Source organism: Gouania willdenowi, unplaced genomic scaffold (genome assembly GCF_900634775.1).
Source record: "Gouania willdenowi unplaced genomic scaffold, fGouWil2.1 scaffold_93_arrow_ctg1, whole genome shotgun sequence".
Taxonomy (NCBI): domain Eukaryota; kingdom Metazoa; phylum Chordata; class Actinopteri; order Blenniiformes; family Gobiesocidae; genus Gouania; species Gouania willdenowi.
The window spans coordinates 2,600,445-2,737,385 of NW_021145258.1; the positions used below are offsets into that span (position 1 = coordinate 2,600,445).

A 136,941-nucleotide genomic window follows, 5' to 3' on the forward strand; every position below is an offset into this window, starting at 1 on the left:
GTTCAACAGCTCAAATATTGCGTAGGTTACAGATCCTTGAATGCTGGGACGTATATGAGTCACTTACCGTGGTGCTGGGCAGGGCCTTGGTGATTCTCTATATTATCATAGATCACTCTGCTGTCCTGCTCATCCTGAGTGCAAACAAAGTACTTCAGAAGTAGAAACTATAGTGATAACAAGTAACAATCCACAATCACAACTCTGTAGTTGTGTAAAATGTGTAAAAATAGTAACAAATGCTATAAAGCATTTCTGAAAGTACTTTCTCAGACAGTCCACACAAACTAGATACAACTAATGATACACTTTTTAACTTTAGCACAAAACTCATGACCTTGGTTTTGATAAAGCCTCTAAAGTTAAATCTAGGAAGACCCTGAATTATAAAGAGTTCATTGATTACATTCTTGGTGTTTTTCAAGTGTGTGTGAGGTGGCCTAAAACTGCAGATAGGAGAGAGTGGGAAACAGTTATGGGACGCAAGCTCAGGCTTGATCACCCTGTAGCTGGTCACCTTTGATGAGGGTGTTCAGTGTTAAAAAGGCAGAAACACCCCTTGATTCAAAGGAACACTACAGATGATGCATCCCAAATTTACATCCTTTCTAAATCTGAAACACAGCTCTCACGCCACTCTCCAATGTTGTTGTGTCTTCAGTTGCTACACCACAGGGGTTGCTATGGTTGAATGATGCTGTGCAGCTGACTGCATAGTAGGGGTTGAACAAACTAGTCGACTTTAGTGTTGTCTTGCAACTCTGTCTACGTGACGTCGACTTGTCGCAGTACCTGACTTTAGCCCAAGATGGCGGCACAACACAGCAAACTAGGGTCCTAGTATAAAATCAAGCAATTCTCGCTCCTTCCTGGTTTGTGCTCAAACTGCAGCTGGTAGGCAGATACTATGGCTAATATACATGCTAACGTTAGCTGTAGTGGTAACATGTCTGTGTATTAAGCAGATCTGGAAAACAGCAGAGCAGGACGGAGGCTTTGTTAGTGGGGTAAGACCGCTGTTGTGCCAAAATCTGTGACCCATAATAATCTGTGACTGGAGGTGGCGACAGTTCCAACCCCTGTGGCTTCTCGGCAGACATTTAAATATAAATAGCTCCAAAGAGGTTTGACAACACCGGCTTTGGTGAAGGAAGCCAAAGATACCTTAAACACAGCCCAAACAAAGTCTAAACGCCCAGCTTTGAGGAAGCCTTGGGGCTTAACAGTTACCATAGGCTCATGGTAGGCGAAGCAGCACTTCCTGGGTTTACTTAGCATGTCCCGTATCCCAGGGGCTGGTGGTGTTGTGCCAAAGTCTGTGACTCTTAAAAATCTGTGACCGCTGCAGCTTCTCTGCGGTAGAGAAGAAGAGTGCTACGTCAACTGAGTAAACCTCTCCGTAGCTATTAAGGAGCTATTTACACACCCTTAAACATGACGCTCTGGTGGGTGAAGCAAATGCAGACTGGAGAAGAATTACAAACGTGTTTAGGGGAAGTAAATGTTCGCCGAGAAGCCACAGGGGTTGGAACTGTTGCCACCTGCTGTCACAGATTTATTTGGGTCACGGATTTTGGCACAACACCTGCACTCGGTTGCCACTCGGCTGTGACGTCATCGACTAGTCAACGTCGACTTGACTAGTATGCACATAAAGTCGACCTTTAAAATTATGAAGTCGGTCAACCCCTACTGTATAACAGAGAAGAAGAACAAAGTAAAAAGTTCATGTTTTCAGTCACAAGTCTGCTGCCTCTTTTAATATTCCTAACCACACACATAACAAATTGACGACGAGGATGGCGAGTGTTTTGCCTCGACCTGCGTTATTTCTTGCATCTGCCGGACAACCCACCATTCCTTCTGATATGTGGATGAAGATGTTCACCAACTACCTGCTTGCTATTCACATGGAGGGAGACGAGTGGGCCGACAAGAGGAAACGTGCGCTCCTACTGCACTGCTTGGGCACCAAAGGAAAACTTATCTTCTACACGCTCACGGATGGAGGTACGAGCTATCTGTCCACCTTGACTGTGTTGTGTACACACTTCAGACCTGCAATAAATGTCGTGGTGGAGAAACAACGAGTGCAGAGGCCGCATGAGACTCTTGCTGAGTATGTTGGGACGCTACGAGAGCTGGCGGTGACGTGTGCGTTTACTGAGAATACTGATGAGATGATCCAGGACCAACTCATTGAGCATGCCAGCAGCCCAAGAATACGGGAGAAGCTGTTGGTGCAAACAGAGGGAAAAATGGATGGATTTATCAGTTAATATGGAAGCTGCGATCGTGCATGTACAGACTCTTTCAGCTGAGTCCCAATCTCCTGTGCACGTCGTTCAAGCGAAGCCAAGAAAGTAGGATGGTCGTACATGGAATGCATCTCATCTCTCTCTGGTCCCAGACAGCTCAAAGAACATCATTAAAACCATGACTGCTGCCCCAGCCCCTGAGCCAGAACTTGCACCACCACTGTTTGATAACGTGCCTAGACCCACGAGGTTCAGAAATAAGCCTGCTTGGCTTAACAATTACAAACATTATTTGTTCTCATGGCCTTTGGGGGGAATATTGAAATAGAAAATGATGTAAAAAAAAAAAAAAAAAGGAAAAACATTCCAGACAATGTGAAAAGACTTTGTCATGATGTGAATAACAAGTGGAAGAGATACTGTAATTGTAGTTGTAAGGTTATGTTGCTACTTTATAATTATTTTGTACTACTGAGTAATGTTGTTAATATTAACAAGTGATTGCAGTGAAAAAACAATTATGAAGATTGAAGTTAACACTAATTTACAGTCAGTCTTATTTGATTTCAGGTATTGATTATTTCCTAGTTATCAGTAACATTCTTAAACAAAGGGGAAATATGTTGTGTCTTCAGTTGCTACACCACAGGGGTCGCTGTGGTTGAATGATGCTGTGTTGCTGACTGTATAGCAGAGAAGAAGAAGAAAGTAAAAAGTTCATGTTTTCATACACGAGTCTGCTGTCTCTTTTAATATTCCTAACCACGTACATAACACCTGTGTTTAATAATTCAGATTCTTTTCTTTAGGTCTAAACCTAGAGCAGTCACATATCAACCACTCTGTGTATTGGGAAACAATCACTGGTTACTTTTGCTGCTGTTGGACCACATTTGAGAACCTAAATAGTTCCTGAGAGCTGACGTGTGTTTAGTAAGAAGCTGGTTGGTTATAAATATACTCACAGGAACACAATCTTGATCTTGAGCATCTGTAACAAAAAAAAAGACATTTCTGTCATTGGAATTGAATCAAAAACTGGTTATTGATGTTATAACTAAAGTCGTACAGTGTTGATATGATTCTCAGCAGCAAACAAACAGAAAAGAAGAGTTTATCCTTTCATAGTTTGTCCTCTCTGAGTCACAGACCTTTATGTTCTGTTGTCATAGGTTTTTAACTAAATCTTTGTAGAGATACACACCTTCTGCTGCTCCAGTCCTCCTCCTGTATTTAATCTGAACAGTAGTAACAATAACAACCAGGATGATCAGCAGGCAAATCTTTGCAATGTTGAGGATGAAGATGATCTTGTTTGGAGTCGAATCAGACGTTAAATCAACTGGAGCTGAAAACAATGAAGAACATATAAAGACAGTGTTTACATGTTAAAGGTGAGATTTGATTGGTCGTCCTACCTGTAGACACAAGTGTGTAGTCAGCAGAAATCTTCACTTCATTGTTTATAACAATCTGGCAGGTGTATTTTCTGTGGTTAATCTGACGTGTTATCATCAGATCAGAAACACATTTCTTCTGTCTAATATAATAGACTTCATCACCATTTTGCTTCAGTTCAGCTCTCTCCTCATCCAGCCATCTCAGGCTGTCTTCTTCACAATAGTTGTCTGTGTACACCCACAGAGAGCACGTCAGTGTGACTCCTCCCACTGGATCAGTGCTTTGTTTTGCTGAGACTGAGGAAAATGTGAAAGAATCCAAATAATTAAATGAACAGTGATATTTGTGGTCAGTACCAGGGTTGGTGTCAATTACATTTTTCAGTTACAATTACTGTAAGTTTTTAATTACCCATGTTCAAGTACAATTCATTTACAAATACAGTGTCAAGCATTTTTCCAATTACAATGGAATTACATTTATTTTTTTTCCTCATAAAGTCAATTACAATTATGTTCTCAATGACTAAAGTTCAATTACAATTAATCACAATTCCTGATCCTGTAATAAACAGGCTAATAAAAGTTAACCTTCCTCTTGTGTTAGCTTTCTGTTAGCATCTCTAATGATAACTGGTTTAGGACCCGTTATTGGCACATCTAAAAAAGCAGTGAACCAGTGCAACCGCAACATACAAATACCAGAATTACAAATATATTATGAATTATATAAATAGAATTATAAATACATTCATAAATATCAGAATTATAGATATATTATAAATATATTATATAAATAGAATTATGAATACATTTAACAAAACCAGAACCACAGATATACTTATAAATCCCAGAAATGCAAATGTATTTACACATATGTACATATACACATAACACATATATATACATTTTTACAATACATTTAGAGAGTAGTTTGTTGTCATGGTTGTAAATGTTGTCAATTACGATTACAGTGGCCAGGAATTTTTCCAATTATCCTCAGAAAGTCAATTACAATTACGGTCTCACTTACTAAATTCCAATTACAAAGAATCAAAATGACTGAGCCTGAAATAAATAAGATAATAAAAGTTAACCTTCCTCTTGTGTTAGCTTTCTGTTAGCATCTCTAATGATAACTGGTCCTAAATCAGCTGTAAAATACACTAAAAACAAATATCTATCATCTCATTTATTTCATATCTATTGGTTACCTTGTTAGGTTTTATAATCAATGAAAATATAGGTTTTAATATTTTTAGTGTGGGTGTCTGAGACTTTTATGTGTCAGTTTACCTTTAGATTTATATATTTTTTAATGGTAAAATGTGGAAAAGCTTGATATGAAACATATTTTATTAATTGTTAACTACATATGTGTAGAACTGTACATAGAACTGTAACATGGTTCCCCAGTTTTGTGTTAAATTACAATTTACAATTTTCATAGAATTTTCATTGCAATTGCAAATACAAAGTCAATTATCTGAACTCAATTACAATGTAATTACAAATAGAATTATGACATAATTGTAATTAATTATCAATTACGCAATTACAATTAGAAATGACCCCAACCCTGGCCAGAACTGATGGTCTTTAAAGCTGCAGTATGTAAGTTTTTTTTTTTGGCATCATTTGGTCAAAAATCTATAATCATCTTAGAACACTTTGGATTACAATATGCTCAGAGTAGACAGTGAATCTCTGTTCTTTCTCCTGGCTGTAAATGAGCTTCAGAAATACAGGAGCTTGACGCTGAGAAAGGGAGGGGGGAGAGGGGAGCGTCTCACTATTCAACATACTGCAGCTTTAACATCTACTGCTTTGCCCAGGCTGAGGGAGGGATGACAGGTTGACAAAAGAGACACATTTTGGTCATTTTGATGATAACTGAGACACCATCTCGCCTCATCCCCTCTTAAATGGCCTACAGGGCGGGGCTGGAATGCCTTGTGATTAAATCGGCCAATCACATCTTACACCAGCTTCATTCTTTGTTCTGGGCCCATCTCAGCAGCTCAAGAAGAAAAATGTAGGACTCTCAAACATCTGGACATAATTTCTTCTGCTACACCACCTGCGTGAGGGCTTAGTTTCAGGAACAAACAGAAACAGGACTGCTAAATCTTTACTTGTGACTAAAACTTAAAAAATAACTACTGTTGTCATCTGTCCTAGAGCTGTTCAACTAAAGAATTAGTGAGAAAATAGAGGAAAAACCCTCCCTAATTACCATGAAAGTTCTATAAAAATATCAATTATAATTTAACATTTGTTACAGTTCTATGTACAGTTCTACACATATGTAGTTAACAATATGTTTCATATCAAGCTTTAGCACATTTTACCTTTTTAAAAAAGAGGTATAGTAACACAGAAAAGTCTCAGATGCCCACACCAAAAATAATAAAACCTATGATATCATTGATTAGGAAGTAGAGGAAAAAGCCTACATTGGAGTGTGTTGAACTGGTGGAGTTTCTACATGTGATTCCTCAAAGCTTCAGTCATAGATCATATTTATCTGTTTGGGTCTGAATGTGACTTTCTCTGCATTGTTCATTGTCGTAGTAAATTTAGGAACAGCTGTAATAATGTCATGTTACTCACGTGTTAAAATGTTCAGATACACATATGTGTAGTGTTCATATGTGTTCCCATAGTCACATCTGTAAGCTCCTGCGTCCTCAGAGGAGATGTTTGTGATGGTCAAAGAACATCTACGGCCCAGACTCAGTTTAGCAGCTTGAGGTGAATCTTCATTAATCTGTCCATCACTAACAATGGTATCAGTAGTAGATATGTCTCTGTAGTAAAACCAGTCAACACTAGAACATGATTCTTCTGCCATCAGCTAAGTGTTTCTTAACTCAGCTTAGACAGCGAGCTTAACATAAAAGAAATGGCCCCAGAAACGACAGGACTCAGGGTGTCTTTATGTCCGTAGACCATCTCTTAATTATTTTGTAAAACTGCAAAACAGATAAAATACACATTACTATTTGCATATGTGTAAAAATATCAAATAAAAGAGTGTATAACTTATTATACATTAGTACTATTACATAACACAAATAGCACGGGTTCACTTAGCTTAGACTCACTCCACAGGAAAAAACGATTTATGCAGAAATTACATAAATAAACTTTTACAACCAATAATAAACTACTGCACAACATTTCACATCATTGATAACTTACAGATTATGTCTTGCCACGGATAACTCAGGAAAAGTTCACAGAGAGGAGCGTTTTTGCATGTGAAGTCCTCCAGTGCTGCTCTTAAAATGGCGTCATAAGCCTGCTGCTTACAGGTAGTGGCCAACAGGCGGCAGCACCACAAACAAAAAACAATACCAACGAAGAAACCAGGAAAGGCAAAGCCATTAACCAAACAGTGGCCTCTCAAGGACAAACAGAGAACCACACATTTTAAATAAATGAACTCAGGAACCTAAAAATACATAAATGTGCCAAAATATGAGGGACAGAATACTCCCCGTCTGACATCTAGATGTCACCCATAAACTAATGGCAATGAAATACTTATTTACTCTAAGCATTATCCTTAGGCACCAACAGAACAACCTCACTTATGGGTCGGAGATAACATCTGTGTTCACCCTTACGGAAAATCTTAACCTCTACTTTTCGAACACGACCATCAGCACTGGGGAATGTTTTCGATATCAGTCCAAGTGGCCAGTTATTCCTGTGTTCGAGGGATTCCTTCAGCAGAACTACATCCCCTGTTTGTAAATTGGGTGTAACTGCTTTCCACTTGCGGCGGTGCTGAAGTCCTGTGATGTATTCCTTTTGCCAACGGCTCCAGAAGGTGTTGGCTAGGTGCTGTACACGCCTCCACTGTGCCCTAAACAAGTCACGGCTTTCAAACTGACCTGGTGGTACTGGTGGAGTGCTGACTTTCTGCGTAAGTAACATTGCAGGGGTAAGAATGGCTGGGTTCTCCGGATCTGTGGAAACTGTTGTGAGTGGTCGTGCATTTACTATAGCAGTCACTTCAGCCATTAACGTCACCAGTGTTTCATGTGTGAGTTTTCCATTTTTGTCTTTCAGGAGCATAGCATCCAGGATTTTGCGTGTGACCCCTATCATTCGTTCCCAAGAGCCTGCCATATGAGATGCATGCGGCGGATTAAAGTGCCACTTACAGCCAGTGTCTTTGAGAAAGTTGTCGATTTTGTTGTCGTGGCAGCCCTGTTTGTTAATCTGTAGTTCTTTGCAGGCGCTTACAAAGTTTGTTCCACAATCTGATCTGAGGAGTTTAGCAGCACCCCTGATAGCAAAAAAACGACGCAGTGCATTTATGAATGATGATGTGTCCATTGATTCAATAACTTCAATGTGTATGGCACGTGTACTCATACAAGTGAATATGACGGCCCACCTTTTTGCATCTGCTTGACCTCCTCGTGTTTTTCTGACTGAGACGGGCCACGGACCAAATACATCAAGGCCTACATGAGTGAAAGGAGGGTCTGTGGACAACCTGTCCTCTGGTAGGTCAGCCATGATCTGCTCTTGTTGTTTGCCTCTGAGTCTTCGGCATGTGACACATTTGAATATTACACTGCTTATTGTTCTTTTGCCTCCAACAATCCAAAAACCTCCAGCTCTGATAGCCCCTTCTGTGAAATGCCTGCCTTGATGGTGCACCTTTTCATGAAAATGTCTTATTATGAGCTGGGCCAGGTGGTGTTTACTCGGGATGAGAATGGGGTTTGTTTCATCTGACAGTAACTGCGCTCTTTTTAGGCGCCCACCGACTCTCAGAATGCCATTAGTGTCAATGAATGGGTTCAGTTTGCTGAGTGGGCTTGAGTTTTTTAGAGGAGCTCCCTGTTCTATTTGTTTTATTTCTTCTCTGTAAAGCTCTCTTTGGACACTGCAAATGACTGTGATTTTTGCTTGGTTGAGTTGGTTTTCACTTAAATGCTCACTGCATTTGTGCCAGCCGTAACATGTGCTTTCAGTACTGTTCTTGAATGACTGGGCTGTGTGTTTGAGTTTAGCAATGGCTCCAAGTAACACATTCCAACTTGAAAACCTTTCAAATCTTGCGCTACCTAGCTTGCCTTTTGACAGAATAGTGGCACAGGTAGTAACCTCAGGACGCAGTTCACTATCAGTCTCTGGGTGTATAAGTTCAAATGCCTGTGCCTCTATTTGACTCTGCTTTGAATCAATGAGGAAAGCAGGTCCGCTGAGCCATGCGGAGTTAAAGAGCTGCTCAGCGGGTAGTGCGCGTGTGGCGTGATCAGCTGGATTTAGATGAGTGGGCACGTATTTCCACTGGTGAGGTTGGGTGAAACGTCTGATGCGCTCTACTCTATTGTGGACATACACGTAAAAGCGTCTCTTTTTGTTTGAGATGTAACCAAGCACTACTTTTGAGTCTGTGAAAAAGCTCACCTGATCAACTATGATATCTAGTTCCTCCAGAACCAGTTCTGCGACCTCGACAGCCAGCACCGCTGCACAGAGTTCAAGCCTTGGTATGGTGATGTCCGGTTTAGGAGCGAGTCGTGCTTTGCCGAGAAGAAAGCCCACTTCACTGTGTCCTTCTGTGTTTGAGAGTTTGAGATAGGCGACGGCACCCACAGCTTTAATGGAGGCATCGCAGAAGACAATGATCTCTTTTCTTTCAGCTGCAGACATTGGTATTGAGGTGTACATTCTGGGAATTTCAAGCTGTTGTAGGTGTTTCAGAGAGTCCTTCCACTGCCGCCACTGCTCTAACTTGTCTTTAGGCAGTTCAGTGTCCCATTCGTTAATGTTAGTGGAAATGTCTCTTAGTATGGTTCGACCTTCTACAATGACTGGGACAGCAAAACCGAGGGGGTCGTACACACTATTAATGACTGAAAGTACTCCCCTTTTGGTGAATGGTTTATCATTTACTGTTACCTGAAACTTGAACAGGTCTGTGGCGAGGTCCCAACCCAAGCCTAGGCTGCGCTGCATGGGAGGGGATGTCTGACCAAGCTCAAGGCCCTGTGTGGCTGCTGCAAGGTCCTCAGCTGGGAAGGCACTGGTGATTTCAGGACAGTTTGATGAGATTTTGTGCAGGCGTATGTTACACTGTGCTAGCATTTTCTGAGCTCTACAAAGTACATCCACTGCCTCATCTGCTGAAGGGAACGATTTCAGTCCATCGTCAACATAATAGTGACGTTCAATGAACTCCCTTGCTTTACTGCCAAATTCAGCTTCCCCTTCCATGGCTGTTTTCTTAAGCCCATAGATAGCGATTGATGGGGATGGGCAGTTTCCAAAAACGTGTACTCGCATCCTGAACTCCATTACTTCTCCATCCAGATCATGATTTTTGAACCACAGAAAGCGCAGATAGTCGCGATGGTCCTCCCTGACCAAAAAGTTGTAAAACATTTGCTCTACATCTGCCATGACTGCATATGGATCAGACCGGAAGCGTAGCAGAACTCCCACAAGACTGTTGTTGAGATCTGGCCCTTTTAGCAGCACATCATTGAGAGAGATATTATCACATTGTGCGCTTGAGTCAAAGACCACCCTAATCTTGCCTGGCTTTTGGGGGTGGTAAACACCAAAACTAGGGAGATACCAGCATTCTTGGTCAGGCGAGAGAGGAGGGGCTGGTTCAGCATGGCCTTTGTTAAAGATTTTCTCCATAAAGTCAACATAATGCTCTCTCATTTCAGGTTTTCTTTTCAGTGTTTTGCGGAGTGACATTAAACGAGTGAAAGCTTGTTCCCTGTTGTTGGGCAGACGCTGCCTGGGGGAGCGAAATGGGAGAGGAGCTACCCAATTATTTGCCTCATCTTTGATTAGTTCTTTTTGCATAATGTCCAAGAATAAAGCATCCTCCTCAGAAAGTGCTACTTTATCATCATCTGTTGTTTGTTGGAAAAGCTGTGCGCCTAGTTCATTTTGGGGTGTATGAAGAATGGGACACGTTTCTGCGTATTTCTCTTTGATGTGGATTGTACTCATACAGGGAGTGAAGAAGCTGGAACGACCATTGCTCAGAATATTGGTCGTGAATGAGTTCACACTAGGTCTATGAGCCCCTGATAAGCAAATATCTCCCACGACTACCCACCCCAGGTCAAGGTGTTGGGCATAAGGTGCATTGTTGGGGCCGTTTACCTGACTGCGGACCTTATGGGCTTGAATGATATCTCTCCCGAGGAGGAGAAGAATGTCTGCTTTTGGGTCCAGTGGAGGAATCTGCGATGCAATCTGGTGAAGATGAGGATGAGCAGCTGCTGCCTCAGGAGTGGGTATCTCGTTTCTGTTATCTGGAATCTGATCACATTCCATTAGTGTGGGCAGCAACATGGATACTTTTCCATTAACGTTCTCAATAACAAAGTCATTAGCTCTGCGCCCCCTTGTGTCCGATATTCCAGCACATGTTCTCATAGTGTATGGGAGAATACCACCTTGCACATTAAACATGTCAAAGAAGGCTGATCGAGCTAGAGATGAATTGCTTTGATCATCTAACATAACGTACATTCTCCTTTTCTTTTCAGGGGAAGTGCGAGGGTACACATTGACAAGGCATATCTTGGAGCACGATTTACCTTGTAGGCCTGGACCACATATTTCTGTGCAGCTGGCTGTAGTGACAGGGTTTTGAGGGTCAGCCTCCCCGCCGTGGCTCTGTGGAGGAGGGTCAGAGTCTCTAAAAGTCCACGGCGGTGGACCCGCGTGCATGGCAGACACATGTGAGTCACTATTGCACTCTGAGCACTGTATGACAGCTTTACAGTCTTTAGCTCTGTGACTCGTGGATGAAACACATTTATAACATATAAAGTGTTCTTTAAGCAAACTCTTTCTTTCATCTAATGTTTTCATTCTAAACCCTCTGCATCTGGCAAGTGCGTGTGGCTTATGGTGAATGGGACATTGCTTCTCTGGGTTGAGAGTAGTTGTTTTAATGTTGCTACTCGCTTGACCTATCTCTGTTTTATTCACTGCCACAGGAACTCTGTTTGTTCGTCTGATTTGTCTAAATAGAGTTTTGTCAACGTATGGAGCTACTGTGTTAGAGCTGTGTAACATGAAACTGGGATCTGTTTTCATTTCAGCATGGTCATTCACAAACTGTACAAAGTATGAGAATGGGGGATAGAATGCACCGTGGTCTCTTTTGTATTTTGTCCCTTGTTTTACCCATGACTCTTGTAAACTGTATGGGAGCTTCTCAACTATCGGATTTATCCCTCTTGGAGTGTCAAGAAAGCTAAGGCCTGGCAAATAACTTTCTTTTTGTGCATACTCTAACTCGAGCAAAAGATCTGCAAGCTGCTGCAATAAGTGAATGTCTTTATGGGATATTTTTGGAAAAAACTCTAAACGTTGGAACAGTGATGTTTCGATTACCTCAGGGGAGCCGTAACTCTTATCTAGACGTTGCCAGAGGCGCTGAAGTCCAGCCTCTGGGTTATTCACGTGGACCGCCCTGATCCTCAGAGCGTGTTGAAGTGACTCCCCGCCGAGCCACTTGGTGAGTAGGTCGAGCTCTTCACTGGCTTTGAAGTTGAGCCCTTGAGTAGCGTTGTGAAACATGGATTTCCAGGATAGGTAAGACTCTGGCCTGTTGTCGAAAACGGTGATCCCCGCTGTCAGCAAATCGCGGCGTGCTAAATAGGCCGATAGTTCTGATAGTTCTGTTTGTGGGGTAGGTAAAGGTCTGCGTTGAGATGAAGTACCTGCTCTGGTGTGATTTTCTGGATACCTTGGCTGCCCCGTGTCCATGTAGCGCTTGTGAGTGTCGTTTTGATGAGACACTGGCCTGGTTTCATTCTTTTCTTCTTCTTCTAGAAGTCCCTGGTCGTCATTGAAATGAGTGTTAACAAAGTCTTGTGCACGTCTCATGGAAGGAGGTGTCTTCACAGGAATGCTAATATCTGCAAGGTCTACAGCACTGTGTGCAGCCTCATCAGCTGCCGCCTCCAGGACTTGAGCCGCTGCGAGCGCTGCTTCAGCCTCACCCTCAACCTTCAGAGCGTTTAGTGTTGCCTCAATGCGTGCCTTCTCGACCTCCATGTCTATTTGGCGTTTGGCGTACTGAGCTCTGGTGCGGGCAGCTTCTGCGCCTGCTCGTGCTTTTGCTGCAGTTTGACTGGTGATTGAACGGTGTGAACTGCGTGAAGTGCGTGACCGGCACTCCGACCTGGTTTCATGCTGGGAGGAGGGAGGGGAGTCTCTCGATTGTGACATCTTAAAAGCAGAGTATCTTGACGTGTAGATAATCTTTTTACTTTTCTGCCATCAGCTAAGTGTTTCTTAACTCAGCTTAGACAGCGAGCTTAACATAAAAGAAATGGCCCCAGAAACGACAGGACTCAGGGTGTCTTTATGTCCGTAGACCATCTCTTAATTATTTTGTAAAACTGCAAAACAGATAAAATACACATTACTATTTGCATATGTGTAAAAATATCAAATAAAAGAGTGTATAACTTATTATACATTAGTACTATTACATAACACAAATAGCACGGGTTCACTTAGCTTAGACTCACTCCACAGGAAAAAACGATTTATGCAGAAATTACATAAATAAACTTTTACAACCAATAATAAACTACTGCACAACATTTCACATCATTGATAACTTACAGATTATGTCTTGCCACGGATAACTCAGGAAAAGTTCACAGAGAGGAGCGTTTTTGCATGTGAAGTCCTCCAGTGCTGCTCTTAAAATGGCGTCATAAGCCTGCTGCTTACAGGTAGTGGCCAACAGGCGGCAGCACCACAAACAAAAAACAATACCAACGAAGAAACCAGGAAAGGCAAAGCCATTAACCAAACAGTGGCCTCTCAAGGACAAACAGAGAACCACACATTTTAAATAAATGAACTCAGGAACCTAAAAATACATAAATGTGCCAAAATATGAGGGACAGAATAATGATGTTTTAGATGAATTCACACTGTTACAGGACATGATGACCTCATCTCCAGCTCTGTGATAGATGCTGATTTCGTCACTGCTGCCTGCAGCAAAGAAACACAGAGCAGTCGTTATAAAGTTATAAAATAAAACAGGGATGGGGTCAATTATAATTGTAATTGCGTAATTGATAATTTATGATAATTATGGCATAACTATAATTGTAATTTTAATTTTAAAAATCTGTTGCTGTTGTAATCGTAATTAAATTGTAATTGAGTTTAGATAATTGACTTTGTAATTGTAATTGCCATGAAAAATCTATAAAAATTATCAATTATAATTTAACACAAAACTGGGGAACCATGTTACAGTTCTATGTACAGTTCTACACATATGTAGTTAACAATTATTAAAATATGTTTCATATCAAGCTTTACCACATTTTACCATTAAAAAATATATAAATCTAAAGGTAAACTGACACATAAAAGTCTCAGACACCCACACTAAAAATATTAAAACCTATGTTTTCATTAATTATAAAACCTAACAAGGTAACCAATAGATATGAAATAAATGAGATGATAGATATTTGTTTTTAGTGTATTTTACAGCTGATTTAGGACCAGTTATCATTAGAGATGCTAACAGAAAGCTAACACAGAAGAAGGTTAACTTTTATTAGCTTATTTATTTCAGGCTCAGTCATTTTGATTTTTTGTAATTAGAATTTAGTCATTGAGAATGTAATTGTAATTGACTTTCTGATGATAATAATTAATTGGAATTTATTTGTAATTGGAAAAATTGCTTGCCTTCTATTTATATAATCTATTATAATATATCTATAATTCTGATATTTGTGAATGTATTTATAATTCTATTTATATAATTCATAATATATTTGTAATTCTGGTATTTTTGCACTATGTTGTGGTTGCACTGGTTCACTGCTTTTTTAGACGTGCCAATTCACACCTGTTTTACAGTGTCTGCAATTATAAATGTGATCGATTATGTAAAACATCTATACTATATATCTCACAAGTCTCATAGTTATTTATTGAATCATGTGACCCCCTCTGATCATGTGACCTAATCATCCCATGTATATATGCAGGTGTGTCAGAGCTGTTTCCTAAGTCTGATGAAGGGCTAAGGCCTGAAACGTTACTTTTGCTGGTGAGAAAGACATTTTTGGTGAGCATTACAGCTGTGCAGATCTATCACATTTCTTTCAAATGTTTCCTCAGCCTCAGATCTGTGATGTTCCTCTTTGTGGTGATCTCACTGAGCACGTCCAGAACGTCAGCACCGGATTTCATCACATTTCTCTGCTTTTTAAACTCACACTGTTCAACTATCAACTGTTGTTCAGGCAGAACAACATAGAGACACAAAGAAAGTCAACCATAAGCAGTTTTTCCAATTACAATTCAATTACAATTATTATTTATCCTCAGAAAGTCATTTACAATTACTACTTAATTATGATTACAGCGATCAGCATTTTTTCATCATTTTTAAAATCATATTTCCTCTTACACACAGTACCTTCAGATTTATCTTTGTAAGTTTTTAAAATACATTATTTCATTTTATTTCCACAAATGTAAAAACTGAAAGTTTTTCATAAACTAAAAGAAGAAGAAGAGGAAGCTCCAAATAAAAAATCTTCTTAACATAAATTTATAATTTTCATTCTGTGGCCCTAAATTAGGTCCATACTCCTTCATTGTGTTCTCCTAATCATTTTCTACTTTTTGTTCAAAGAAATAAACTCATTTGATCAAAGTAATCACAACTTGAGTCGGTTCAATTTTCTAACTTAAAACTGATGTATTTCAGCTTTTTGGGTCCATTATTATCTGACTGGAATAAAACTAACTTTAAACTAAGTTTTTTCTTTTCTTTTTTCAAAATGAGCTCTGTTTTAAAATAAATATAACAATTTGCCTTTAAAGTTGATATGAAATGGTATTTTGTCAATATTCTCTAACTATCCATATGTTTTTAACACAGGTCTAGTTTTTTTTTTTTTATCACTTAATCATTCAAACAAATGAAATCCAAAGCATCTACTCTGTTAAATGATAAAACAACATCAACAGAAGAAGAAGTTTACCTCCAAGCACGAGCACAAAGAGCAGAGTGAGCTGCAGGAGAAGCATTCTGCTGTAGATCAATGTTTCTAATGTTTCCTCACACTCTGATCTGTGAGTGCACTGAGCAAAAATATTATCTTATATCAGTGATGTCATAAAAAGAGGAAGAGGAGTTTAAATGGGTGGGGTTTATGCATATAATGATATAAAAACACATTATACAGTGATTCTAAACTAACGTCTCCTTTAAATAATGTGCTACACACACAAGGCCAAACAGGATGAAACAGTTCAACTTTATCACCAAAAAAGGAAATTACAAAGTCGACTATAGCGAACACAGAACATCACAGCAGAGACACTGACAATAATGAACAGTCACATTATTCCAACAGTCTACACTCTGTAGGAAACAAACCACATCAAGCGTAAAGCCTCCCCCTTTGCTAGCAAGAATTAACCAAGGAGCCTGTTTTTGTGTTATCACGAACTGTGTAAACACAACTGCCCCCGTAACTCTGAGATGCAGGACTAACCCCACTATGTGGTCTGTGAACTCAATACCGGAGCCGCTAAGACTGAACCAGCTATTTGAAGTACGTAGTATGAACCCTTCTTTTACGACTCCCCTTCCGGCCAAACAAAAGGACCAGAGAATCCAAGGACAGTTTTCCCCTATATTACCTCCCTGCGACATTTATGATCAAAAGAAGAACATCCCTCTTCTCCCCCTTATCAAACAGATACTGTGGGATGCTATAAGTTCAAAGAACGGTCCCAATGCCCTTTGACCCCCTGTGGTGAGATATCACAGGAAGACGCTTACCAGACCTTCACTGAGAGGTCTCCTAGTGAAGAAAGGAGAACAAAGAAATTGTATTATGTTTGAAAAGTTAGAAATGAGAACAACGAACATGTGTTTGACTGAAAAATTACAAATGAAAACATTGTTGTGGAATGATTTCTCCAGAAATTGGAATTACAAATATTGCTGTTCAATCACACTCGTTTCATGCAAGACAATAACCAACAGAATGCTATTTTAAAGTGTTTATCATTTAAAAGTGCTTAAAATTACCAGAAAAACATCACAAAAGTTAGTTTGAGGTATTTACTGCGACCGTATAGTTAAGAGGAGGCATAACATGATTTTTGACATTTATGTTATGAGTAATTACAGGTAAAATGCATTAATTAGTTCCTAAAGTGATTCGAGGCTATTTCCTAGTCGTGTTTGGTATCAAACTCTTTCGTAATACATGATATTTCAGGATATGATGTTGAAAAGATGTTTTGAAATATGTGGAATTAATTATTAGGCATTTTTTTATGTTTAGAATCATCCCTTGTCGTCTGTCTCTGTCTCACACTCACACACACCCAAGACACACCCACAAGCTGAAAGCAGAGACATTGACCAATCACCGACATGATCACAGAATAATCAACGAAGACGCCTCCTCCAAAAGGCGTCACCAAACGCCCTTTAAAAAAAGACGCGCGACCAGAAACAACAGTTTTTGGACGCGGGCGTTCATGCTCACACGTGTTCCCTCATGTTTCCAGTCTTTTCATTTATTTCATTTTATTTGTAGTTGAAACAGTTAGATTTTGTAATCAACAGCTGCTTGACTCGGACAAATACAGCCTCTAGTGACGTGCGTAACCGCCGAAAGGAAGCCCGGCCTGCGACCCATTGGGGTTAGCCAAGAGCCATTCTCTAAGCCAGCTGCGAAGGCCTAACCGCCCGGATCGGCTGAAGGGGCTACACTCTGTTGAACCGAAACAGAACCAACGGTGGCACGTCCTGCTGCATTGCTCAAACAGCACCTCCAGGTCCAACCCTGACATCTTCAAGGTACAAGAATGAACTCTCATCAGCAACTTTCATCTACAATAGATCACATACATATTTCCATAACTACAAACTTACACGCATTAACAACATGCTACACACACAGTACATCTCATTCATGTTTGTTCGTCTCCCCCTTGTCCGTCCTCCTCTCTTTGTTATGAGCTCTCTTTATTTTATTCTTTGATTTTATGATTTTATTATTGAATATGTATCCTGCATTTTTATTCAATATTTAGTAGATTAGCATCCTCCTAGATTAGTGATTTCACTTTATTACATATAATCCTCACTTTTATTAGCCTAGAAATGCATTTTATCATGATTTAATTATCCCATTTCAATTGATATTTTGACTGTGTTAATTGTTGACTTTTGAATAAAAGGTTAAACATAATATTTGATTCTTCTGATTCATTAAAGCTGTGATGATGGTGTAGATGTCTGGTAGAATTCACTTTTCCCTGGTTTCACATTGATGAGTTTAGTCTAAAAACTTAGACATATTTCTCCTGTTAAAAGGAGTGGCACCCCGCAAATTTGAAGTAATATTAATAATCATAATTAATATTCTCAGTTATATAACCCATTAATAATAACTCATCTCATCTTCCTACAACTCATTTCACTACATTTATGATTGTTGAATAATTGTTTTCATTTCCAAAATATAATTAAAAATAAATAAATAAAATGTTTTAATGAAAACCTTAAACAGATCTGGTTAAAAAAATAAATCAATATAATAATTCTATGAAATAAAAAAATAAAAATAAAAGTCAGAATGAAGAGAGGAAGAGGAGAGAAAGGAGGAAACAGACTGCAGAGAGAGAAACATGTTACAGCATCAACATTTACATAGTATCAGTTTAATGCTTTATTTAATGTGAGAGAGAGAAGAAGAGGACCTAAACCAGGGGTTGGTGACCTTTAGGATCAGCCATTGAGTGAAGATGTTATTTTTGTGTGTGATCTGCCTGAAAACAGATGTTGTTGTGGAATAAATGTTTTTCCAGATGCAGCAAAACAAAACAAGTCAGCCAGAAAACTTTCTTTTAATCCAACGCTTTGACAACAGTCAGAATACAGACACAGTGCACCGTACGTTGATCATAGGTTCCTTTGGCTAAACACAGCTTAGTTCAGGCCCGTGCAGAGACCTCCAAAGGTTTAGAAGCCCCTAAATTCATGCATTATAACTTAGCAAATTTTATATTTAACAGAATGGCTAAAACCAAAAGAATACCACAACACCTGGCTAGAAATAGAACAGCTAGACTGCAAACATATTAAACTCGCTGATCTACCTTTTATCACTACGACTCTCAAACGTCACAACTGCTTTAAAAACCCACTGATTGCCTCCACCCTGACTGCGTGGTGGAAAGCCCTCGACATTACAAATGTTCAATTAAAAACTAGCATGTTGTCTGCAATCTGGCACAACCCCAACTTTAGAAAAAGAAAAACACCGCTCTATCTGAAGACATGGAAAGAAAGTGGAATCACTCATCTCCAAGACCTCTTTGAAATTGACAAGCTCAGGACATATAACAATTTAAACCAAACATTCAATATAAATAAAAGTAGTTTTTTACAGTACTTACAAGTAACAGAAATAATCAAGAAAAACACTCCTGTAGAGCCAAATACCTTACAACCTCCATAACTGGCTATATATATGAAAAAAATCTTAATAAAAACAAAAAAACTCTCAAAAATATACAGAGCACTCTCAAAAACTAACTCTAATTTTATTTTATTTATTTATTCAGTTTATTTCCGACATGGTTACATTCACTTTTTTTTTTTTTTTTTTTTTTTTTTTTTTGTACATGCCGAAAAAGGAGACGAGAGAAGCAGTTTGCTTATCCGGGTCCCGTCCCCTGTTTTACCATCGCAAATTTACATGGGTTTACATGTCTTTCTGGTCAAACATTCTTGAGTTGTTCTGAACAGTCCGTTTTTGTGTATTCTTATCTGTAGTCAGTATTGTCTTGTTTTTATTCCTCCTCCTCTCTATCGTTGTTCGTGTTGGCCTTGTTCCCTGCCAGACATTGTTAGCATTCCTCCAGTTCAAGAATAGTTCCTCTTTCGAAGGTGTTTGGAAGAACACTTACCAATCACTAAATGGGAGGCTGAACTCTCAATCACCACGAACATCGATTTATGGACAGAAATGTCTTGTAATACTTTTAAGATGACTAAAAACACAACTCGACAGCTAATTCAATACAAAGTCCTCCACAGATCTCACATTACCCAACAGAAAATGTATAAAATGGGCTTCTCCGTAACAGACATCTGCTCTCAGTGCACCCAGGGAACTATTGATTCATATTTACATGCCTTATGGCTCTGTTCCCCAGTTCATCAGTTTTGGTTTCTAATTACTGAAAAACTGTCCTCCATTTTGGACTGCAGGATTCCTCTTTCTCCAAATCTATGTCTGATAGGAGACCTGACAAAGCTTGATGATCTAGCCTGCAAGCAACTGCCAGCACCACTCTTTACTAACATTAATCCAACTGTAGACCTGGACCTCCCTGGGCTTGTGTGGTGGCCAGGGTAGCTTGGGTGGGTTGCCCAGGTGTCTGCGTGCCACTGCGCGGGCATGCGTTCCTTCTGGATGTTCTCGCGGACCCTGGCTATTTGATTTTGCTCTCCTGCCCCCTCTGTACATGTCTGGGTGGTCCGTGGGGCTTGCATATTTCTCTGCCACTCTCTCCCATTGCTCTCTGTCCCCCTATCCCATCTTCCCCTCCTCCCCCTCCTTTGCTCTTGCACCTGCTCTCCTGCTGGGTTCGGCGTTTGGGGGCTCCTGTAGGCCCGGGATGCTGGTGGGGGAGCTGTGGCTTTCGCCTGGGGGGCGGGCAGGGCAGGGCCGGGTGGGTTTGCTTGGGGGTGGGCCCATCGGGGGGCCTGGGGTGGTGGGATTTGTGGCTCTTGGCCGGGGGTGGTGGTGGCGGTGCGGCATGCAGCATCCCCTTGTTGCCCTGGGCGGCTGGGGATGTGTTCGTTTTCCCTGGGCGGGCTGCTCCCGGTGCTGCTTCTATTCCGGGTCCTTCTGGCCTGGGGTCCAATCCCTGCTAAATCTGGGCCACCGGCTGCCCGTTTGGCGCCGCTCTGTCCGTGTACTGTGCGTGGGCCTTGGCCACTCTGCTGGGGTCTCTATATGTATACATATTTCCGACGGGCACTGTACTAGTCAGCTCCCAGTCTTAGTACAGGAGGCTGCTACTCTCTCCACCTTTAGGGCTAAACTCAAAACGTTTACTGTATAATAGCGTTAACCTAACCTTAAACCTAAAAATATAATCTAAAAACTAAGATTATATAGTAGAATGCCAACATTATATTCAAACACGATCCACCATCTACACATAGCTCTAATGGGCTGCAATGGGATGATGTCCTGTCAGACACAGTTGTGCCGGGTTGTAGACAACCCCCCACTTCTGTACCTTGTTTTATAACCCATCATACTGCTCACACTGCTTCACACCATTTACACTGATGTCCACCCCATATATCATTACGTGCAACCAGTACAAGACAAAACTTCGTCTGTATCACAGGTATACAGAAGAACTCAAATGCAACGCAGGAAGGAGTAGACAGATACTGAAATATCTAAATAAGATTGAATAAACGGGCCCCACACAAAACCAGGAAAATAACTGAAATATTCCCCACTCGGATTTGTTATTTAATAAAGAACTCAGGTTCCACACTAAACAATCAAAAACAGGATCTCTCAATACCCCACTTTAATAATCAAACTCAAGAACTCTCAATACCCCACTTAATAATCACACTCAGGAACTCTCAATACTTTCTAGGAGTTTGAAGTCTCTCTTAACGGGTTGACCATCTAGCAAGAGACTGACCGAACAGATGGAGTATATTTAACCTCCTCCAACTTGACGAGGGAATGAGGAGCAGCTGTGGAGAGCAGGAAAACTGGGCAGGCAGGAAAACATGGACAGGAACAGGCCAAATCAAGGAACAGGGAGTGAATAAGGAGGTAAACCATAACTCACTAAGCAGACTCATGACAGTCTGTAGTGGTTGAATTTCAGAGCATGGAGGATGCCGCAAGACATTTAATGTTAACCCAACCACAAGGAACGAGTGTATCATAGTGTAACAAACATCAACCTGTTCAAATATAAATACAAAAAAATATATATTAGAAAAGTAGAAGGATGAAGAAATGAGTTGCCACTAGGGGGAGCAGTAGGATGAAATTACAATTGATATTGCTTGTTTTGGGGAGTGTGTACTGACGCATGGGCTTGGTCATGGAAGTTGTTCTTGTAGCTGGAGAAATTTGAAATGTATTTGAGGAAAACCCCTTGACATGTAGCATCTCGTTTTCGAGGGGGACCCTCGAGCATTGCCGAGATGCCCTTGAGCAAGGCACCAAACCCCAACACTGCTCCCTTCTTCATTGTAAGGCGACTTTGAGTACCCAGAAAAGCGCTATATAAAATTGATATATAATTATATAAAAATAATAATAATGTAATTTTCCATGATGTAAATGCCGTTAACATTTTTGCTGTGAACGGATTGTGCCTGAAATCCGTTATTGTATTTTCATTGTTCAGTATTTTTTTTCCTTTTGCATTGTGCTGTTGTGAGATGCAAATGTTGTACTGATTTTGGAGTGTGCGGCACTCATAAGCTTTTGCTTCAGCCCACTATTTTGAGCAGTATGTATACTGCTCAAATTAATAAAATAAATAAATAAATGTTTTACCTGCAGTCTGTGCCTTCTCCTCGCCCTCTTTTCAGTTTCAGGTGTCTTGATGTTGGAGCTGGCGGTTCCTGATCAATGGTTCTTGGCTCAACTAGTCTGTGTCTCTGATGGGCTATCCTTCTATCCTATCCTGTTTTCCTTCTGTTTACTAACCCAACCAGTCGAAGCGGATGGCTGCTACCTCTGAACCTGGTTCCGCTGGAGATTTCTTCCGATAAAAAGAGGGAGTTTTTTCTTCCCGCTGTCGCTAAATGTTTGTTCATGTGGATCTTGTTGGGTTCTTTCTTTCTTACTGTGAACTTTTTTTAAGGACTTTGGCCTTTGGGAGCAGGGAGGAGAGACTCAAGATAGGAAATAAAAAGGGTGGGGAAGAATAGATTGTTATACAGTGAGGGTGAGATGTGAAGTTTTAGAATATATTGTGCTTATTATGTTGTGTAATCAAGCCAGTATAGTGACAAGTGTGAAGCTTAGCTATAATGGTGGTGGCTGTGGACAGGGGGAATGAGTGAGTGGTAGTACCTAAATGTATTTGGGATTAACGTGTCTAAAGTTAAGCCCAGTATGAGTTTTATCCCACATCCCAAGGCGTGCCAGTGCATCGCATACCAGTATATGTGCAAAAACCGTTACCGCAAACCCAGGAACTGCCCAGGCCCGCAGATGCAGCCAGGCCAGCAGAAAGAGTGGCGGCCGAGCAACCCCCCAGACTCCCCCCCAGGGACCCGACCCCAGGCCAGAAGGACCCAGAACGGAAGCAGCACCGAGAGTAGTGCCCCCAGGGACGGCGACCACGCCCACAGTCGCCGAGGGCACCAAGGGGATGCTGCAAGTTGCCCCGCCGGCCCCCAGGCGCACCAACCAAGCACCCCAGAGTGCACCAGATTGCCTTTCCTTGATGCCACCCACGTGATGAGCCCTAGACAGCCCCCTCCACCCCCCCATCAAAGGGCCCAGCCACACCGCAGAGCCCGGCTCACCGGCGCCACACCCGCAGGCATGGCAGGGCGCGGCCCGCACCACCCGCCCTGGAAGACCCCCACCCCATCCCACGAACAGGCCACAACCCAGCAAGACCGCACAGCCCCAGACGGTGCAAGAATAGCAGCCCAGGCCCCGCCCCCCACCGGACAGCGCAAGCCACGGGGCAATGCCCCCCCCCCCGGCGCCACCGCGAGAGAGAGGCTCCACAACGGCACACAACCGATGCGGAGCAGCAGCCCCCAGCCAAAGGCGCAGAACCCACCCACCCGCCAGCCCGCAGATAGCAGGACAGACCTACCAAGTGGCCAATGCCGACCTCAACCACCGGAACAGCTAGAGCCGCCCCCAGCAAAGAGCACCACCCCGGAGTGCCAAGCAACCCCGCCCCAACGCAGACGCCAGCACCCCCCAGCGCGCCCACCCCCCACACCGGCGCGGTAGGCCGCCCCGGACCCACACGCCGTGAGGCGCGCCCCCACGCCCCACTAGGCGGAGAGACCCCGCAAAGAGAGCCCCCAGCAACACCCCTCCACGCCTTCCAGAGACCCACCGCCACGCCCGACCACACCCTCTTGATCCTCACACGGTGGCCCGGCCATCAACAGAGGCCCAAATGTGTGAAGTTACCCACCACCCTGTTATGGTGCCTCTTCATTCCCCAATGGAGAGGCTCTTCCCTATCCCCTGAGTTAATTTTTTTTTTAAAGAGAGAAGTGGCTAATTAAAATAAAAAAATAATACATTTTCATTTTATTGTTTGTAATGATCAAATTATATGCACATTATAATTCTGAGCTTATAGATGTCAATATAGATGCTTATATATGTATATTTCATCTGTACAATTTATTTTTTGATGCTCTGGATAAAACTCACAAAAGATATTTTTGTCCATTTTGACCTAATTTATTCAGCCATATAGTGTACGCTCGAAGATTTCCATAACATGTTTAAAAGACTGTGTATCTGAAGCGTTCTCTCTCTCCCTCAGCTGATGAACAAGAATGGAAGCGGAGAGTTTCTGATCTCCACTAACCACACATTCACTATGAGCCCAGAGTTCATTGACTCCAGGCTTCTGCTGAAGATGAGAAAAATGGCTGAACAACATCTGCAGGTGTCAGTCCAGAAGGTCGTCATCTCTGTACCTGCAGAGTTTTACCGACACAGTGGTAGCAATGGGAGGGAATATAAATACAAGTATTATTAATAAAAGTGCAGTGAGATGTGTCTGGCTTGAATGTATTCATTTTGAGTGAGGGAACGGGTGCATGAACGTGGTCGATGCACACGTGTTAAGACCTGGGTTCATTCCAACAGGGTGACCGTGACAGTAGCGAGGTTTATGTTTACAGTGCAGGTAGTTAATAAAGTACAGTTCTCCAACACCAACACAGCTGTTGTTTCTGCACGGTTCCACTTTTATCTGAGGATTTAACACTGGAGGAGGAGCTACATTCAGCTCTGGAGAGTAAGGACCTCCCATGTGTCCCCCAACCACGGTTAGGAGATGAAAACAGTAAAGGTTTCAACAAGAGAATAACAACATTACTCGGTCCGTGAATAGATATTTATCTGCTTTTGGCTTGCAGTTTTTTAGATTGTTTACATAAACCGAATGGATACTAATACATTTAAGGGTACATTTCTCACTAGAAAAGTGATCAAAACATTTCTAAAGCCACAATCTATCTTAAAATAAGGCAATTTGCTATTAAAATATACGTGTCCACCATGTTTTTCATTGCCTGTGGGTGGAACACGGACCCTCAGCATCAAAAACAAACACAAAGGGGTACCCCGTGTGTGGAACACTGACGCTAAGGGGTCCTGACCGATGGTCAATATGTGACGAGTTGAGAATGAGACTGTGTTACTCTAACGTGTGATGCACTCGTGGCGCTCAGGCTTATCAGCATTAGTGATAATTCTCCACAAATCGATACTGTAAGTGCTGCTGCTCATGTCTGTGTAAAGGATCAGCCAATCACTTCACTGGCTCCGCCTTATGTTCTTTGATTGACAGACCGAAGTCATTCTGCTGAAAATCAACATTATGAAATAAAAAGGCCATTGTGGAAAATGACATTATGAAATAAAAAGGTCATTGTGGAAAATTCATCAACTGTAGCAGCTGTAGTTTTTCTGTGGAATACCTGATGTGGCCCAGCCTCACCCAGACACTGCCTACTGTGGCCCCCAGGTAATTTCAGTTTGAGACCCCTGCTGTAGATAGATTACATGGGTCATTTAAATGATAAATATAATAATGGCTTTGATATATAATGTGCTTATATAAATTATTTTGGTGTATGTCAGTGTTTTTTGTTTTTATCAGGAGAAAACCATGTTCTCTTGGCAATAATTCACATGATAAAATGTTTATTCTTAGTGTGAAATATCCTTTTTTTATTGTTTCTTTAAGACATTATCAATAATAATAATTCTAGTGGGCCTGGAGGGGGAGGACGTTGCTGATGCTCCCGCAGGTTCTGAAGTACAGTGCACAACTCTGTCACTGACATCCTGAAGCATCAGTAGATGCTGTGACATGATTTCAAGGAAAACTATTTCTTGAGTGCAGGTAAATTCAAGTTAGTCCATTTTATTGTTGATGCTGTTTCCAACCATCTACAATTGTGAAGTTTTATTTTCTTCCCTTGTTGGTCTGAAAACAAAGCAGCGCAACCGGATTCATGTGGACTATGATATGAGAAAAAACAAGCAGGCAAATGTGCGAAGAAAAGTTGATGAAGAAGAGTTAAAAACAGTTGAAAAAACACAGAAGTGTGTTGATGAAAGGCAGGGAGAGAAACAGTTACAGGTTGGACAAGAGAATGGTGTAAATGGTAAACAAACAGGTGAACAGGTACAGAATGGTGCAGATATGAGTGAGCAGACACAGAGTAGAGGAGCTGAAGAACAGGCTGAGGAGATGATAGAAACAGAGGCCACAGCGTCCCTAGAGGGGAGCGCTGATACTGCAGAGGAGGTGATGGAGGAAGAGGCCTCTACTCCTAGCACCTCTCATTTTAAAAGAAAAACAAAGAATAATTGCTGTGTTTTGCAGGAAACGAGTAAAACAAATAAGAAAGCAAAAGTAAAATCAGGACGAGAACAGAAAGAATCTGAAAGGTCGGAGTTCAGAGCTGATGAAGTTTCTTCTCAGCTAACTGATAGTGAGACAACTGACTGCCAGTTTTCTCAAAGACAAAGAAACAAAAAAGACTACAGTATTGAAAAAATAAAACTTTTTTTGCAGAAAGCAAAGAACATGTGGGGAGTAAAAATTGAAAACTACTTCCCTGATAAAAAAGTTTTTTTTTGAAACAGTCAGAGATCTGCTTTTTTAAAACCTGGAGTGCACACTGTCTTTACACTGGCTGCTGGAGGAGCCTCTGATTCATGAAGCCCACCTGGATGTCCAAGAGATATCCTTTCCAGGGTTGTCCCGTGCTCTGACATCTACAGGTCTTACCACTCTGAGAAAGCTTGTTGATGTGGCAGGACCTGATCTGAACAGGTGTGCGTCTGTAACAGCTGCTCTTGGTCTTCGCTCTGCACACTTTGTGGACAGAGCCCTCAGACTTTGGAAGGCTAGACTCCCTGAGGAAGAAAAAGAGATGCAGCAGAGTGGAGCTCCCTGATGAAGGTGATCCTTTTCCTGAGCTGTGCTCTCCTTGGGTTCTGGTGGTGGGAAAATGGAGGTACTGGTTTTTTATACTGCTACAGGAAAGCAGTTTTATTTTTTGTGTGTGAATGGACTGAACAGGAACAAACTGTGCAGCAGGGTGGACACGAAATGGAGACAATGGCTGAAGTTAGGTGCCCGTATAAAACCAGTATGGAGGGTTTTATATAAAGACCCTCTAACAAAGAGATCAGGAGACCTGCAGTGGAGACTTCTACACGGAGCCGTAGCTGTAAATTCTTTGGTGTCTCGCATTAATCCACAGGTTTCCAATGAATGCTTTTACTGTAAATCAGTTGAAAATATTGTACACTGTTTTTTGGAGTGTGACAGACTGACAGAACTGTTCAAGCTTTTAAAAAATGTATTTATTGTTTTCAAAGAAGTGTGGTCACAAACTGTTTTTATACTTGGGGCAGGTTACAGGAAAGAAAATGCAATAAAATGGAAACTCTTAAACTTCATAACTGGACAGGCTAAGCTTGTGATTTACTTAAGAAGAAAAAATAAGTTCAAGAACAGAAAAGAGGTGAAGAGCCAGAGTGTGGATGGATTTTAGGTTCTATAAAGCAATGGAGAATATTGATGAGTTTATAAGTTTATGGTGCTATGAAGAGAATACCTGTTCTGTGGTTGACGAGGAACTCTTTCAGTCACTTATTTTATTGTGAGTTAAAATGATGTAAAAGTTTTGAATCATGTTGCAGAAAAATGAATTGTGAAATGGGTCAATAAAGTGTTTTCTTAAAATCAAAATCAAATCTCTCTCTCTCTCAGCTTTATATACATGAGAAACAGCTTTACATTGCCAAAGCAAGTGTGACATAAAACGATGTACACACGAAAAGAATAAATGTTTAAAAAAAGCTTCATTTTTGATGTGCAAAACAATAAGATAAACTAAAAGACAAAAAAATTAAATCAAAATCAAAATAGGTTTTGACTATATATATATGTACAATTAAGTTATGAGTGTTATAAAAGGGAAAAAAAGGTTATGCTCAGAGTTTTACGTGTATTAATATTTTGTGTGTGTGTGTGTGCAGGTATGTGCGCACAGCGCGCGCACCCTCAGTATAATCCTCGATCTGTAGCTGAGCTCTGTGTGTGTGCGCGCGCCCATGTGTGTGGGTCGTTCTTCACTTCTCTTCCACCCAGTGTTCGCAGCTGATGTCAGACTGATCCATGGTTTAACTGGGAACCACACACACACACACACACACACCTAACGCAACATCTGGTGAACTTAAAAGACATATCAACAATTTTGATTTTTTAGCAGAACACAAATCTGACTTCAAAATCAAATTCGATGCTCTCTGCTGCTGTCCCCCTATCAGGAGAGACTTCTACCTGTCTACTGCCAGTCTGCTCTGGCTGCTGAGCAGCAAGAAACTAAAACTGCAACTGACAGCGTCGGTATGTGTGTAGCTCATTATGCGCTGATTGTTTGCATTATTTGTTTATTAATTTCAAGATTATGAGAGAGACTAGTGGCGTTAGATGCCAAGCTATTGTTTGATCGTTTGTTTACTATAAGCAGCACGTGTTAGGGAATTTTCCATAGTTAAAATGCACTGGGTTAAACTAGGCTTTGTGGTCATGATAAGGCCACACCAAACCTTGGGTTTAGACACAGTCTCCCCTTGAGATAGGGGTAAGCAGTGAGTCTGCTCCTTTTGGGGAAAACAGGAGGCATTCTGATAGCATTGCTATAGCAACCAAGGTCAGATATGTGTTTGACTGTTCTCCCTGATTGGGGTAAAGGTCACTGGGGTCAAAAGTGTGATATTATGTTAAATGGAGGACAAAGATCCTGATTGGCATCTAAGCAGTGTTTTGTCTATGGACCAGTAGACTAAATTCTGTATATTGTAAATGTGTTGGACCCGCCCATATTAGGGCATGACTTAAACGTATGAAATTGTCTGTGTGCTTTTGTTGCCCCTCCCGTGCCCGAGAGGGGTGAGAATGTAAACCCTGAGAAAGGAACACAAGAGACAGAGATGTTCCTAGCTCTGCTGCAGGGTTTATTCTGCCTTTCTCAATTAAACACATTTACAATTTGTTCAATAACATCTTTAACAACACATCACATTTGCATATAATCTAATTCAACCTGACTCAAATAATAGTCCAAAGTTTCTCTTTTTTACATAAATCAAAATAAAACAATTACATTTTCCCTTTTCTCTAATTTACTATCCGATTTATTTTTATATCACATGTATAACTCAGAATGATGACACTCCTCTAAAGGAACCCAGTAAAGTAATAGTAATCATGCTTCTTGAATGGATTGTTTATTCTTGTTTCTTATTGTTTATGAAAGCTGATAATACAGTAATTGTGTTTTTCCTATGATTTATTAAGGTTATGAACCTGAAACTGAACCTCCATCTGAATTAACAAAATTAATTCAAAAAAGAAAAGGAACTGAGTGATCTGCATTTTCTAGGCCTTTCAAATTTGGCATGTTGAAGAGTACGAAACCTGACAAACACAAGCTGTTGTAAGACAACACAAAAAATTGAGTGCAAATGCAGCAGTTGTTGGTGTTGGAGCTTTACTCACCCATGAAAATGTGGTTGACTTTAGAGGTGTTCCTATTAGGATTTTTTGAGGCGATAACCGATACCGATCACAGGATCTATTTGAAGCCTTCATTATTTTGTGTAGCATTTCATATTGATGTAACTATTCTAAAGATCATTTGCTATCATAATTAAGAGATTTCAATTTCAATTCATTTATTTTAACGGGACATTAAAACAAACACAAAAACACATTATTGTGACAGTTTTGGCGCTTTAAAGTCAGCCCCTTGTTTCTTACAAAGTCTCTAATGTTTTGCCACGTTCACATTCTTTGCAAACCAAACACTCATTCTTTGATGCCAAATGGCCTTTAATTATGTGAGTCTTGAAATGTGTCAGCACAGCATTTTCCTCTGCTTTGGACCATGGTCTTCATGTTTTGCCTTTGTGTACTGAAAACAAGATGTTAGTATGGCTGACAACATTTTTCATTCAGATATAAACAATGACTAACCATGACAATTAATGGGAATTTTGTTTGCCACTCAAAGAGTGACTGAAGGCTGTGTCCGCTGTTTCCTAATTGTAATAAATGAAGTTCTACTTCTTGTATGCGTACGTCTGTAATCCGTAAAACTGTTTCCACTGCAAAAGCTTTCATTATTCGTTTATCAATATGTTGACTTTTCCACCTACTCCAACATAAAAAAATTTCTAGCAACATTTAAAGTTTTTTTTTCTTCAAATTTCCAGTGTTTTCGTTCAGATTTTTTTATGTGCAAACAGAACATACAAACCCCACTTCTCGCTCTCTCTTTGTTTATCAATGTCTTTGCATGTTGATCTAATGATGACGACCTTTCTCTGTAAGCCTAGAAAATCCTGAAGGTTATGTGCTGGAAATAATAAACTTGATATGTATTCAAATTTAAACTGATCATACCATTATGTACAGGAAGGAGTATGTCTGCTTCAGGGGTGTCCAAGTCTGAAAAATGTGCAAAAAGAACATAGTCAATACATTTTATTAATTAGTTTGTGTTGTTCAGTTTTGTAATGCAATATATTGAACATTATTTACAGTTGGTTATTTTTACTGCGCCCCTGTTTGTGTTTCACTTTTACTTGTTACCCGTGCACTGATCTGATGTTGACATTAACAGATGTTTGTTCATAAAAATAGTGCTTACCACTAAAATCAGAAATCAGAAATGTTTTTAATGGCCATGTACAGTTTTAAGGACAGTACAAGGAATTTGTCTTGGTAGTTGGTGCACAAAACAAACAACAAAAAAATAAATAAAAAAACAAAGAACAACCTAGCAACAATAATAATAATAATAATGATAAATATAAAGGATGAGGGATAAATAAAGGATAGATAGAGAATAAAGGATAAATAGGATAAATATAAATATATATACAGTGCAGCAGATGGACTTGGACTTGGACTTGATTTTATATAGCGCTTTATCACCACACTGAAGCAGTCTCAAAGCGCTTTACATATCAGCACATTCACCCATTCACTCTCACATTCACACACCAGTGGGACAGGACTGCCATGCAAGGCGCTAATCGACCACTGGGAGCAACTTAGGGTTCAGTGTCTTGCCCAAGGACACTTCGACACATAGTCAGGTACTGAGATCGAACCCCCAACCTCTCGATCAGAAGACGACCCACTACCACCTGAGCCAGATAATGTCATCATGGAGGTGGTGATTGGGTGGGGGGGGTGGGGGGGTTCAGTGGGTGACTTGGGGTGTGTTCATGTGGATGGTGGCAGAGGGATAGAAGCTGTTTTTGTGTCGGAGGTTCTGGTCCTGATGGACCGAAACCTTCTTCCAGAAGGGAGAGATTGAAACAGTTTATGACCGGGGTGGGAGGGGTCGGCCACAATCTTTCCTGCACGCCTCAAAATCCTGGAGGCGTACATCCTCTGCTGAGCTTTTTTGATAAGGGAGCTGATGTTCAGCTTCCACTTGAGGTCCTGAGTGATGATGGTGAGAGATTTCCTCTTGAGGTAAGCCTGGCAATTTCCACAGTGCATGTAGTCTCCGGCTGTAACTTCAGGGCTGGACCGTTGTCTTGGGACTACCATTCCTTTTCTTTCTTTCAGCACCTTATTATTATGCAGACGGATCCCTTGGTTTCTAAGTAAGCTGTGTTGTGTTTTTCTCTCATTTGTATAATGCCAAATCAAACAATAAATAACACCAAATTATCATAAGTATAAACAAAGTACCAAACAATCTGAACAAATAAGGGAATCGGTATTCTGTCTTGCAAAGACATATTCATTACTTTCCAAAATGTCCTTCTCCTCACCCCTTTTTCAAATGAAGAAGTCATGTCTTTTGTAAGAAACACTGGCACATTACATCTTCTCTATTCATGTCTCAAATTTTTTTCTAGCCTTGAGAGGTACTTCATGATTTAGGCAAGAAGGCATTCGCTGAGCGTCTTGTATGCTGTTGGGTTTGGTCCATTCAGGAGCTTGTCTTTTGCCTTCTCCTCTGTAGACTTCAACACTTTATGAAGCTTCATGAATCATTTCTTTTTTGTTCCATCTTTCTTCTTTTAGGTTTGTTTGTGCACGGCGTGACACATACAGGTCCCAATGTTTCCAACTTCTCAGTAAGGAAAGTAGCTATCGGTTGTCCCAAAAGGCGCTAGAAGTCGTTAAATGACGTCTTGGGCATTTACATGTAATTGTAATGGACGCTGCAGGAGAAGAATAACCTCGTGGGCGAAAAACACTGTAAATATATTTAGAACTACAAATTGACTTTCATGTTTAGTTTTCTTAATTTTAGTTTAGTTTCTAATCAGGGTCTCCTCTGCTCTGACTGTAGCTGGGAGTGTTGCGTGATGCTCTTGTGAGACTGACAGCCTGTGTGTACTTTGAAATGAGGGAGGGGCTCACGGCAGCACCCGTTGCTCGTTGAGGACAGCAACAGCAAAGCGATACGTGCTTTCACGTCACGTCAGAGTTTCAAAAACATCAGAAAAGTCTCAAATAAAAGTCACCAGATTTAGCGAGAAAGTTGCCAAGTTGGCAACACTGATGGGTCCCCCACTCTGTAGCAACCAAGCCCAAGAAGTTCCTTACTCCGTTGGTAGCCGATAAGTGCCAACAATTTTAAAGCAAGAGATGGTGTGTTGTATCGAGCAGTCTATTACCAAAGTCACATAACAGAGGGTCATTTTTTTTGTCAGTAACCATTCTGCTAACAATTGCAGAGCATCTTTATTATGACCGTCCTCTATATGGAAGAAGGGATGAAGCAGTACTTTGAACTTTTCTTTTTTTCCTTGGACTCAGCTGACACAGTCATTGTTCTCCATAGCTCAGTTTTTAAGAAGAAACCATAACATATGTTGCAAGGCAAGTCATTTTCTGCATCTGTGTGTTCGGATGGTTGTCTGTAAGTGACAATTTTCACCCTTCCCCTCCTGTAACACAGTAATGTTATGATAGTAATCACCCCTTTGGCAGAGTTGTTCTAATATTTGTGTCTGTTTGTTGAACTTCAGTGGAAAAAACATCACCTGTGCCACTTCTTTTTCCTTGCTATGTCTCCACATTAGATGTCTTGCCATCTTAGTTTGAGGTTTTTTGCAAAACACACAATGTTTCTTATCCCATTTTCTTTTGTCCTTTTTCTTGCAGGTTTTCACAGTGACGCCACGTGACTTACACTTATCTCCATCTTCGTCGTCTGTGTCTTTGTCCTCCTCAGTGTCAGCGTTGTAATCGTCAATACTGTCTGCGTCACTCTGAATGTGTTCTTAATGTGAATTAAAGTCTTTGGTAGCAGAAACCGCACGTATACCAGTTTTCCTTGGTTTTGTAAGTGTAGATTTTGTTTTTCCCTTGGGTTTCTCTGCCCCCGAAGATGAGGAAGATGATGGCACGTAACTGCTCTCCAGATCATGACTGGACTCGAATGCATCAGTGCCACAGACATCCTGAAAGAAATTAACAAATCAATGTATTTTTAAATTGTTGACACAGCACTCATACAACTGTGTCAAAATGTCATATTCTAAACAAAACACTAGCACAAATTTTCAAAACACAAATCACCAAATCACTTAGGCATCTTGTCCTCCAACAGCAACATTTAGTCAAAAAAAAAACACTGACAGCAGATAAAGTGACCGAATCAATTTACATTTATCAACATTTTTAAAACACACACTTTATTGTATACATTTGTAATAGCTTGTCAGGTTATTGTGGACCTCATTGTTAATTAAATATGAACAGTATTTTTTTTCATCTGAAACATTCAGTACAAAAAATCCTAACTTGACCCATTTCAGAGCAGTGTACAGTTTATGAAACAAGAATGGATGAGACATCAAAAGTCAAAATTCATTTTTACAGGAAGAGAAAATACACACATTAGAGGCAAAAATACTCAGACAAGAACTTTATGGCATGAACCTGGCAAATACCAAAAAAACAAAAATGTCAACACAGGATCAAAGACAGTTTTTATTTCGTAGAGTTTGTGCTAGTCAAAATGGATACATATTGCTAAGAATGTGTGATATGTTATCGTTCATGATATATTGTCAAAAACATATGTCATCCCACGATAAAAACAATAAATGCCCATGTCGGAAATTAGTGAGGGCCACGGGCCGTTTGTCCCACAATTTTGCTGAGAATGCCCCTAAAAACCTTGTTTCATGAGACAAAATTGCCCCCAAGTTGTTGTCAACAACTTATTAATCTCTGGAGCGGAGCGCTGTTCACAGAAGCTCCACCACCGCGGTGTGCACCACCACCCCTCACACACACATCATGCTTGTTACAGCTTATTATCTGAAGCTGCCGTGCTGCGATACATCATGGACCGCTACTTGGTTAAGACCAGACAACCATCCAACAAAGGGAACCAGTTCAAGTTCCTCCACCAGATCCACCCAAAGTTCTCACAAACACGATGACAGATGAACTAGCCGCAACATTTATGAACAGGAAACGCAACAAAAGCTAACAAAGCTAAGCTAACCCACCGACACACAGACTGGGCTAAGAGCTAATGCTAACCACTCCATATAAGGAATAGACCAAGTAAAAAGTACATAGCTTACTATCATCAAACTACAGAGAGCCACCAATTTGTTTATGGTAAGATTTAACACTTGTATGGAAGGATAAAAGCAAACATGTCACAAGTTGTGGGAAATAAATGTTAGCATAAATACTAATGTCACTATTCACCCATCCCAACTTGTGAACATTTGAACTATAATTAAAAACTATTGTGTTTTACAAGACAAAGCTGGTCCCATGAGACAGTAATGTAACTATTGTGATTATTACACCTAAATATCCTGAATGATTAAATCTTCAGCCAAATCTGGTTTATTTATCTGAAAGATATTTATCAACCATAACTTTATGTCACTCATAAGATATCATATTAAACAGTAAAAACACTAATAAGAAAAGATAAGATAATCCTTTATTCATCTCGCAATGGAAAAATGTACGGTGTTAAAGCAGCAAAGCAGTATCAGAAGAAACTCACTCAGTGCAAAATTATATTAGATAAAAATATGAAAGTTAAAAAAAGAGCCAGTAACATCAACATGTACAGTATATCAAATGGTATACCTATATAACCATACATACTAAATAAAACAAAAGAGAAAATAAAATAAATAACAAAATTAAATCAAATAAATAGAAGAGATTGCAAGGATTTGCAGTCGTCCCAAAATGGGGCCCATGTTATATCAAATTGTTCTTTATTGCCTTTAGCTGAGAAAATTATTTTCTCCAGTTTAATAAATGACAAAACATCTCGTAGCCACAAGGATATTGAAGGTACCTTAGAAGATTTCCAAAAAAGTAAAATATTACGTCTCGCTATTAGTGATGTAAAAGTTATTATTTTAGAGTGAGCAGGTTCTGTGAGCAAAGTGTTTACTGGAACCCCAGAAACAGCCAAGAAATGGTTGATGACAACTTGAGTTTTAAGCACATTGGAAAGAATCGTGGAGTATTGGCTCCAAAAGTTGTTGAGACTCGGGCACAGAAAGAACATGTGACTCAGGTTACAAGTGCTGACATGGCATCTTTCATATTGATCCACGATCTGTGGGTTGATTTCAGATAGACGGGTTTTTGAGTAATGAACTCTATATAATACCTTAAATTGAATTAACTGTAGCCTTACGGAGGGAGTACCATCACAAATTGCAGATATCGCTTTTTTCCACTGTTGGTCAGAAAAGTGCATATTTAACTCACCTTCCCACGATTTTCTAATCTTATCTGTTGATTGTATATCGAAGTCCATGAGTTGCTTCTATATCACAGATATAATTGACTTTTGATTGGGGTCAAGGGACAGCAACTCTTCCCATGGATGGGCAGTTGAAGAGAAGGATTGGATGGAAAAACAGAAGATGCACAATGACGAATCTGAAAGTAGCAGAACAAATGAGTGTCTGGAAGTCCCCTTGCTGAGCATAGGTCAGAGAAACTTCAAATGCCAGCATTTTTCCACTGCATGTATGTAGCGTCAGTGAGACCGAGGGGAAACAGATGATTTTTCATGATTGGCATTGTTATTGATGCTGAAAGAAACTTAAAATGGTTCCTGTATTGTGACCATATTTTCAAAGAGGACTGTACCACAGGACTTTTTGGATATTTAGAGGAATTCATTGGGAGAGAAGAAGACAACAGAGCTTCCAGTGATGATGAGGAACAAGACAAGTGTTCAAGTTTACACCACAGCAAGTCTTGTGTCGGAGCCAATAGGTCAATTTATGAATGTGAACTGACCAATAATAATACAGGAAATTAGGTAAAGCAAGCCCACCACTAAACATCATCTTTTGTAATAGACATTTCCTCACTCTGGGGTTCTTGCCTTCCCACAAAAAACATAATATAAGATGGTCGAGGTTCATAAAAATCTTTTGGGCAAAAACACCAGATTACATTGAAACCGGGGTAAAACGTTCATTTTAACTGTGTTTATCCGACCCAAAAGAGATAAGGGCAAGGAGCCCCACCTCTGAAAGTCTGCTTTAATTTGGTTAATCAATGGGGTGAAGTTAGCTGTGTATAAGGAAGGTAAAGTACGGGTGATGTTGATTCAATGAAATCTTTAAATGTCCCATCTGATATCAATAAAGGGTTAAACCTCCAGCGTTAAGAAAAAGAGGGCTGGCTTTGCATTTTAATATCAACACTAAGTGGTGCATGATCTGAAATAACAATCGAATAATATTCAGATGTTTCTACTTTAGAAATAAGGGAGCCATCCAAAAATAAGTTATCAATCCTTGAAAAAGACTGGTTTACCTGTGAGTAAAATGAATATGCTTTTGTGTTAGGATTATAAAACCTCCAAGGATCCACAAATCCATTCTGTAACATGAAATTTGAAATGGATTTAGCCATAGAAGACTGGGTCATAGTCTTAGGGTTAAAGTGATCTAACACAGGATCAACAACACAGTTCAAATCACAAAAATTAGAAGATGGGAATCGAGGGAGGGGAGGCTGCCCAATAATGTGTCAGTGAAACTTGGATTATCAAAAATAGGAGCATATACAGTAACTAATAACACAGGTTTATTACCCAAAGTACCAATAACAATTAAAAATCTCCACTGTTTGTCAGCTATTACCTTTGATGACGTGAACTGCACTCTCTTATTAATTAGGATCACCATCCCTCTGGCTTTGGAATTGAATGTGGAGTGAAACACAGGTTCCATCCATGGACACCTGAGCCTAACATGATCCCTGTCCCGTAGATGAGTCTCCTGGAGAAAAATTACATCAATCTTAAGGCGTTTCAAATGTTGAAGTATTTTAGAACCTTTAACAGGGCTATTTAATCATTTTACATTCCAAGTCAAGAATCGAATGCCACCAATATTGGTCAGGTTCTGACTTGGACTTGGAGTACTAGTTATTGGCATTACACTTTAAAAAAATAAGAAATAAGACATGGTAGCCTGACATCTCTCCCCCAAAAAGGAACACATACATTCACACACACAAATACTCAAACATTTTGGTTGGCAAATCAGCTGTTTGGAACTCATGACGACAGAGTTGATATTATTTGATTTGTTCATTCATTTCATTTATATTTAAATAGGCAACGTTCCAAACAGCTGATTATTAACCAAAAGTCACATGACTGACAACAAGAAAATAAATTAATTTGGGTAAACGATCTAAAAAAAATTAATAATAATAATTCAGAAAACGAATTTAAAAAACATTAATTCGGAAAACAGATTTTTTTTTTTTTTACTGATGATTCCGGGTCAGAGTTCATCACAATGGCGTCATCCACAGTGCTGGTTGTTCAGCCATTTAATGATTTTTACTTTTCGAGTTAAAATATAAAGATATTAAGAATTTGCAGTAGGCACAACTTTAACATTAGTGACGGACAGGTAAAGAGGATACTTTAGTTCTAGAGGACACAGTCATCATAAAGCATAGCTTGGAGTCCTGGTTGAATTCATTAGCAACAATACTATGTGTAACTTCATGGATACTGGTGGATAATAATAATAATAATAATATTAATGCATTGGATTTCATTCAGTGCTTTTCATAGACACTCAAAGCACGTTCCATAATTTTCGTGCTTGTTTCCGTGTTGTGTTACAGTAGAATAGCATGTTTATGCATTGGAACCATTTCAGTTCTACACACGTTTCCTACTGAACGAGACGATCAAATGTGAAAATGTCTGTAATTACCAGAGAAGTTATACATGGTCTAACTTACTGCTTAACATGCTAGAATCAGTGCTACTGTACATACAGAGCTATACAGTGTGTATGTGAGCAAATTATGCTAATGATGGTGAACAGCTATAACCAGTGTTTATTACACACATATTGTGAGGAAGTTTTGTGTCCAGACACGTAATTATTCATTTATAGTTTAAATAGTGTTTACATATATATTATTTACAATTAAAAAGCACTCAGCTTTGTTCACTAAATTCCTGTAAACAATTATTCTAGTGCAGTGTTCCCAAACTTTTCACAGTCCGTACCCCTTCAAACATTTAACATGAGGCCATGTACCCCCTACTCCTGCACACTATAATGTAATGCAGCGTTTTTTTAACCTTGGGGTCGTGACCCCATGTGGGGTCACCTGGAATTAAAATGGAGTCCCCTGAAATGTATAATAATTTATGATTAAAAAAATAAACTCATTAAAATGTATTTTTGAAATGTTGTAATTATTATTTTTCAAATCTATAACACCACACACAAAACTAACTTAAATACCTGTATTCTATGCTTTCACTATCACAAATTTAATCTACATCTATCTATCTATTAATTCAAGGGAGGTCTGTGTGTGTGTGTTGATGTGTGTGTGTGGATGGAGCAAATATCTCCCAGACGCGGTGCCAGTTCGACCTGAAACTCGCTCGACGGGTTCCAAATACCCCGAGTGCGTGTATCTGTTATTCTGGAGTCATTTGGTAATTTCAAAATAATTATTTTAATTTTATTTCACTTCTGGATGGCCCCGAAATGAAACCTATTCAACTTTTGACCTCAGGGTGTGAGGGGGCGCTAGCGCACCATCTATATCTATTTCCTCACACGAGCAAGAGTCACGTGTGCACACAACCAAGCAGACACGGACTGTAAACACGAGTGAGACAGAAGAAGATAGTTTTATACCGGAGAGGAACGTCTGAGCAGCCGTGTTTGTAATGATAAACTAGCAAAGCTCTTAAGTCTCACTTATTGGGCCTGATGTTAGTCACTGATGTTCGTGTGTGTGAGCCACGGCAGACTCCACTTCCTCCTGTGCCATGCTATTGTTAGCTTCTCAAACACGGGAGCTCTCTGAATAGATACTTTGAAACCATCAGCCACTGGTGAGTCTTCTGCAGACACGTTTCCCATTGTTTAAACCATATAACTGTTGTTCAATAACGCGCTGTTTCACGAGAGTCGATATTGACCTCAACCTTTTCAATTCTCCATCTGGAAAACTGCGGATTCTGTCATGCCGGTGTTATAGTTTAAGTGGCGACCATTTTAACTGGCGACCGACTTCCGGTAGCGTGGCTTGTTGCTGCAGCAATGGCAGATGTGTTCAAAAAGGACCAGGGTGCATAGCTGCCCGCGTTGATGCCGGGTAGCTTTTATTTACGTTGTACAACTGTTTAAAGTGTTAATATGTGATTGTGTTTGCAGCTCTGTGTGCGGACGCGTTACATGTAGAAAACCGGACTTCTCGGTGCAAAGTGGACTCACCACGGCTGTTGTAAACAGGAAGTTACGTGTCTCGCACTTCTTCATCCCTATGTGTTCTTACAAAATCTTCAGTCTGTGTAATATGATGAAACAATAAAACAATAAACACGTATATGATCTGTGTCATACAAATAAATAAACAAACTGTTGAATTGCTTCCACTGGGGATCGATCCTTCGTCAATGAGAAAAAAATCAAATCGTTACGTTCGCTGCATTAACCGTTCGGCTATTAATCTACTTGTAATTCCTTGTTCTAATCTTTACATACCGTTTTTATTGGAGGTCGCAGAGGAATTGCACTATTTCCATGTTAATTTGTGATCGCGTTTACCTGAATTTACACACAGGGAAGATATCTCCATCTTTGTTTTTGTTCACAAATCACTAAGAATATTTTTCAAACAATCTGTGGAGCCAAACTTCAGCGCGGTGCCTTCATAGTCCAGAACTATGACTTTGTTTCGGTTCAGATTAACTGGCAACCTACTTCCGAACATAGACATTATATATATATATATATATATATATATATATATATATATATATATATATATATAAAATGTCTATGCTTCCAAAGGTCGCAACATACCACAAGTTACATCTGGGTCACGGGTATTGTATAGAAAATAATAACACAAAAGACTGTTTACTGTCACTGTGGAGTGAATAACACGTACATCTCACTAAACATGATTATTAGATGTAATAATAAAGTACATAATTACGTGAAATAATGTTTTTTAACAAAAATAAGGATTTGATACACACACACACATTTCAGTAGTAAAACATGAAGTAGAATAAATAATTAACAATCATACAGATATTTACTACAATCAAAGGTGTCAGGTTACAGTGGTAAATTTTAAAGTTCGATCGTCACAGGCAGGAATGATTTCCTGTGGCAATCTGTAGAACATCGTGGTGGGATTAGCCTGCTGCAAAAAACAAAATAAACACACTTGAACATCATGCAGATATGTTATTGTACGTTCCAAAATTAACAATCTGTATAATGTGAAGAAGCAATAAAACAATGAGCATGAGTACAATTTGTCTCAATAAAACTTCAGTTTCTTCCACTCAGAATCGATCCAGCGTCATTGAGAAAACAAAATCCATAGAGGGCAGCATTTAACACTCGACTACTGAGTCAGATATTTTGACATGGTCCTACTGTCAACTTACCATATATTGTCGGTCGCAGAGGAAACAGTGATTCCATGTTAAGTTGTGACCTTGTTTACCTAATTTTACACACGGAGAAGCAGACCCAATGACATTTTTTATTGGTTCAGAAATGACTAACAACCAGTCTCAAACAATCTGTGGAGGCAATGTGCAGTGTGCTGCCTTTATGGTCAAGAACGAAGCATTTGTTTCGGTCCAGATCAACTGCCAGCTTACTTCTGATGGTTGCAACATACAGAATCTGAATCCTTTATTGTTGTTGCGCTAAATCATTCCTGCCTGTAGCGATCGAGCTTTACAATTCATCACTGTAACCTGACACCTTTCATTGTAGTAAATATCTGTATTATTGTTATTATTTATACTACTTTATGTTTTACTACTGTAATGTGTGTATCAAATCCTTATTTTTGTTAAAAACATTATTTCACACGTAATTATGTACTTTATTATTACATCTAATAATCATGTTTAGTGAGACGTACGTGTTATTCACTCCACAGTGACAGTAAACAGTCTTTTATGTTATTATTTTCTATACAATACCTGTGACCCAGATGTAACCTGTGGTATGTTGAGACCTTTGGAAGCATAGACATTATATATATATATATATACATATATATATATAATGTCTATGTTCGGAAGTAGGTCGCCAGTTAATCTGAACCGAAACAAAGTCATAGTTCTGGACTATGAAGGCACCGCGCTGAAGTTTGGCTCCACAAATTGTTTGAAAAATATTCTTAGTGATTTGTGAACAAAAACAATGATGGAGATATCTTTCCTGTTTGTAAATTCAGGTAAACGCGGTCACAAGTTAACATGGAAATAGTGCAATTCCTCTGCGACCTCCAATATAAACGGTATGTAAAGATTAGAACAGTGAATTACAAGTAGTTTAATGGCCGAACGGTTAATGCAGCGAACGTGAAGATTTGATTTTTTTCTCATCGACGAAGGATCGATCCCCAGTGGAAGCAATTCAACAGTTTGGTTATTTATTTGTATGACACAGATCATATACGTGTTTATTGTTTTATCATATTACACAGACTGTAGATTTTCTAAGAACACATAGGGATGAAGAAGTGCGAGACACGTAACTTCCTGTTTACAATAGCCGTGGTGAGTCCACTTTGCACCGAGAAGTCCGGTTTTCTACATGTAACACGTCCGCACACAGACCTGCAAACACAATCACATATTAACACTTTAAACAGTTGTACAACGTAAATAAAAGCTACCCGGCATCAACGCGGGCAGCTATGCACCCTGGTCCTTTTTGAACACATCTGCCATTGCTGTGGAAACAAGCCACGCTACCGGAAGTCGGTCGCCAGTTAAAATGGTCGCCACTTAAACTATTACACTGTGCATAGAAGCTAAGCTCTGACCACTCGGTTCGAAGGGAAAAAAATATTTTTGTTTTTTTAAAAAAAGACACCCGTATTGTACATAATACTTTAATTTACTTACTCACTCATGTAGTTTGGAGTTTTACATTTTGTTTTGTGCAGTTTGGTTGTTTTTCTGATTGGCGCTACAATGTCTATGGAGTTTGGTTTTCAGCGTCTCAAACACATACGTATTTATTTATTTAAATATACTAAAACAGAAAGATACACAAATTCACATATTGACCAAAAAACATACATTACAGAAAAATACACCAAAAAACAACAACAATAAACACATTTATCATGTTCATATCCCATAGAATTAAACCGGGGAAATCGCACACGCTGTTTTATTTTAGGCAAGGCAAGGCAAGGCAAATTTATTTATATAGCGCATTTCATACTCAAGGCAACTCAATGTGCTTTACATGATAAAACATTCAATTGTTTAAAATCAATAAGAACATTTAAATCAATAAGAACATTTAAAATCATCAGTAAAATCAATTAAAATCATCAGTAAAATCATCATTACATCAACAACATGACAAAAAATCTCTCTCTCAATCATATGCAGTAGAGAAAAAAAGTGCCTTTAACTTTGATTTAAAAATGTTCACATTGGATGCTGACTTCAGCTCCGCTGGCAGTTTGTTCCACTTCTTTGCAGCATAACAACTAAAAGCAGCATCACCATGTTTACTGTGAACTCTGGGCTCCACTATCTGATCTGTGTCCATAGATCTGAGAGACCTGCTGGGTTCATACCTGACCAACATGTCACTGATGTATTCTGGACCAAACCCATTCACAGATTTATACACCAGCAGCAGAACTTTAAAGTCTATTCTGAGGCTGACTGGGAGCCAGTGTAAAGACTTTAAAACTGGAGTAATGTGCTCTGACCTCTTTGTTCTGGTTAAGACCCGAGCTGCAGCGTTCTGAACCAGCTGTAGCTGTTTGATGCTCTTTTGGGGGATTCCTGTCAGAAGACCATTACAATAGTCCAGTCTGCTGGAGATAAAAGCATGGACCAGTTTCTCCTGGTCTTTCTGAGCCATTAAACCTTTCACTCTGGAGATGTTCTTTAGGTGGTAGAAGGCTGTTTTTGTGATAGATTTGATCTGACTGCTGAATGTAAGATCTGAGTCAATCAGAACACCAAGGTTTTTGACTTGGTCTTTAGCTTTTAAAGATCGAGACTCAAGATAATTGCTGACAGCAGTCCTCTTTTCCTTGTTACCAAAGACAATCACCTCCGTCTTGTCATGGTTTAGTTGAAGGAAGTTTTCACTCATCCAGCAGTTTACTTTTTCTAAACAGTCACACAACACCTCAATGGGACCATGGTCATCTGGGTTCAGTGATAGATATAGTTGTGTGTCATCTGCATAGCTCTGATAATCAACCTTACAGTTCTGTAAAATTTGTCCTAAAGGAATCATATAAAGGCTAAACAGAAGAGGTCCAAGAACAGATCCCTGAGGAACCCCACAGGACATTGGTAATCTGTCAGATTCAAAGTTTCCAATGCTTACAAAATAGCTTCGCTCCTCCAAGTATGACTTAAACCAGTGCATTACTTTTCCATTTAGTCCAACCCATGTTTGCAATCTGTGCAACAAAATTGTATGATCTACAGTGTCAAATGCAGCACTTAGATCCAACAGAATGAGAACAGATACTTTTCCTGAATCAGTGTTCAACCTTATGTCATTGATCACTTTGATAAGAGCAGTTTCAGTGCTGTGATGAGAACGAAAACCTGACTGAAATTTATCAAATATTTTGTTGAATGTTAAGAATTGACTCAGTTGGTTGAAGACCACCTTCTCAATGATCTTGGCCATGAATGGAAGGTTGCTGATTGGTCTATAGTTAGCCAGTATAGAGGCATCCAGTGTTCTCTTTTTTAACAGCGGTTTCACAGCAGCTACTTTCAGGGATTTTGGTACGGTGCCTGATTGGAATGAGCAGTTAATTATCTGACACAAATCAGTGACAATTGACTTTACAACAGTTTTAAAGAAGTTTGAGGGTATTGTGTCAAGGCAACACGTTGATGGATTCAGCTGCTGAACAGTCTCCTCTATTGTTTTTGGGTTCACTGTAATAAACTCTAACATTGTAGTTGACTCATATCAAAATAAATATTTTGATATTTATTTTTTTTATTATAGTTACTGGATTCTCATTATGTTGTTGCTATTATTTTTTATAACCATTACTATTACTGCTTTCAACAATAATATGTCTCTAACTAATTGTACTATTACTGTATTGTTATTGTTATTCTTAAATTATTCTTTTTTTATTTTATCTTATAGTTACTGGTATTCTCATTGTATTATTATTAATATTGCTATTACTTTATTATTTTATGTTTATTATTGTATTACAATTACTGGATTCTCTTTGCTATTTTGTTATTGCCATTATTATTTTTATATAATTGTACTACTGTATTAATGTTATTGGCATTATTATAATGATAATTATATTTTTAAACTCCTTTTTAATGAATATTTTATATTATATTTACTGGTATTCTCATTTTATTATTAGCATTGCTATATTATCATTTTTTTATTATCATTGTATTATTAGCATTGCTGTATTATCATCATATTACCATATCATTTAATATTTTTCATTGTTTTTTATCATATTGTTACTAGATTCTTATTAAATTACTTTGTTATTATTATTATTATTATTATAACCATTACTATTATTACTATTACTATTTTCGCTAATACTATTTTTTGTATATTATCATCAGGGCTCTACACAAACTTATCCAGTGGTGGCACTGGTGTGACCAACTTTCTCTGTACAGCATAGCCATGCATGCTGATGAATAGTTGAATTAACTGGCGTACTGTAGTTTTGTATGAAGTAAAGATTGACAGTGACTCGAGATATATTTGCTAAATGTTTTAGCGTCAATGTTAAGTTTTTCTGTAACAAGCAGTGGCTGAAGTAATTATAATAATAATAATAATAATAATAATGGGTCCACAACACGGCTCCACTATGATTGTTTGTTCTGTGCAAGGGTGAGTTTTTCTTATATTATTGTATGTGCTAAGAAAGATGCTAGCGGCTACAATGTAAACACACACACACACACACACACGGCTGAAGCACGTTTGTGCACTACAATACTGAACTCACACAGAGCCGTTTAGAGAGTTGGTGTTGCAAAGCGTTTATTTTTCGTGGTACTTCTGTGTCTCTCTTAACAACCTGCGACGGATTTTGTGTAAGACGCGCGTGCGAGATAACACACGGAGGAGATGGATGGAGAGACACACACACAGTATTTATAATAGAAATAAACTAAATGAGTAAAACAAAACAAAAAATAAACAATATTTAGACAAAAAATACACCAAATGACTCCAGAATCACACTACAATGGCAACAAAAAACAATAATTATACAAAAAATGCACAAAAAGACAACTGAAAGATTAAAAAAAAACACAATCATGACATTAAACCAAGAAAATTGCACCCACATTTTGTACCCGCAAATATACCCCTGATGCTCCCACATGAATGCATACTTCCTAGCAACAAAAACAATAATTATACAAAAATACACATGACTCCAATAAAACATACATTACAAAAAAAAAAAAAAAAAAAAAAAGCAAACATTTATGCACAAAATGACAACAGAAAGATACACAAATACACATGGCTCCAAAAAACATACGTCACAGAAAAATACACCATACAAAAAAATATAAAAGTGATGAAGTCATGCACATGACCCATAGAATTAAACCAGGAAAATTGCACCCGCAAATATACCCCTTATGCTCCCACATGATTACATACTTCCGACGGACACTGCACTAGTGTCATAATAATGACGGTGTAATGTCAGCCTTATGTATACCTCTTCAAATAAAGTGTTACCCACATTTTTTAATGCATTTTACATATAAATTAAATACATAATGTATCAGAATCAGAAATGTTTTTAATGGCCATGTACAGTTTTAAGGACAGTACAAGGAATTTGTCTTGGTAGTTGGTGCACAAAACAAACAACAAAACAAAAAAAATAAAGAAAAAAAACAAAGAACAACCCAGCAACAATAATAATAATAATAATAATAATAATAATAATAATAATAATAATAATAATAATGATAAATATAAAGGATGAGGGATAAATAAAAGATAGATAGAGAATAAAGGATAAATATATATACAGTGTGTGTGCACACAGCCAAGCAGACACGGACTGTAAACATGAGTGAGAGAGAAGAAGATAGTTTTATACCGGAGAGGGTCTGGGTACCATTGGATAATCCCAAATTCATCTGTAAACCGAAATTAAATAACCATTTTTCTTCCTCTCCTTTTCAAACAAAAAACAAAAAAAACGTTTTACTGTTTTAATCAAAAAACCATAAAACAAATCCAAATTGGCCTGTTTTTCGATTTTCCCGTGTCCTTTTCTCCTTTTCCCTTTTACAATTGAACATTGAAAAACAGCAGTTTCCCTTTTCCATTCTCCTTTCCCCGTTTAGAAATGAAAATAGAAAATCAGCTGTTTTTTTTTCCGTTCTGAACTCTGAAACGGTCTGTCTTTTTTTTCAGCCGACATGCGGAAGTGATGGTGTCAGAATAAAAGCATATGGGGAGAGAGAATATAAAGCAGGCACATGATCTATCACAGAGTGATACATCATTAAAAGCCTTACAAAAGCTACATAAAGATCAAGTTTTGGTGTTTTTTTTAAATTTCGACATGAAATTGCTTAGCCAGCCTGTCGTGTTTGAAAAACATAATCCAAAATGACCAGCAGAGGTCCCCACGTCCCAACAAACAATATGAGACACCAAATCCCTTCTGAAATATGATTGCATCCATTGCCTCGAGTCCCATTTACCGCATCATCTACTGTCACATATTGTATACAACTGGTACATTGAGACATACAACTGGTACAGAGACTATTTCAAAAAATGAATGGCTTGAGGCGTTTAAAAATAAGTTGCTTTGAGTCTAGTTTTATATTGTATATGTAGTTGTTCATGTTTTTCTTTTTAGCATATTATTAAATCCACATTTTTGTTTTTTTATTTTGCAAACTGTTAAAAAAAAATCTGAGTTGTTATTTAATTATTCATAAATTGATGCAGTGGATAGTTGTCTGTTTGTAGTACAGCAAATTATAACTTTTGCATTGTTTTTTACTTTGTCTCAATTCTTCAAAAATAATTCCCAGTAGCCAGTGTGGCTTTGAAGAAATTATTATTATTATTTTTACTGTTTCGCTGCCAAATAATGTTATATCAATACTATAGTTTGTGTTTATTTAGAGACAGTAGTTACTTTTCAAATCATACACAGAGGTAGATGCAAATTATAGCCCATAAAAATGTAAAAGTTCAGTCAACCCATTTCACTGTATGTTTTATTCAATAAACATTTTTAGCAGCTTAGTTAAGCAGGTACATGTCTACGGCTGCCTCTGATTTTCATTCAGCTTGCTGACCACAGTCAACTGTTATGTACAGTATGTATGCTTAATGACATCATGATAGTTTATTTATTTTGTGTACAGTGACCTAGTCTTACACAGCAACCTGATGAAACCAAGACCATTGGCGCTACAATGTCTATGGAGTTTGGTTATCAGCGTCTCAAACACATATGTATTTATTTATTTAAATATACTAAAACAGAAAGATACACAAATACACATATTGACTCCAAAAAACATACATTACAGAAAAATACACCAAACAAAAAAATATAAAAGTGAGTTTAAAAACAACAACAACAAACACATTTATCATGTTCATATCCCATAGAATTAAACCGGGGAAATCGCACACGCTGTTTTATTTTAATATTAATTATTTTATTATAGTTACTGGATTCTCATTATATGTTATTGCTTTTATTTTTATAACCATTACTATTACTACTTTCACTATTAATATTATATCTCTATCTAATTGTACTATTACTGTATTGTTATTGTTATAATTAAATTATTTTTTTATTTTATTTAATCTTATGGTTACTGGTATTCTCATTGTATTATTTATTTTGCTATTACCTTATTATTTTATGTTTATTATTGTTTTTAATATTGTATTACAGTTACTGGATTCTCTTTGCTATTTTGTTATTGCCATTATTATTATATAGTTGTACTACTCTATTAATGTTATTGGCATTATTATAATGATCATTATATTTTTAAACTCCTTTTTAATTATTAATATTTTATATTATAGTTACTGGTATTCTCATTGTATTATTAGCATTGCTATATTATCATATTTTTTTATTATCATTGTATTATTGGCATTGCTATATTATCATCATATTACCATGTCATTATTTAATATTTTTTTATTGTTTTTTATCATATTATGGTTACTAGATTCTTATATTACTTTGTTATTGCTATTATTATTATTATTATTATTATTATTATTATTATTATTATTATTATTATTGTTATTGTTATTGTTATTGTTATTGTTATAACCATTACTATTATTACTATTACTATTTTCGCTAATACTATTTTTTGTATATTATCATCAGGGCTCTACACAAACTTATCCAGTGGTGGCACTGGTGTGACCAACTTTCTCTGTACAGTATAGCCATGCATGCTGATGAATAGTTGAATTAACTGGCGTACTGTAGTTTTGTATGAAGTAAAGATTGACAGTGACTCGAGATATATTTGCTAAATGTTTTAGCGTCAATGTTAAGTTTTTCTGTAACAAGCAGTGGCTGAAGTAATAATAATAATAATAATGGGTCCACAACACGGCTCCACTATGATTGTTTGTTCTGTGCAAGGGTGAGTTTTTCTTATATTATTCTATGTGCTAAGAAAGATGCTAGCAACTAAAATGTAAACACACACACACGGCTGATGCACGTTCGTGCACTACACCGGGATGAAAATACTGAACTCACACAGAGCCGTTTAGAGAGTTGGTGTTGCAACCGTGGAACTGTGGACCAGCTCTACACCCTCAGCAGGGTCCTTGAGGGGTCATGGGAATTCGCCCAACCAGTCCACATGTGTTTTGTGGTCCTGGAAAAGGCATTTGACCGTGTCCCTCGGGGATTCCTGTGGGGGGTCCTCCGGGAGTATGGGGTATCGAACCTCCTGATAGGAGCTGTTCGTTCCCTGTATGACCGGAGTCAGAGTCTGGTCCGCATTGCCGGCAGTAAGTCGAAATCGTTTCCGGTGAGGGTTGGACTCCGCCAGGGCTGCCCTTTGTCACCGATTCTGTTCATAACTTTTATGGACAGAATTTCTAGGCGCAGTCAGGGCATTGAGGGGGTCCGGTTCGGGGGCCTCAGTATTGCATCACTGCTTTTTGCAGATGATGTGGTCCTGTTGGCTCCAACATACCGTGACCTTCAACTCTCACTGGATCGGTTCGCAGCCGAGTGTGAAGCGGCCGGAATGAGAATCAGCACCTCCAAATCCGAGTCCATGGTTCTCGACCGGAAAAAGGTGGAGTGCCTTCTCCGGGTTGGAGATGAGGTTCTGCCCCAGGTGGAGGAGTTTAAGTACCTCGGGGTCTTGTTCACGAGTGAGGGAAGGATGGAGCGAGAGATCGACAGGCGGATTGGTGCGGCGTCTGCAGTGATGCGGAGTCTGCACCAGTCCGTCATTGTAAAGAGGGAGCTGAGCCAAAAAGCGAAGCTCTCTATTTACAGGTCGGTCTACGTTCCAACCCTCACCTATGGTCATGAACTTTGGGTCATGACCGAAAGAACAAGATCACGGGTACAAGCGGCCGAAATGAGTTTCCTCCGTAGGGTGGCTGGGCTCTCCCTTAGAGATAGGGTGAGAAGCTCAGTCATTCGGGAGGGGCTCAAAGTAGAGTCGCTGCTCCTCCGCATCGAGAAGAGCCAGATGAGGTGGCTCGGGCACCTAATTAGGATGTCCCTCCGGAAGGAGGCCCCGGGGAAGACCCAGGACACGCTGGAGAGACTATGTCTCCAGGACACGCTGGAGAGACTATGTCTCTCGGCTGGCCTGGGAACGTCTCAGGGTCCCCCCGGAAGAGCTGGAGGAAGTGGCCGGGGAGAGGGAAGTCTGGGCCTCCCAACTGAGGATGCTGCCCCCGCGACCCGGAAACGGCTAAGCGGGAGAAGATGGATGGATGGATGGATGGATGGGTGTTGCAAAACGTTTATTTTTCGTGGTACTTCTGTGTCTCTCTTAACAACCTGCAACGGATTATGTGTAAGACGCGCGCGCGAGAAAACACACGGAGGAGATGGATGGAGAGACACACACAGTATTTATAATAAAAATAAACTAAATGAGTAAAACAAAACAAAAAATAAACAATATTTATACAAAAAATACACCAAATGACTCTAGAATCACACTACAATGGCAACAAAAAACAATAATTATCCAAAAAATGCACAAAAAGACAACTGAAAGATAAAAAAAACACAATGATGACATTAAACCAGGAAAATTGCACCCACATTTTGCACCCGCAAATATACCCCTGATGCTCCCACATGAATGCATACTTCTGACTGGCACTGTACTCGACTTAAAAAAAACATACACTTACAGAAAAATATAACAAAAATATGAAAATGGCTCAAAATACACAAAACTAAATGTTTATACAAAAAATACACAAAATTACTCCCGAATAACACTACTATAGCAACAAAAACAATAATCATACAAAAATACACATGACTCCAAAAAAACATACATTTAAAAAAATAAATAAATTTAAAAAAAAAAGTAACAGCAAACATTTATGCACAAAAAGACAACAGAAAGATACACAATACACATGGCTCCAAAAAACATACGATACAGAAAAATCCACCATACAAAAAAATATAAAAGTGAAGTCATGCACATGACCCATAGAATTAAACCAGGAAAATTGCACCCACATTTTGCACCCGCAAATATACCCCTTATGCTCCCACATGAATACATACATCCGACGGGCACTGCACTAGTCTTTTATAATGAATGATGGACATGTGTGTGCTTACTAGGAACATGATGAAGATGCCAGCCAGCCATGCAAACATAGAGCAGAGACACTCACAATAAGTCAACTGGTGACACTCTTACTGGTTGGAATCGTTCTCTGTGTGCCATGTTCATCACTCCTTTCTGTCTCTTTATCGTTCTTTGTTAGTATTGACAAGGGTTTTCTCCTCAGGAAAGTGATGAAGATGCCAGAAAAACAAATGAGCTGAGAGTAGAAACTTCAACAATAAGCCATGTAAGACAAGAGTATTGTTTTCTGTCTCTCTCAAATTACAGTCTCTAAAGCCTTGTTCCTGTCCCAGACTCAATGCTCCCCTTCAAGTCTCTTTTTTAAATGAATATTGGGCATGTGTGTTCTTCCAAGAATAGTGATGAAGATGACAGCCAAACAGAAGAGCAGAGAGCAGAAACTTTTAATGAAGCACAGGTGAGACGAAACTACAACCATTACTCTTTTTCTGTCTCTGAAACTACACAACCTTCACAGTCTTATCTCTTCTTTTTCTGATGTTTTTGATGACTAATGGACTTTTGTTCTTCCTCTATGGTCCATCATGTTCACAAAAGAGCTCTCAGAGCAATGATGACGCTGGCAGCCAAACAGAAGTGCAAAGAGCAGACCTTTCCACATTGGAACAGGTGAGATTAAACACAATTAAGTTCATTCTATTATCTGGTATGTCATTATTCGTACAAGTCAAAAAATAGATAACCAGATGTGCTCATTATTCCTGCACTTCATGATACTGTACAGAGACTCTGATCTTGTGTTGTGCTTTCTATATCTGTGTTTTTAAAAGAGTGCTTTTTCCCCTGTAATTTTAGGAAAATGTCCCTCAAGACATGGATGTTGTTCACTCCCATGGACTAACGGAAGGGCAGAGTTTCATCTCCATTCTCTCCTTTGCACTAAAACACAACACTACTGGTGTATTAACTGAAGATCTGCTGACACTTCTAAAGTTACATTCTGCTGGGACAAGTGCAGTTCCAACAAGCAAGTACTTTTTGGAAAAACCATTAGCTGGTATTGTAGATACATTTCAACACCATCACTACTGCAGAGTATGTACTAAGTACCTTGGCACTTCTCAATCAGAAGAAGGGACCTTAACATGTGTGTCATGTTTGTCATCCATCACAGCAAAAGACAGTTTACACGGAGGACATTTCTTTATCAGTATTCCGTTAAAGGATCAACTTAAAGATATTCTTGAAAATCAGGGTATGTATGATTTTTGTTTTCTTACTGATGATTGTAGGCATGGAATAAATGATATATGTGATGGGACTTTATATCAGAGCTTGAAATCAAAAAGTGAAGAAGATTTCTTATCCCTAACGTTTAATTGTGATGGTGTACCAGTCTTTCAGTCCTCTAGATTCAGTATTTGTCCAATACTGTGTTGCGTTAATGAGATACCCCCTGATATTAGAGATAAGCATGTACTTTTATGTGGTTTGGATCCAGAAAGCCAGACATGACCTGCTTTTTGAAACCATTTGTGGAGAAATATAACAATCTTTCACGAGCTGGCTTTGAGTGGCAGCGTCCTTGTGATCAGTCGAGGAGGCGTGCAAAGGTGCATTCATTGTGCTGTGTGTGTGATGCAGTAGCAAGGCCATTGGTCCAAAATTTTAAACAATTTAATGGTGAATATGGCTGTGGGGTCTGCCTTCATCCTGGAGGTCAAATAAGGAAGGGAAAAGGAAATTCAAGGGTTTACACATGCTTAGAGGAAAAACCAAACGACAGAAATCATAAAACCACTGTAGAAATTGGACAAAATGCTGAAAGAGAAAAGAACATTTTGGGCATTAAAGGCTCATCTGCTATCGTAGATTTAGCTGAGTTTGATCTAATCAATGGCATGGTCCCTGACTACATGCATTGTGTTTTGCTTGGCGTGTGCAGACAATTGGCAACATTGTGGTTTGAAACAAAGAGCAATGCTGAGCCATGGTACATTGGCACACAAACGGCAATTATGGACAGACGACTTGTGTCAATAAAACCTCCAGGAAGTGTTGCGCGAGTTCCGAGATCTCTTCTCATCGCTTCTGTACTATAGCTTGCCAGTTCTGAAAGGTCTACTTCCCCAGAAGTATCATGCTCACTGGGCATTATTGATGGAGGGCATAAGCATTTTGTTGAGTTCTGAATTAAATGCTGAACAGATAAATCATGCCCATGATGCATTAGTGTACTTTGTTGGAGGTGTGCAATCACTGTATGGGAAAGAGCACATGACATTTAATGTTCATTCACTTCTGCATTTAAGCCAAAGCGTTGTGCATTTTGGCCCTTTGTGGGCCGACTCAGCATTTATGTTCGAAGATTTCAAAGGATACCTGCTGAAACAAGTAAAAAGTAGTCAAGCTGTACCACAACAAATCTGCAAACGAGTGTTGTTATCTCATGCTTTTCCCTGTTTAACAAAGACGTTTCTAACAAATGCTCCAGCAGAAGTTAAAGATTTCTGTCGTGAAATGAGAACAGAAAAGCACCATGTAAAGAAAGTTGCAAAGTTCAATGAGGTGACTGCCCTTGGTCCTCCAAATGTAAGAATAATATCTGTTTCTGAACCAGCTGCCCTGCACCCATTGACTCTGTAGTGAATTACTACAAGAGGATTTTTGTAAATGTAGAGGTTGTTCATGGTCATACCTACAGCAAAGCAAAACAAAGAAACAACTCTATTGTACTTTTGAAGGATGGGACTATTTTTAGAGTCCCACACTTCATTGACATGGGTGATCAGTGTCTGTATGCCATAGGAAACTATGGTAATTGCACAGTGCAGAAGTTAGCCAGAGGCTCTCTTATCAGAACCCCACTAAGTTACACGTCAAATGTGCACTTCCCCACAGGCTTCCACAAAGCCATAAACAGTACTCATGTTGTTAGACCATGTTTGTATATTCAATGTTCACAGTCCAGCTCAATTGTATGTAAATTCCTAAAGACATACTACTGTAAATGAATGAACGTACACTAAATTATCACGTAATTGTTTAAAGGCTTAATGTGACGTTGTAATCTGACAACATCACAGACAGCGAGACTCATATATTTCACTCATTGTGGACGGAGGATATACTGGATTACTGCTATATATGTGTGTAAAACCTCACACATTCTGCCATCAAGGTTGTTGAAATGGAAAAAGTAATTGACCTGTAACTACAGTGAGAAAACCCTAAAACCTATTTAACTGTAAAGTAACAGCCCATATCTGAGTGTAATACTAACTAACTAATTATGTTTGTGCTATATATGAAATAAAAAAAAGAGTGAGGTACAGGGGCCAATCAATTATTTCAGTGGTCTTTTAATGCACTTCAGCTTGCTGGGTTTTGTAAAAAGAAAAACATCCACTTCCACTTTTTGAACTATCAAAATAAATGTGACTTTTGTTATATAACGTGCACATTTTGTGCTAAATAAAATTCTTACCACAGTAAGACAGTGAGGATTTTTTGTTTAATTTATTTTATTTTAACTTTACTTGAAATTTAAAGCCTTGCTTGCAGTACTTGCATGGTACACAGGTACACATCATATATTCTTCTTCAAATCAATTAAGAAATATTCAATATATGAGAGAAGAGAGTGTGACTTTACAAACAGGAATTGAGAAAGTGCTAACATTAGCAAAACTTTTACATGAACTGTAAAAGAGTTCCATCTCAATTTAACTTAAAGATTTTTTTTTTAATTTCTCATATATGTCACATTGTACGTATGTCTTGTTAAGTTTTTATACATCACTTGCAAGATTTTAGTTTGCCAAAATCATATAACTTTGATATTATACATATCTAATAAGAATTTTGTATGTGGAGTTAATGTCTTATAAAGTACTTGTAAGTTCTAAAATTGTATACATTTCCCATTATGAATATTTACTAGGGATCTTGTACTTGCTTAGACTTTGATGCATTTAACATACAAGTTTCAGATAAAAATATAAACATTTGGTAAAAATGTTCTATTTCTTTTCCATATGGGTTTTCACCTGTCTAAATACCATTGATGTGTGTATGTGTGTAATTTAAGGTGACCTTTGCCTTGTGGTTAATTTCTTAATTATTAGTTATATTAATGAATTGTCAGATGTGATACATTCTGCAAAAAATGTTACCAGAGCCAAAAATATATTCAGGACCATTCAGGCTAAGGGTTAAGAGTGTGCTGTTGATTAATGGCTGCATGTTTAGCAGTGTAATGAGTCCAAGAAACATGAAAATCCACTGGGGTAGTCTAACAGAAGCAAGGCTGCCCGTATGTGTCATCATCTAACACCCACCCACCCACCCAAGCTCCTGGTATTTCCACATGGTCTCCCACTCTTGATAAAATCAGACTCATTCTTTCTTAGTTTCCAAGATCTGCCAAATTTGGGTATTCTCAAGGAGATATGGCCCAACCCGATCTGTTCAGATTGTCAGCTGACCTTTTTCCTGAGTTCATACTTTTGCAAAACATGTATTATTTGAATAGTAAGAGATTTATCGATATGCTCAGCTAAATCCGGATAGTGTCTTGTCATTTTAAAATAGTGTTTTTTATGTTTATGTGCCTCTCAGAAAGAACTTCAGCATATTGCTCACCTGTGGAACACCCACATCATTCAGAGAAGCAGAAATGCAGTTGCACCTAGTGGCCGGCCTCACATGATGTACATGCTTCCTCAGCTTTTTGGGGAAAGGACCATCTCAAACATGCATCTGTGCAAGCAGTACAAACATGCAGAGCACAATGCATACAACGAGGACCTTACCCATGTGATGAGACTGCCATCCACTGGAAGGATAAGGTGAACACAGACAACTTCCTTCATCTCCCATCCACAATTCAACTGTATCTATTTTTAAGAACTTGCATGCGTAAAGATTAGTGAAATAAGCTATCCTGGCTCGTAAAGCACCACCTGCATTAATATTTTTTTATTCATATTGTGTGAAGGTGTGATAGCAGTGTTACAGATTTTTCCATTTAAAGGTATTAAAATAAACAAATAGTTTATAACATACACTACAAATAAATGTTTTTGATGAGCAATATATATATAGCACTATATACAGTATATATATGATGATGAATTCTACCGTATATATCATTTTCAACATAAAATAGTACAAAGTATTCAAAAATGTGTCTTCAACTACTAAATATAAAACAGTTGTGTGATCGTGAAAAGGAACAGCACAGTAACTGCAATAAAATGTACACCTTTAAAAAAAATAAATAAATAAATAAAAAAAAAACTTGTTTTCCCTGGATTTCTTAAATACTCAAAGTGCAATTAAAATGACAGTCCCTGAAAATTCACAAAATACTTTAAACAGAAAACAGGAACGTGCCCAGAATAGCACTTTAGGTTTCGCCTTGAATATATAGAAAAAGCTGAACATGAGTGCATATTTTGTGCAGCACATTGGAGAACAGAATGTTTTTATTAATTAATTTTTAACTCATAGTGCAAACTGTAGCATGCTTAACATGCCTTATGAACCTGATAAAATGGAGTTTATAAGTGGGCAGAGTGGGAATTGAGTTGGTAACTTGGTAACATTCACTGGGAATCATATTGCTTTAGAAATATAGTCCCCACATGGCAAACCCATGTAGGCAGACTCTCTGTGCCCCATAAGGGATGTGAAAGAGCAAACTAGACATGGAGAAGAACTTGGTAACAATATATCGGACTTATGTTGATTTAGTAATGTGGGTTTCACACAGTAAGCCCATGTAGGCACACTCCATGGGCTTCATGAGGGATTTAAAGGGGACATATCATGGTTTTAAATCCTTCTTTTTTACATATAAATCATACAGTTGTGGTCTATATAAAGCGGAACTGCAATGCTTGGGTCTGAATTCCTCATTATTATAGCTCCACAGGCCCCTTTTCTACCCCTTTTCTGATGTGCTTCTGAGAGCAACTCGTTTTGGTGCGGTCTCTTTAAATGCAAATGTCTGAAGACGGTGCTTCGTGCACACAAAAATGACCTTACCCACAGATGTGGGTACATTTCTATAAAAAATAAAACTCAACCAGGCACTTCGAAAAGGTTCTGATGCTGGGAGACGGTGTAATGAAGCGTCCTCTCGTAACTTCGGCATCCTTGAGCTTGGACTACAAAATAAAAGCGAGAAATAAAAATGGCGGATTGCTCGAAGTGTTGGACCTGGAGTTGATGTACTAATTTGGCAGTTCCGCTGCAAATACTGTGATGTAATAGTTCAAAAAACGTAATAAAAAAAAAAAATGGTAAAATGGACGAGATTTTATATAGCGCTTTATCACCACACTGAAGCAGTCTCAAAGCGCTTTTACATATCAGCTCATTCACCCAATCACTCTCACATTCACACAGCAGTGGGACAGGACTGCCATCCAAGGCGCTAGTCAACCACTGGGAGCAACTTAGGGTTCAGTGTCTTGCCCAAGGACACTTCGACACATAGTCAGGTACTGGGATCGAACCCCCAACCTCTCGATCAGAAGACAACCCTCTACCACCTGAGCCACTGTAATAGAGAATAGAAAAATCGAAACAGATTGAAAAATATGAGCAAAACAGAATATAAAGATATCTACGGAGCACCTGAAGAGACTAATTTGATTTTTTCTGTACTTCTAAGCACTCTAAATATACAACAAAATGCATTTAAGGGCTAAAAAAGTGGATTTAGCATGATATGTCCCCTTTAAGTGGGCAAAGTGTGAATGGGCTGGATCTAAGGAAAACTATCTGATACTCATGTTCTTTTGTAACATAGGTCCCACGTGGTCAGCCGATGTGGGCGTCGTTTGGATTTTACCGATGCCCGCCCCCCAAGCAAAGGCCACAGCCCCCCCACCAGCATCCCGGGCTGACAGGAGACTCCCACGCCAAACCCAACGGGAGAGCAGGCGCAGGGCGAAGGTGGAGGAGGGGGGGGGGACGAGACAGGGGACAGAGAGCAAGAGGAAAGAGTGGCAGAGAAACATGCAGGCCCCCAGCCCCAAGGGCCACCCAGACGTGGACGGAGGAGGCAGGAGAGTAACACCAAACCACCCAGGGACCACGAGAGCACCCGAAAGGGACGCCCGCCCGCGCAGAGGCACCCAACACACCCCAGCAAGCCACCCAGGTCAAGGCCACCCCACAAGCCCATGGAGGTCCAGGACTACAGTTAGATCAGTGTGTTAGTAAAGAGTGGTGCTGGCAGTCGCTTGCAGGCTAGATCATCAGGCTAAAAACGAAAAATCAAGATTCAATGTAATTAGACCTGTATATATTGTTGAAACAACAACAAAAAGAGGCTTTAAAACTGTAAGTCTGTACCGTACCACACAATGTTTTCATCTGGTGGCTCTGTTTAGGGAAAAAGAACTACGCTTGTCACGCTATTGTCGTCAGGTCCGCTCATCGTTTGAGTGGTTTGCGTGTTTGTCCCGCTCCGCTCAGCCACCAGAACTCAATCGTCTGGTGAGCACTTCCAGATTAATCACCTTTATGAAAAATACAAGGAGATTAAGATAGATTCCAGGCTAGCCCACTCATGTCTTTTGCACCAAGGCGAGGCAAATTTATTTGTATAGCGCATTTCATACACAAGGCAACTCAATGGGCTTTACATGATCAAAAAGTGCAACAAGAAACATTCAACAGCTTAAAATCAATAAGAACATTAAAGTCAGCAAAAAATAAAAATAATCAATAAACATATTACATCAACAATATGACCAAAAATCTCCCTCTCAATCATACGCAGTGATTTAAAAATGTTCACAATGGATGCTGACTTCAGCTTTGCTGGCAGTTTGTTCCACTTCTTTGCAGCATAACAACTAAACACAGCATCACCATGTTTACTGTGAGCTCTGGGCAAAACATTTGGTGATAAATAAAAAATTTCTGACCAGATTTTATGAAGATTTAATGTATGTTTTTATGTATAACAACAATAATAACATATTTTATATCAAAATAAGGTATTTGAATTCTTACTTAATAATTAGATTTTTTGGGTATTGAATACAATTCATAATAATTGTTAAAAAAGAAAAATAATGTTAACAAAAATAAAGAATAATTCCTTATAGATTTTGAAAATACTTTAGGCCCACAAACAACAAGAATAATATTATTAATAATATTGATAATAATAATACAATGGAGCATTGTAGTCAGTAAAAAAAAAAAACCTTTTTCCGAATGAATGTTTTTTTAAATGACCAGACACGTAATTATTCATTTATAGTTTAAATAGTGTTTACATACATATTATTTACAGTTAAAAAGCACTCAGCTTTGTTCACTAAATTCCTGTAAACAATTGTTCTAGTGCAGTGGTTCCCAAACTTTTCACAGTCCGTACCCCTTCAAACATTTAACCTGAGGCCATGTACCCCCTACTCCTGCACACTATAATGTAATGCAGCGTTTTTTAACCTTGGGGTCGTGAACCCATGTGGAGTCACCTAGAATTAAAATGGAGTCCTCTGAAATGTATAATAATTTATGATTAAAAAAAAAAAAAAAACTGATGAAAATGTATTTTTTAAAATGTTTTAATTATAATTTTTCAAATCATAAAACCACACACAAAACAAACTTAAATAACTGTATTCTATGCTTTCACTTTAACAAATTTAGTCTACATAAAATAAAACGCAGTATAAAAATATCTGACCTGGCACATCTTGTCACATTGTGCCCTAATCCTCACAACAACAAACATTATCAAAAGATAATTCTAGAAAGAAAAGAAAAAGAAAATTAAATGTGTGGCTTTATTGTTTTTTCATTTCAGATGTGATTGATCCACTGAAGCAGAGGATGAATGCTGTAACCATCACTGCTGTGTTACACATGGACCAAAGTTTCCTCTCAGCCTGTTGTTAATAGAAATGAAACACTTTCTCATCTGCTTTGCTTCAGTTCATTTGGGGCCAACATTGTTGAATTGATTGATCACCACATTTGACACTACACAGATATACAGTATGTATGAATAACGTGCTTCAAGTAGAGAAAATAAGACATGAAAGCATTAGAAAATGAGTGTTTTTCTTCTTTTTTAATGTAATATCTTTATGTAGGTCAAACAGTCAAACATTGTTTTGTGTTGTACATGTGAGTGACACATATAACATTCTGTCAACTGGACCTTCCATGCTGTGGTTGTTGGGTGGGTGGGGGGGGTTCATGTTTGTACAGACTGGTAAAGAGGGCTGATCTGTGGTGGACACAGAGCTGGACTCTGGTGGCAGAATGACAGACCCTGGAGAAGACTCCATCCATCCTGGAGAAGACAAAGCCCCCACTGCACTGGACCATGATCACACAGAACAGCTGTTTAGTCTCTGAGCTGCTCCACAAACACTCAGGAAGTATGCATCATTAATAATATTATTATCCACCGGTATATGTGAAGTTGCCCGTCGTATTGTAGTTGTTGCTAATGAATTCAACCAGGACTCCAAGCTCCGAGTATGCTTTACGACGACTGTGTCCTCTTGAACTAAAGTATCCTCTTTACCTGTCCGTCACTAATGTTAAAGTTGTGCCAACTGCAAATCTTTAATATCTTTATATTCTAACTCGAAAAGTAAAAATCAATGAATGGATGAATATTCAGCGCTGTGGATGACGCCATTGTGATGAACTCTGACCCGGAACCAGTCTCTGTGTTTAAAAAAAATAAATAAAAAATTTCGAGATAATCCCCACAGGAAAAATTAATTAATTCGGAAAACAGATTTAAAAAAAACATTATTTCGGTAAACGGATTTAAAAAAAAAAATATTAATTTGGAAAACCGATTTAAAAAAAATATTATTTCAGGAAACGGATTTAAAAATATACATATATATATTAATTCGGAAAACGGATTTTAAAAAAAATATTTCTTCAGAAAACGGATTTAAAAAAAAAATTATTTCGGAAAATGGATTTTTAAAAAAAATTATTTCGGAAAACAGATTCTAAAAAATATATTAATTCGGAAAACGGATTAAAAAAAAATATTAATTCGGAAAAGGGATTTAAAAAAATATTAATTCGGAAAATGGATTTTAAAAAAAATTGAATTCGCAAAACGGATTAAAAAATAATATTAATTCGGAAAACGGATTTTTTTTTTTACTGACTACAATGCTCCATCGTATAATAATGATAATAAAAATAATTTAAAAGTAATTCTCCATTTTGAAAAAAGTTTTTTAATTCTCAATAATTGCATGCTTCCATTGTACTATTTAAAAGGTTGAAATCTTGCTCTTTAAAATCATTCGATATTTTTGTTTTGAGTAAATTCTGATTTAGTTTGTTTTTTATTTGATGTTTGGTTTTTGATTATCAATGTTGTGTATTGTGTTTAATCTGTTTTTGTTCCTATTTGTCTTTTTTTTTTAAAATTAACATTTAAAAACACAACAAAACATTCGTATATTTACATGTGAACTGTAAAAATATTTATATATTTTAATTTTTAATTTTTCTATTTTATATATATATATAACAAAAAACAGTCACATATTTAATTGTGTACTATTTAAATTTAAAAAAAAAACATCGTATGGTCTGTTTACATTCAAATATCACGTCCAAGCATATCAGGAAGTGACGTGTATTTGCGCATGCGTTGTTAGGATTGGGCACTGACAGTTGACTTATGTAAACAGGAAGTAGCACATCGCTCTCATCGTTATAGCAGAAGTCGTTACATGCTAACGTTTCAGCTGTATATCGCAGCCATCTGTGTGTTTTTCTATCACATACATTGAGGCAGTGTGTGTGTTAGTCTTTCTCTTGGATTTTATACTTTGTGTTCGAATTAAGAACTTGTTTTTCCACGGACTGTTCGACCGACTTTTTGTTTTTTTAAAAACAAGACGGTCACAGGAACATGGCGTATTTCAACGGTAAGAGACTTCTGTGGAGCTCAGCTTTAATATTAAACATCTGCTGATTTCCTTTAGAGGAATTTGACTTCAAAATGAGGAGGGAGGTCAGCAGAGCTGGGAATAGTGTCATGGAGTCACTGTACACAGCTGGTATATTGTCTAAATACATGTAAACCATGTGCCAAACTACACTGTACCTGCAATCTATGGATCCTTTTAGGTTCTGTAATATCTCAGCATTAGTTATGAAGGCGGATAGCTTGGTTTGTGCACTGAGCTCTGAGACAAAGCACAGGGTAACAGTTGTTCTAGTTTGTGGGGTTTAAGCTCATTTTATTTTTGTGGGGACAATAGGGCCCGATCTATAAACAAAACCCCAAAAACACTGTCAGAGTGAACAGAACCAGACCTGATGTCCACTACACCTGGTCTCCAAATGTCAAAAGGTTCACATTAAAATACCTGTTTATGCACATTACACATTTGCTTTATCTTTGGTTGTTAGTTAAGCCCTACATATACCAACATTTAACCACACGGATTAATTTAATTTCACTGACTAAATTTGCTTATTCAATTCATTTATTAAAATATTTCATTATATAATTATACCGTAAATTTATAATTTTAGTATTTTTTATGGCAACTGAATGCTGGTACAAAAATACATTTTACTGCACATTGTACAATCCAAGACAAAGCATAGAGATGCACCGTGCTATAGGACAATTCTTGGCCAAAACCAAAAATGAAAAAAAACTAAGACCAAAAACTGAAAGAATTAATTTTGTCATTATTAGTAACATTGCATTTATGGCTATGCATGTGTACTAAACTCACTAAAATTATAGGTTAATGATGTGGATTTTCTTTTACAGAGGACAATCACAGAATTGCACCCCTACATGTTCGCAAACACCGAGGCCCCTACAAGGGGTCGTCGTTCCGCAGAGACCGGCAGCGGGGGAACCACCATGGTGGATTTGGAGGACCTGGACTCTTGTCCAGGCTTGTCATTGATCGAGATGTTACCATGAGTGACAGCTCTCAGGACAGCAGTTCTCAGCCAAGATAGTAAGTGTTGACTTTCATTAAATGTTGTCTTTCTAAGAATGGCATGGTATTCCTGAAACAACATTCAATTCATACATTGTAAATGAAAAAGTAGCTTAGTAATATAATTAATTACAATTAATAGCTGTGCAGCGCTCGAGCCAATGTGAATAAGACGTGCTTTTTCAAATTTTGGTTCACAGTTGGAGATGGTCCCACATGTTTTAACCCAGACATTTAATTGTCACAATGTTGTTTCTTACTACAGCATCTATTTATAAAGCAAGGTGTGTGTGTCTCAAATATGTCTGTGGATAAGTAGGGCTATATAAAATACATTTTTGAAATGTAGTTTTTTTTAGAAATTTTTATCATTTCTTAAAGAAAATATTAGTTTTTAACTGATGTGAGGAAACAAAATAAATACTGGTAAATAAAAAAACTCATAATAAACAAAAATGTATGTCAAAAATAAAATAAGATACAATAAAAGGTAGATATAAGTTGTAGTGACATGGATTATTCTGAGTGCTCCTTTTTAATTATTTAGAGGTCATATAAATATGTATGAGAACAGCATTAATGTCACTATATTTCCTCTCAGGCATCAATGGTTTACTGAATCTGATCAGGTTTAATGATTACGTTTTGATCAACTTAGGTTAAATGAACCTAATTCAAATTGGATTAGAATTAGATATAACTGTGCAGTATTCTTCAGAGACCAGATAGCAGCAGATGACAGAAGGCTCATTACAACCAGAAAAGACTTTCCATGAAAACCCACAATCCTTAGAACTGTTTGGTCACTTGCCTTTTGCTCTTGTACAGAAATCATCATCATTAGTATTATTTTGTCTTGTTCAGCAATCCTTATGGGAGAGAATTTTGCAAAGGAGACGGTCGTATGGACAGAGATTGGCGACAAGGCAAAGGTGGAGGTGGCAGAGGAGGAGGGAGAGGAGCTTTCAGAGGAGGAACTAGAAGCCGAACAGGCTGGTTCAAAATCACGGTGTGTAAGCTCACACTCACACTCACATCTGGTTAATCTGCTTTGTGATTGGTCTAACAGGATCCCCATTTGTTTGCCTTGTCAACAGATTCCTCACGGCAAAAAGTATGACAAGAAGTGGTTAGTGCCAGCTCTACAGGACATCTGCTCCATCCCTTACACTCCTATTCAGGTGAGTGTTGGCAGGATTTGATCATTTACTAATAAGTGATTGAGATAAAAAAGATGTTGTTTATCACTTGAGATGTATGGAGGAAATGCCTTTGCTTTATCATTGTATTTATCATCCTTTGTATACGTTGATTATTACAGTGAGTTTGAACACTTTTTCCTTTATTTTATTTACTTGTGATAATCACTAATACTTTTTATATCTCTAACAATCACCTAAATGCTATGTTTTAATTGCATTTTTTCTATTTACTAGTATCATGACGACCACAATAACGTTCATTTCTACGTTGATGATTTCACTACTGCCAGTGCCCTGCGCAAGTGTTCTCGCAAGGTCACAGACTGTGATGGCTATAAGGTACGTTTGTGGTGACAACTGGAAACACAAACTCACTTCTATGAGAACTTTGTGTTATCTGTTATCAGCCTTGAGCTCACGTACACCTGCCTTTATGAGAAATGTTTTTTTATTACTTTTTTCATGCAAATGGCTTGAAAACTGAGCTTCAGGATCTTCAGTTTGAAAACACCAATTACAAATGTTTCTGAATACTTAAAAATGACCAAGGATTTCTTAGAAAACTACAGTCAAAACCACCAACTGGGTCTCAGTGTTTGTCCAGTGCATCTCACAGTGAACAATGTTTACTGATAAATGTATTCTTTGCATTTAGTGAATTGTTTGCTAAATGTTCTCACAGGCTCTACATTACTGTTTTCACTCATTAGTTTGTGATGTTTTTTTTCTTGACTGATGTTCCTCAAGGTGGCGCTACACATCAAGCGCAGTGATCCCCCCAACTTCCTCTTCCCTAATCTGAAGGTTGAAGAATTGGAGCATCTGAAGGTCAGTGATAACAAATCATCCAGGGGGTCAGTGTGGACATTGTGGAGGAGTTCAAATACCTGGGAGTGAATTTCACCCTGATGTGAATTTGATCTACTAATAGTTTATTTGTTTAGTTAAATGTGTTAAATTTGGTGTGACACAATTAGGGTTGCAAAGAGGTGGAAGATTTCCAGTAAATGTTCAAAGGAATTTAAGATTGGGAATATTCTAAAATAGAAACTTTTCATGGGAATTATGTATAGGAATTTACTGGACATTTTGAGTTATTTTAAATAATAATACCATAGCCAAATGTTAACATCCATACAAAATAGTACATACAATAGTACATCTTGTTTTTTAGGACTTGCAGAAAGTAGTATGTTAGCATTAATTGGTCAAAGTTGTTGTCTGTTAATGGTTAAATAGTTAACTATGAGCATCCCTGATTTAAAAGAATGTTTTTGAACTGTTTTAAAGATGTTTTTTCTTCTCTTTTCTAGCAATGCATGTCAAAACGTTTTGATGGCTCACAGCAAGCTTTGGATCTGACCAGTATTCACACAGACCCAGGTAACCACACCACCTCTTTTGGCATTAGATTATTCACAATGTTGGCCACTTCCTTTGACATCTCAAAGAAAACACCTTTTATTGGGGATGTGTTGTTTTATATAGTGGAAATATTTATCAATCACTGTTTTTTAAAACACAATCTAAATGGCATGTGTTACTGGGTTAACAGGCTGGAAGCACCAGGTGATACTTTTATATACAGTTTACATTTTTGTGGTTAGAATTATTATTCATTGATTACAGTTGGTTTCATAATGTATTATTATTATTTTTTTTTTTTTCTTAAAATGTTTTAAATCTTCTGAATTGTGTTGTTCATGATGAAATATTACCTTGTGGATTCTTTCATAAGTGGACGTGAATGTTGAAACTTTTATGTTTACTTTGAAACAGACTTGGTCTCCCTGGATATTAAAGTGGTTTTAAACAGGAAAACAAACATGGAGGCCGTCATTAAGATCATTGAAGAAAACATTCCTCAGGTAACGGTCGTACGACAATCAGCAACAATCTGTGTATCTTCATATACTGTGGATACTTTAAAAGTTAGATCATCAAAGTGAAGTCGAGACCTAATGAAATCAATGTTTTCTTTGCAGTTGACAAGCTTGAATCTCAGTCACAACTGCATCCAGAGACTGGATGAACTCAGCGAGCTTGTGACCAAAGTGCCTCATCTGAAGGCCCTGAACCTTTCACACAACGACGTGAGACTGGCCGCTCCAAGGCTTTCATTGTCATGTTTGTGTAGTAGTGTTGAAGGTTCATGTGTTGACGCCTACCGGCTTCCTGTTTGTTCCTCAGCTGAAAAGCGAACATGAGCTGGACAAGTTGAAGGGGCTGAAACTGGTGGAGCTGTGGCTGGTCAGAAACCCTCTCTGTGACCTTTTCAAAGACCCATCTTCATACGTCAGGTCAGTTTTCTTGATCCAAAATTGATGTTTTGATGATTTCTTTAACGAAGGCAGTTTCTACTAATCCAACGTCTTATGTCTGAGTTTCCCACAGCATGCAACCAACGTGTGTCAAACCTGCTGTTGTGTGTTTTTGTTCCTAATGAATAACTGAATTTTCCCTCAGTTGATGGAGAACTTGTAAACAAAGGAAAACCCAACAATGTCCAAATTGAGAAAAGTGCTTTGTGTATGGCTGTGTTAAATCACAGGGTCTAACAATGCACTTAAAATGTACTTGATATTTTTTTCACCAAGACTCTGTTTTGTTTTTGAGTGACAGTGACTCGTTGGTTGCCCTGCATCTTCACCAGAGTGGGGAGGAGTTAAGACCAGACTGGTGGTAACCACCTCTCCCAGTAGCGCATCACTTCTCTCTTTAGAAAAAACCGTTTGTTTGGCAGTTTTCAGCTCAAACTGGTAGACCGTGTTTGTGTATATGTTGCTTTGCTACGTCAAATCTGTGTGTATCACCAAAATGGGGCAGAGGGTGAGTATACCTGCTGGTAAGTACACTCCAGGGTGGGCATTCAGGTGAACGTGGGACATGGTCATGTATGTTAGCGTATATTCAACAATGAGGAAGATGAATTCTCATACTAATTTCTCTGCTTTTCAATTTTGTTTCCATACCAGTGCTGTGTGCCAGAAGTTTCCCCAGCTTCTGAAGTTGGTAGGTCTACTCACTCATTCATTCATCAGCAGTTTATGGTCACTCAGTCTTCATTTCTACCAGCATAGTTTTGATACTAGAGGACCTTAGTGTTTAACGTCCTTTTGTCAATTATCAGTTGTGTTAAAGCTGCTGGGAACAATAATTATCTATCAGATAAAAGACATGGTGTAGGCCTCCATAGATCTATGACTCAAAGATCAATTGCACGACAAAATAATAGAAAGGAAATTGCAGCTTGAAAGTTTGTTCTGAGTTTTGTGCATTGCATTGTGGGATGTGGAGTCCCATAGATGGAAGGATAGAGGTGTTCTTAATTCTTATCATGATTTCTCATTTGTCCCTAAAAACTCTGTCAAATAGACTTCTCAACACAATTCTGGTGTTTTCACAGACTGAACGTTGTGGCAAAACAGTGGTAGAAGTGTATTTTGGGGCTTACACAGAAAGTTCTATATATCCAGCTGAAATTGATTGCCTCACGTAGTGATGTGATGTCACGGGGACAAACCAGAACATAAATGGAGTCAAACCACCACTGTCTTCCTTGCCTGTGGGAAGAACGCAAGAAATCCTGATAAGAATGAAATCAACTTCCAAGCAACAATTTCAACCTTTTACATTTAGAGTGATCTAACATATATTAATCTAAGGTCTACAGTATGTCTTTATCTGATTTAAAAAATAAAAAGATCATATCTAGCAGCTATAAGTACAGTATATTGTACTTGTTTACAAGATGTAAAATCTTCAAATAATTAAGTAGTTTTGTTTCCCCCAAATATTTATTTATTTATTTTTCAGAGACGATGCAATCAACATAATTACAATAAAGGTTTACAGCTGATGTGACGCATAAAGAGCTTCTAGCTAATGCTAATTCACAGCTCATGTCCCTGATTGGGCCTTTTTACACAATTTACAATAATAAAATACATTAATACAACATTTGTATAAAACTTTTTACAATCACACACATACACACACGATCCCACATACATTCACACAGACTCAGTGTTATTTACTTTGGTTTGTTTTCAGCCAAGACTAAACCCTAGAAGTGAACATTTTAAACTCAGATATGGTTTTAAATTCTGTGGATAATGAGTTCCACAGCTTCAGACCTGAGTATGATGTACCAGTCACTATATATTTATTATTACTGGTTCATTTAGTTTGAGTTTTTTTTATCCACTTGGACCAACCAGATTAGTTCAGAGGTCACAGATTGGCTTTGTTCTGGTACCTTGAGTTTAGTTTGTGTTTTGGTCCAGTGGTTTTTAAGGATAATGTTATGGCCAGTGTCAGTCGTGTTTCAAATAACACCAGATAATCACCAAATGAACTGATGTTTTCCAACTTGTACTAAACTGTGTATTGTCCCTCATCAGGATGGAAATGACCTCCCCCCACACATTGGCTTTGATGTGGAAACACCCACCACTCTCCCACCTTGCAAGGTTAGTCAGTGTGATGCTGAATTGTCTGTGTCTGTTGTGTTCAAAACGTCACTTGTCAAAGTACAAGAATATAGAAGCCACTATATTTTTAGATTCAAGCCTTTTCTGTAATGAACGTCTCATTTCTCCTGCTAAATGTTGACCATGTGATCACACAGGGAAGCTGCTTTGGCTCTGATGACGCTAAAGTCTACATTCAGCGCTTTTTGCAACAGTGAGTTTCTAACACTTTTCTCTATGTCGCTTCACAGCGTTTCTAACAATAAGTAGGAAATGACATCAGTGATTGGTGTTGATATGCAGAGTGTGTTTTGTTTGTTTCACAGGTACTACAGTGTGTACGACTCTGGAGACAGACAGTCACTGCTGGGGGCCTACCATGATGAGGCATTATTATCACTAACAACACCGTACAACGTCCAGAATCCATCAAGGTAAGGACTCACACACACACACACACACACACACACATACACACAGGTGTATAACTTTGATTAAATGGCTACGTTTTCTTTGAGTGGTGCTGATTTTTTTGTTCTGGCTTTGTTTTTCAGGAGCGGTCTGAGAGAATATTTCAAAGACAGTAGAAACCTGAAGAGGACCAAAGACTCCAGTAAGTTCTCCTGAAGTGAACGTATGACTTGTAATGATTAGGGTTGGGTACCGAAACCTGGAACAAGTGTGGGACCAGTTCCCATGGAAACGCTAGTAACCGGGTCCAATAAGAACAAAGATTTTGGTGTCACACATTACTTGATACACATGACGTCGGTGCCGCTGCTCAGATCATTGATCAATGGCCTCATTTTTAACCGTAGCACATGCACAAAACATGGCCTAAAAGAAGGTGCATGACATTATCCTCCATAAATAAATGAATGTGTGGGAAACCCTGATGTGAATTTGATCTAATAATAGTTTATTTGTTTAGTTAAATGTGTTAAATTTGGCTCTGGAAATAAAAGGGCATTTTGAGATTTTGAAGTTAGTTTAAAGTAATGATTTAGCACCAGAAGCGTTGAAAAAGTAGCGAGTAGTAACTGATACCCAACCCTAGTAATGATGGAGCCCACCTGATGTTTGTCTTGTTTTCACCTGCCCTAGCGATGCGTTTCCATCTGCTAAAGCACAAACGGCTGAATGTGGTGGCGCTCCTCAACGAGCTGCCAAAAACTCAGCATGACATCACCTCTTTCACCGTGGACGTAAACGCCTACACAGTGAGTTCACGTCTGATCTGCCACACACTGAGTTACATCATTTGTGTTGTTCACACTCAGCCAAACTGCTTTGTTTTCACAGAATACGCTGCTGTCATTCACAGTGGGCGGAGTCTTCAAAGAAGGTCAGTATCTTAGTCGTCATGGTTTTAAGAAGATCCACTGCAACTCATCTGTTGCTCACTAACGCTTTCCTGGGTTTTTTGTGGTTTTTCAGTTGTTGTAGATGATAAATCTAAAGAATCTACAAGGGCCTTCTCCAGAGTTTTCATCACAGTTCCAGCAGTGAATTCTGGGTAGGTTACACACTTAAAACCAAAGTGCTGATTGGCAGCTGTAGCTTCAGATAATGCTTGCCTCCACTAGTATGACTGGAATGAACAAACGGTTGCATGTTCAATTTCATGTCAGTAAATACTGTTTCACCACGTGTGTTTTCTGTGTATTCCTATATTTACCTAATGTATGTTTATTTGTCCATAAAAGAAAATGATAAACCATAATGCTTTTACACAACAACCATTGTTATTGTAGAGATTACTAGGGATGGGCACCTTTCACATTTAAACCGATACTTGGTACTCGTAAATCAGTATCGGTACTCAACGATACCACTTTTCAGTACTTTTGTGCAGTAATAAATATTAAATAATATAATCTCAAAATATTCCAATTTACCATATTTATTTCTCATATCAATAATTATAATAATAATGATAATTATAACAAACAACTTTTAACAAATATATCAAACCAACATCTGTTTGTATTGTAGCACAATATAATCAGGGTTGGGGTCAATTATAATTGTAATTGCTTATTTGATAATTACAATTATGCCATAATTATAATTGTAATTTTAAAAGATCTCTTGCTGTCATAATCATGATTATATTGTAATTGAGTTCAGATAATTGACTATTTAATTGTAATTGCCATGAAAATTCTATCAAAATTGTCAATTATAGTTTAATGCTAAACTGATAAACCATGTTACAGTTCTATATGTACAGTTCTACACATATGTAGGTAACAATATGTTTGGTGTGGCCCTATAACACTGTAATATTAACACCATAGAAAGTCTCTAACCTTTGAACCCTGTGGTCCTCGTTCATACTTGAACAGTTTGTGCATCATCAACGACCAGCTCTTCATCAGAATGGCTACAACGGAGCAGATCAGCAGAGCTTTTGTGGCGCCTGCCCCGACCCCTTCCTCCAGCCCAGTGCCCACCCTCACTGCCCCACAGCAGGAGATGCTCAGCACCTTCTCCCTGAAGTCAGGCATGAAGCTGGAATGGTCCCTGAAGTAGGTGTCCTCTCCTAATGCCGTCTACCAGACTGGGATGAATGTCACAGCTCACTGGTAAACACTGTCTGTGTGTTGCAGGTGTCTGCAGGATAACGAGTGGGACTTGAACAAAGCAGCACAAATCTTCACTCAGTTAAAGGTGACACGACTCTAAACAATCCACGTCATGGTTTAAATGTGCTGATGTCTAAAGTAGCAACTGTTTCTGTTTCAGACGGCGGGAAAGATCCCAGACGTGGCGTTCCTAAAGTAAATCGTTGAAGAAAGAAAAACAGTCTTTGTATTTTTGTATAGAATAAAGTTAAAGTGAACTCATATGAACCGTTTCATCAGATATTTGACCTGAATACTGTTGGGTCGTGAGTCTTTTAGTTACATTAGTTCATTGACCCCCTACAGAAACCACAGCTTGCTTTATTGGTAATAAAATCACATTGTTAGTGAGATAATTGTGTTCATTCTTTCTGTACCCACTCCAGTTCAGGTTGTTTTCTACCATTACAATACATGTAAAACCCTGTTTTTTATTTATTCCATGCTGAGTGGATCTAGTTAAACTACTGGTCAACAATAGGGGTGTGAAAAAAAAATGATTTCACAGTATATTGAGATTTTTTTGGGTGCTGATTTTAAATAGATTTATTTATTTATTTAATTAATATTTTTGTGTATTTGTGCAATATTTCAGTGGTTACAATGCTTTCAATTTGTTGCAATGGTTACTTGATTTTATGATGGCAGTGTGTAATACCTGCAATATTTATGTATTCACAGACATTTTATTTTCATATAATCTGTTCAGATCAGTGTTTAAACTGATACAATAGGAGAAATTATTTGTTCTTATTTTTGTGCATTATCAGTAACTCAGGGTGATTTATCATTAATGTTCTCACTTACAGTTGTTACAATGCCGTCATTATGTTGTCATGGTTACTTTGAGACTTCTACACAGTAGTTTTAGTGAAAAGAAACTTGTTGCACTTTATGTTATGATGTCAGTGTGTAACACTGTATTTTCTTTTTTTCAGTGAAAATGTGTAAAAACACTAATAATAAATAATAAAAAGGAGATTTTGAAGCAAATAGTTTTGACTCAATTCATCCTCTGACTGATCAATATCTACTGATGAACATATACAGCAACTTGATTTTTCATCTCTACGTTTAATTTTGATATTAACTGGGTAGAATATCGTGATAATATCGTATCGTATTGCAACATCCTTGCCAATACTCACCCCTAGTCAACAACAGACTCCTATGATGGTTTGTCATTTACAGTGTTTCCCCAAACTGTTCACAGTCCCGTACCCCTTCAGACATTTAACCTGAATCCATGTACCCCCCACCACTGCACACTTGAAAAACACTGCATTCCATTATGTTTTTTAACCATGGGGTCATGACCCCATGTGGGGTCGCCTGGAATTCAAATGGGGTCCTCTAAAATGTCTAATAATTTATTATAATAGAAAAATACTGATTAAATATGCGTTTTTAAGATTTTTTTATCTTTATTTTTTTTTCCAAATTATAACACCATATACAAAACAATCTTAGACGACAGTATAAATAAAAATCTAGTTGAAATGAAATAAGTATAAAAATAGCATAAACGGTATAAGGATATCTGAGCTGGTGCATCTTGTCACTTTGAGCACTAATCCTGGCAACAACAAACATTATCAAACGCTAATTGGAGAAAGAAAAAAATGATAATAAAATGGAGTCACAACACAAAAAAGGTTGGGAACCACTGATGTAATGTCACATACAATGTAGCCTTACAGTGACATCTGTCTCTGAATTTGACCTATCCTGTTGAGAATAACATATTAATAATAATTAAAACATTTTTGCTGAGATTGTTCACTGTCACCACTAGAGGGTCGTCTGACATCGGCTAATGTGTCATTTGTGCCAATGCATGGAGGCTCCTGACTGCTGCTCTATTTATATTCTTGTTTCTAATTTTTATTTTTATTCATGTACCCCCCCATGACAGTTTGCGTACCCCTGGGGGTACCTGTACCCCACTTTGGGAACCTAGGATTTACAGTTAATGAAACACAGACTGAATCAGACAAAAAGTGATGTTATGGGTTTTATTCACTGGTTTAAAAACTATAGCTGTAAATTCTTCAAAATAAATGTTGCTGTTTAAAGTTGACATTTTTTAAAGCCTGCTGCCAATGGAATATAGAGCAGTAGAAACATGCTCTGGAAGAAGTTTTGTCCTAAACGGCCTCCCATACTTTTGCAACACTTTTTTTATTTTTTATTTTTATTTTTACAAACAATACATACAATACATATACATTTTAAATCAGGGTACAATAATACACTCTGGCACTTGCTGGAGAAGTAAACAAAAAATAAACAATAAAGAAAGAAAGAAAATGTATATATGCTTAATAGACAAAAGGAAAAGGGCACATACAAGGCAATGGCATCTTAAAAGAACAAGGACATTTTAATTTCTTTATACATTTTGGATGCTTTTTTGGTATGTTTGATTAATTTAAGAGACTTGAAGTAGGTAGTGAACCAAATAATAAACACATTACACACAGGAGTAGTCTTTGCATTTACAAGTATGAATAAAATATTTATTAAAATAACATTTATAACATCAGAGATACGTGAGTCCAAATTGTCCATGAAATAAATGATGTCTTTAGAAGAAAAGGTGGTACATTGATTTTTAGAGACAGTCAGCTGTGAATGTCAGTTCAAAAACATTAGTCTTTACATAACTAAAAAATAAATGTTCAATTGTTTCTGTGGAGGATGAGTGCAGGGTTCAGTGTCAAAATTGAACCTTTTATGCACAAAATCATTAACAGGTTATAAGCCAGAAATAATTTTAAAATGTGTTTCTTTAACTTTTGGGGCAATAGGGTAAGATTAGTAAAAAGAAAAAGGTTTGTGTTTAAATGAGTTTTCTAGGTCATGTCTAATATTTCTATTAAAATGACAAAACATTTGTTTATTGAAATTTGGGAAACAATTTAGTTGTTCTATGTTTTATCAACAAGAATAACTTGATCAATAGTTAAAGTAGGCGGTGAGGTTATGATAAGCAAGCATAATGTTCTGAATGAGTCTGAGAAAAGGAATGGGAACTGCATTACAGACCTTGTTGTAGCCATTAAGAGAAATCTGTACATTATACTTGATAATGAAAGCCTCATATGATAAAAAGAGACCATCAGGGTGAAACACGTCATATAGAAAACAAACGCCATTTTTCTACCAATCACTTTTAAACAGAGATTTCTTGTTAACAGTCACAGCTCGATTATTCTACAACACTGAGTTATGGAGGTAAAATTGTGAGAGAAAAGCAGTTTCTCATAGTTAAGCGCTTGTTTGTGAAATGCTGCTAATTTTAAGGGTAACCTGGATGTTTCAAAATCACATTTAAGCAGCCATTAGTCACACCTTATGATATCTGTGGCTGGTGTCACGTACTGAGTTTACCTCTGTACTGAGATTATGACCCTAACCTAATCCAATAAACAAATAAAACACATGTCAGTTCACTTTGAAAACAAATATATATATATATATATATATATATATATATATATATATATATATATATATATATATATATATATATATATATATATATTATTATTTTTATTATTATTATTATTATTATTATTATTAGTTGTGAACTCCTGGGTACAGACTCATGGGAACAGACTTGAATAACAGACTTGCAGAGTGCACAAGCGCCGACTTCACATACTTGTTGTTTTGGGACAAAGTAAACTTCCTGACATTGTTGTGTGGAGTATGTGCGCTCCACTGCAGACATCAAAGAAAATAATATGTATCATTGAGACGATGTCATTGTTTTAAATATTAATTATTCTGTATGTTTTTATGTAAAACAACAATAATAAAATATTTTATATCAAAATAAGGTATGAATTCTTACTTAATAATTAGAGTTTTCAGGTATTGAATTCAATTCATAATAATTGTTAAAAAAAAATAATGATAATAAAAATAAGCTAAAAACTAATAAATAATTCCGTATAGATTTTGGAAATACTTTAGGCCCACAGACAACAAGAATAATATTATTATTATAATAATAATAATAATAATAATAATAATAATAATAATAATAATAATAATAATAATAATAATAATAATAAAGTTGTTAAGATTGTATATATCTTACTCTCTATGTGACTGTATTGTAAAAGTTGAGTGTTATAACACATGTTCTCCCCTTGAGGGCGCTCTCGTACTGTATAGTGTTTAACATGTGTTCAGAGAATAAAGTGTATCCTCAGAGAGGACGTTGATGATCAGACCTGATATAAGTGTCGTTCATGTTCACACATAAAGGACTCCTTTAAGCTCAAACACCTTAACAAAAGTCATTCTACGTTTTAAATAAGGATTTTAATTCTCAATAATTACATGTTTCCATCGAACTATTTAAAAGGTTGAAACCTTGCTATTTAAAAATCATTAGAAATTTATGTTTTGAGTAAATTCCGATTTATTTTGTTTTTTATTTGATGTTTGGTTTTTGATTGTCAATGTTTATTGTGTTTTAATCCGTTGTTTTCCATATGAATCATTGACATTTCTTAGCGTGGAGAATAAAATGACACCTACTCTTTGGAGATGACATGAGAAGTTGAACCGTCCTGTCAAAATGATCAGGTTTGAAGTGTTGACTACAGATCACTGATGATTTAGTAGAAACTAAACCCTCCCGTCTTAAAACAACTTCACATTGTCTCCTCAAGCCTGGATCACTGGGAAACCTTCATAATGTGTGTGTGTGTGTGTGTGTGTGTGTGTGTGTGTGTGTGTGTGTGTGTGTGTGTGTGTGTGAGAGAGAGAGAGAGAACCAGTTTCTGCTCTTATACACGTAAATACTATCAGTTAAAATGACATAATATTATAAAATGTAAATAAACTAAAAGTATTGTTCAATCTTACTTGTTAAAGTTAATCCCACAGGATCTGGTTTGAATACTGCACCGATTATTGAAATTAAAAACTGTACAAAACACCAGCATAGTTGTTCTCTAGTGCTAGCGTAGAGTGAGGAGACCTTTCCAATATGGCGGCGACGTCATGAGGCGTCTACGTATATAATGTCAATGGTTTTGATTCCCTTTATAAAAACTGTCTGATTATCTATGTCATTAGTAATATATGGAAGCCCATTCCTGCCAGTAAAATGAAACAAAAAACTAGGAAAAATAAAATTAGATTTAAAAAAAAAAAAAAAATCTATTCAGGAAAAAACAAATAATATAATAATAATAATAATAATAATAATAATAACACAATCTTAAGTCACAATTATGAGAACTAAGTCATAATTATAATATACTGAGTTAAAATTATGTGCTACTAAGTCATAATTATGAGATACAATCTTATAATTATGACTTAGTATCAAAACATACATGTTGATCCCAGACAGTGTTTACCTGTTTTACAAAAACATTTAAAAAAAAAATCCCTTTACAAAACCTTAATGTTGATTTATATTTAACAATAAAACTTGATTCATGGTTTAATAAACCTAAAACAGCAACTTTTCACAACAAACCACGTTAAAAAAAAAAAGTATGTCAATTTTTAATGTTACTTTTGACCAGATTTACAGAAAAACTTGTAAAAAAATTTTTTTATCATAAATATATAACATCAATGTTAAATCTAAATGTTACATTTAAAACTATATGTTAAATTTAAATGTAAATGTGAAATCTAAATCTAATTGTTACATTTAAAACTATATGTTAAATGTATATGTTAAATCTAAACTTAAATGTTAAATCGAAATGTTACATTGAAATCTAAATATTACATCTCAATCTAAATGGTCAATCTAAATAATAAATGTTAACTCTAAATCAAAATGTTAAATCTAAAAAATTACAATAGCTAATATGCAATTTCACCAGAAGTACCAAAATAAAAACTCAGATCAGATTTAACATTTAGATTTAGTTTTAGTATTTAACAATTAGATTTAGATTTAACATTGACGTTATATTTTTACAAGAAAAGTAAATGCAACAAATTTCACAAATACTGCTGTAAATCTGGTCAAAATTAATGTGAAAAAAATTCACATACCTTTTTTGAACATAATTTGTTGCTCAATGTTGCGAAAAAATAATGTGTATTAAACTATGTGCAACTTTACAATCAGCACCCCACACATATCACAGTTTGTGTCATTTGTTTATATAATATAGTGGTCAAAACCCTTGATCTGAAGCTCAACTTAAATATAATGTGTATGGTAAATGTATTGCTAAAAGTTATATTCTTGCAAACAAAATTTATATTACAAAAAAACCCCTCAATTTTATAAAAGTTATATAAAACAATGTAAATTTTAAATCTGTTCTCCAATTTTCCCCATTGAAAATTTAGCACAGAGCAACTTTAATTAGGGCCTCATTTTAATCAAATTTAATTAACATTTATGTTTATCTTTTCTTTGAAAAATACAGTATACATATAGTGCCATGTTAAAAACTCTGGATGGTTCAATCAACATTATATGTTTTTGGAAAGAATTTGGCTAAATTTGAACCAAATGTAATAGTTTTATTACAAAATGGAGACTATTATTGAATTTCTGGTTAAGCTAACTCATTCAAATAAACAGGGATGTATTTTATTCATTGTTTCTAGAGGGTTTTACTTGATGACCTGTTAAAGTTATCATAATGTCAGAGTTTAGGCCAAACCCTAAATAATGTGACAATATTTTGCACAGAAAAGTCTATTTTAAAGTGTTTTTATTGAATTATATGAGAATATTTAAGAAAAGAAGACAAAGCATACAACTGTGAATAACTGGCATCATGGCTTACAATTATAAAGTAAAAAGAAGTTAAAACATGTTCTAGTACCAGAGAAAACAATAATAAAATGATGTTTAATGTAAAACACTAAGAGCCACTGGTTTCCCATGTCTGCTGGAAACTAAAGAACAAAACAATCCAAACTGTTTATTTCATAAGTAGTTGTACTCGTTCTAGAAAAGCAGTATTGGCACTGACAGTAGGTGAAGTGTTGCCTTCACATTCACACGTTCTTCTTCACTCTTTGACCGTTGCACAAGTCACTTCTTCTTCACCTTCCTCTGGTTCTCTGACCTAAAGGAGACAATGGTGGAGTTTTGAGGTGAATGTGTATATTTAAAGAGTAACTAAACCCTGAACTAAAATGTCTTGATTATGGGCGTTTCTCTTGGAGCAGTAAGACACGCCCACTCAGGCAGCCGGTTAGAGCTGCCAGTGACAGAGCATCGTCTTCTCAACTACTACACACAAGACACAGCCCCCCCCACACACACACACACACACAGAGCAGCGAGAAGTAAATGCACGTTCATTCACACACAGAGACAGACGGGGATACACACGATGTGTCTATAAATGTGACTGTGTGTCCGTGCACTGGGGGGAGGGGGAGCAGAGCGTACTTCTGACTGGTTTAAGTGCTTAATAATTCTTCGGTGTCTGTAAATAATGCTGACATGCTGACTAGCAAATGGTGTGATTTGGCAGAGAAAAAAAACCTTTGGATGTTCTGTGTATGGACCACAGACATATGACACAGACACAGCACAGCGAGGGTTAAAATGTCAACTACAGGTGGTTCTGCCTTTAAATCTGTATGTATGTCAATGTTTATATGTTAATAAGTCCATGGCTTGGTTCTTCCTTGGATGGGTAGTATTGATGAGGTGATAAGTAACAAATACTTTGCTACTGTCCTTAAGTAGTTGTTCTGGTATCTGTATTTCTTATGAGTGCTACATTCTCCAGATAAAAGATATGAAATTTGCTGGTTTAAAAACCCTGTCTTATTATTGAAGGGACATTAGTTTTACTTTTTACCTATGTACATTTAATAGCATGTACTTTTTTACCTTTACTCAAGTAAGGGAGCAACTTCAATATTTTTACTTTTACCAGAGTCGTTTTTTAATCAAGTATCTAAACTTTTACTTGAGTATTGACGACTAGTACTTTTGCCACCTCTGATCACACATCACTGAATGATGATGTGTGCGTGTCTAGTTGTTGTGAATTCAAACCCAGTTTGGTTTCTTGTGCTTTAGCGACTCTGCTAAAGTGGGAGCAATGGTTTGACGTAGGGAGTCACTTACCTCTGAGCTGGGCAAGGCCTCTTGGTTTTGGCTTCTGTAGCTGACGGTGTTCTCCTCCCCATCCTGAGGTCAAACAAAAGAACAAATCACTTCCTCAGCAGGATTTATTGTATCAGCAGTTTAAATGTCTTTAGCTCAGGCCTGTCAAACACACTAAGTTTATCTGCATGGTGATGTAAAAAATAGCTGCAACAGTTTGTGAGAAGTGGGGAGTGTTTAAATATACTCACAGGAACACGAGCTCGCTTTGGGGCGTCTGTAACAAACCAATAATACAGATTATTATCTCAACCACTCAGCGATGCAAAGAGTTTTTATTGTCACAACCGTCAGCGACAGGAAGTGGAAAGTTACTTTTCTAGCTCAGCTCAAATCTTTAAAACATGAAAAGAAGCAGTTCAATAATAGAACATATAATCATAATACAGATGAATACTAACAAGGTTTAATTAACTGATTTTACATTTCAGAGTTTACTAAATTCTGTGTATATGTGACATCATCATCTGTCTCTTCTATGATTGCTAGACATTCATCCACCTGCATGAGGATTGCAAATTATCTCCTAATTTAATCCTCACTCAAAACTGTCCTCATTGGGAGATAGATTAACTCACAGAGGATTTTGTCTAATTGATGAACATCTTTTTTTTAAAAGACTAGTTTGAAACTGAAGTAGACTCATTCAGAAATAGAGAAACCTCTATTAAATGGTATCAAGAGCTTAACACTAGAAGTCCCAGGGATTTCTATATCCCCCCAGAAGTCCCAGAGCAGGGTCAAATGAACTCTAGGACCAAACTGACGACTCTGATGGCTACAATTTGCATCTATTCATTTGTAAATGAATCACCTGAGAAATCAGCAGGGGGGAGAGCCTGACTCTAACAATGGAAGTCTGGAATGTTAGGGGGAAGTGCCCTGGAAGCTAAAGTCACAATGCCCCGTTTATTAACTCGTTCTGCTTGATGCTGGGGGAGAACAAACACAGACTACAAACATTGAAAGAAACAGAGTCACCTCTTCCAACACACCTGATTCAAATGATTATCAGGCTTCTGCAGAGCTGGATGATCATTTGAATAAGGTGTGCTGATTAGTGGCCCTCGAGGACCGGAATTGGACACCACTGGAATACCATGTTGTCATGCAGCCTTTTGTGCTGTGGGGAATAAATAGCTGGCTGCTTCCACCTGCTGACACTCCACACTTATTCTACTCAAAATGCAGAGAAGGTTTACCACTCAAGAAGCGTTGGAATTGATCCTGAACAATGCAAACCCTTGTGACTCAGATGGGGAGGACATAAACCTTCAGCCAAATTCGGATTCGGACTCTGAGCTGTCTTCAGGTTAGATTTCCCAAACATCCTATTTTCATTTCCTGACTTTATTTTTATTTCAAACCGAAGAAAAGAATAATTTGAATTTGTTCACATTGCAGATGACGCGACTGCTCCTCATCTGGAAAAGAGAGCTCGGTTGGAGAGTGAGCCCACAGAGACGGCGAAAGAGGGCACAGTGTGGCATGAAGAACATGTGGGTACAATTCTCCGTTTCACTCCAATGGAACCGTACGCTGCAGATGGAGAGCCAACAGCAAAGGCCAGAAGAAGAATCAGGAGTCGCCTTCAGAGCTTCCTCTGTTTCATTACTGTTGGCATGCTCCGTCCCATTCAAGAATGGACTATTCAGCATGCACGGCAAACGGAGCAGACGGACTGGTTCATGATCCTCCATGAACTAATGGCATTTATTTCTGTTATTATTTTGAGGGGGGTGACCAAGGTTCCATCTCTGCGTGACAGCTGGTCAGCATGCCTGGGAAACCCACTTATCACTGGAATTATGTCACGAAACCGTTTCCAAGACATCATGCGTCACCTACGATTTGATGACATGTTTACGCGCAGTGAGCGAGTGCAGACAGATAAGTTTGCTGCAATTTCGGATGTGTGGGGATCGTTTGTTACTAACTGCATCACATGCTACAACCCTGGTCGACACATCACAATTGATGAACAGCTTTTCCCATCGAAGACTCGCTGCTGTTTCCTGCAGTACATTGCAACAAAACCCGACAAATTTGGCATAAAGTTTTGGGTGGCTTGTGATTTGAAAACAAAGTACATCTGCAATGTCCTCCCATATCTTGGAAAGGACCCCAGTCGTCCCAGTGAGGAGAGACTTTCTGAGAGTGTGGTGATGAAGCTGATGGAACCATTTATGGACAAAGGCAGGACGGTCACCACGGACAATTTCTTTACATCACTGACACTTGCACGACGACTGCTCAGCCGGAAAACCACCATCCTCGGGACAGTCAACAAGATTCGCCGGGAAATTCCTCAGTCAACTAGAAAGATGGACCGCAAGGAATTCACCACTCAGGTATGTTGTTGGTCTTTTTTATTCCATCAACACCTCTGAGTGTGTCATTGTGTTTAAAACCGCTATAATAACAACAATTTCTTCTTTTTTAGGTGTTTTCCACCACTGGTGCCACGCTGACGGTGTATGCGCCCAAACGAAAAAAGACCGTCTACATTCTCAGCAGCATGCACAGCGTGGTTGAGACTGAGGAAACCATCAAAAGGAAGCCAAACACCATCACCCAATACAACACCACAAAGTGCGGAGTGGATGTGATGGACCAGATGGTGCGGGAGTACAGTGTGCGCACAGGAACACGGCGATGGCCAGTCGCCGTGTTCTACAACATGATCGACATGGCGGCACTCAATGCACATCTGCTTTATCAAGCATGCACCGGGGTGCAGGAGAGACGGGTGGACTTCCTGGTTCAGCTAGCAAGAGAGTTGGCTAACTCTCATGTGAGTGAAAAGAAGGCACTCAAAGAGCAACTGCGCCAACAACAACCGCCTACACCTGGCCCTGGGAAAAGGGCTAAGTGTCAGATCAACCATTGCTGCAAGAGCAATCGCGCAACTGTGCGATGTGTTCATTGCCACAAATACACATGTGGCAAATGTAGGAGAGAGATACCGTGGCAGTGCCAAGTATGTCACGAGTCTCAATAAGAGGATGAAGGAGATTCTTCTAAATAAAAACCATTGAAAACAAATCACAGTTGTTCTTTTGCACATTTCTCACACCACACTGTCATTAAAAATAAATAATTTTTGTGTTCTCTTTGGGTCAAATGACACCTCTCTGGGTTTTATAGGTAAAAAGTTCATTTGACACCTCTGTGGGACTTCTAGTGTTAAACAGAAATGTCTAATTGTTTTGTTGCTTCTGATCTCTAGAAATGTTCAACCCAATCCTGGCACTGAAAAGTTGTAAAGCCTTGTTGATTTTAAATCAAGGGCAGATCTTGGTTTCATTCATTTAAATGTACACAGTCTATTTGCCAACATGGACATGGTTCACATATGGGAACTTTCACCTGATCCTGATGCAATTCTAATACCAGAGTCATGGTGAAACAAATCTATTTTGGATAAGGATGTTGGTATTGATGGTTACAGTGTCTAAAGCAGTGGTTCTCAAACTTCTTTGGCTCAAGTTCCACTTTTCTCTTAATTCCTTTGTCCGACTACGTCATTGTGCTTAGAAAACTATTTAAAAACAACTATAGAACATAATGATGAAATGAATGAGTGATAACACATTTTAAAGAATCTCATTTTGTAAATAAGTGGAAATAATCAGTATTAAATACAGTGATTTCCAACCTTTTTTTGATTGTGACCACATTTTGATTTGAATTTCTGGCTACCCCAAAAAACATTTTTTTCTAGAATTAGTTTTTTTTACCATGTTTAAGCTCAGGTACAGTAATTATTCTTTTTTTTTTTTTACTGCATTTAAGCTTAACTAGATTTATATTTCACAAAGCAAACGTGTAAAAATACAGTTGTTTAAGATTTTAGAGCGCACGTGGCTTCGTGGTTAGCTCGTCCGCCTCACAGCAAGAAGATTCTGGGTTCAAGCCCTGGGGTGAACACCTGAGTTCTTTCTGTGTGGAGTTTGCATGTTCTCCCCGTGCTGTGTGGGTTTCCTCCGGGTACTACGGCTTCCTCCCACAATCCAAAAACATGACTTGACTCTAAAAATTGCCCATAGGAGTGAATGAGAGTGAGTGGTTGTTTGTCTGTGTTGCCCTGTGATGGACTGACGCCCTGTCCAGGGTGTACCCCCGCCCAGCGCCCAATGAGAGCCGGATATTGGCACCGGCAGACCCCCATGACCCTGTGAGACAGGAGCAAGTGGGTTTGAAAATGGATGGATGGATATTTTGATTTTAAAGAAATTTCAGGTGACCCCATTTAAACATTAGGTGACCCCACATGGAATCTCAACCCCAAGGTTGAAAAACACTGATTTAGTGGCTTCTGAATAGATTTATTTCTATAGTTTTATTCATTTCCGGTCATCTCACGCCTGGGGTGGAACCAAGACTGACACTTTATTTGTTCATTTTCCACTTTCTCTCTCTCTCTCAAGTACCCCCTTTAGTTCCATCGTGTACCCCCATTTGAGAAACACTGGTCTGTAGGACAAAGTAAGTTTCATGTAAATCTGCTCTTGTCCAAATCAGTGAGTAAGAAATTTGAATTTTTAGCTTTTGACCTTGAAGAATCCAAAACACTTCATTTGACTGTTAATGGGTGTTATAGACCCCCTATTGATACCAGTGATGCTTTACCATCAATGATGAATCAATGAAGTCAAATAAAGTTCTCTCTATGGGAGACTTAAATCTAAATCTGTTACAAACAGTCTGAGATGACCTCAAACCTTTTTGTAATTCATTGAATCTGTTTCAGGTGGTGAATGGTTCTACAAGACCAAACCTTAAATGTCTGATAAATCTACCTTTATTAACCTGATACTAACAAATGTTCCTCATGAATGACATCACTGACCATCGTGTTATTGTCTGAATAGCAAAAATTCCTCAGATCAAGCCTCGAATTGTTATGAGACAAAATCTGAAGCAAATTGTGGATCATTAGAGCAGAATTCAGATAATTCCTGATATTTAAAGTGCATAGACATTCGTCTATGCAGGGTTGGGGTCAATTTTCAGTTACTTATTAAAATTATTTTTTATCGTCAAAGTCAATTACAATTACGTTCTCAATGACTAAATTTCAATTACATTTAATCACAATTACTGAGTCTGAAATAAATAACCTAATAAAAGTTAACCTTCCTCTTGTGTTAGCTTTCTGTTAGCATCTGAAATATCTATCATCTCATTTATTTCATATCTATTGGTTACCTTGTTAGGTTTTATAATCAATGAAAATATAGTTTTTAATATTTTTAGTGTGGGCGTCTGAGACTTTTATGTGTCAGTTTATCCTTAGATTTACATTTTTGTTAAATGGTAAAATGTGGTAAAGCTTGATATGAAACATATTTTAATAATTGTTAACTACATATGTGTAGAACTGTACATAGAACTGTAACATGGTTCCCCAGTTTTGCGTTAAATTATAATTGTATTTGATATTTTTTTATAGAATTTTCATGGCAAAGTGATTTATCTAAACTCAATTACAATTTAATTACAATTATGACAATAAGTAATTAAAATTAAGCATAATTGTAATTACTTATCAATTACACAATTACAATTGTAAATGACCCCAACCCTGCTCCTATGATTCTCTGACTGTGAAAAATCAGATGCTATAAATAAGCTTTATAAAGTCAAACCTTTTGTGTATTTAACACACATTTAAAACACTGGGAAACTAAAACTACAAAACACACACACACACACACACACACACACACACACACACACACACACACACACACACACACACACACACACACACCTTCTTCTGCTGCTCCAGTTTTCCTCCTGGATTTGATGAAAACAGTCAGACCAACTATGACCAGGATGGTCAACAGTCCGACTGAGGCTACGATGATGATGATGATGATGATCTTGTTTGGAGTCGAATCAGACGTTAAATCAACTGGAGCTGAAAACAATGAAGAACATATAAAGACAGTGTTTACATGTTAAAGGTGAGATTTGATTGGTCGTCCTACCTGTAGACACAAGTGTGTAGTCAGCAGAAATCTTCACTTCATTGTTTTCAACAAACTGGCAGGTGTATCTTCTGCTGTGGTTAATCTGACGTGTTATCATCAGATCAGAAACACATTTCATCTGTCCACTATAATAGACTTCATCATCATCTTGCTTCAGTTCATCTCTCTCCTCATCCAGCCATCTCAGGCTGTCTTCTACACAATAGCTGTCTGTGTACCCCCACAGAGAGCACGTCAGTGTGACTCCTCCCACTGGATCAGTGCTTTGATTTGCTGAGACTGAGGAAAATGTGAAAGTATGCAAATAATTAAATGAACAGTGATATTTGTGGTCAGTACCAGGGTTGGAGTCAATTACATTGTTCAGCTACAATTACTGTAAGTTTTCAATTACAAATATTAGGAACAGCTGCAATAATGTCATGTTACTCACGTGTTAAAATGTTCAGATACACATCTGTGTTTCGTTCATATGTTTTCCCATAGTAACATTTGTAACGTCCTGCGTCCTCAGAGGAGATGTTTGTGATGGTCAAAGAACATCTACGGCCCAGACTCAGTTTATCAGCTTGAGGTGAATCTTTATTAATCTGTCCATCACTAACAATGGTATCAGTAGTAGATCTGTCTCTGTAGTAAAACCATTTAATGCTAGAACATGATGTTTCAGATGAATTCATACTGTTACAGGACATGATGACCTCATCTCCAGCTCTGTGATAGATGTTGATGTCGTCACTGCTGCCTGCTGCAAAGAAACAGATTACAATTAAATATGTAATTGCGTAATTGATAATTTATGATAATTATGGCATAATTATAATTGTGAATGTCATTTTAAAAATATGTTGCTGTCGTAATCATAATGAAATTATAATTGAGTTTCGGTAATTGACTTTGTAATTGTAATTGCCATGAAAAATCTATAAAAATGATCAATTATAATTTAACAGAAAACTGGGGAACCATGTTACAGTTCTATGTACAGTTCTACACATATGTAGTTAACAATTATTAAAATATGTTTCATATCAAGCTTTACCACATTTTACCATTAAAAAATATATACATCTAAAGGTAAACTGACACGTAAAAGATATTTGTTCCTCTTAGTTACTCTTACACACAATACCTTCAGATTTATCTTTGTAAGTTTTTAAAATACATTATTACATTTGATTTCCACAAATGTAAAAACTGAAAGTTTTTCATAAACTAAAAGAAGAAGAAGAGGAAGCTCCAAATAAAAAACCTTCTTAACATAAATTTGTAATTTTCATTCTGTGGCCCTAAATTAGGTCCATACTCCTTCATTGTGTTCTCCTAATCATTTTCTACTGTTTGTTCAAAGAAATAAACTAATTTGATCAAAGTAATCACAACTTGAGTAGATTCAATTTTCTAACTTAAAACTGATGTATTTCAGCTTTTTGGGTCCATTATTATCTGACTGAAATAAAACTAACTTTAAACTAAGTTTTGTTTTTTTTTTCTTTTTCCAAAATGAGCTCTGTTTTAAAATAAATATAACAATTTGCCTTTAAACTTGATATGAAATGGTATTTTGTCAATATTCTCTCACCATCCATATGTTTTTAACACATGTCTAGTTTTTTTTTTTTATCACTAATTCATTAAAACAAATGAAATCCAAAGCATCTACTCTGTTAAATAATAAAACAACATCAACAGAAGAAGAAGTTTACCTCCAAGCACGAGCACAAAGAGCAGAGTGAGCTGCAGGAGAAGCATTCTGCTGTAGATCAATGTTTCTAATGTTTCCTCACACTCTGATCTGTGAGTGCACTGAGCAAAAATATCATCTTATATCAGTGATGTCATAAAAAGAGGAAGAGGAGTTTAAATGGGTGGGGGGTATGAATATAAAAATATAAAAACACATTATACAGTGATTCTAAACTAACGTCTCCTTTAAATAATGTGCTACACACACAAGGCCAAACAGGATGAAACAGTTCAACTTTATCACCAAAAAAGGAAATTACAAAGTCGACTATAGCGAACACAGAACATCACAGCAGAGACACTGACAATAATGAACAGTCACATTATTCCAACAGTCAACACTCATTTCACTACATTTATGATTCTAGTAAAAAAAAAAAAAAAATCATTTCCAAAATGTAATTAAAAAAAATGTGGTAACACTTTATTTGAAGGGGTATACATAAGGCTGACATTACACTGTCATTATTATGATATGACACATGTCATTAGCATTAATAAGGTGTCATGAAGGCTGTCATTAAGTGTCATTCGCTAAATTATGACACCTTTGGAGCTATGTTTGCATTTCTTGAGAAAGCATTGTCATGACAACTTGTCATTAACCAGGGCAAAACACCCTACCACTTTTTACATTATGACCATGTGACATTAACATGTCATAACAGACGTGATTATCAAACATCCATCCATTCATCATTTCACCCACTTACACATGTTTCAGGGTCACGGGGGTCTGTTGGTGCCCATCTCCAGCATCCTTTGGGTGATAGGTGGGGGGTACACCCTGGACATGGAACCGGTCCATTGCAGAACGACACACACACTGACAATACTCACACACCCATTCACTGCTATGGAGCAATCTCAAAATTCCAATCAAGCAAACGGTTGTTTTTACATTGTGGGAAAAAACCAGAGAACCCAGAGGAAACCCAGGAAAGCACAAGGAGAAGATGCAAACTACGCACAGAAAGGACATTAGTGTCACCCCAGGGTTTCAACCTAGGACTTTGTAGCTGTGAGGCAAACATGCTAGCCACTTAGTCACTGTGTGCAACATTTTTAAACATTCATACATTAATTTTACTTTTATTACTTGAGGTTAGAGTGTCAGTGATGTCATTAGACCATTATAACAGTAAAATGTCTCTTTTTTATCACCTGAAGTAAAGTGAAAACATTTGAAATAGTCACTAAGATGTCAATAAGTGTCATTACACAGTCAGATAAAATCATATTAAAACCTTAACAAAACAACAATGAAGTCATGAAATATCTGTTCTTTTATTCAGCAATTTCAAACACAGGATGACTTAACTGGGTTTTTACTTAAGTGTTCTTGTACACTATTGGGAGGAGTTTCCCCACAATTTTAAACTGTACTTAACTTGATTTTTAATGTCATGGAAAAGTCTGCCCAAGACACCATTACGATGGCGTATAGCTAACCAGTAATGCCACTCTATCATTTTCAGGTGAATCTTCAGTGACTCAGGGGTGTGGTTACCTCTATGTCTCCAAATGATGGTACTAAAAAAGAAAAGACAATATACAGATATTTGAATTATATTTAAAAAACAAAAGATTAATTGGTAACAAAAAATGTTATTAGTGCCCCATTCTGCCTCCTTTGTAGTAACCAGTAAGTTATTGAGCTTAAAATTAAGTTTCTGTGATCACATAAATATTTGTACTTTTTGCATCATGAAAAATTAGCCTTTTATTTACTTTTAAAATGAAGGTTTCACAAGAAGAGAAAACGCAGATCTTGTATGAAAATTCAAACTCAATTCCCATTGTTAAGAACATGATAAAGTTGTAATCTCTGTCCTTTGTGTCTTCATCTGACCACCTGATGATCCCCTCAGTTATTCCCTTCCTCTCTACCTCAGGCCAACATATGGTGAGGATTCTGTCTGAAACATCATATTGTTGTATACTGTTCTGTTACACATGTATGTTGGAGAGGTTGTTATTTTTACTTCAGTAAAACAAGTGTTAAATATCTAAACAGCGATTATTGAACTTGTTTTTCAACAGTTAAGATCCAACGCTGTGTTTTGATGCTAGTGAAACTAAATGCTCTGGAATCCTGTTGCTGGTTTCAGGAGAGAACTCAAACACATTCCCTGTAATATTGCTCAGAATAAAGAGGTGAGGACAGTGTAAACTCACTATTGTTTGTGGTCCAACTCGCTGTGACTGAAACTACTCAGTCCTTACTTGTTTCTAATGTTATGCTTATTCTAACGTGGAGTTTACTCTCTTTACTAAGTAAAGTGCAAACAGGAGATCATAAAATTAAGATTCTCTTTGTTGCTAATATTTCACTTTATTAAAAAAAGCTGTGATTTTACAGACTACTTTCACTTCAGACTGATATTAAAAAATCTTAGCAAGTAACTCAGATTCATCTAACAAGTTTCAAAATAAAATGCCACACCAGATTTTTAAATGTAATACATTACACTTAAAGAAAACACCCTGTTATTTTAGTGTCATTCCACTTCAGGGTTGTAGTACACAACCTCATGGTGTGACCCTATAAGTTTCAAAACATTCTGATGTGTAGTTTCAAAATAAAAGCCTGTGAAAGTTTAAAATATGACACTTATTACATACTATTTTGAATTCATTTTTAAAGAAAACACCCTGTTATTACAGTCTCATTCCACTTCATGGTTGTAGTACACAACCATCAATGCAAGAAAAATTGTGCCACTGTACGATGTGTTGACTGCTACAAATACACATGTGGCAAATGTAGAAAGAACATTACAATGGTAGTGCCAGGTACGTTCTGACCAATGCTGAATGAGGGAGTGAGTGCAGAAATGACACACACACACACACACACACACACACACACACACACACACACACACACACACACACACACACACACACACACACACACACACACACACACACACACACACACACACACACACACACACACACACACACACACACACACACACACACACACACACACACACACACACACCTAATAACACTTTTTTAAAATTGTAAATATTTGTTTTATTAATTGTATTTTGTACTATTTTCATGTTTTCCTAAACTATGATGAAAGCAAACAAAAACAAATCTCTGTTGTTCTTTTGTATATTTCTCATGTCACACATTCCTCATCAATAAACATCAGCAAGAACTGAAAAAAAAAGTGGCTCCCCTTCGGGGGCGCATCGCTCTGTTCTAGGACTCTCACTTTGAACATGCTCGCACACACATGCAAACACACACACCACACACACACACACAGGCGCTAACAGCAGACGCTTCCCCTGCTTTCAGAGCCAGTAGACTGGGGAAGAAGTTTGGCGCTCAGCCACTTAGCTCCAACTGAGAGACATTTTGACCAATCGCTCATAGGTTTTCACCATTGTGAACCTGTGTTCTCTCTCCGTGAAGTTCTTTCAAGTGCAGAGGCTGTCATGGCCTCAAAATGAATTTTTTTGTTATTTTTAATGGTATTTTTGGCAATTTGATTCATTTCCAAGTTGTCAAAAAACATTAAATTTTGGAACAAATCTGTGCAATAAATGGTATCATCCCAGAAACCACTCGTTAAAAGGTTTTCGATTCCAAGACAAAACCAAGAACCTCAAAAACTAGATTTGAGACACGTCTCGAGACAAAGACCAATCTCTAGTACTACAACACTAGTATCCTGTCTTCCTAATATTTTGTCCTTTTTGATTTTATACAGAGTGTACACCTTACACGTTATTAATTCAAATACGAATAATGTCTTCATTGCATATATTGAATTAAAGAATGTATGTCCATGTATGTTAATAATCAATAATTATGCCTTTCTTTTACAAAATAGAACAAATCCAATAAAAATCTCTATCAAGGACATTTTAAAAACTACTGTAGACCTGCAAAAGAGCTGCATTCCACTCCAAGTAAATTCTACATATAAGGATGGATTCTGGAGTGAAGTGTGCAGCGTATTTAACATTCCAAACAACAGGATCAATATGTACAGAGTTCATAAGGACTATGAATCTAGTAAGGTGTGTACTGAACATGTTCATTTTCAGAAATTAAAAGCATGATTCATGAGTTTTATAGTATACACTATACATCTTTATTTTTCCTTTTGCAGAAAATGTCGAAATTGTCCAGAAAGATTGAAGTCTCTACTTTCATCAGAATTTTTTTTCTTCTTCTGTATTCAGCAGTTGAATAGAAGCAAGTTTCAAACCAAAAAAAAACAGAGAAAACCGGCTTTTTTTTTGGCTTTATTGACAAATATAACATCTGAACATTGGTTTCCTTCCAATAAAAAAAAAAATAAAAAAAACACTCAAACTGGGCTTTTGATTTTTCATTTTCATTTTCAAATATTTTCATTATTTTGCTATGTGGCTCACAGTTGACGGTTCTTTTAGTCCTGCTTTAAGTTCCTCCACAGCTGTGATGACCCGTTTAGCCTGGTTTATTGATCTCACGATCAAAACATTATCAATAATCCACTCAGGTCCGTACATGGTCTGTGTTAGTATGTCGTGCTGTGAGCTGCTGGATACTTCAGAATATCCCTCCATAATGCTATAATCTCACTCGTTCCTGCTTTTTCCTTCCCAGATAATGATAGCAAAGAGCTAGCACCCGTACTACACCCGTACTGACATTTTATATTCTCCCTTTAATAAAGTGTTTCTTACCCTTCCTTAGGGAGGGCTGGTGATGGTCACAATTATGCAATAAAATTACTTCCTTTATTTAATAGCAATAACAAAACATGTATTAATCTTTACAAACACCAGTCTGACTGAAACACTAAGTATTCTTTCAATGCCAGTTTATTTACCTGAGACCAGCAGAAGCTGAAAATGTTAAGTAATTATGGAATATACTGCAGCTAGTATAGTAACAAAATGAACCATATTGTAACAATAACTGCATTTATTTCTTTTAAAAATATAGCATTAAAGAGTACTAGTTACTGTCAAAAGTACCGTTACACTGGTCATCACCTAATTTCTATAATTAATCATTTGAATGTAACTGTAATGGACACTGTGGGAGAAGAATAACTTTGTGGGAAAGATGAAAAGTTAGTAAAAAAAACCCAAATATGTTTAGAACTACAAATTAACTTTCTTGTTGATGGTTTTTTTTGCCATTGAAAGAGGTCATTACGTCTCAAAATAACTTCACTAATCAATCAATCTTTATTTGTATAGCGTCAATTCATAACACGAGTTATCGCAAGACACTTCACAGAAAGTAGGTCTGGACACGAAGTGGTGTGGGTCAGGGTCTCCTCTGCTCTGACTGTTGCTGGGAATGCTTTGTGACGCTACTGTGAGACTGACAGCCTGTGAGTGCTTTGGAATGGTGGAGGTGCTCACAGCAGCACGTGTTGCTCGTTGAGGACAGTAACTGCAGAGCGATACGTGCTTTCACTGGAATAACATCAGAAATGTCTCATATAACACCGGGAAAAGTAGCTAGATTTTTGTATTGGCGACAAAAATAGTCGATCTGAAGATCTGAAAAGTCGCCAGATTTAGCGAGAAAGTAGCTAAGTTGGCAACACTGACATGGGAAAAGAAAAAAGACAGGAATAAGGAAAAGACAGATTAGGCTGTCATCATGACCACAACAACATACCTTGTGGCTGTGACTTACATGTTTGTGGGGATAGAAGGGTGTTGACTCATCATGTCTTGGGGCTGTTCCCACCCCACCTGAACAGTTGAACCTGGACATATGGCCATACTGGTCTGTCATTGCCCGATCCCGTTAGATCTCGGAAGCTAAGCAGGTCTGGGCCTGGTTAGTTGATGGATGGGAGACCACTGAGAATTCCAGGTGTCACAGTGGGGGGGCAGTCACCCCAGTGATATCTGTTGATAATACATATCAATGTATCTTCTCATTCTTTTACAGTTAACTTAACATCCTAGCTGCAGGCTTAGGGGAACTTTGTGTGTAGCTAGCTCAGGTCATTAGGTCATCAGAGTGCAGAGCAGGGACACGTACTTTCTGTTCCTGTCTGCTTTCTTGCAGTATCAGCACATTTAGTCCCAGCACTTATGCTTTGGACATGGTTATACGATAACATAGCAATAGGCTGATTTACGTTAACTGATTTACGTTAACACAAACACTACTACCTTCTACCTCTTGCTTAGGGTCCTGAGACACCATAAGTGGAGACCGACACAAAACCCTGCTTTTGTCTCTGTACATATAGGTTCTCCTTTTAAGCCAGAAATAACAAACCTACAGTCAGCTAGTTTATTTCAGACAGACGGTCAGCAGATTGCAACACACTTCTAACTGTAAATGTTCAGGCTGCAAGCAGGAACAGAAAAGACCTCTCCTTTTTAGGGCAGGACTGTAGAGTCTTCAGTTAGACCTGATCTAAAGTTCATAAAATAATGTTGTTGGCTCAAAATATGCACGAATAATTACTCATGCATTTTTATAGCGAGCAAGAAAAATTTACTAACTGTTGCATATCTCAGTCAAAATAAATGCTAACAACACCAAATCTGAGATCATTGGTTGACATGTGACTGTAAGAGTATAAGCAAAATGTTAATAATTTACACCACTAGGGGGCGCTGCAAATATGGGAAATGTATATCTCATAAATGGCAAGACCAATTTTTACCAAATGTGGTGGGTATGACCTTGGGTGGCTCCTGGGGCCGTATCTCGAAGTTAATTGCAATTGGTCAAAGTGGGAGTGGCTTATTACAACATAACATATAAATAAACAAACCTTTATATCAGCTGAAGTATTATGTTGAGGGATGTGAAATTTACAGGGTACATATTTAAGAGCACACAGATCACCCATACCAAAATGTGCACCACTAGGTGGTGCTATAATGAGTGTAAATGCATTTTGGCCTGTAAATTTCACATTTTAAATCACATCTCCCAAAACTTCATATCCATCTGTTCACAGCAAATGGCACGTTGGCCTGTGTCCTGACGCTCGCCACAAGCCGTCATCCTTTGTGAGGAACTTCCATGTGCTCCCCGAAACCTGGGGGCCGAGTCACGCGGGAAGGCTTGGCCCCCCTATCATAACTGCTTGCAGTTCTAGTTATTATTATTATTATTATTATTAACTTCTCAGGTTGCTCTTACTGTGAGCACAGGGATCCAGGAACAGCCACTGCTTTCATCTCAGTGACAAACGGTGCAGGGTCATGGACGATCTCATTAAAAAGGAGGTCCATAAGCTCTGTGACATATCCTAAGACAAAAGGAGAGAGCACAGAACATAGCACATTGTTAGAGTAATTAATAACATCTTGGCACAACTTTTGGCACAATGGCAAAAATACAGCCTAGATATTTATACCTCGTCACTCAAGTGTTCCCAAAGTGTTGCCAGCAGGGTGAAAAGGTTTTGAATTATACATATTATTATAAAGGTGACATTTTAACCTGTAGCATAGCTTGTCTTCACCATGGAAACAATATGTTTCCTTCTCTTGGCCTTGGGAAATGTAATTTAGAACTGCTGTTTTCCTGAAGCAGTCCTTGCTTGGCTACGTGCAGAATTCTCATTAAAATACAATGCAGACAGGTAAAGACTGATAAAAGAAGGATTTGTATTGGATTACTGAAAACATTTCAAGTGCCACGGTCACTATTGTAGACATAAAATGTTGTAATGTTTTCACTTGTCAGTTTTTAACTTGTATAACGCAGAAGTCAAATTGCATTCTGGATTTTTTTTACAACACAATATTGACATGATTACAGCACAATTAACCTACAGAGCATTCCCAGGTATGAGAAAGTCACATTTTTGGGTTCAAAGCACAGAATCACACTGTGGAACAGAGTCTGTGCCAGGCGGTTTTAAATGGGGGCATTAAGAAAACTGCAGGGGGCACAAAACCCTCCACTACGGTGTTGTTCTGTGAGCTTTTTACATTTCTCACCTTTGTGAATGGCTATTTTTGTTACTCTATAAAATCTCTTTTCTTTTTCTTGGTGAGAACGACTGGAGCAGCCCTAAACTCCACAAAACATGGGCATTTTGATTATTTCAGAAGGCAGATTCTCAAACTCCATCTGAATTTAGCGCTCTCGCTTTGTCGTGATGCAGCAATGTGAGTAACGTCATGTGAATCAACAAAGCAAGCATATACATATTCTATTGGCTGATCCTAACAACAGCTCTTGGGGACGTTCAATAGCACAAATGTAAAACAATTACACCAGTATATTATATCTATGGAGCAGACTCCCGTCCGCTGTCAGTGAATGGGCACAGTCAGTTATGATAGCCAATCAGATATCTTTGATTAACAAAAAGCTCCTCCTGTAGTGGGAGGGGGGCACTGCCGGTGAATGCCCCTCCCATAAATAACGCTGACACTGCTTGGAATCCCTCCAAGGCAGATGTTTGATAGAGAGGGCTGAGCTTCTTTACTTCACTGAGAATGCGTTTGTTCATGAGCACCTTCTCCAGCCTGTAGGTCGGCTTCATTGCTGGAGCAGTAAAGTTGCAAATGTGTTGATTAGTGTTTAGCTGCTGAGAACATAAGTAAGTAAAATATATAAATGCTGTTGAATAATGGCATACCAGGCTATCACTGGAAGTGGTGTGGAGGCACTCAGGGAACAGTGGGTTGTTGTGAACATGCACATTCTGAATGTGGTCAGTGTTGCCAGATCAGATTGACTGTTTCCAGCCCAATCATATCTTAGATCCCGCCATTCCAATAAAAACCAGCCCAAACCACGAAGTTGCCAGTCACCCGTGTAAACTCGCAAAATCAAATCAAACAAAAAAACAAATGCAATAGAAAACACACCCAGAGCTTCATATCTGCATCAAATAAACCAATATACTGTAAATGACAAATAAATCAGTTTTTGCAAATTGCAAAATGACATCCTAGCGCCAGGGCCAGATTAGTAATAATGCCAACTGCACGTAAAAAGGTGCACTTTTAAGCCGTGTAAGCCTAATAAATTTTATTTACATCACAAATGACCTGTATGAGGACTACATGCAAAACAATGTCTAGCAAAAGAGCACCTCTCTCTCTCTCCTCTCTTTTTTCTCCTTGCTGCTTTCCACAACAACCTGGCTGCACAGCAGCTGAATGAGATTCTAAACACACAAATCTATTTTTTAATTCATGAATGAATGCCAATGAATAAGTGAGCTACAGTTTCCAAAAATCAGTCCCAGTGCAAATAAGATAAAGCGACATAAAAGTCATCTTACCTTTACGCAGAATAAACGTCTTTCCATTAACTTGAACAATGTTGAGAATTTGAAGAACTATTTACAGTTACTGGAATTGACCCCATCCCTGTTTTATTTTAGAACTTTATAATGACTGCTCTGTGTTTCTTTGCAGCAGGCAGCAGTGACTACATCAACATCTATCACAGAGCTGGAGATGAGGTCATCATGTCCTGCAACTGTGTGGATTTATCTAAAACATCATGTTCTAGCTTTAAATGGCTGTACAACATAGACAGATCTACTACTGATACCATTGTTAGTGATGGACAGATTAGCAGCTTGAGGTGAATCTTCATTAAACTGAGTCTGGGCCGTAGATGTTCTTTGACCATCACAAACATCTCCTCTGAGGACACAGGATGTGCTATGGGAAAACGTATGAACACGACACATGTGTTTCTGAACATTTTAACAAGTGAGTAACATGACATTATTGCAGCTGTTCCTAATATTTGTAATTGAAAACTTACAGTAATTGTAACTGAAAAATATAATTGACTCCAACCCTGGTACTGACCACAAATATCACTGTTCATTTAATTATTTGCATACTTTCACATTTTCCTCAGTCTCAGCAAATCAAAGCACTGATCCAGTGGGAGGAGTCACACTGACGTGCTCTCTGTGGAGGTACAGATACATCTATTGTGAAGAAGACATCCTGAGATGGCTGGATGAGGAGAGAGATGAACTGAAGCAAGATGATGATGAAGTCTATTATAGTAGACAGAAGAAATGTGTTTCTGATCTGATAATAACACATCAGATTAACCACAGCAGAAGATACACCTGCCAGTTTGTTATAAACAATGAAGTGAAGATTTCTGCTGACTACACACTTGTGTCTACAGGTAGGACGACCAATCAAATCTCACCTTTAACATGTAAACACTGTCTTTATATGTTCTTCATTGTTTTCAGCTCCAGTTGATTTAACGTCTGATTCGACTCCAAACAAGATCATCTTCATCATCATCATCATCATCGTAGCCTCAGTCGGACTGTTGACCATCCTGGTCATAGTTGGTCTGACTGTTTTCATCAAATCCAGGAGGAAAACTGGAGCAGCAGAAGAAAGTCTTTGTTGACAACATATAAATCATAGACATTATATACATTGATGTCTCATCAACTGACGCTACCTATTGGAGCTGATGATCAGCACGGCCGCCATCTTGGACAGGTCTCTAATGCATTTATTTCTACTGAGGAAGGTTTATCCCCAATTACAATAATCATCATTACTCCCCAAACTTTTACCTGATTTTCACACGGTTTAGTTTGTTACAAACGACAGAGATTTAGTTATGATACAGGACGCTGTCAACATTAAAAAATACGTGCTTTCATGCTAAAATACTTTGTATTACGCTTTAACAAAGACATGTGGTAGGCTATGACATATTGGTAAATGTATAAATTAATTTATTTGATAATTCATTAAAGAAACAAGTTTGATTGTCCATTTGAATTTATTACACACACACACACACACACACACACACACACACACACACACACACACACACACACACACACACACACACACACACACACACACACACACACACACACACACACACACACACACACACACACACACACACACACACACACACACACACACACACACACACACACACACACACACACACACACACACACACACACACACACACACACACACACACACACACACAGACCTCCCTTGCTTTTATTGGTAGATAATAATCAAATAATAATAAATAATAATACATTTGGTCTCTTCCTTTTTAAGTTAGTTTATACATGAGATGTTTACTGTATGCAAAAAATGCCATAGACCATAGGCAATATTTACAAATCTTATACATTACAATACTGTGTGTGTGTGTGTGTGTGTGTGTGTGTGTGCGCGCGCGCGCGTGCGTGCGTGCGTGCGTGCGTGTGTGTGTATGTGACATAAAGGTTTATTTATTGAAAGGTTTGACATTATAAAGCTTATTTTTCACAGTCAGAGAATCAAAGGAGCAGGGTTGGAGTCATTTACAATTGTAATCGTGTAATTGATAATTAAATACAATTATGGTGTAATTGTAATTTAAGAAATCTGTTGTCATAATTGTAATTAAATTTAATTTTTAGATAAATTACTAAAATTATTTTAATATAGAATTTTCATGGCAAATACAATTATAATTTAACACAAAACTGGGGAACCATGTTACAGTTCTATGTACAGTTCTACACATATGTAGTTACAATTATTAAAATATGTTTCATATCAAGCTTTACCACATTTGACCATTTAACAAAAATGAGCATTTTATGTGTCAGTTTAACCCTAGATTTACAGACGCCCACACCAAAAATATTAAAACCTATATTTTCATTGATTATAAAACCTAACAAGGTAACCAATAGATATGAAATAAATGAGATGATTGATATTTCAGATGCTAACAGAAAGCTAACACAAGAGGAAGGTTAACTTTTATTTGGTTATTTATTTCAGACTCAGTAATTGTGATTAACTGTAATTGAAATTTGGTCATTGAGAACATAATTGTAATTGACTTTGACGATAAAAAATAGTTGTAAATAAATGTAATTGGAAAAATTGCTGACCACTGTAGTTGTAATTTAATTGTAAATGAACATGGGTAATTGTAACTGAAAAATGTAATTGACCCCAACCCTGCATAAGAGAATGTCTATGCACTTTAAGGAATTTTTGCTATTCAGACAATAACATGATGGTCAGTGATGTCATTCATGAGGAACATTTGTTAGTATCAGGTTAATAAAGGTAGATTTATCAGACATTTAAGGTTTGGTCTTGTAGAACCATTCACCACCTGAAACAGATTCAATGAATTACAAAAAGGTTTGAGGTCATCTCAGACTGTTTGTAACAGATTTAGATTTAAGTCTCCCATAGAGAGAACTTTATTTGACTTCATTGATTCATCATTGATGGTAAAGCATCACTGGTATCAATAGGGGGTCTATAACACCCATTAACAGTCAAATGAAGTGTTTTGGATTCTTCAAGGTCAAAAGCTAAAAATTCTAATTTCTTACTCACTGATTTGGACAAGAGCAGATTTACATGAAACTTACTTTGTCCTACAGACCAGTGTTTCTCAAATGGGGGTACACGATGGAACTACAGGGGGTACTTGAGAGAGAGAGAGAGCGAGAGAGAGAGAGAGAGAAAGTGGAAAATTAACAAATAAAGTGTCAGTCTTTGTTCCACCTCAGGCGTGAGATGACCGGAAAAGATTAAAACTATAGAAATAAATCTATTCAGGAGCCACTAAATCAGTGTTTTTCAACCTTGGGGTTGAGATTCTATTTGGGGTCACCTAATGTTTAAATGGGATCGCCTGAAATTTCTTTAAAATCAAAATATCCATCCATCCATTTTCAAACCCACTTGCTCCTGTCTCACAGGGTCATGGGGGTCTGCCGGTGCCAATATCCGGCTCTCATTGGGCGCTGGGCGGGGGTACACCCTGGACAGGGCGTCAGTCCATCACAGGGCAACACAGACAAACAACCACTCACTCTCATTCACTCCTATGGGCAATTTTTAGAGTCAAGTCATGTTTTTGGGAGGAAGCCGGAGTACCAGGAGGAAACCCACACAGCACGGGGAGAACATGCAAACTCCACACAGAAAGAACTCAGGTGTCCACCCCAGGGCTTGAACCCAGAATCTTCTTGCTGTGAGGTGGACGAGCTAACCACTAAGACACAATCTTAAGCAACTGTATTTTTACACGTTTGCTTTGTGAAATATAAATCTAGTTAAGCTTAAATGCATTAAAAAAAATTAAAAAAAAAGAATAATTACTGTACCTGAGCTTAAACATGGTAAAAAAACTAATTCTAGAAAAAAATGTTTTTGGGGTTGCCAGAAATTCTTGATATCAAAATGTGGTCACGATCCAAAAAAGGTTGGAAATCACTGTATTTAATACTGATTATTTCCACTTATTTACAAAATGAGATTCTTTAAAATGTGTTATCACTCATTCATTTCATCATTATGTTCTATAGTTGTTTTTAAATAGTTTTCTAAGCACAATGACGTAGTCGGACAAAGGAATTAAGAGAAAGGTGGAACTTGAGCCAAAGAAGTTTGAGAACCACTGCTTTAGACACTGTAACCATCAATACCAACATCCTTATCCAAAATAGATTTGTTTCACCATGACTCTGGTATTAGAATTGCATCAGGATCAGGTGAAAGTTCCCATATGTGAACCATGTCCATGTTGGCAAATAGACTGTGTACATTTAAATGAATGAAACCAAGATCTGCCCTTGATTTAAAATCAACAAGGCTTTACAACTTTTCAGTGCCAGGATTGGGTTGAACATTTCTAGAGATCAGAAGCAACAAAACAATTAGACATTTCTGTTTAAGCTCTTGATACCATTTAATAGAGGTTTCTCTATTTCTGAATGAGTCTACTTCAGTTTCAAACTAGTCTTTTAAAAAAAGATGTTCATCAATTAGACAAAATCCTCTGTGAGTTAATCTATCTCCCAATGAGGACAGTTTTGAGTGAGGATTAAATTAGGAGATAATTTGCAATACTCATGCAGGTGGATGAATGTCTAGCAATCATAGAAGAGACAGATGATGATGTCACATATACACAGAATTTAGTAAACTCTGAAATGTAAAATCAGTTAATTAAACCTTGTTAGTATTTATCTGTATTATGATTATATGTTCTATTATTGAACTGCTTCTTTTCATGTTTTAAAGATTTGAGCTGAGCTAGAAAAGTAACTTTCCACTTCCTGTCGCTGACGGTTGTGACAATAAAAACTCTTTGCATCGCTGAGTGGTTGAGATAATAATCTGTATTATTGGTTTGTTACAGACGCCCCAAAGCGAGCTCGTGTTCCTGTGAGTATATTTAAACACTCACCACTTCTCACAAACTGTTGCAGCTATTTTTTACATCACCATGCAGATAAACTTAGTGTGTTTGACAGGCCTGAGCTAAAGACATTTAAACTGCTGATACAATAAATCCTGCTGAGGAAGTGATTTGTTCCTTTGTTTGACCTCAGGATGGGGAGGAGAACACCGTCAGCTACAGAAGCCAAAACCAAGAGGCCTTGCCCAGCTCAGAGGTAAGTGACTCCCTACGTCAAACCATTGCTCCCACTTTAGCAGAGTCGCTAAAGCAAAATAAACCAAACTGGGTTTGAATTCACAACAACTAGACACGCACACATCATCATTCAGTGATGTGTAATCAGAGGTGGCAAAAGTACTAGTCGTCAATACTCAAGTAAAAGTTTAGATACTTGAATAAAAAACGACTCTGGTAAAAGTCAAAGTATTGAAGTTGCTCCCTTACTTGAGTAAAGGTAAAAAAGTACATGCTATTAAATGTACATAGGTAAAAAGTAAAACTAATGTCCCTTCAATAATAAGACAGGGTTTTTAAACCAGCAAATTTCATATCTTTTATCTGGAGAATGTAGCACTCATAAGAAATACAGATACCAGAAAAACTACTTAAGTACAGTAACAAAGTATTTTTTACTTGTCACCTCATCAATACTACCCATCCAAGGAAGAAACAAGCCATGGACTTATTAACATAGAAACATTGACATACATACAGATTTAAAGGCAGAACCGCCTGTAGTTCACATTTTAACCCTCGCTGTGCTGTGTCTGTGTCATATGTCTGTGGTCCATACACAGAACATCCAAAGGTTTTTTTCTCTGCCAAATCACACCATTTGCTAGTCAGCATGTCAGCATTATTTACAGACACCGAAGAATTATTAAGCGCTTAAACCAGGCAGTAGTACGCTCTGCTCCCCCTCCCCCCAGTGCACGGACACACAGTCACATTTATAGACACATTGTGTGTATCCCCGTCTGTCTCTGTGTGTGAATGAACGTGCATTTACTTCTCACTGCTGTGTGTGACTTTATGTGTGTGTTCTGAGGCTCATGGGGGGAGTAGAGCAGGGACTGTGTGTGAGTAATAGTGTGTGTGTGTGGGGGGGGGGCTTTGTATTATGTGTAGTAGTTGAGAAGACAGTGCTCTGTCACTGGCAGCTCTAACCGGCTGCCTGAGTGGGCGTGTCTTACTGCTCCAAGAGAAACGCCCATAATCAAGACATTTTAGTTCAGGGTTTAGTTTCTCTTTAAATATACACAATCACCTCAAAACTCCACCATTGTCTCTTTTAGGTCAGAGAACCAGAGGAAGGTGAAGAAGAAGTGACTTATGCAACGGTCAAGAAGTGAAGAAGAACGTGTGAATGTGAAGGCAACACTTCACCTACTGTCAGTGCCAATACTGCTTTTCTAGAACGAGTACAACTACTTATGAAATAAACAGTTTGGATTGTTTTGTTCTTTAGTTTCCAGCAGACATGGGAAACCAGTGGCTCTTAGTGTTTTACATTAAACATCATTTTATTATTGTTTTCTCTGGTACTAGAACATGTTTTAACTTCTTTTTACTTTATAATTGTAAGCCATGATGCCAGTTATTCACAGTTGTATGCTTTGTCTTCTTTTCTTAAATGTTCTCATATAATTCAATAAAAATACTTTAAAATACACTTTTCTGCGCAAAATATTGTCACATTATTTAGGGTTTGGCCTAAACTCTGACATTATGATAACTTTAACAGGTCATCAAGTAAAACCCTCTAGAAACAATGAATACAATACATCCCTGTTTATTTGAATGGGTTAGCTTAACCAGAAATTCAATAATAGTCTCCATTTTGTGATAAAAGTATTACATTTGCTTCAAATTTAGCCAAATTCTTTCCAAAAACATGTAATGTTGATTGAACCATCCAGAGTTTTTAACATGGCACTATATGTATACTGTATTTTTCAAAGAAAAGATAAATTAAATGTTAATTAAATTTGATTAAAATGAGGCCCTAATTAAAGTTGCTCTGTGCTACATTTTCTATGGGGAAAATTGGAGAACAAATTCAAAATTTACATTGTTTTATAAAACTTTGAAATTAAGTTGTTTTTGTAATATAAATTTTGTTTGCAAGAATATAACTTTTAGCAATACGTTTACCATAAACGTTAAATTTAAGTTGAGCTTCAGATCAAGAGTTTTGACCACTATATTATATAAACAAATGACACAACCTGATATGTGTGGGGTGCTGATTGTAAAGTTGCACATAATAAACATATTTTTTTCGCAACATTTTAAAAAAGGTAAGTGAATTTTTTTCATGTTACTTTTAACCAAATTTACAGCAATATATATGAAATTTGTTACATTTCCTTTTCTCGTAAAAATATAACCTCAATGTTAAATCTATATCTAAATGTTAAATCTGATCAAATGTTCGCATCAATGAGTTTTTATTTTGGTACTTCTGGTAAATTTGCATATTAGCTACTGTAAATATTCAGATTTATCATTTTGATTTTGATTTAACATTTATTATTTAGATTTGCCATTTAGATTGAGATGTAATATTCAGATTTCAATGTAACATTTAGATTTAACATTTACATTTAGATTTAACATTTACATTTAGATTTAACACATAGTTTTAAATGTAACATTTAGATTTAACATTGATGTTATATATTTATAATAAAAATAATTTCACAATTTTCACAAGTTTTTCTGTAAATCTGGTCAAAAGTAACATTAAAAATTGACATACGTTTTTTTTAAACGTGGTTTGTTGTGAAAAGTTGCTGTTTTAGGTTTATTAAACCATGAATCAAGTTTTATTGTTAAATATTAATCAACATTAAGGTTTTGTAAAGGGATTTTTTTTTTTTTTTTTTTAAATGTTTTTGTAAAACAGGTAAACACTGTCTGGGATCAACATGTATGTTTTGATACTAAGTCATAATTATAAGATAGTATCTCATAATTATGACTTAGTAGCTCATAATTTTAACTCAGTAAATTATATTTATGACTTAGTTCTCATAATTGTGACTTAAGATTGTATTATTATTATTATTATTATTATTATTATTATTTGTTTCATTTTACTGGCAGGAATGGGCTTCCATATATTACTAATGACATAGATAATCATTTTATAATATTATGTCATTTTAACTAATATTATTTACGAGTATAAGAGCAGGAACTGGTTCTCTCTCTCACACACACACACACACACACACACACACACACACACACACACACACACACACACACACACACACACACACACACACACACACACACACACACACACACACACACACACACACACACACACACACACACACACACACACACACACACACACACACACACACACACACACACACACACACACACACACACACACACACACACACACACACACACACACACACATTATGAAGGTTTCCCAGTGATACAGGCTTGAGGAGACAATGTGAAGTTGTTTTAAGACGGGAGGGTTTAGTTTCTACTAAATCATCAGTGATCTGTAGTCAACACTTCAAACCTGATCATTTTGACAGGACGGTTCAACTTCTCATGTCATCTCCAAAGAGTAGGTGTCATTTTATTCTCCACGCTAAGAAATGTGAATGATTCATATGGAAAACAAGTTATTACAAAAACGGATTAAAACACAATACACAACATTGACAATCAAAAACCAAACATCAAATAAAAAACAAAATAAATCGGAATTTACTCAAAACATAAATTTCTAATGATTTTTAAATAGCAAGGTTTCAACCTTTTAAATAGTTCGATGGAAACATGTAATTATTGAGAATTAAAAATCCTTATTTAAAACGTAGAATGACTTTTGTTAAGGTGTTTGAGCTTAAAGGAGTCCTTTATGTGTGAACATGAACGACACTTATATCAGGTCTGATCATCAACGTCCTCTCTGAGGATACACTTTATTCTCTGAACACATGTTAAACACTATACAGTACGAGAGCGCCCTCAAGGGGAGAACATGTGTTATAACACTCAACTTTTACAATACAGTCACATAGAGAGTAAGATATATACAATCTTAAATACTTTATTATTATTATTATTATTATTATTATTATTATTATTATTATTATTATTATTATTATTATTATTATTTTTGTTGTTTGTGGGCCTAAAGTGTTTCCAAAATTTTTATGGAATTATTTATTAGTTTTTTAGCTTACTGGTTATTATCATTATTATTATTTTTTTTAACAATTATTATGAATTGAATTCAATACCTGAAAACTCTAATTGTTGAGCAATAATTCAAATACCTTATTTTGATATAAAATATTTTATTATTGTTGTTATACATAAAAACATACAGAATAATAAATATTTAAAACAATGACATCGTCTCAATGATACATATTATTTTCTTTGATGTCTGCAGTGGAGCGCACATACTCCACACAACAATGTCAGGAAGTTTACTTTGTCCCAAAACAACAAGTATGTGAAGTCGGCGCTTGCGCACTCTGCAAGTCTGTTATTCAAGTCTGTTCCCATGAGTCTGTACCCAGGAGTTCACAACTAATAATAATAATAATCTCAAATAATAAAAATAATAATAATTATATATATATTTGTTTTCAAAGTGAAGTGACATGTGTTTTATTTGTTTATTGGATTAGGTTAGGGTCATAATCTCAGTACAGAGGTAAACTCAGTACGTGACACCAGCCACAGATATCATAAGGGTGTGACTAATGGCTGCTTAAATGTGATTTTGAAACATCCAGGTTACCCTTAAAATTAGCAGCATTTCACAAACAAGCGCTTAACTATGAGAAACTGCTTTTCTCTCACAATTTTACCTCCATAACTCAGTGTTGTAGAATAATCGAGCTGTGACTGTTAACAAGAAATCTCTGTTTAAAGGTGATTGGTAGAAAAATGGCGTTTGTTTTATATATGACGTGTTTCACCCTGATGGTCTCTTTTTATCATATGAGGCTTTCATTATCAAGTATAATGTACAGATTTCTCTTAATGGCTACAACAAGGTCTGTAATGCAGTTCCCATTCCTTTTCTCAGACTCATTCAGAACATTATGCTTGCTTATCATAACCTCACCGCCTACTTTAACTATTGATCAAGTTATTCTTGTTGATAAAAAATAGAACAACTAAATTGTTTCCCAAATTTCAATAAACAAGTGTTTTGTCATTTTAATAGAAATATTTGACACGACCTAGAAAACTCATTTAAACACAAACCTTTTTCTTTTTACTAATCTTACCCTATTGCCCCAAAAGTTAAAGAAACACATTTTAAAATTATTTCTGGCTTATAACCTGTTAATGATTTTGTGCATAAAAGGTTCAATTTTGACACTGAACCCTGCACTCATCCTCCACAGAAACAATTGAACATTTATTTTTTAGTTCTGTAAAGACTAATGTTTTTGAACTGACATTCACAGCTGACTGTCTCTAAAAATCAATGTACCACCTTTTCTTCTAAAGACATCATTTATTTCATGGACAATTTGGACTCACGTATCTCTGATGTTATAAATGTTATTTTAATAAATATTTTATTCATATTTGTAAATGGAAAGACTACTCCTTTGTGTAATGTGTTTATTATTTGGTTCACTACCTACTTCAAGTCTCTTAAATTAATCAAACATACCAAAAAAACATCCAAAATGTATAAAGAAATTAAAATGTCCTTGTTCTTTTAAGATGCCATTGCCTTGTATTTGCCCTTTTCCTTTTGTCTATTAAGCATATATACATTTTCTTTCTTTCTTTATTGTTTATTTTTTGTTTACTTCTCCAGCAAGTGCCAGAGTGTATTATTGTACCCTGATTTGAAATGTATATGTATTGTATGTATTGTTTGTAAAAATAAAAATAAAAAATAAAAAAAAGTGTCTCAAAAGTATGGGAGGTCATTTAGGACAAAACTTCTTCCAGAGCATGTTTCTACTGCTCTATATTCCATTGGCAGCAGGCTTTAAAAAATGTCAACTTTAAACAGCAACATTTATTTTGAAGAATTTACAGCTATAGTTTTTAAACCAGTGAATAAAACCCATAACATCACTTTTTGTCTGATTCAGTCTGTGTTTCATTAACTGTAAATCCTAGGTTCCCAAAGTGGGGTACAGGTACCCCCAGGGGTACGCAAACTGTCATGGGGGGGTACATGAATAAAAATAAAAATTAGAAACAAGAATATAAATAGAGCAGCAGTCAGGAGCCTCCATGCATTGGCACAAATGACACATTATCCGATGTCAGACGACCCTCTAGTGGTGACAGTGAACAATCTCAGCAAAAATGTTTTAATTATTATTAATATGTTATTCTCAACAGGATAGGTCAAATTCAGAGACAGATGTCACTGTAAGGCTACATTGTATGTGACATTACATCAGTGGTTCTCAACCTTTTTTGTGTTGTGACTCCATGTGACGGTGCAAACCCGTCACTAAGCGTACGTTACGGCAAAGCATGGTAAGAGGCGGGCAGCAGTCTCTCTCTCTAACCACATCCACACATACACACACTCGATAGTTACTTACCGGTTTATCCGCTCCGTTTTCCGCTCGATTTCTCCATCCATCCATCCATCACAGTAGTCTTGGGTGCACACAAGGCCACCGTGAAAATCATCCATAGCCATAGTTAGTAGTCCCTAAAGTAGACAACGTACGATCTCTCATTTCACCATCCATCCATTCAAACCGCGCACCGCGCACACTTCCGGGTTTTATCTTTCACATGCGGGACGTCGGCGTCTGACGTCATCAGTGACGTCAGCGCAAATAACAGTTTTCGTAACAAAACTAATTTAATTAATGTCATGTTGGCAGATACAACGGTGTTGAATTAATAATAAATGGCCCGATTTTTACATAGATGTTAGGGTGGAAATGAATAGGTTTTTAGGTAGAAAACTCTGATTATGGGTTTTAATGGACAAGGGGGAGGAGCCAAGGGCTATAGAAGGGAGCCAGTCTCTGCTCTCCCTGTCAGTGTATGTCCTTCCTGGGTGCAATGAAGCGCTCCTCTTCATCCTGGAGTTTTTTTGTTATTGTTCACTTTATGGAATAAAAGCACTAAAAATGTATATCCTGGCTATGCCATCATTTATTTAATCGAGAACCACGTCACACTCCATTTTATTATCATTTTTTTATTTCTCCAATTAGCGTTTGATAATGTTTGTTGTTGCCAGGATTAGTGCTCAAAGTGACAAGATGCACCAGCTCAGATATCCTTATACCGTTTATTTTTATACTTATTTCATTTCAACTAGATTTTTATTTGAGAAAGTGAAAGTATAGAATACAGTCGTCTAAGATTGTTTTGTATATGGTGTTATCATTTGAAAAAAGAATAAAGATAAAAAAAATCTTACAAACGCATATTTAATCAGTATTTTTCTATTATAATAAATTATTAGACATTTTAGAGGACCCCATTTGAATTCCAGGCGACCCCACATGGGGTCATGACCCCATGGTTAAAAAACATAATGGAATGCAGTGTTTTTCAAGTGTGCAGTGGTGGGGGGTACATGGATTCAGGTTAAATGTCTGAAGGGGTACGGGACTGTGAACAGTTTGGGGAAACACTGTAAATGACAAACCATCATAGGAGTCTGTTGTTGACTAGGGGTGAGTATTGGCAAGGATGTTGCAATACGATACGATATTATCACGATATTCTACCCAGTTAATATCAAAATTAAACGTAGAGATGAAAAATCAAGTTGCTGTATATGTTCATCAGTAGATATTGATCAGTCAGAGGATGAATTGAGTCAAAACTATTTGCTTCAAAATCTCCTGTTTATTTTTTATTATTAGTGTTTTTACACATTTTCACTGAAAAACAGAAAATACAGTGTTACACACTGACATCATAACGTAAAGTGCAACAAGTTTCTTTTCACTAAAACTACTGTGTAGAAGTCTCAAAGTAACCATGACAACATAATGACGGCATTGTAACAACTGTAAGTGAGAACATTAATGATAAATCACCCTGAGTTACTGATAATGCACAAAAATAAGAACAAATAATTTCTCCTATTGTATCAGTTTAAACACTGATCTGAACAGATTATATGAAAATAAAATGTCTGTGAATACATAAATATTGCAGGTATTACACACTGCCATCATAAAATCAAGTAACCATTGCAACAAATTGAAAGCATTGTAACCACTGAAATATTGCACAAATACACAAAAATATTATTTAAATAAATAAATAAATCTATTTAAAATCAGCACACAAAAAAATCTCAATATACTGTGAAATCATTTTTTTTTCACACCCCTATTGTTGACCAGTAGTTTAACTAGATCCACTCAGCATGGAATAAATAAAAAACAGGGTTTTACATGTATTGTAATGGTAGAAAACAACCTGAACTGGAGTGGGTACAGAAAGAATGAACACAATTATCTCACTAACAATGTGATTTTATTACTAATAAAGCAAGCTGTGGTTTCTGTAGGGGGTCAATGAACTAATGTAACTAAAAGACTCACGACCCAACAGTATTCAGGTCAAATATCTGATGAAACGGTTCATATGAGTTCACTTTAACTTTATTCTATACAAAAATACAAAGACTGTTTTTCTTTCTTCAACGATTTACTTTAGGAACGCCACGTCTGGGATCTTTCCCGCCGTCTGAAACAGAAACAGTTGCTACTTTAGACATCAGCACATTTAAACCATGACGTGGATTGTTTAGAGTCGTGTCACCTTTAACTGAGTGAAGATTTGTGCTGCTTTGTTCAAGTCCCACTCGTTATCCTGCAGACACCTGCAACACACAGACAGTGTTTACCAGTGAGCTGTGACATTCATCCCAGTCTGGTAGACGGCATTAGGAGAGGACACCTACTTCAGGGACCATTCCAGCTTCATGCCTGACTTCAGGGAGAAGGTGCTGAGCATCTCCTGCTGTGCGGCAGTGAGGGTGGGCACTGGGCTGGAGGAAGGGGTCGGGGCAGGCGCCACAAAAGCTCTGCTGATCTGCTCCGTTGTAGCCATTCTGATGAAGAGCTGGTCGTTGATGATGCACAAACTGTTCAAGTATGAACGAGGACCACAGGGTTCAAAGGTTAGAGACTTTCTATGGTGTTAATATTACAGTGTTATAGGGCCACACCAAACATATTGTTACCTACATATGTGTAGAACTGTACATATAGAACTGTAACATGGTTTATCAGTTTAGCATTAAACTATAATTGACAATTTTGATAGAATTTTCATGGCAATTACAATTAAATAGTCAATTATCTGAACTCAATTACAATATAATCATGATTATGACAGCAAGAGATCTTTTAAATTTGCAATTACAATTATAATTGACCCCAACCCTGATTATATTGTGCTACAATACAAACAGATGTTGGTTTGATATATTTGTTAAAAGTTGTTTGTTATAATTATCATTATTATTATAATTATTGATATAAGAAATAAATATGGTAAATTGGAATATTTTGAGATTATATTATTTAATATTTATTACTGCACAAAAGTACTGAAAAGTGGTATCGTTGAGTACCGATACTGATTTACGAGTACCAAGTATCGGTTTAAATGTGAAAGGTGCCCATCCCTAGTAATCTCTACAATAACAATGGTTGTTGTGTAAAAGCATTATGGTTTATCATTTTCTTTTATGAACAAATAAACATACATTAGGTAAATATAGGAATACACAGAAAACACACGTGGTGAAACAGTATTTACTGACATGAAATTGAACATGCAACCGTTTGTTCATTCCAGTCATACTAGTGGAGGCAAGCATTATCTGAAGCTACAGCTGCCAATCAGCACTTTGGTTTTAAGTGTGTAACCTACCCAGAATTCACTGCTGGAACTGTGATGAAAACTCTGGAGAAGGCCCTTGTAGATTCTTTAGATTTATCATCTACAACAACTGAAAAACCACAAAAAACCCAGGAAAGCGTTAGTGAGCAACAGATGAGTTGCAGTGGATCTTCTTAAAACCATGACGACTAAGATACTGACCTTCTTTGAAGACTCCGCCCACTGTGAATGACAGCAGCGTATTCTGTGAAAACAAAGCAGTTTGGCTGAGTGTGAACAACACAAATGATGTAACTCAGTGTGTGGCAGATCAGACGTGAACTCACTGTGTAGGCGTTTACGTCCACGGTGAAAGAGGTGATGTCATGCTGAGTTTTTGGCAGCTCGTTGAGGAGCGCCACCACATTCAGCCGTTTGTGCTTTAGCAGATGGAAACGCATCGCTAGGGCAGGTGAAAACAAGACAAACATCAGGTGGGCTCCATCATTACTAGGGTTGGGTATCAGTTACTACTCGCTACTTTTTCAACGCTTCTGGTGCTAAATCATTACTTTAAACTAACTTCAAAATCTCAAAATGCCCTTTTATTTCCAGAGCCAAATTTAACACATTTAACTAAACAAATAAACTATTATTAGATCAAATTCACATCAGGGTTTCCCACACATTCATTTATTTATGGAGGATAATGTCATGCACCTTCTTTTAGGCCATGTTTTGTGCATGTGCTACGGTTAAAAATGAGGCCATTGATCAATGATCTGAGCAGCGGCACCGACGTCATGTGTATCAAGTAATGTGTGACACCAAAATCTTTGTTCTTATTGGACCCGGTTACTAGCGTTTCCATGGGAACTGGTCCCACACTTGTTCCAGGTTTCGGTACCCAACCCTAATCATTACAAGTCATACGTTCACTTCAGGAGAACTTACTGGAGTCTTTGGTCCTCTTCAGGTTTCTACTGTCTTTGAAATATTCTCTCAGACCGCTCCTGAAAAACAAAGCCAGAACAAAAAAATCAGCACCACTCAAAGAAAACGTAGCCATTTAATCAAAGTTATACACCTGTGTGTGTGTGTGTGTGTGTGTGTCCTTACCTTGATGGATTCTGGACGTTGTACGGTGTTGTTAGTGATAATAATGCCTCATCATGGTAGGCCCCCAGCAGTGACTGTCTGTCTCCAGAGTCGTACACACTGTAGTACCTGTGAAACAAACAAAACACACTCTGCATATCAACACCAATCACTGATGTCATTTCCTACTTATTGTTAGAAACGCTGTGAAGCGACATAGAGAAAAGTGTTAGAAACTCACTGTTGCAAAAAGCGCTGAATGTAGACTTTAGCGTCATCAGAGCCAAAGCAGCTTCCCTGTGTGATCACATGGTCAACATTTAGCAGGAGAAATGAGACGTTCATTACAGAAAAGGCTTGAATCTAAAAATATAGTGGCTTCTATATTCTTGTACTTTGACAAGTGACGTTTTGAACACAACAGACACAGACAATTCAGCATCACACTGACTAACCTTGCAAGGTGGGAGAGTGGTGGGTGTTTCCACATCAAAGCCAATGTGTGGGGGGAGGTCATTTCCATCCTGATGAGGGACAATACACAGTTTAGTACAAGTTGGAAAACATCAGTTCATTTGGTGATTTTCTGGTGTTATTTGAAACACGACTGACACTGGCCATAACATTATCCTTAAAAACCACTGGACCAAAACACAAACTAAACTCAAGGTACCAGAACAAAGCCAATCTGTGACCTCTGAACTAATCTGGTTGGTCCAAGTGGATAAAAAAAACTCAAACTAAATGAACCAGTAATAATAAATATATAGTGACTGGTACATCATACTCAGGTCTGAAGCTGTGGAACTCATTATCCACAGAATTTAAAACCATATCTGAGTTTAAAATGTTCACTTCTAGGGTTTAGTCTTGGCTGAAAACAAACCAAAGTAAATAACACTGAGTCTGTGTGAATGTATGTGGGATCGTGTGTGTATGTGTGTGATTGTAAAAAGTTTTATACAAATGTTGTATTAATGTATTTTATTATTGTAAATTGTGTAAAAAGGCCCAATCAGGGACATGAGCTGTGAATTAGCATTAGCTAGAAGCTCTTTATGCGTCACATCAGCTGTAAACCTTTATTGTAATTATGTTGATTGCATCGTCTCTGAAAAATAAATAAATAAATATTTGGGGAAACAAAACTACTTAATTATTTGAAGATTTTACATCTTGTAAACAAGTACAATATACTGTACTTATAGCTGCTAGATATGATCTTTTTATTTTTTAAATCAGATAAAGACATACTGTAGACCTTAGATTAATATATGTTAGATCACTCTAAATGTAAAAGGTTGAAATTGTTGCTTGGAAGTTGATTTCATTCTTATCAGGATTTCTTGCGTTCTTCCCACAGGCAAGGAAGACAGTGGTGGTTTGACTCCATTTATGTTCTGGTTTGTCCCCGTGACATCACATCACTACGTGAGGCAATCAATTTCAGCTGGATATATAGAACTTTCTGTGTAAGCCCCAAAATACACTTCTACCACTGTTTTGCCACAACGTTCAGTCTGTGAAAACACCAGAATTGTGTTGAGAAGTCTATTTGACAGAGTTTTTAGGGACAAATGAGAAATCATGATAAGAATTAAGAACACCTCTATCCTTCCATCTATGGGACTCCACATCCCACAATGCAATGCACAAAACTCAGAACAAACTTTCAAGCTGCAATTTCCTTTCTATTATTTTGTCGTGCAATTGATCTTTGAGTCATAGATCTATGGAGGCCTACACCATGTCTTTTATCTGATAGATAATTATTGTTCCCAGCAGCTTTAACACAACTGATAATTGACAAAAGGACGTTAAACACTAAGGTCCTCTAGTATCAAAACTATGCTGGTAGAAATGAAGACTGAGTGACCATAAACTGCTGATGAATGAATGAGTGAGTAGACCTACCAACTTCAGAAGCTGGGGAAACTTCTGGCACACAGCACTGGTATGGAAACAAAATTGAAAAGCAGAGAAATTATTGTGAGAATTCATCTTCCTCATTGTTGAATATACGCTAACATACATGACCATGTCCCACGTTCACCTGAATGCCCACCCTGGAGTGTACTTACCAGCAGGTATACTCACCCTCTGCCCCATTTTGGTGATACACACAGATTTGACGTAGCAAAGCAACATATACACAAACACGGTCGACCAGTTTGAGCTGAAAACTGCCAAACAAATGGTTTTTTCTAAAGAGAGAAGTGATGCGCTACTGGGAGAGGTGGTTACCACCAGTCTGGTCTTAACTCCTCCCCACTCTGGTGAAGATGCAGGGCAACCAACGAGTCACTGTCACTCAAAAACAAAACAGAGTCTTGGTGAAAAAAATATCAAGTACATTTTAAGTGCATTGTTAGACCCTGTGATTTAACACAGCCATACACAAAGCACTTTTCTCAATTTGGACATTGTTGGGTTTTCCTTTGTTTACAAGTTCTCCATCAACTGAGGGAAAATTCAGTTATTCATTAGGAACAAAAACACACAACAGCAGGTTTGACACACGTTGGTTGCATGCTGTGGGAAACTCAGATATAAGACGTTGGATTAGTAGAAACTGCCTTCGTTAAAGAAATCATCAAAACATCAATTTTGGATCAAGAAAACTGACCTGACGTATGAAGATGGGTCTTTGAAAAGGTCACAGAGAGGGTTTCTGACCAGCCACAGCTCCACCAGTTTCAGCCCCTTCAACTTGTCCAGCTCATGTTCGCTTTTCAGCTGAGGAACAAACAGGAAGCCGGTAGGCGTCAACACATGAACCTTCAACACTACTACACAAACATGACAATGAAAGCCTTGGAGCGGCCAGTCTCACGTCGTTGTGTGAAAGGTTCAGGGCCTTCAGATGAGGCACTTTGGTCACAAGCTCGCTGAGTTCATCCAGTCTCTGGATGCAGTTGTGACTGAGATTCAAGCTTGTCAACTGCAAAGAAAACATTGATTTCATTAGGTCTCGACTTCACTTTGATGATCTAACTTTTAAAGTATCCACAGTATATGAAGATACACAGATTGTTGCTGATTGTCGTACGACCGTTACCTGAGGAATGTTTTCTTCAATGATCTTAATGACGGCCTCCATGTTTGTTTTCCTGTTTAAAACCACTTTAATATCCTGTGAGACCAAGTCTGTTTCAAAGTAAACATAAAAGTTTCAACATTCACGTCCACTTATGAAAGAATCCACAAGGTAATATTTCATCATGAACAACACAATTCAGAAGATTTAAAACATTTTAAGAAAAAAAAATAATAATAATAATAATACATTATGAAACCAACTGTAATCAATGAATAATAATTCTAACCACAAAAATGTAAACTGTATATAAAAGTATCACCTGGTGCTTCCAGCCTGTTAACCCAGTAACACATGCCATTTAGATTGTGTTTTAAAAAACAGTGATTGATAAATATTTCCACTATATAAAACAACACATCCCCAATAAAAGGTGTTTTCTTTGAGATGTCAAAGGAAGTGGCCAACATTGTGAATAATCTAATGCCAAAAGAGGTGGTGTGGTTACCTGGGTCTGTGTGAATACTGGTCAGATCCAAAGCTTGCTGTGAGCCATCAAAACGTTTTGACATGCATTGCTAGAAAAGAGAAGAAAAAACATCTTTAAAACAGTTCAAAAACATTCTTTTAAATCAGGGATGCTCATAGTTAACTATTTAACCATTAACAGACAACAACTTTGACCAATTAATGCTAACATACTACTTTCTGCAAGTCCTAAAAAACAAGATGTACTATTGTATGTACTATTTTGTATGGATGTTAACATTTGGCTATGGTATTATTATTTAAAATAACTCAAAATGTCCAGTAAATTCCTATACATAATTCCCATGAAAAGTTTCTATTTTAGAATATTCCCAATCTTAAATTCCTTTGAACATTTACTGGAAATCTTCCACCTCTTTGCAACCCTAATTGTGTCACACCAAATTTAACACATTTAACTAAACAAATAAACTATTAGTAGATCAAATTCACATCAGGGTGAAATTCACTCCCAGGTATTTGAACTCCTCCACAATGTCCACACTGACCCCCTGGATGATTTGTTATCACTGACCTTCAGATGCTCCAATTCTTCAACCTTCAGATTAGGGAAGAGGAAGTTGGGGGGATCACTGCGCTTGATGTGTACCGCCACCTTGAGGAACATCAGTCAAGAAAAAAAACATCACAAACTAATGAGTGAAAACAGTAATGTAGAGCCTGTGAGAACATTTAGCAAACAATTCACTAAATGCAAAGAATACATTTATCAGTAAACATTGTTCACTGTGAGATGCACTGGACAAACACTGAGACCCAGTTGGTGGTTTTGACTGTAGTTTTCTAAGAAATCCTTGGTCATTTTTAAGTATTCAGAAACATTTGTAATTGGTGTTTTCAAACTGAAGATCCTGAAGCTCAGTTTTCAAGCCATTTGCATGAAAAAAGTAATAAAAAAACATTTCTCATAAAGGCAGGTGTACGTGAGCTCAAGGCTGATAACAGATAACACAAAGTTCTCATAGAAGTGAGTTTGTGTTTCCAGTTGTCACCACAAACGTACCTTATAGCCATCACAGTCTGTGACCTTGCGAGAACACTTGCGCAGGGCACTGGCAGTAGTGAAATCATCAACGTAGAAATGAACGTTATTGTGGTCGTCATGATACTAGTAAATAGAAAAAATGCAATTAAAACATAGCATTTAGGTGATTGTTAGAGATATAAAAAGTATTAGTGATTATCACAAGTAAATAAAATAAAGGAAAAAGTGTTCAAACTCACTGTAATAATCAACGTATACAAAGGATGATAAATACAATGATAAAGCAAAGGCATTTCCTCCATACATCTCAAGTGATAAACAACATCTTTTTTATCTCAATCACTTATTAGTAAATGATCAAATCCTGCCAACACTCACCTGAATAGGAGTGTAAGGGATGGAGCAGATGTCCTGTAGAGCTGGCACTAACCACTTCTTGTCATACTTTTTGCCGTGAGGAATCTGTTGACAAGGCAAACAAATGGGGATCCTGTTAGACCAATCACAAAGCAGATTAACCAGATGTGAGTGTGAGTGTGAGCTTACACACCGTGATTTTGAACCAGCCTGTTCGGCTTCTAGTTCCTCCTCTGAAAGCTCCTCTCCCTCCTCCTCTGCCACCTCCACCTTTGCCTTGTCGCCAATCTCTGTCCATACGACCGTCTCCTTTGCAAAATTCTCTCCCATAAGGATTGCTGAACAAGACAAAATAATACTAATGATGATGATTTCTGTACAAGAGCAAAAGGCAAGTGACCAAACAGTTCTAAGGATTGTGGGTTTTCATGGAAAGTCTTTTCTGGTTGTAATGAGCCTTCTGTCATCTGCTGCTATCTGGTCTCTGAAGAATACTGCACAGTTATATCTAATTCTAATCCAATTTGAATTAGGTTCATTTAAACTAAGTTGATCAAAACGTAATCATTAAACCTGATCAGATTCAGTAAACCATTGATGCCTGAGAGGAAATATAGTGACATTAATGCTGTTCTCATACATATTTATATGACCTCTAAATAATTAAAAAGGAGCACTCAGAATAATCCATGTCACTACAACTTATATCTACCTTTTATTGTATCTTATTTTATTTTTGACATACATTTTTGTTTATTATGAGTTTTTTTATTTACCAGTATTTATTTTGTTTCCTCACATCAGTTAAAAACTAATATTTTCTTTAAGAAATGATAAAAATTTCTAAAAAAACTACATTTCAAAAATGTATTTTATATAGCCCTACTTATCCACAGACATATTTGAGACACACACACCTTGCTTTATAAATAGATGCTGTAGTAAGAAACAACATTGTGACAATTAAATGTCTGGGTTAAAACATGTGGGACCATCTCCAACTGTGAACCAAAATTTGAAAAAGCACGTCTTATTCACATTGGCTCGAGCGCTGCACAGCTATTAATTGTAATTAATTATATTACTAAGCTACTTTTTCATTTACAATGTATGAATTGAATGTTGTTTCAGGAATACCATGCCATTCTTAGAAAGACAACATTTAATGAAAGTCAACACTTACTATCTTGGCTGAGAACTGCTGTCCTGAGAGCTGTCACTCATGGTAACATCTCGATCAATGACAAGCCTGGACAAGAGTCCAGGTCCTCCAAATCCACCATGGTGGTTCCCCCGCTGCCGGTCTCTGCGGAACGACGACCCCTTGTAGGGGCCTCGGTGTTTGCGAACATGTAGGGGTGCAATTCTGTGATTGTCCTCTGTAAAAGAAAATCCACATCATTAACCTATAATTTTAGTGAGTTTAGTACACATGCATAGCCATAAATGCAATGTTACTAATAATGACAAAATTAATTCTTTCAGTTTTTGGTCTTAGTTTTTTTTCATTTTTGGTTTTGGCCAAGAATTGTCCTATAGCACGGTGCATCTCTATGCTTTGTCTTGGATTGTACAATGTGCAGTAAAATGTATTTTTGTACCAGCATTCAGTTGCCATAAAAAATACTAAAATTATAAATTTACGGTATAATTATATAATGAAATATTTTAATAAATGAATTGAATAAGCAAATTTAGTCAGTGAAATTAAATGAATCCGTGTGGTTAAATGTTGGTATATGTAGGGCTTTACTAACAACCAAAGATAAAGCAAATGTGTAATGTGCATAAACAGGTATTTTAATGTGAACCTTTTGACATTTGGAGACCAGGTGTAGTGGACATCAGGTCTGGTTCTGTTCACTCTGACAGTGTTTTTGGGGTTTTGTTTATAGATCGGGCCCTATTGTCCCCACAAAAATAAAATGAGTTTAAACCCCACAAACTAGAACAACCGTTACCCTGTGCTTTGTCTCAGAGCTCAGTGCACAAACCAAGCTATCCGCCTTCATAACTAATGCTGAGATATTACAGAACCTAAAAGGATCCATAGATTGCAGGTACAGTGTAGTTTGGCACATGGTTTACATGTATTTAGACAATATACCAGCTGTGTACAGTGACTCCATGACACTATTCCCAGCTCTGCTGACCTCCCTCCTCATTTTGAAGTCAAATTCCTCTAAAGGAAATCAGCAGATGTTTAATATTAAAGCTGAGCTCCACAGAAGTCTCTTACCGTTGAAATACGCCATGTTCCTGTGACCGTGTTGTTTTTAAAAAAACAAAAAGTCGGTCGAACAGTCCGTGGAAAAATAAGTTCTTATTAATCCGAAAACAAAGTATAAAATCCAACAGAAAGACTAATTCACACTGTATCAATGTATGTGAAAGAAGGCTGCGATATACAGCTGAAACGTTAGCATGTAACGACTTCTGCTGTAAAGATGAGAGGATTGGGCTACTTCCTGATTACTCAAGTCAACTGTCAGTGCACAATCCTAACAACGCATGCGCAAATATCACGTCACTTCCTGATATGCTGGGACGTGACATTTGAATGTAAACCGACCATACATTTTTTTTTTAAAATTTCAATAGTACACAATTAAATATGTGACTGTTTTTTGTTATATATATATAAAATAGAAAAAAAAGAAATAAAAAATTTAAATATATAAATATTTTTACAGTTCACATGTAAATATGCGACTGTTTTTAATTGTTAATTTAAAAAAAAAAAGACAAAAAGGAACAAAAACGGATTAAACAGAATACACAACATTGACAATCAAAAAACAAACATCGAATAAAAAACAAAATAAATCGGAATTTACTCAAAACATAAATATCGAATGATTTTTAAGAGCAAGATTTCAACCTTTTAAATAGTACAATGGGAGCATGTAATTATTGAGAATTAAAAAACCTCATTCAAAATGGAGAATTACTTTTATATTAATTTTTATTATCATTATTATACGATGGAGCATTGTAGTCAGTAAAAAAAAAAAAAAAATCCGTTTTCCGAATTAATATTATTTTTAAATCCGTTTTCCGAATTAATATTTTTTTTTTAAATCCGTTTTCCGAATTAATTTTTTTTTTTAATCCGTTTTCCGAATGAATATATATATATTTTTTAAATCCGTTTTCTGAAATAATATTTTTTTTAAATCGGTTTTCCGAATTAATTTTTTTTTAAATCCGTTTTCCGAAATAATGTTTTTTTTAAATCTGTTTTCCGAATTAATTAATTTTTCCTGTGGGGATTATCTCGTAATTTTTTTTTTCTTCCTTTAAACACAGACTGGTTCCGGGTCAGAGTTCATCACAATGGCGTCATCCACAGCGCTGGATATTCATCCATTCATTGATTTTTACTTTTCGAGTTAGAATATAAAGATATTAAGGATTTGCAGTCGGCACAACTTTAACATTAGTGACGGACAGGTAAAGAGGATACTTTAGTTCAAGAGGACACAGTCGTCGTAAAGCATACTCGGAGCTTGGAGTCCTGGTTGAATTCATTAGCAACCAACTACAATACTACGGGCAACTTCACAGATACCGGTGGATAATAATATTATTAATGATGCATACTTCCTGAGTGTTTGTGGAGCAGCTCAGAGACTAAACAGCTGTTCTGTGTGATCATGGTCCAGTGCAGTGGGGGCTTTGTCTTCTCCAGGATGGATGGAGTCTTCTCCAGGGTCTGTCATTCTGCCACCAGAGTCCAGCTCTGTGTCCACCACAGATCAGCCCTCTTTACCAGTCTGTACAAACATGAACCCCCCACCCACCCAACAACCACAGCATGGAAGGTCCAGTTGACAGAATGTTATATATGTCACTCACATGTACAACACAAAACAATGTTTGACTGTTTGACCTACATAAAGATATTACATTAAAAAAGAAGAAAAACACTCATTTTCTAATGCTTTCATGTCTTATTTTCTCTACTTGAAGCACGTTATTCATACATACTGTATATCTGTGTAGTGTCAAATGTGGTGATCAATCAATTCAACAATGTTGGCCCCAAATGAACTGAAGCAAAGCAGATGAGAAAGTGTTTCATTTCTATTAACAACAGGCTGAGAGGAAACTTTGGTCCATGTGTAACACAGCAGTGATGGTTACAGCATTCATCCTCTGCTTCAGTGGATCAATCACATCTGAAATGAAAAAACAATAAAGCCACACATTTAATTTTCTTTTTCTTTTCTTTCTAGAATTATCTTTTGATAATGTTTGTTGTTGTGAGGATTAGGACACAATGTGACAAGATGTGCCAGCTCAGATATTTTTATACTGCGTTTTATTTTATGTAGACTAAATTTGTGAAAGTGAAAGCATAGAATACAGTTATTTAAGTTTGTTTTGTGTGTGGTTTTATGATTTGAAAAATAATAATTAAAACATTTTAAAAAATACATTTTCATCAGTTTTTTTTTTTTTTTTAAATCATAAATTATTATACATTTCAGAGGACTCCATTTTAATTCCAGGTGACCCAACATGGGGTCACGACCCCAAGGTTAAAAAACGCTGCATTACATTATAGTGTGCAGGAGTAGGGGGTACATGGCCTCAGGTTAAATGTTTGAAGGGGTACGGACTGTGAAAAGTTTGGGAACCACTGCACTAGAACAATTGTTTCCAGGAATTTAGTGAACAAAGCTGAGTGCTTTTTAACTGTAAATAATATGTATGTAAACACTATTTAAACTATAAATGAATAATTACGTGTCTGGGCATTTAAAAAAATATTAATTCAGAAAACGGATTTAAAAAAAAATATTAATTCGGAAAACGGGTTTTTTTTTTTACTGGCTACAATGCTCCATTGTATTATTATATTCAATATTATTCTTGTTGTTTGTGGGCCTAAAGTATTTTCAAAATCTATACGGAATTATTCATTAGTTTTTTAGCTTATTTTTGGTAACATTATTTTTATTTTTTAACAATTATTATGAATTGTATTCAATACCCAAAAAATCTAATTATTAAGTAAGAATTAAAATACCTTATTTTGATATAAAATATGTTATTATTGTTGTTATACATAAAAAGATACATTAAATCTTCATAAAATCTGGTCAGAATTTTTTTATTTATCACCAAATGTTTTGCCCAGAGCTCACAGTAAACATGGTGATGCTGTGTTTAGTTGTTATGCTGCAAAGAAGTGGAACAAACTGCCAGCAGAGCTGAAGTCAGCATCCATTGTGAACATTTTTAAATCACTGCGTATGATTGAGAGGGAGATTTTTGGTCATATTGTTGATGTAATGTGTTTATTGATTATTTTTATTTTTTGCCGACTTTAATGTTCTTATTGATTTTAAGCTGTTGAATGTTTCCTGTTGCACTTTTTGATCATGTAAAGCACATTGAGTTGCCTTGTGTATGAAATGCGCTATACAAATAAATTTGCCTCGCCTTGGTGCAAAAGACATGAGTGGGCTAGCCTGGAATCTATCTTAATCTCCTTGTATTTTTCATAAAGGTGATTAATCTGGAAGTGCTCACCAGACGATTGAGTTCTGGTGGCTGAGCGGAGCGGGACAAACACGCAAACCACTCAAACGATGAGCGGACCTGACGACAATAGCGTGACAAGCGTAGTTCTTTTTCCCTAAACAGAGCCACCAGATGAAAACATTGTGTAGTACGGTACAGACTTACAGTTTTAAAGCCTCTTTTTGTTGTTGTTTCAACAATATATACAGGTCTAATTGCATTGAATCTTGATTTTTCGTTTTTAGCCTGATGATCTAGCCTGCAAGCGACTGCCAGCACCACTCTTTACTAACACACTGATCTAACTGTAGTCCTGGACCTCCATGGGCTTGTGGGGTGGCCTTGACCTGGGTGGCTTGCTGGGGTGTGTTGGGTGCCTCTGCGCGGGCGTGCGTCCCTTTCGGGTGCTCTCGTGGTCCCTGGGTGGTTTGGTGTTACTCTCCTGCCTCCTCCGTGCACGTCTGGGTGGCCCTTGGGGCTGGGGGCCTGCATGTTTCTCTGCCACTCTTTCCTCTTGCTCTCTGTCCCCTGTCTCGTCCTCCCCTCCTCCTCCGCCTTCGCCCTGCGCCTGCTCTCCCGTTGGGTTTGGCGTGGGAGTCTCCTGTCAGCCCAGGATGCTGGTGGGGGGGGCTGTGGACAATATGAATAAAAAAATATTAATGCAGGTGGTGCTTTACGAGCCAGGATAGCTTATTTCACTAATCTTTACGTATGCAAGTTCTTAAAAATAGATACAGTTCAATTGTGGATGGGAGATGAAGGAAGTTGTCTGTGTTCACCTTATCCTTCCAGTGGATGGCAGTCTCATCACATGGGTAAGGTCCTCGTTGTATGCATTGTGCTCTGCATGTTTGTACTGCTTGCACAGATGCATGTTTGAGATGGTCCTTTCCCCAAAAAGCTGAGGAAGCATGTACATCATGTGAGGCCGGCCACTAGGTGCAACTGCATTTCTGCTTCTCTGAATGATGTGGGTGTTCCACAGGTGAGCAATATGCTGAAGTTCTTTCTGAGAGGCACATAAACATAAAAAACACTCATTTTAAAATGACAAGACACTATCTGGATTTAGCTGAGCAAATAGACAAATCTCTTACTATTCAAATAATACATGTTTTGCAACATTATGAACCCAGGAAAAAGGTCAGCTGACAATCTGAACAGATCGGGTTGGGCCATATCTCCTTGAGAATACCCAAATTTGGCAGATCTTGGAAACTAAGAAAGAATGAGTATGATTTTATCAAGAGTGGGAGACCATGTGGAAATACCAGGAGCTTGGGTGGGTGGGTGGGTGTTAGATGATGACACATACGGGCAGCCTTGCTTCTGTTAGACTACCCCAGTGGATTTTCATGTTTCTTGGACTCATTACACTGCTAAACATGCAGCCATTAATCAACAGCACACTCTTAACCATTAGCCTGAATGGTCCTGAATATATTTTTGGCTCTGGTAACATTTTTTGCAGAATGTATCACATCTGACAATTCATTAATATAACTAATAATTAAGAAATTAACCACAAGGCAAAGGTCACCTTAAAGTACACACATACACACATCAATGGTATTTAGACAGGTGAAAACCCATATGGAAAAGAAATAGAACATTTTTACCAAATGTTTATATTTTTATCTGAAACTTGTATGTTAAATGCATGAAAGTCTAAGCAAGTACAAGATCCCTAGTAAATATTCATAAAGGGAAATGTATACAATTTTAGAACTTACAAGTACTTTATAAGACATTAACTCCACATACAAAATTCTTATTAGATATGTATAATATCAAAGTTATATGATTTTGGCAAACTAAAATCTTGCAAGTGATGTATAAAAACTTAACAAGACATACGTACAATGTGACATATATGAGAAATTAAAAAAAAAAATCTTTAAATTAAATTGAGATGGAACTCTTTTACAGTTCATGTAAAAGTTTTGCTAATGTTAGCACTTTCTCAATTCCTGTTTATAAAGTCACACTCTCTTCTCTCAAGTATTGAATATTTCTTAATTGATTTGAAGAAGAATATATGATGTGTACCTGTGTACCATGCAAGTACTGCAAGTAAGGCTTTAAATTTCAAGTAAAGTTAAAATAAAATAAAATAAACAAAAAATCCTCGCTGTCTTACTGTGGTAAGAATTTTATTTAGCACAAAATTTGCACGTTATATAACAAAAGTCACATTTATTTTGATAGTTCAAAAAGCGGAAGTGGATGTTTTTCTTTTTACAAAAACCAGCAAGCTGAAGTGCATTAAAAGATCACTGAAATAATTGATTGGCCCCTGTACCTCACTCTTTTTTTATTTCATATATAGCACAAACATAATTAGTTAGTTAGTATTACACTCAGATATGGGCTGTTACTTTACAGTTAAATAGGTTTTAGGGTTTTCTCACTGTAGTTACAGGTCAATTACTTTTTCCATTTCAACAACCTTGATGGCAGAATGTGTGAGGTTTTACACACATATATAGCAGTAATCCAGTATATCCTCCGTCCACAATGAGTGAAAAATATGAGTCTCGCTGTCTGTGATGTTGTCAGATTACAACGTCACATTAAGCCTTTAAACAATTACGTGATAATTTAGTGTACGTTCATTCATTTACAGTAGTATGTCTTTAGGAATTTACATACAATTGAGCTGGACTGTGAACATTGAATATACAAACATGGTCTAACAACATGAGTACTGTTTATGGCTTTGTGGAAGCCTGTGGGGAAGTGCACATTTGACGTGTAACTTAGTGGGGTTCTGATAAGAGAGCCTCTGGCTAACTTCTGCACTGTGCAATTACCATAGTTTCCTATGGCATACAGACACTGATCACCCATGTCAATGAAGTGTGGGACTCTAAAAATAGTCCCATCCTTCAAAAGTACAATAGAGTTGTTTCTTTGTTTTGCTTTGCTGTAGGTATGACCATGAACAACCTCTCCATTTACAAAATTCCTCTTGCAGTAATTCACTACAGAGTCAATGGGTGCAGGGCAGCTGGTTCAGAAACAGATATTATTCTTACATTTGGAGGACCAAGGGCAGTCACCTCATTGAACTTTGCAACTTTCTTTACATGGTGCTTTTCTGTTCTCATTTCACGACAGAAATCTTTAACTTCTGCTGGGGCATTTGTTAGAAACGTCTTTGTTAAACGGGGAAAAGCACGAGATAACAACACTCGTTTGCAGATTTGTTGTGGTACAGCTTGACTACTTTTTACTTGTTTCAGCAGGTATCCTTTGAAATCTTCAAACATAAATGCTGAGTCGGCCCACAAAGGGCCAAAATGCACAACGCTTTGGCTTAAATGCAGAAGTGAATGAACATTAAATGTCATGTGCTCTTTCCCATACAGTGATTGCACACCTCCAACAAAGTACACTAATGCATCATGGGCATGATTTATCTGTTCAGCATTTAATTCAGAACTCAACAAAATGCTTATGCCCTCCATCAATAATGCCCAGTGAGCATGATACTTCTGGGGAAGTAGACCTTTCAGAACTGGCAAGCTATAGTACAGAAGCCAGTGTTGCCATTCATGGGCTTTCCAGAATTTTCGATCAGTGAGAGATCTCGAAACTCGCGCAACACTTCCTGGAGGTTTTATTGACACAAGTCGTCTGTCCATAATTGCCGTTTGTGTGCCAATGTACCATGGCTCAGCATTGCTCTTTGTTTCAAACCACAATGTTGCCAATTGTCTGCACACGCCAAGCAAAACACAATGCATGTAGTCAGGGACCATGCCATTGATTAGATCAAACTCAGCTAAATCTACGATAGCAGATGAGCCTTTAATGCCCAAAATGTTCTTTTCTCTTTCAGCATTTTGTCCAATTTCTACAGTGGTTTTATGATTTCTGTCATTTGGTTTTTCCTCTAAGCATGTGTAAACCCTTGAATTTCCTTTTCCCTTCCTTATTTGATCTCCAGGATGAAGGCAGACCCCACAGCCATATTCACCATTAAATTGTTTAAAATTTTGTACCAATGGCCTTGCTACTGCATCACACACACAGCACAATGAATGCACCTTTGCACGCCTCCACGACTGATCACAAGGATGCTGCCACTCAAAGCCAGCTCGTGAAAGATTGTTACATTCCTCCACAAATGGTTTGAAAAAGCAGGTCATGTCTGGCTTTCTGGATCCAAACCACATAAAAGTACATGCTTATCTCTAATATCAGGGGGTATCTCATTAACGCAACACAGTATTGGCCAAATACTGAATCTAGAGGACTGAAAGACTGGTACACCATCACAATTAAATGTCAGGGATAAGAAATCTTCTTCACTTTTTGATTTCAAGCTCTGATATAAAGTCCCATCACATATATCATTTATTCCATGCCTACGGTCATCAGTAAGAAAACAGAGATCATACATACCCTGATTTTCAAGAATATCTTTAAGTTGATCCTTTAACGGAATACTAATAAAGAAATGTCGTCCGTGTAAACTGTCTTTTGCTGTGATGGATGACAAACATGACACACATGTTAAGGTCCCTTCTTCTGATTGAGAAGTGCCAAGGTACTTAGTACATACTCTGCAGTAGTGATGGTGTTGAAATGTATCTACAATACCAGCTAATGGTTTTTCCAAAAAGTACTTGCTTGTTGGAACTGCACTTGTCCCAGCAGAATGTAACTTTAGAAGTGTCAGCAGATCTTCAGTTAATACACCAGTAGTGTTGTGTTTCAGTGCAAAGGAGAGAATGGAGATGAAACTCTGCCCTTCCGTTAGTCCATGGGAGTGAACAACATCCATGGCTTGAGGGATATTTTCCTAAAATTACAGGGGAAAAAGCACTCTTTTAAAAACACACATATAGAAAGCACAACACAAAATCAGAGTCTTTGTACAGTATCATGAAGTGCAGGAACAATGAGCACATCTGGTTATCTATTTTTTGACTTGTATGAATAATGACATACCAGATAATAGAATGAACTTAATTGTGTTTAATCTCACCTGTTCCAATGTGGAAAGGTCTGCTCTTTGCACTTCTGTTTGGCTGCCAGCGTCATCATTGCTCTGAGAGCTCTTTTGTGAACATGATGGACCATAGAGGAAGAACAAAAGTCCATTAGTCATCAAAAACATCAGAAAAAGAAGAGGAGATAAGACTGTGAAGGTTGTGTAGTTTCAGAGACAGAAAAAGAGTAATGGTTGTAGTTTCGTCTCACCTGTGCTTCATTAAAAGTTTCTGCTCTCTGCTCTTCTGTTTGGCTGTCATCTTCATCACTATCCTTGGAAGAACACACATGCCCAATATTCATTTAAAAAAGAGACTAGAAGGGGAGCATTGAGTCTGGGACAGGAACAAGGCTTTAGAGACTGTAATTTGAGAGAGACAGAAAACAATACTCTTGTCTTACATGGCTTATTGTTGAAGTTTCTACTCTCAGCTCATTTGTTTTTCTGGCATCTTCATCACTTTCCTGAGGAGAAAACCCTTGTCAATAATAACAAAGAACGATAAAGAGACAGAAAGGAGTGATGAACATGGCACACAGAGAAAGATTCCGACCAGTAAGAGTGTCACCAGTTGACTTATTGTGAGTGTCTCTGCTCTATGTTTGCATGGCTGGCTGGCATCTTCATCATGTTCCTAGTAAGCACACACATGTCCATCATTCATTATAAAAGACTAGTGCAGTGCCCGTCGGAAGTATGTATTCATGTGGGAGCATAAGGGGTATATTTGCGGGTGCAAAATGCGGGTGCAATTTTCCTGGTTTAATTCTATGGGTCATGTGCATGACTTCACTTATATATTATTTTGTATGGTGTATTTTTCTGTATCGTATGTTTTTTGGAGCCATGTGTATTTGTGTATCTTTCTGTTGTCTTTTTGTGCATGAATGTTTGCTGTTACTTTTTTTTTTTAATTTTTTTTTTTTTTTTAAATGTATGTTTTTTTGGAGTCATGTGTATTTTTGTATAATTATTGTTTTTGTTGCTATAGTAGTGTTATTCAGGAGTAATTTTGTGTATTTTTTGTATAAACATTTAGTTTTGTGTATTTTGAGCCATTTTCATATTTTTGTTATATTTTTCTGTAAATGCATGTTTTTTTTAAGTCAAGTACAGTGCCCGTCAGAAGTATGCATTCATGTGGGAGCATCAGGGGTATATTTGCGGGTGCAAAATGTGGGTGCAATTTTCCTGGTTTAATGTCATCATTGTGTTTTTTTTTATCTTTCAGTTGTCTTTTTGAGCATTTTTTGTATAATTATTGTTTTTTGTTGCCATTGTTGTGTGATTCTGGAGTCATTTGGTGTATTTTTTGTATAAATATTGTTTATTTTTTGTTTTGTTTTACTCATTTAGTTTATTTTTATTATAAATACTGTGTGTGTCTCTCCATCCATCTCCTCTGTGTGTTTTCTCGCGCGCGCGTCTTACACATAATCCGTCGCAAGTTGTTAAGAGAGACACAGAAGTACCACGAAAAATAAATGTTTTGCAACACCAACTCTCTAAACGGCTCTGTGTGAGTTCAGTATTTTCATCCCGGTGTAGTGCACGAACGTGCTTCAGCCGTGTGTGTGTGTGTTTACATTGTAGCCGCTAGCATCTTTCTTAGCACATATGTTACGTGTTACGTGGCCTGTAGCCTTTTTGGTTTGTTGATTTATGTTTTGACTCATTAATGTTTTATTTACAATAAACTTGCCAACTCGAACCCTTTTGTCTGTGTCCTTTTGTATATGTTAGTGGTCTCCCTTCATCAAGCCACATTTTCTTGAGGAGACCGTAACAACATACAATAATATAAGAAAAACTCACCCTTGCACAAAACAAACAATCATAGTGGAGCCGTGTTGTGGACCCATTATTATTATTATTATTATAATTACTTCAGCCACTGTTTGTTACAGAAAAACTTAACATTGACGCTAAAACATTTAGCAAATATATCTCGAGTCACTGTCAATCTTTACTTCATACAAAACTACAGTACGCCAGTTAATTCAACTATTCATCAGCATGCATGGCTATGCTGTACAGAGAAAGTTGGTCACACCAGTGCCACCACTGGATAAGTTTGTGTAGAGCCCTGATGATAATATACAAAAAATAGTATTAGCGAAAATAGTAATAGTAATAATAGTAATGGTTATAATAATAATAATAATAATAATAGCAATAACAAAGTTATATAATAAGAATCTAGTAACAATAATATGATAAAAAACAATAAAAAAATATTAAATAATGATATGGTAATATGATGATAATATAGCAATGCTAATAATACAATGATAATAAAAAATATGATAATATAGCAATGCTAATAATACAATGACAATACCAGTAACTATAATATAAAATATTAATAATTAAAAAGGAGTTTAAAAATATAATGATCATTATAATAATGCCAATAACATTAATAGAGTAGTACAATTATATAATAACAATAATGGCAATAACAAAATAGCCAGGGCCCCCCCAAGGGCCAAGCCAGACCGCCCCGCCGGGATGTGGCCCCCTATTCCGGCCCCCGACACCCTACCTCACGGGGCACTGCCCAAGCAGGGGCCGTACCAGTAGGTACGCAAGGACGCGGCACGCGCCACCCGCCCCGAAAGACCCCCGCCAGGACCGGCCCGGCCAGCAGGCCAAGCACCCCGGGCCCCAGGGGCACCCCCCGGGACCAGGACCCCCCAAGGGCAAGCCCCCGGGCCAAGCCCCCCGGGACGCACCCCCCACCCCCGCCCAGGACCCAGCCACGGCCCAGCAGGACCGCACAGCCCCGGACAGCCCAAGGCCAGCAGCCCAGGGCCAGCCACGGAGCAGCGCCCCCCACCGGCCCGTGAGCAACCGGCGACCCCCACCGCGGGGACGGAGGCACCCCAATGGCACACATCAAGTGCGCGACAGCAGCCCCCAGCCAAAGATGCCCCGGACCCACCCACCAGTCCGCAAACGGCAGGACAGACCCACCAGGCGGCCGACAGCAACCTCCACCACCGGAACAGCTAGCGCCGCCCCCCAGTAAACAGCATCACTCCGAGGCGCCAAGCAACCCCGCCCCAACCCCGGCGAGGACACCAGCACACCCCCAGCACACCCACCCCCCAAACCGGCGAGGCAGGCCGCCCCGGGCCCGCACACCGCGGGGCCCGCCCCCAAGGCCACCAGGGGACGAAACAAGCACCCAGCCACACCCAAGGGGAGGAAGCACCCCCGCGCCCCACCAGGCCGACACCGCCCGGAAAGACCCCGCAAGGAGAGACCCCAGCAAAGCCCCCCCGAGACCCACCGCCACGCCCGACCGCACCATCCTGATGTATTTTTACTCTAAGCAGTGGCCCGGCCACCAACAGAGGAGCCAGGCCCCCACCGGAGAGGCCCAAATATGTGAACCAACCCACCACCCTGTTATGGTGCCTCTCCATTCCCCAATGGAGAGGCACTTCCCTATCCCCTGTGTGAATGTGTGTGTTTAGTGAATGTATGGGGTGTAATTAAAAGAAGGGAGAAGGAGGGGAGCGGTGAAGTTTGGCTCCACAGATTGTTTGAAAAATATTCTTAGTGATTTGTGAACAAAAACAAAGATGGAGATATTTTCCCTGTGTGTAAATTCAGGTAAACGCGGTCACAAGTTAACATGGAAATAGTGCAATTCCTCTGCGACCTCCAATATAAACGGTATGTAAAGATTAGAACAGTGAATTACAAGTAGATTGATGGCCGAGCGGTTAATGCAGCGAAAGTGAAGATTTGATTTTTTTCTCATTGACGAAGGATCGATCCCCAGTGGAAGCAATTCAACAGTTTATTTATTTGTATGACACAGATCATACACGTGTTTATTGTTTCATCATATTACACAGACTGTAGATTTTGTAAGAACACATAGGGATGAAGAAGTGCGAGACACGTAACTTCCTGTTTACAACAGCCGTGGTGAGTCCACTTTGCACCGAGAAGTCCGGTTTTCTACATGTAACGCGTCCGCACACAGAGCTGCAAACACAATCACATATTAACACTTTAAACAGTTGTACAACGTAAATAAAAGCTACCCGGCATTAACGCGGGCAGCTATACACCCTGGTCCTTTTTGAACACATCTGCCATTGCTGTGGCAGCAAGCCAAGCTACCGGAAGTCGGTCACCAGTTAAAATGGTCGCCACTTAAACTATAACACCGGCATGACACAGAATCCGCAGTGGAGTATTGAACGGGTTGAGGTCAATATCGACTCTAGTGAAACAGCGCGTTATTGAACAACAGTTATAAGGTTTAAACAATGGGAAACGTGTCTGCAGAAGACTCACCAGTGGCTGATGGTTTCAAAGTATCTATTCAGAGAGCTCCCGTGTTTGAGAAGCTAACAATAGCATGGCACAGGAGGAAGTGGAGTCTGCCGTGGCTCACACACACGAACATCAGTGACTAACATCAGGCCCAATAAGTGAGACATAAGAGCTTTGCTAGTTTAACATTGCAAACCTTCTGCTCAGACGTTCCTCTCCGGTATAAAACTATCTTCTTCTCTCTCACTCGTGTTTACAGTCCGTGTCTGCTTGGCTGTGTGCACACGTGACTCTTGCTCGTGTGAGGAAATAGATAAAGATGGTGCGCTAGCGCCCCCTCACACCCTGAGGTCAAAAGTTGAATAGGTTTCATTTTGGGGCCATCCAGAAGTGAAATAAAATTAAAATAAACATTTTGAAATTACCAAATGACTCCAGAATAACAGATACACGCACTCGGGGTATTTGGAACCCGTCGAGCGAGTATCAGGTCGAACTGGCACCGCGTCTGGGAGATATTTGCTCCATCCACACACACACATCAACACACACACACAGACCTCCCTTGAATTAATAGATAGATAGATGTAGATTAAATTTGTGAAAGTGAAAGCATAGAATACAGTTATTTAAGTTAATTTTGTGTGTGGTGTTATAGATTTGAAAAATAATAATTACAACATTTCAAAAATACATTTTAATCAGTTTATTTTTTTGATCATGAATTATTAGACATTTCAGAGGACTCCTTTTTAATTCCAGGTGACCCCACATGGGGTCACGACCCCAAGGTTAAAAAAACGCTGCATTACATTATAGTGTGCAGGAGTAGGGGGTACATGGCCTCATGTTAAATGTTTGAAGGGGGTGAAAAGTTTGGGAACACTGCACTAGAATAATTGTTGACAGGAATTTAGTGAACAAAGTTGAGTGTTTTTTAACTGTAAATAATATATATGTAAACACTATTTAAACTATAAATGAATAATTACGTGTCTGGACACAAAACTTCCTCACAATATGTGTGTAATAAACACTGGTTATAGCTGTTCACCATTAGCATCATTAGCTCATATACACACTGTATAGCTCTGTACGTACAGTAGCACTGATTCTAGCATGTTAAGCAGTAAGTTAGACCATGTATAACTTCTCTGGTAATTACAGACATTTTCACATTTGATCGTCTCGTTCAGTAGGAAACGTGTGTAGAACTGAAATGGTTCCAATGCATAAACATGCTATTCTACTGTAACACAACACGGAAACAAGCACGAAAATTATGGAAAGCGCTTTGAGTGTCTATGAAAAGCACTGAATAAAATCCAATGCATTAATATTATTTTTATTATTATTTACCAGTATCCATGAAGTTACACAAAGTATTGTTGCTGATGAATTCAACCAGGACTCCAAGCTATGCTTTATGATGACTGTGTCCTCTAGAACTAAAGTATCCTCTTTACCTGTCCGTCACTAATGTGAAAGTTGTGCCTACTGCAAATTCTTAATATCTTTATATTTTAACTCGAAAAGTAAAAATCATTAAATGGCTGAACAACCAGCACTGTGGATGACGCCGATGTGATGAACTCTGACCCGGAATCATCAGTAAAAAAAAAAAAATCTGTTTTCCGTATTAAATTTTTTAAAATCCGTTTTCTGAATTATTATTATTAATTTTTTTTTAGATCCGTTTACCCAAATTAATATATTTTCTCATTCTCAGTCATGTGACTTTTGGTTGACAATCAGCTGTTTGGAACGTTGCCTATTTAAATATAAATGAAATGAATGAACAAATCAAATAATATCAACTCTGTCGTCATGAGTTCCAAACAGCTGATTTGCCAACCAAAATGTTTGAGTATTTGTGTGTGTGAATGTATGTGTTCCTTTTTGGGGGAGAGATGTCAGGCTACCATATCTTATTTCTTATTCTTTTAAAGTGTAATGCCAATAACTAGTACTCCAAGTCCAAGTCAGAACCTGACCAATATTGGTGGCATTCGATTCTTGACTTGGAATGTAAAATGATTAAATAGCCCTGTTAAAGGTTCTAAAATACTTCAACATTTGAAACGCCTTAAGATTGATGTAATTTTTCTCCAGGAGACTCATCTACGGGACAGGGATCATGTTAGGCTCAGGTGTCCATGGATGGAACCTGTGTTTCACTCCACATTCAATTCCAAAGCCAGAGGGATGGTGATCCTAATTAATAAGAGAGTGCAGTTCACGTCATCAAAGGTAATAGCTGACAAACAGTGGAGATTTTTAATTGTTATTGGTACTTTGGGTAATAAACCTGTGTTATTAGTTACTGTATATGCTCCTATTTTTGATAATCCAAGTTTCACTGACACATTATTGGGCAGCCTCCCCTCCCTCGATTCCCATCTTCTAATTTTTGTGATTTGAACTGTGTTGTTGATCCTGTGTTAGATCACTTTAACCCTAAGACTATGACCCAGTCTTCTATGGCTAAATCCATTTCAAATTTCATGTTACAGAATGGATTTGTGGATCCTTGGAGGTTTTATAATCCTAACACAAAAGCATATTCATTTTACTCACGGGTAAACCAGTCTTTTTCAAGGATTGATAACTTATTTTTGGATGGCTCCCTTATTTCTAAAGTAGAAACATCTGAATATTATTCGATTGTTATTTCAGATCATGCACCACTTAGTGTTGATATTAAAATGCAAAGCCAGCCCTCTTTTTCTTAACTCTGGAGGTTTAACCCTTTATTGATATCAGATGGGACATTTAAAGATTTCATTGAATCAACATCACCCGTACATTACCTTCCTTATACACAGCTAACTTCACCCCATTGATTAACCAAATTAAAGCAGACTTTCAGAGGTGGGGCTCCTTGCCCTTATCTCTTTTGGGTCGGATAAACACAGTTAAAATGAACGTTTTACCCCGTGTTACGGCAGAATTTACGGTTGACCTCATTTAGTGACATGATTCATTGCTCTGGTTGAATGATGGAATCCAGGAGAAGCATTGATGATTTTATATAAAAAGTTTATTCTATTGCTAAGTAAAAAGGTACAAGATGGAACAAAGTGAAACAAAATTAGCGTCCGTCCAGGCGGACGTCCGAAGGAAGTGCCGCGCCCCGCTCCAACAGTTTCAAAGCTTAAGCTTTTTATACAGATAAGAAAAGGTCCCAACAGTGAGAGACAAAAGGGAGGGAGTCAGATGCCCATAGTGGAAATGTTGGAGGATGATGAAGATGTTATGTTATGAAGAAGATGTGGCGCCACCCTTATCTCCATGATAGTGTGTGCTGCATGCGAGCAGAGATTCTGGCCTTGGCAGAGACTGTGCTGCACTGAGAATAATACGATCTGTACTGTTTAATCATGATTCAGCTGTTCTAAGTGTAAAGAGTAATGGAGTCGTCATGTATTAAAACATGACAAATTGTACACATGAACATACATTTGAGGATATGATGATGAATATAAAAATTGCCATAACACCCGGTTTCAATGTAATCCGTTTTTTTTGCCCAAAAGATTTTTATGAACCTCGACCATCTTATATTATGTTTTTTGTGGGAAGGCAAGAACCCCAGAGTGAGGAAATGTCTATTACAAAAGATGACGTTTAGTGGTGGGCTTGCTTTACCTAATTTCCTGTATTATTATTGGTCAGTTCACATTCATAAATTGACCTATTGGCTCCGACACAAGACTTGCTGTGGTGTAAACTTGAACACTTGTCTTGTTCCTCATCATCACTGGAAGCTCTGTTGTCTTCTTCTCTCCCAATGAATTCCTCTAAATATCCAAAAAGTCCTGTGGTACAGTCCTCTTTGAAAATATGGTCACAATACAGGAACCATTTTAAGTTTCTTTCAGCATCAATAACAATGCCAATCATGAAAAATCATCTGTTTCCCCTCGGTCTCACTGACGCTACATACATGCAGTGGAAAAATGCTGGCATTTTAAGTTTCTCTGACCTATGCTCAGCAAGGGGACTTCCAGACACTCATTTGTTCCGCTACTTTCAGATTCATCATTGTGCATCTTCTGTTTTTCCATCCAATCCTTCTCTTCAACTGCCCATCCATGGGAAGAGTTGCTGTCCCTTGACCCCAATCAAAAGTCAATTATATCTGTGATATACAAGCAACTCATGGACTTCGATATACAATCAACAGATAAGATTAGAAAATCGTGGGAAGGTGAGTTAAATATGCACTTTTCTGACCAACAGTGGAAAAAAGCGATATCTGCAATTTGTGCCGGTACTCCCTCCGTAAGGCTACAGTTAATTCAATTTAAGGTATTATATAGAGTTCATTACTCAAAAACCCGTCTATCTGAAATCTACCCACAGATCGTGGATCAATATGAAAGATGCCCATGTCGCACTTGTAACCTGAGTCACATGTTCTTTCTGTGCCCGAGTCTCAACAACTT

General features: G+C 37.6%; 3 protein-coding genes and 2 long non-coding RNA genes across 10 annotated transcripts; 2 read left to right on the top strand and 3 right to left on the bottom strand.

Annotated features, from left to right (window-relative positions):
* Positions 1–6,502: 6,502 nt before the first annotated feature.
* On the bottom strand, positions 6,503–12,968 carry LOC114461092 (uncharacterized). 2 transcript variants are annotated; one of them, XR_003673795.1, is made up of 2 exons: positions 6,863–12,968; positions 6,503–6,633 (listed from the first exon to the last, which is right to left on the bottom strand). XR_003673795.1 is itself a non-coding variant. In XM_028442932.1 (2 exons), the coding sequence occupies exons 1-2, from the start codon at positions 12,896–12,898 to the stop codon at positions 6,586–6,588; spliced, it is 3,852 nt and encodes a 1,283-aa protein (XP_028298733.1). In that variant the 5' UTR covers positions 12,899–12,968; the 3' UTR covers positions 6,526–6,585. The 2 variants fall into 2 exon arrangements, 1 of the variants encoding a protein (XP_028298733.1); XM_028442932.1 differs by having other exon boundaries at positions 6,526–6,633; positions 9,095–12,968.
* Positions 12,969–39,178: 26,210 nt separating this feature from the next.
* LOC114461101 (uncharacterized) lies at positions 39,179–58,398 on the top strand. 5 transcript variants are annotated; one of them, XR_003673799.1, is made up of 8 exons: positions 39,179–39,431; positions 51,631–51,693; positions 51,823–51,885; positions 52,026–52,097; positions 52,284–52,523; positions 52,603–52,683; positions 56,049–56,278; positions 58,321–58,398. It is a non-coding gene; the product is annotated as an uncharacterized LOC114461101 (long non-coding RNA). The 5 variants fall into 5 exon arrangements; XR_003673797.1 differs by having other exon boundaries at positions 51,828–51,885; XR_003673798.1 differs by lacking the exon at positions 39,179–39,431 and adding an exon at positions 51,459–51,541.
* A 2,303-nt stretch (positions 58,399–60,701) lies between these two features.
* On the top strand, positions 60,702–72,070 carry LOC114461098 (nuclear RNA export factor 1-like). The gene is made up of 21 exons (XM_028442938.1): positions 60,702–60,847; positions 63,241–63,436; positions 64,283–64,427; positions 64,516–64,599; positions 64,855–64,959; positions 65,368–65,448; positions 65,934–66,003; positions 66,400–66,488; positions 66,606–66,713; positions 66,811–66,920; positions 67,596–67,632; positions 69,024–69,092; positions 69,251–69,306; positions 69,419–69,526; positions 69,647–69,705; positions 70,197–70,312; positions 70,395–70,437; positions 70,530–70,608; positions 71,441–71,623; positions 71,705–71,765; positions 71,841–72,070. Exons 1-21 carry the CDS (start codon positions 60,793–60,795, stop codon positions 71,877–71,879), a joined length of 1,893 nt encoding a protein of 630 aa, XP_028298739.1. The 5' UTR covers positions 60,702–60,792; the 3' UTR covers positions 71,880–72,070.
* A 6,685-nt stretch (positions 72,071–78,755) lies between these two features.
* LOC114461103 (uncharacterized) lies at positions 78,756–85,770 on the bottom strand. The gene is made up of 4 exons (XR_003673802.1): positions 85,627–85,770; positions 80,042–80,067; positions 79,812–79,874; positions 78,756–78,792 (listed from the first exon to the last, which is right to left on the bottom strand). It is a non-coding gene; the product is annotated as an uncharacterized LOC114461103 (long non-coding RNA).
* Positions 85,771–110,393: 24,623 nt separating this feature from the next.
* LOC114461100 (nuclear RNA export factor 1-like) lies at positions 110,394–121,421 on the bottom strand. Its single transcript, XM_028442939.1, has 21 exons — positions 121,267–121,421; positions 118,847–119,042; positions 117,857–118,001; positions 117,685–117,768; positions 117,325–117,429; positions 116,836–116,916; positions 116,281–116,350; positions 115,794–115,882; positions 115,569–115,676; positions 115,362–115,471; positions 114,650–114,686; positions 113,191–113,259; positions 112,977–113,032; positions 112,757–112,864; positions 112,592–112,650; positions 111,985–112,100; positions 111,860–111,902; positions 111,689–111,767; positions 110,712–110,894; positions 110,570–110,630; positions 110,394–110,494 (listed from the first exon to the last, which is right to left on the bottom strand). The coding sequence occupies exons 1-21, from the start codon at positions 121,319–121,321 to the stop codon at positions 110,456–110,458; spliced, it is 1,893 nt and encodes a 630-aa protein (XP_028298740.1). The 5' UTR covers positions 121,322–121,421; the 3' UTR covers positions 110,394–110,455.
* Between the last annotated feature and the right edge of the window lie 15,520 nt (positions 121,422–136,941).

Excerpts from the sequence above, each read along its gene's own strand:
- LOC114461092 (XM_028442932.1), bottom strand. The coding sequence starts at position 12,898 with ATGTCACAATCGAGAGACTCCCCTCCCTCCTCCCAGCATGAAACCAGG. Across the intron at positions 6,634-9,094 it reads TAGATATCATAGTTGATCAG|TTTTACAAAATAATTAAGAG; the intron begins GTGAGCTTTTTC and ends TCTGTTTTGCAG.
- LOC114461098 (XM_028442938.1), top strand. The coding sequence starts at position 60,793 with ATGATCACACAGAACAGCTGTTTAGTCTCTGAGCTGCTCCACAAACAC. Across the intron at positions 69,093-69,250 it reads CCACTCTCCCACCTTGCAAG|GGAAGCTGCTTTGGCTCTGA; the intron begins GTTAGTCAGTGT and ends GTGATCACACAG. Across the intron at positions 71,624-71,704 it reads AAGCTGGAATGGTCCCTGAA|GTGTCTGCAGGATAACGAGT; the intron begins GTAGGTGTCCTC and ends TGTGTGTTGCAG.
- LOC114461100 (XM_028442939.1), bottom strand. The coding sequence starts at position 121,321 with ATGATCACACAGAACAGCTGTTTAGTCTCTGAGCTGCTCCACAAACAC. Across the intron at positions 115,883-116,280 it reads CAGTATTCACACAGACCCAG|ACTTGGTCTCACAGGATATT; the intron begins GTAACCACACCA and ends ACTTTGAAACAG. Across the intron at positions 111,903-111,984 it reads TGGACGTAAACGCCTACACA|AATACGCTGCTGTCATTCAC; the intron begins GTGAGTTCACGT and ends TTGTTTTCACAG.